The 144179-nt window shown below is 39.7% G+C and overlaps 7 protein-coding genes across 25 annotated transcripts in view; 2 read left to right on the top strand and 5 right to left on the bottom strand.

Moving 5' to 3' along the window:
* stxbp5l (syntaxin binding protein 5L) overlaps positions 1-41904 on the bottom strand; it is a 129763-nt gene extending 87859 nt beyond the window's left edge. For all 16 annotated transcript variants that reach the window (XM_069698669.1, XM_069698670.1, XM_069698677.1 and 13 more), the window contains exons 1-2: positions 40999-41904; positions 22758-22855 (exon numbers count right to left, since the gene is read on the bottom strand). In XM_069698669.1, the coding sequence (XP_069554770.1) occupies positions 22758-22855; positions 40999-41169 (269 nt within the window). In that variant the 5' untranslated portion in view covers positions 41170-41904. The remainder of the gene's footprint in view (positions 1-22757; positions 22856-40998) is intronic.
* A 19297-nt stretch (positions 41905-61201) lies between these two features.
* gtf2e1 (general transcription factor IIE, polypeptide 1, alpha) lies at positions 61202-74811 on the bottom strand. Of its 3 annotated transcripts, XR_011310916.1 has the most exons (7): positions 74626-74811; positions 73658-73953; positions 73404-73561; positions 65357-65552; positions 64888-65117; positions 61336-62138; positions 61202-61247 (listed from the first exon to the last, which is right to left on the bottom strand). XR_011310916.1 is itself a non-coding variant. In XM_069698666.1 (6 exons), the coding sequence occupies exons 2-6, from the start codon at positions 73945-73947 to the stop codon at positions 61678-61680; spliced, it is 1335 nt and encodes a 444-aa protein (XP_069554767.1). In that variant the 5' UTR covers positions 73948-73983; positions 74626-74811; the 3' UTR covers positions 61208-61677. The 3 variants fall into 3 exon arrangements, 2 of the variants coding, with proteins under 2 accessions (XP_069554767.1, XP_069554766.1); XM_069698666.1 differs by having other exon boundaries at positions 61208-62138; positions 73658-73983; XM_069698665.1 differs by having other exon boundaries at positions 61208-62138.
* Positions 74812-75061: 250 nt separating this feature from the next.
* Positions 75062-79319, top strand: rabl3 (RAB, member of RAS oncogene family-like 3). Its single transcript, XM_069698664.1, has 8 exons — positions 75062-75119; positions 75993-76084; positions 76402-76531; positions 76629-76743; positions 76905-77055; positions 78022-78093; positions 78266-78304; positions 78491-79319. Exons 1-8 carry the CDS (start codon positions 75074-75076, stop codon positions 78545-78547), a joined length of 702 nt encoding a protein of 233 aa, XP_069554765.1. The 5' UTR covers positions 75062-75073; the 3' UTR covers positions 78548-79319.
* Positions 78968-80874, bottom strand: LOC138620973 (granzyme B-like). The gene is made up of 5 exons (XM_069698663.1): positions 80531-80874; positions 80163-80310; positions 79896-80034; positions 79303-79563; positions 78968-79123 (listed from the first exon to the last, which is right to left on the bottom strand). Exons 1-5 carry the CDS (start codon positions 80580-80582, stop codon positions 78968-78970), a joined length of 756 nt encoding a protein of 251 aa, XP_069554764.1. The 5' UTR covers positions 80583-80874.
* A 2746-nt stretch (positions 80875-83620) lies between these two features.
* Positions 83621-87286, bottom strand: LOC138620971 (UDP-glucuronosyltransferase-like). The gene is made up of 5 exons (XM_069698661.1): positions 86371-87286; positions 85369-85500; positions 84996-85083; positions 84631-84850; positions 83621-84158 (listed from the first exon to the last, which is right to left on the bottom strand). Exons 1-5 carry the CDS (start codon positions 87229-87231, stop codon positions 83876-83878), a joined length of 1584 nt encoding a protein of 527 aa, XP_069554762.1. The 5' UTR covers positions 87232-87286; the 3' UTR covers positions 83621-83875.
* A 3962-nt stretch (positions 87287-91248) lies between these two features.
* nxph2a (neurexophilin 2a) lies at positions 91249-110833 on the top strand. The gene is made up of 3 exons (XM_069698662.1): positions 91249-91790; positions 91919-92068; positions 107927-110833. Exons 2-3 carry the CDS (start codon positions 92024-92026, stop codon positions 108671-108673), a joined length of 792 nt encoding a protein of 263 aa, XP_069554763.1. The 5' UTR covers positions 91249-91790; positions 91919-92023; the 3' UTR covers positions 108674-110833.
* Positions 110834-112093: 1260 nt separating this feature from the next.
* spopla (speckle type BTB/POZ protein like a) lies at positions 112094-124786 on the bottom strand. 2 transcript variants are annotated; one of them, XM_069698658.1, is made up of 12 exons: positions 124622-124786; positions 123264-123350; positions 120536-120653; positions 119869-119990; positions 119331-119482; positions 119065-119192; positions 117130-117307; positions 116484-116539; positions 116172-116294; positions 114340-114482; positions 114157-114210; positions 112094-113641 (listed from the first exon to the last, which is right to left on the bottom strand). In XM_069698658.1, the coding sequence occupies exons 3-12, from the start codon at positions 120611-120613 to the stop codon at positions 113497-113499; spliced, it is 1179 nt and encodes a 392-aa protein (XP_069554759.1). In that variant the 5' UTR covers positions 120614-120653; positions 123264-123350; positions 124622-124786; the 3' UTR covers positions 112094-113496. The 2 variants fall into 2 exon arrangements, with proteins under 2 accessions (XP_069554759.1, XP_069554760.1); XM_069698659.1 differs by lacking the exon at positions 124622-124786 and adding an exon at positions 123877-124161.
* Positions 124787-144179: the final 19393 nt, after the last annotated feature.

The following is a 144179-nucleotide window of genomic DNA, read 5'->3' as shown; positions in this document are numbered from 1 at the left end:
CCATGCTTTTTGAATGTCCCTAAATCAGGGATGCCTTTTGATGTCTACTGCAACAGATCGGTCCCTGACTGTGACCTCTGGCATTTTATAAAGAGGGAGTAAATGGGTGTGATGGCCCTCTGGCCTGTTGGTGTCTTCCTGTATTTGCAGGAAGGTGGGATTGTTCATTTGGGAGTACCTGGGCCTGAGCTGCTGCCTTTTGAAAGCAGCAGCACATTTGATTCCTTTGTTATACTATCCTCTTTAACTCCCACTCCCACTACGCTCTGCAAGGACCCACTCATGTACGACACAGTTGTCGCTGACATTCACGTGTTATTCCTTGTTATAGATTAATTTGTGTCTTTGTAAATAAATAGATAAATATGTTGTTGTCTCTACCCCTTGTGGTTGCCTGGGCTAAGAGCCGGTGATAGATAATAAAAGATTCATCTGAGGACAGAGTTGAAAGAACCGTGACTCCACCTTTACCAAACCAAGGATTGTGCTGGGAGGTTTTCATGTGGGCGACAATATTTCACAGGAACAAAAGTGGTTTATGAAGTTAACAGTAAAGTTAAAATATCTATGATTCAGGTCACTGACATTCGGAGTACATTCAAATATTAGTCATCACAATAGCTAGCCTTAAGCTAATATTGACACTAAAATATGCTGCCCACAAATGCACACAAATCTATGTTTAACTTTACCTAATATTGTTAATGTGTTTTCAATATAAAAAAAAAAACTTTAAAACGTTGCTCTTCCAGCAAAGTCCCCTTCATTTTATTTTCATTTCACTCTACTGTTGTTATTATTGATATCACAAATTCTTTTTTTTTTTTTTTTTTTTCAAACTGACAACAGTCAGGGTATAACCTGAAAGCAGGACAGTTTGAAATACATTTATGATTTGTTTAATAACATGAAAGAAAATTATATATCTATCAAATGCCACTGCATTGGCCATTTTGTCAACACTGCCAAGAATGACTACTGACTATCAGCAATGTCACACATACACACACAGGCTGCGCACCATTTGTGCACTCTTGGCTGCATCTTAATGAGCAGCCCGGTGAGTAATTAACCTGCAGATAACCTGCTTTGAGGCAATAAAATTGGTCCTTCAGAAGCTGGAAACATGTCTGCAGTGCAGAGATTCTTTCAGGTCAAAGAAAAGTACTGCAAATGCAACATACTCAGGTCTCTTTAAAGCCAGGGAGAGGGAGTGAGTCTGGATAAGCCTGAGCCAAATCTGTCTTCAAACTACCAGTATAAAAAAGTAGCCCTTCTTGAACTAAGGATGATTAAAGCTCCTATGTAAGCTAGGTGATTTGAATTTGTACTTTTGGCGGTCGCTGTGACAGACACGAATGAGCATGGATATAGTTGATTGTAGAAAAATGTGACAATTTTTTTTATTTTGAATTGCGAAAACTCTTATAAGTGTAATTCTGTTTCAACAGACCAGAAGTAAATGGGACGTATGTATCTCTGAAATGTCCACGGTCGATATTAATATTAGCCAATCAGTTTCCTTATACGTGAGCAAAATTTTAGGTTGGGGTAAGTTCTTCTGATTTTAAGTTCTTCTGCTGAGGCACACTCAACTTTGAAAACAAACATCCCTGAAGTTTCATGGTCCAGGTACCTTAATTTCCATGCATCCCATGTTTATCATGTCATGGCAGCTGTTAGAGGGAGTGGCTGCAACTCCTGTCCATGAAAATAAACTGACTGTCTGGATTCTACAGTGACTCACTGTCGCATCCTTATGTACAAAGTGGTATTACAAGATGGAATTTAATATTTACAAATAGCACCTTAAACTGTTTCTGAATTTGCCTTTCTCTATCCAAATCTCTCTCCTGGCATTGATTAAACCCCGCAAAAAAGCATCTGTATTCATAGAAATGACATATTTAGATTTTTTTTTTTTTTTTTTTTTTTTTTTTTAGCGAGAAACAAAATTCCCTAATGCTTTAAAGTGGCTTAGATGTAACTCAGCACCTTTGCCTCCAATCTGTACATGCCGATCCATTAAATATCCCCCCCACCCCTCCACTGCTCACCTGCAGCTCGAGCTGGCAGCTTGATATGGAAAGCTCCACCCTACAAGCTGACAGGACTGGTTCCTTAGTTATTTGATGTATAAAACCCTGGCTGTCTGAATCTGTGTTTTTGAGACTGTCAGTGATGAACTGCAGTTCCAAAACAAAAATGCTCAGCTCTGGCATTGACTGCTTACTTTGCTCAGTATATGTCTTCTAGCATATAAAAAACACCATATGGACATGCTGTTAACAAAGTTAAAAACATGTGTTTTACTGGAGGGAGTCTTTAAAACACTACAGATGTCATCAACAATTCAGCTCCTCTATTAGCCACAGAAGATTAGACATGTCTTCCTGCCCCCAATGTGAACTCTCTTTAAAACATGATTCCTGACAAATTTGACCCAGGGAAGAAAACAAAAATTGCCTGTGATATCATGGAAAAGCACTATAACACTGCAGAACAGTGACAAAATGAGACTCTTCATTCTTCTGCAAAGCCTGTACATTTACAATCAAAATGTGTTCAGTGAACTTTATATAAACAGTGAATGGCCTGAGAGCGATTGTATTCTATTAGCAGGGCTCTTTCCATATTTTTTGCAATATGGGTCTATATGTTCCCAACCTGTGAAAAGCTTTAGCTGAGCCGTTTGCCAAGTACCACAACAACAAGCCCGGAAAAATGTTCTGCTCCAAAGAATTAAGTGCAGCTAATACAAGGTCCTGCTGTGGCCGAGATTGCTCAGGCACATGCACTTCCACTCAGGAACCACACTCCTAGTCACACCCATTCAAGAAACACAAACACATGCAGAGCACAGGCACAGTGCGCCAGCCAGTAGAAACTCAAGATCCTCTATTGCTTTCTCTCGGTAAGGTGCAATTTGACAACACAAGCTATCGATTCAGCTGCCTTAAGGCTTTTTATAGAATCCAGCACCATCATTACGACCCAGAGCCCAGCCCAGCCCAGCCTGCCTCTGGCTGCTTAAATGCCTCCCCATCTAGGCAGACATCGGGTGAAAAGGGAGACACATGGGGTGACAGTCGGAGTAGCAGAGGGGAAGATAATGATGGTGATCGTAAACATGGTTAAATGAAGGGGAATGAGAAGAAAGACCGAAGGGGATGAAGGGGATCGGGAAGGGGGGAGAAATAGTCAAGGCTGTGGCTAACAATAAAATGGAGGGTGAAAGAGGGGTGGTAGAAAAAAATGAAGGAAAGGGAGATATATTGTAGGTGACAGCGAGGGGAGTGTAAACAAAAAAAAAGTCAGAATGTGCAAATATGGACTTTGATTGTCTGTTTACGTGGAAAATAAAAAGGTGAGGGGGGGAAATGAGAAGGGTTGTTACAGGTAGCAAAAACAATACACACAGTGTTGTTTATCAGTACTTGTACCTTCCATAAATGTGCAGGGGCTTTTGTGATGTGCTGAAGTATTACAAAAAGCTTAAGGGAGGTTTTAAAACCTAATGGTAGGTAACATATCCATAATCACTTTTCTGCCTTAGTGTTGGAAAAAACACAAAAAATGAATATGTCATTAATACCATTTAAACACAGCTTAGGGGCTCCTTGCTCCTCGTTTTATTTTTAAAATGCAAATATACAAATATAATCCCTGATGCAGAGGGACAGACATTAAGTGATGAGTGCATACAAATGTGCGGAGCAGTGACGTGAGGAGCAGAAGATTTTAGGAGCCATGTTGCCATGCTGGCTATTACACATGGAGTTTGTGCAGGATGGTTTTAATTGCTTAAATGCACATTTGTCAAAACCTTTAAGCCAGAAGAGAGACACTTGATAGGCCTGGGGAAATTTTGTTCACAAAATAACAAAGAGTTGCTCTTCTTGAACTAAGATTGATTAACCTTATGTATGTGATTTGAATTTCTGACTTGGGCAATTTCAAGTGATGGTATCAGAGGAAACACTGTGACAGACAGCAGGCATATGGTTGATAGCAGAACATTTCACATTGCAATTCCTTTCATTTTACTTTTGAATTGTTTAAATTATGTTAAGCAGTTAAATCTTGTTAGGGAAACTCTGCTTCAACATGCTATGACTACATGGAATGTATGAAAAATAACTTAATGTTAGATAATAAATCCATAATCACGTTTCTGGCTCAAGTGTTAGCAGAAAAAAAACAGCTTAGGGGATTCTTGCACCTGCTTTTGTTTTGAAAATGTAAATATACATATATAATCCTGGTTCCAGGCAGGGACTAACATTAAGTGTGCGGAGGAGTGACACATATGTATAAGATTTCAGGATTTTATCCATGCTGCCACGCTGTGTTTAATACGGAGTTTGTGCATGGTGGTTGTCAGTGCTTAAATGCACATTTGGCAGAACTTGTCATGAATGCTTGTTTAATTTAAAAAAAAATTAATATCAGTCAATTAAATCTGTGTATTTCAAATATAGTATTAGCTCTAATTAACTCTTAATCACTAAATCATTTATATATTATGATTTGAAAAGAAGCAGTTTTATTTTACTTGTAATAAAAGAATGTTTTTATCTTGTGCTATTGACGTCTGTTCCGGATAATCTGTTATTTTACTATATACACACTCACCATATCATGTATCATCTCTTCTTTAACCAGAAAGCTTTCTTGGTATAAACTCCACTAACGGTGTGTATACACAAATTAAATACACACAAATTTAAAAAATATGTCCCCTTGGGGATTAATAAAGTAACTACCTAACCTAACCTAACCTAACTTGCTAACTGTAACACAGACTCAGTTTTCACTGAAAATAAAATGCAGCTAATGTTAATGAGTGATGAGCACAAAATAAACTCCTCTCACTGGAGAAAACGGTAAACAAGAAGGCAATGACTGACGACAGAATAAGGTGACTGCCAGAAGGCGTGTGCTTCATCTGTAAGACGCGTGTCATCCAGCCACAGTTTTGTATGTCCTGTTTTTATCACTCAATAGGAAGGTGTTCAAAAGCTGCAGACAGGATGTTGAAATACTGGAGAAGAAGAATTAGGGTCTGGCCAACAGGTCACAACATTTAGCAACAAGCAATTTTCTTTAACATACAGTAACAAGCAGGTCTTAAAAGCCTTCAATATATGAGAACCATGTGTGAATGTCTGTCAGGATAATTAAAACCTTTGACCTGTTGGTGGCAAAGTCAAGGGACCAACGAACTAGTCTGCATCCTCTGAACTATGAACGACTGCAATTCAATTTTCAAAATCAAATTATTTCGAGAGGACATTATACTTTTGTGACAGATATAGCTCAAATATATTTATATCCTTAAAAGGTCCAAAAAGTGTCACAAAAACATTCTGAAAATGTCTCATAAAGTTTGTTCATTTCCACAGCCTCTCTGAGTTGTTTAGATGTGAGACTTACAAAAATTTGAATTCACAACAAGGTTTCTACCCTTGAGTGACAATGTGAGCACTTTGATAACCATCATTTCCCCTGAAAATACAAGCATATTCCACCATTTTCAACCAAATGGCATGCTATTTCTGCGGTCCAATTTGCCTGTGATTGGCTCACTGGTGAGCCAAGTCTATGTCAGTGTCTATTGATAATCACTTTGAGTGTCAAACCTCCAGTCTTGCTTCAGTGCAGAGTATCAGCCAGAATCTGCAGTGTCTTTCCACTTGTCAGGGCTGCCAACTGTGGTGCCGCTCCAGGGCCAAACAGCAGTGTGAAAACTGTCTGTGGCACTCGCTCATGCTGTTAGTAATCTTTGTCGCCTGATGGAAAAGCCCTGCCACTCACTTAGTTTGTCCAATCAGGTGCTGTTTTGATCTGAGCAATTATGTCCATATTGTACACTGGATTTGCTTCAGCTCTACTGTTGAAACTTGGATGCTGGAAGATAATGACGCTGTGTTTGTTTCTTTGAATGGTGTGCATGCCTGTGTAGTGTTGTCTAATCTGACTATGAGCAATCATGAGCACAAAAGCAGGGTAATTTAGTCTCTTCATTGTTGCTTTACCTGTGCTGCAAATTCAGACTGTAGGTCCTTTTTTCAGGTCCCCATGGCAGCGAGGTGGTCTAATGGTTCATGTCTAATGGTTCATGCATTTGTCTGGTGATACCAGGAAGTTATTTAGCATCCTCTTGGACCACATTGTTCATATGTTTACACAGGGTGAGTCAATATGTTCTGAGACAGCTACTGCGCAAAGGATGCCCAGCACTGCGACATGCACAGAGCAGGAGGAAGGTATAACCTAAATGAGTAAGTGTTACAAGTTCTGTCGCTTGATCAAAATCAACACCAGAGTTACAGACGTCTGTATTAGAGCTGGTCTGGCTTTCTCCGATTTCTCTGTGGGCATGACGTGTCAAACTCTGGAAATCGTCAACGGAGACCCTTTAGAGGTTTCAGGAAGCTGATGGCATTGAATCAATGGGCCTGGAGAGGTGTTTTGAGTGACATTTGTATTTCCAAGAGGAAGAACTTGAATGTCCAAAACCAAAAAAAAAGGCGCATCAGGTCAGGTGTTTCTTGCCCACAACAACAACTGACGCTCAGTTGCTGGATTGTCGATTTTTTTTTTTTGTGCTCCTTGCACATCATGGAACTGCACATCGTTCGCGTGCAACAGGAGCCGTCTCAGAAATTATTGATCCATTTATTCATTCTACAATTTTAAAATCATGATTGTCTGTGGTATAAATTTTGTATGTTTCTTTCTGTACACACAAAATCTACTGCAACTCAGGTCTGGTAGGAGGGATCCCGTCAGGAATACTTTTCCTGAGGTTTCTTAAATTTTTTTGTTAGTCTTACCTAAATCAATCTAAAGATAGAGGGTGTTGTATGCAGTGCAGACTGCAAAGCCCCTTGAGGTATTTCAATATTGGGCAATATAAATAAAACTGATTTGACCTGACATGCCTTAATAAACCTCTGAGTCATCATCAGACCTTTATCCGGCTCTCTATCACAACACCTGTTCTCACCTCTCAGTTCTGGGGCTGTTCCCTTTGTGTGGCCATCAGTTTTATTGTGCGGGGATTCACACACCGCCAAATAAGCTAAATAACCCTATTAGTGTGAGGCAAATAGAGCCGCCATCAGAGGCAATCATGTCGTGGGAGTGGGGCTGCGTTTGAACACCCTAAAAGCTGCAATCATTGAACTGTCATTTAAACAATGCCCCATAATGCATTTCTGTTTGGTGTTATTGATGTTTTGCAGTGCATATCAAGTGCTTTTAAGAGTCAGACGTGAGACACTGAGTGGAGGGAAATGGAAGAGTCATCAGGCACCTGTAAGGGCGAAAGTGTAAACATGTTTGACTGACACATGAAAACAATTTCATGTGTCAGTGAATCATTGAAAAACATGATTTTCCTGCCCAGGATTGCGACCACTCAAACAAAGACATCTCTTCCATGACACACAGATAATTATCTATTAACACACAGTACATGTTTCCAGTGGGCATTTGTTAGTCTTGCATGTACAAAAGTAGAGAAACCACACAACACAAGTGTAATCTTTGCCCGGTATTTACTGTACACATTTCCAATAGTGACACATTATTACTTGGCTAACACGATGGAGATTACTTAAGGCAGTCACCCAAACACTGCAGTCCTCCCACATGCGCACGCTGTCGAACACCCATGTGTAACAAGGTTGTATTATACGATGTGAACAGTCCTTACACTGTGCTCTCAGATCTATAGTCTCATATGAGGGCTGTGTGAACATCATTTTCATCAAATTACATCAAACAGGGCACCATGTGACACTGACAGCCAATTAGAGGTTAGCAGATCCTGATGAAGCTTCATTTGGAAAGATTTTATGTAAATGGTTTTCAGACAAAGAAAAGATCAGGACGCAATCCACTCGTCATCAACAAATGTACTGTACATTCAACTTAATGGACTCCAAAGACTAAACATATTCTGCGTTAGATACAAGCTACCATTATACTGTGCAACTAAAAATCCTCAGTAATAATTTTTTTTTATTGAAATCTACAGTACATTAAACCGAGCAGTTTCTGGCTTTGTTTGCAAGACAAAAGTTGATGTCCTACTTTCTAAAGTCTCCTCTGAAAACGACATTATTTTTTGCTCTTGCTCCCTCTTTTCCTCTTTTTATTCCTTCCCCCCCATTCTCTCTATCGCTTTTTCGCCGTTTCGTAAATGTAAACTGTGTGGTTGACAAATGGTGAGTCACAATGTGGGAAGATAAATCAGCCCGACTCTGCGACGCTGCCAAGAACCTCTCTCTCTTTCCAACCTCTTTCTCTACTCCTCTCCTTGCAGGCGTCTTTGCGTTCACCCTTGTGTTCACACATGTACACCTACACCAATCGCCTGCTTACGCTCGGAGGCGAGCATCCTTTTCTAAAGAGCCTACAAACACCTCTTCCGAGCTTGCTCTTTTCTTCTTTTTTTTTTTCCCCTCACTGAGAGACACACTGATGTCTACACACAATACATGTTTGGAATGTGTGCACAGCAGCTACACATAAAAACGCAGATGCAACACTGAGCTCGTAACACTGTCTGCATGTTACAGTCTCTTTAAAGCTGCAGGCGGTATTACCGAATAAATTTTAGTGCTGTTGTACTGAGGCATGACTCATTCACCCCAGAAACTATACATTTTTAGAACAACCAAAGACCAAATATCCTATTAAATGGAAGGAAACAGACGGAAGGAAGGAACTTTGGAAGGAGTACAAAGATAAGTGGAAGAAAGACAATATCCTACAATGCGATCGTGGTGATGGATGACAACATCTTAGACGGTAATTGTGATGAATATCAGCCAGGATGATAATGACAGTGAGTATAGTTTCTCTTATAGCTCATTATTATCCAGATGGCCTTGCTGATAAGTCAGGGGAGTACTCATGACTTTGGTTCTTATTCCTAACAAATGACATGCTGCATGGACCCGAGATCCCCCAAGTCAACCAAAACTGACCATTAAAGTTTTTAAACCTCGTGCGGAAGTTTGTCAGTCCATGAATCAAAAACTACATCGATGAAGTCACAAAGGGTCAGAGCTAATCAGACGCATGGATTTCAGCTAATCTATCACTTGCAATCATGAAAGGGTTCTGCTGAGACAACAGAATTCCTTCCAGTTCCTCCAAACATTCACAGCAAATAAGAGCAAGTGCCTCACATATATGTATATGCGTGCCATGTACTCTCATATTCAGTCTTATGTTTTCTTTGAAATGATTTCAGGTTCCACTTTCTTCAGACAGTTTCACTTGTTTTTTTTTTTTTTCCTATTTTACAGTCAGACTGCAGCACAACACTGCACTAATTAACAAAATGGAAACTGCATTCATAAAACAGGAAGTTGATTCAAGAAAACAAGGTCAAGTTTTTTCTCCTCAAGTGTAGCAATTTTTGTCAGAAGTCTATATGTGCATGTGCGCGTTCATTGCGGGTCCTGGGGAATGAGCGCACACACAGTTCTCACCTTCAATCTAATCAGTCAAAAACACAGCGGTCTATAACACATTGAGTTTGGAATGAATTCACTCTCACTCTGAACACAGTTTCTGCACTCTTCAACTCTATTTACACTCTGCTTGCATCAACCACACCTCTGTTTCGCTCTCTTGCTCCCCTTTATATTCTCCTCCGTTGTGTCTCTTCTCTACAGCTCCCTTCTTCACTGTCTGACCCTGCAGTATCCTCTTATCTGTCTATGGGAATTTGTTTCTCCCTGATCTGCCCTTTTTATCATTCCTCTTTATCTTCCAGGGGCCAGAAGAGCAGATTAAAGAGCCACCTATCGGCCTGAGCACGGGATGAAGAAGACAGGGGAAATTGCAGCTATTGCCTATCTACATTATCCTTTGAGGTACGACCGGCATGGAGTGAGGTCTGGCACAAAGATACAAAAATCCTCTCTTCAAAAGGCACCACATACATAGACGCTTAATCCAGAAACAAGAGATTGTAAAGAAGACCAGAACAGACACAATGCAAAACTAAGAGTCAGTAACATACAAGACAGACTGGCTAAAATGATCTATCAGTGTCTCTTGTGTTTCTAAGCTCACTTGTGTATTATAGCACAGCCCTACATATTTGTAAAAGTGTCCAGAGGCGTTTTGTGACTTAAAACCAGGCCAACTTTTATTCTAGTTGGCAGACAGCAAAAGGGAATGGATCAGTGTTAGAGTTGTAATATGTAAGGTTAAGGCAAGTTCAAAGGTGACACGTGGAAGCACATATTAAACCAACCACGTAAATTGGTTCATCCACGTTAGACGACACTAACTAGACTAGACTGATTTTGTTTGCTTGTGTGTCACACAGTCCTATCTAGCACAGCATCATCAGGAGGTGAAGGTCTGTGGTTGGATGTCATCTGGCAAAAACTTTTGTTTTCAATTCCAAAAGAGCGTGGTACAATTTGTTCATTTCTCCCACATCCTCCGCCTACTGATCTAACACCGCAGGTGAGGACATGTGGGTGAAGGCCAACACTCAGGCACAACTTTGCAGTGTCGTAGGTGGTATCCTGCTCCAAAACACCAAAATACAGCCACCTTTGAGTGTTCAAATCCCTAAAGAACTTGATGAGAAGTAGAACACGATTGATACTGGAATTTGGGGGCTGATGCCAATATTAATAATTATCAACATATTAACCGAAATGTGATTATCAAACATTTGTGATAAGGCTACGACAGCTTAACAATAAAATGTATTTTCCAAAATGACATCAGTACATTGAAACAAACACACAAAAACAATTTCTAAATTACTCAGGCATCTAACTAAACTAACTGTTTTAGGATTAAAAATGAACTACTTGGTAGACAGTAACTATGTGTTCAGAACACGCCATATAAAAGACATTTCACAGATGTTAATGTCTGAAATCTCATTTTGATTCCCAGTATCCTGTCGACCTACAGAAAAACAATGTCATTTACCATCTAACTTAAATCTTTCAGGATCTATAAACATTGTCCTAGGCAGGCGCCATCCGCTTTTCTTTTTTTTGACATCAAGCTTTTTTTTACCTTCCTCCAACAATCTCCCCTCACTTCCTCATTACTGCATTCATTTCCATCTCTTTCTCCTCTTATGAGGCCCCCCGCGACACTGCACAGTGAGGTGATTAGAAGCAAACTGTATCCACCTCCACCACCTGCAGTCAATTTGTCCAGATCCCACAAACAAACACAGCCCTGTGTTGGAGAAGGAAAACAACAAAAATACAGCAACAGGAGTGCTTTTGTCTTCTCAGGCAGATGTCTCGATAAATCGCCTGGACAGCTCAGTGGCTAACTGCTCCAGGCCCAGGCGATGAGGTGAGGAATCAAATTAACAAGGGAAGCAGCTGGCATCAGTGCAGCCCTTTGGCTAAGGTCTGTTGTTTTGTTGATAGACAGAATGAATTAATGAGATATAATGTGCTACACTGCACTGTCTCACCTTGTGACACTGATGACGGTCACTGCACCTTCTATGTGCTCACCAAGGACGCATCTTTTGTATTATCTTCATTAGAGCACTGACCAGCAATAAAACTATATGTTTCAAATTCATGTCCTGGAAAATAAGGCGACAGATTGTCTGCTATTGTGGCCCACTGGTCCATATCTGTTCTATTTTGGGTATCACAGCACAGCAGTGAAGGTTTTTCCCGTCATATATGATTAAATTAGCTGTGAAATAAGACAAATAAATCCTGCCTGTGATTTCTGACATTTCCTTTTATTTGTTAAATGAAACAGATGGTCAAGAACATCTGGGATGTCCAAGTGAGACATTTGTGCGAATGTATCCATGGTAACATCACAAAGCCAGATAAAACCCTCCTTTTGAATACTATTTACAACTCTAGCCCCTTTCACACAATACAGAAAATGTCTTCTTTGTGACAACAAGGAGCTGCAGTCCTTCACCACATCTCCAGGTCTTTATTAGGAGATAGTGAAGGACCAAACATGAGGCTCTGAGGACAGTAATATAAAGAAAGAAAAGCTTATTGCTGCCATTAATGAAAAACATTTACCATAACTGCAATTACCTTTGGTATCTACTGAGGGTAATAAATTCAAAATGTTGGTTTGGAGTGACACAAATAACATCTCTTTCACAACATATGTGATTTATTTTGGCAATAAAAATAAGTTAGATGAGACAGAATCGAGTATAGTGATGCATTATAATTTCCTGGAGAATTAGTTGAGAAAATAACCAAATTGGAATGTATTTTTTCAGATACTTTCCGAGATCTAATACATGAAAACTGTAGGTAGTTCATCATACTGATGACACAATTCTGCAAATCCACCATTTGCAACACGTATTCCTGCTTATTGTTTTGCAGCGTTGTTCACAAACGAGCTAATTAATACAACCAGCATAATACAGGAACAGACATGCATTTTATGGGAAAATTTCAAGCAGGCTCGAGAGTCTTTACTGAATTCCACATCTGCTACATGAGCGATGTTTTACAGGAAGGTCACGCAAAAATTTTAGCCGGAAAATGGGATGTAAATACATTGATCAAGTATTTCTTGGCAATCTGATTTCAGAGGAAAAAGAAGTGCTATCTCTTGTTGTTGTTGTTGTTGTTGTTTTTGTTTTTGTTGTTGTTATTGTTGTTGTAGTTCTTGACTTTTAAATTTTATGTAACTTAACCCAGACATAGATCTGACAGTCCTATCTCCTATTGTGCTGCAATGCACACAGTTTTCCATGTGACATCACTGAGCGCTGAGATAAGGATGCAGAGCAGCTCTTTGTGTCTTATCTGTCACATTGACTCACAAAAAAACACAACAGCCTTCCATTTTTTGTCAGTCATTCACTCCTTCTGCTTTCCTCTGATGAAGTGAACACGGCATTATGTAATGTGTTTACACATGGCAACACTGCCAAAACCAAGCTCAGTGTGCATACATGCTCACACCTCCACCATCACGTGGAGTAAACAAGCCCCAACATGCCAAATCATATAATTTAAAGGGACATGTAATCTGATCTAATTAAAGACTTAAAGATTGCATGTACCATTGCATTGGCGGCGCAGCTAATTGCATTTGCAGAATTCCTTTGCAGTTTGCGACGATAACACCATCCAGTTAGACCCTGGCTTATTTTGCATAATTCCCACTAAAACATAAATGTGGTAGACTGTGATAGTGTGAGTAAGAAATCAAACCGCCAGGACATAAAAAATCATACTAATGAAGATAATTAGAAAGCAGAGTGGCTAAATACCAGGATATAAACACAGTCTACACTGAAGATACTTTACACTGTGTAATCAAAACTGAGGCGGCTTAAGAATTAGCATCCTTAAGGTTATTTGGTGGGTGTAATTCTAACTGCTTTAAAAGAAGTGCATCAAACAGAAACAGTCCACAAAGAAATCTAATGACATGAGTTGTCGACTTCAATTTTTGTAACTCAAGGCACTGGACATGAAGTGTGGTGAAGTGCACTGTCAAAATGCAAGTATGCCGTAACAAAGCAAAACAAAGCAGGTTCACTTTTTACTGGGATACAACGCAATGATAACTTGTGTTAAAGAGCCAACCTGCTCCAGAGCAGGTTATGGTTGAAACAATGAAGAATACTGCCTACTGACACATCAATTCTCTCGAAATAAAAGTCATCACCTATCGTAGAAGATGGAGCGAAGCTCCGTGTGCGGAGTGAGACAGAGGACAGTGGACGGCAGAGTGTTCAGAGACTCGTAATACTTTGCTGACTTTCCTGCAGGTTAAAGGTTGAGACTAAAATTGTTATACACAACGTGAGAATACTTCAAAATTAAATTTATTTAATGGAATGCACCCATGTAATTACACTCATATCTTCCCGTGTGCTAGCGATAAAGCGTTTTTATTATCCTTTCAAGTTCTGCAATGCATTCAGTTCACGATTGTTTTGCCAGCTGTCCTTTCCGCATTTAGCAGATGCAACTGTGCTGCGTTCAGCCTGGATAATGTCTTTAAATTCTTTATATTTGTCTAAGATTATAGTTTGGTCTTCCTATGTTAAATACGTCACTCTGCTGCCAGTACACTTTTCCATGTCTGTGATTGGTCATAGGCTGCACATACCTTCTCTTTTATGTGGACTCGTCCGTAGCTGGATTCGTGTGACCGCTAAGCGCAATCTCGTTTATTAAGTTTTGATAAACCAGATAACAGAAAGATGTCCTGAGTGTTGAATGTTGAACCTGCGCGGGCCTCAAGACAGGATGGGAGGGAAAAGGGGGTCTTTATTTAGTTAAAGGAGGATTTTACATTGCCCTACAATATTCCCTGGAAATATAGAATTGTTTTTGCAATTCTCCAACTTTTCTGCTGATTTACACAACATCAGAAACTATAACGGCACAGATGCATGAGTGGTTATTTTGCAAGCGCCTGCTGTTGGTTGCAATAATCTGGCAAAAGAAATCTGGCCTGCATGATTACAGTTTGACAATACGTCTCATTCCAATTAGAGACTGATGATGGATCACAGGTCTGCAATTAATCAGCTGAAAGCATTCATGTAGAAATGGCACAGAGCTGCACATTGTGTTGCACCATGCGCTGCTCTGTGCACCAGGTGCGTCCACAAAAACGAAGCCATCTGTCTTTGACTTTCAGCTTCTATGGTACCTTTCATTCTCCCTGTTCTCTCTCTCTCTCTCTCTCTCTTCACCTTGTGCTTTCTACCCACTCAAGGCACCCAACTTTTATGGTAGAATATTGAAGGTTCAAAAATATGTACACATCCACACAGAAACTTGTGTGGATAGACTGACACATACAGGCCTCTTTCTACATTTTATTTTCCTTCCATTTCAAGCTTCTCTGAGGAGAGTACAGAGCAGTCACTGAAGTTGGAGACCCCAGTGGGATATTTCACCTGAAAACATCGGTAGACTTTCACCCTCTGTTTGTTTGTGTTTGGTTACATGGGCACACTGCTTCAGGAGCTAGAGGGCCGATGAGCAACACAGCTTAGCAACACTGTTACTTTGCTCAGAAACAAAATACTGTCATAGCACTCAGTACTCATACGTAAATGTCAAAATAAGCTCCTTGTCTATATTTTAAAGAAAAGTCATGAGAGCCGGCAACCACCTTTTAGTTATCTTATGTCTGATGGAACAGATACAGTTCCATTTTAATCATTGCTGCTGTCCACACAGGCCACGTAACAGCCAACGTTTCACTTGAGCTACGCGCTCATGAAACATGGCACAAAACAGGTCTGGATCTACACACAGACTGACATTTGAAGTAGCTCAATTGTTTAAACAATATAGGTATTCTGCTGCTGAGTTCTGTAAAGCGCTACAAGCCTTTCTAAACATCTTGCTTTTCCATTATGCCTTTGTAGTCGGTAAGAACCAGTACATATTGTCCATAGATGGTCCAAAACGCCCACAATCATTGACGTTAAGGAATCAAACAGAAAAATGTGACTTTAGAGCCGACCGATTTTCTAGCAGAATTGAAAATGTCTTCTGTCATGTTATCTACATTTTGCAGTGTATTATTTGGCAGCAGGTGGTCTGTGAATGTATACCACTGACATTTCCTAGCGTGTTAGCAGTGCTGCTATTAATAGGCAGCTGACCTTTCATTCCTTGACTACCTCGGCATCCCTAGCGTAGTGGACAAAGGACCACAAGCAGCGGAATGAGAAAGGGAATAAGTACACACTACATTTTAGGTGAGAGGGTAAAGACAAAAACAGAAACAGAAAACAGGATAAAAGATCTCCGGAGAACCCTGATACCTTCCCTTTATCTCAGGTAGTTACAGACAATGGAATACAAAGTGTAAAGAGACTGTTATAGAAGATCAACAAACTACAGAGAATTATGGGAAATTAAAAGTTTTTCTGTTGCACAGTTGGGTACAACATAGCACATCCAACGGCAATGTAGTGTTGTAGCAGTGAGGATGTGCATGTGATTGCACCGTATGTTCAACTCGCCACGGTTACGCCTATCTGTATCGCAAACTGGCAACAGTCGGCATCTACCTTTGAGTATTTACTTCAACATTAAAACATAATGACAAATTTAAAAAGTTATGTTCAGGAAAAAGACAAGAGAAACAATATGACCTAAAAAAAAAAAAAGGACCAATAAATAGTACAAATTCTAAATGTCACAATTTTATGAGGGGAAGGTTTGTACTTTTAAAAAAAATAATTGGCCTAAAGACGTCACCTTGGTCTGTGGAAACTTGTAAAGGACATTTGTCGTGACAGTATTGACAAGATGATTAATCAATTAACACCAACGTAAATAATTAATGATTAACTAATAATTAGAAAATGATAACAATAACTACTTGCTGTCCTAATTTTCTTCTGAGTCAAAATAAACTGCGATACATATATTAATTTTAATTTAATCCAGGAGTAAACCGCAGGGGAGAGCCATTAATTCTATTATCGTGCATCCTACAAGGGTAAGTAAGGATAGAGTGCAGTGTGTGGTTATGAATAGCCTAATACTGCTGCCTCATCCCTTTTCTGTCCCACTACTAGAGCAGCACTTTCGCTTGCTCACCTTCGGCGTCAGTAAAAACTGCCATTCCTCTTGATTACAAAATACAGAGCTGCAAATCCTATTACGTGTAATTCACCCAAGACCAAGTGAGATCCTCGGCAGGACCGTGCACGTCTTGTCGTGATTATTTTCTGCATGTGCTCATATCCATGGCAACAGGTGTGCCGATAATGAGCTCAGGTTTGGAAATAGACTTAGTGGTAACAGCGGTGACAGAAAACATGTAAATAGAGCATGGTGTGTGCAAATACACGCGACACTCTTGATGTGGGCAGCATCTGATTATGGCACTGGCCACCTTCTGCAGTAGCTCAGCCACCGACAGCAAAACTGTCATTATGTTCGCAGGCCTGCTCGCACAGTCAGCAAAAGCCAAAGACATAGTGTGACAACGGTGAATGCTTAATTGATGACTATCTGATGGTATTGTTTGTCTAACTGGCGCCGCAAAGCTGTCCTCTCTCTCTCACTCACTCTCTTTCTCTCTCACTCTCACTCGCTCACTCACTCACACACACTGTGCGGCTGTGTGATTAATGACAGACTGTAACAGTCGCTGTATATTTTCAAAGAGTGACCTCCTACCATTGCCTACTCTCACTCCATTGGCCAAGTTAGGTTTAGTAATCGCTTGCTGCTGATCACTGAACAACATGTGGCAGCTGATGAGAGGTTAACCCCCCCCCCCAAAAAAAAAAAAAAAAAAAAAAACTAAAGCTGCACCCCTTTTTTTCCCCCCGTTAATAGACAGAGGACTGTTGTCAAAGCTGCCTAACTTATCTTAACTATCTTATCTTTGACTCAGCACTATCAACAAATTTCTGGCGGGCCAAAAGTCTTGGCAGTTCCTTGAGATGACAGAGGAGGACATGCAATATCAGCTTTAGTCAAGGCAATTGATTTACTCGGTGTTGATAGCACATCCAGAGTCATGACAAATCTGGATCAGCAGTGTACAGTACTTACACACAGTAGTAAATTTATTAGGTACTTCTCGTGCAGAAAAATGTCATGCAACTGTACTGCAATATAGCCAACCTTAATGCAGGTTATAAAGTGACACTTTTAGATAATTTTACCTCATAAAGTTGCAGCTGACTGTATATGTAGACATACACATTTTTCTGTGTATATCGTGACAATGTTTTTAATAATAAACGCAATTGAACTGATGCAAAAAGATGTGCATCTGTTACACATTACATTGATAATTCTTACAATAAGAAAAACATACCTAAATCACTAAATCTTAGTTACGATCATATGACCACATACAATGCCCCTAAAAGCAGGTTAATGGAGTCCTCTTATGTTTTTCCTAATTTCCTGTCATGTACATGATGTTAAAATGTTGGCTGTTAATATTAAACGTGTCCAACATTTCCAATTATTATTAAACATAAAGTCAGCTGGGATAGACTTCAAACCCCCCCCCCCCCGTGACGCTGTTCAGAATAAAGTGGATATAGATAATGGATGGAAGAACATAAGTAAAAGTAATCCCATTAAAAATAATTGCTCGGGAATCAGATTATTCATACACTCTGTTCATTTCTATCTTTAAAGTGAAGATATTCTAAGCCAAAAATCTGTCAAACTACAGTCTAGCACATCCCGTACAGATGGATATTAGAAGTTGCCGTTTGCAGTCAAGAACCAGAGATCTCATTAGAGTCAGAGTTTTCTTTTCAACACCTGCAAGACAAGGCATAGTTCACAAGCTCTGGCTCCTGACCATCAGGAGGCTTCTTGGATGTTGGCCAATCAGAAGAAAGCGGACTTTAAGGGAGGGTGCCTTAAAGAGACAGGATCTAAAACTGCTTGTTTCAGACAAAGGGCTGACAAAGCACACCTCCCTTGGACAAAGAGCCAAAATAAAATCATCTTTTTTTTTTAACTATGAGTCATGCAGAGCTTCTCTAGTAGAGTCCAAGAATAAAAATAATGAATAAAAACTTAGAATGAGCATACCAGGCCTCCTTTAACAATAATATTGAATTGTCACCAAACCAGACAGAACACCTCAAAAAGAAAATGGCAATGATTTACAGTATTGGTATTAAAGTGACGTATGGATCAATGTTAACTGTCCTATTTGTTGATATCAATAAGAGCCCTCCGTCTGTCCTCTTCCTCCCTCCAACCTTTCTTTTCCATTTCTATCTCTGCATCTCATCTCATTTGGGTTTTCCTGTTCTCTGATCTGATTGACTTTTATGAGAAGTGACTGTCTATCTGACTCTGGGCAATTCTATTACCAGAACCCTTTATTGAAACTACAACCACTTTCACAGCACGCGCACACACACACACACACACACACACACACACACACACACACACACACACACACACACACACACACACACACACACACACACACACACACACACGCACACACACACACACACACACACACACACACACTGATAAGAGACAAGTGCACACACACGTGTGTACAATACTGACACAGGCAGACAGCACGCTGCACGCTCAGCAAGCAGATGCGGGTTTGGGCACAGAAATAGACAAAGACACACATGAATGCACAGACACAGAGACATACACACTTGTCAAGCACCTTCTCTATTCTATTTGTTCTCAGTAAACCAAATCTCAGCATATGTTGGTAGTCTCGCCCCAGGCAGAGGGAGGAGTGTCCTATGAGCCCACTGCAGAGAGCCTTGTTGCCAACCCACTGCACCAGCCCTGATGACATCGTTGCTATGCACTATTCACCAAAGCAGGACCAGTCCGACTGTGACTGACTCAGCGATTCATGTTATATATGTGACATAAAGACTGACAAGCATGATTAATGCTGTCCAAAACAAATCACAGTATACATGGATGCAAACTCATCAGGGGTGAAAAAGTTGCCAAAGATGCAAAACCCCATGTGAGAGTCTGGAGGCCTGTTGTCTTCCCTCTTCTCAATTCTCTAATGCTACCTTTCTCTCTCTCTCTCTCTCTCCCTGTAGCTCTATATGTGTCTCTACCTGCTTAATTTCCTCCCTCTTTTTCCTGCTTATTTTTTCTGCCACTGCAGGTAGAGCAGCAAAGATTTAAGCAACTCTTGAGTCAGCTGAAATATCTGCACCACTTTCGCCAAACTTGCCAGCTCTATTCTCAGATGAACCAGAGTAAAAAAAGCACACCTGGACAAAACAGCCACCTCATGCGAATGCGAACCGACTTGATGATTTGTTTTGGTCCACAAACAGAAAATACAGCAGCACTCAATTAAACCAGAATAAAGTAATAGTATGAAAGCAAAATGTAAGATTAGATGATAAAAGGCATGACCTGTTCTTAAAAGTAGATGCACTCAATGTGTGGTCAGATTATGTCCTGTAATATCCTAACTAACTAAACTAAACCCTTACTTCAGACAAAACATTAACTCAATGTTTCACTTTTAAGCATATGTGCAGTGCTGTCAGTGCACACCGGAACGACACTCTGACAATACAAATTCGACACCTCCTGTATCTGTTTCTTAACAAGGGTTTTATTTTGAAACATTTGCATGAAGACACATTGACTGAAATTGGACAATAACGCTTTTGAGGCGTAATTAAAAAATACCATTATTATATGGTTTACCATATAACCAAGTGATGGAAATATACGTTATTGACTATTATATGTAAATGTGCCACTGTAGGAACATTTTTACATGTGTGTGCACTTGTCACAAGCGCTCCAGTATTTCAACAAATAGCACAACACTCCTGCTTTTAAGGCCTTGGAATAACAACAGAATTCAGTGGTTGATGTTATCATGAAAGAAGGGTGAAATGTTATACTTCAGATGTCTGCTTGAGAAGCAAAACTGTAGCCTAAAAATATAGATGTGGTTCTGATAGGTTCTCCGGTAGATCTGAGAGTAGCTGACTACAGCTCACTGCACTAGACAAATCACTGCTTCAGAAAATGTGTATTCACTGATAAACAACAGTTCCAGAATAAGAGCTGAACTGGAACAAGTATCGAGCTGATTATGCACATAAAAAAGAAAACACTGTAAAGTAAGATGATGTAACTTTGCAGATTCCATGGAAACTCATGGATATATTGATCAATCTTCTGGCTACTGAAGCACGCAGATATACTGTACATATTGTACACGCATACATTCTCTCAGCGAAACATGTCAACACACCACACACTAGAAACATCTTTCTCCCACAGACAGCCCACAAAACCACGATCCCACAGAGTCAATCAGTAGTGCCATCGGTTTCTTTAACTTCAAGTCCCCAAAGATCAAAACAAATGTTTTTAACAGGAACAACAATATGTAGTTCTACCAAATAATGATGTGCAATAGTGGAAGGAGTGCCTAAGGTATCAGGCCAGTAACAGCAGACAAACACCAGAGACAGAGACAGGGTGCTACCTTTGAATTGTTTGTATTTACACGCTGCTCAACCCAAGAGAGACTGGGTTCAAAGAATGAAAATCGTGTGAAACTGTGAGATATACTGGGTAGGTTGTTTGTGCAGAACTAACATGATGTCAAAGCAAAATAAAAGCAAAAGGCAGGACTTCCTATTGTACCACTTGACTAGAAACGAAAGATGAGGAATTGCTGTAAGGTCACTGCTGTATACAGCACTAATACAGCGACAAATGAAGGAACACGAAAAGGAGAATCACATTAGAAAAGCAACAGAGGCAAACAACAGAGGAAAACAACAAAGAGAGACTGTTACAGAGGACGACAGGCGGATGTTTAAAGCACTGGAAGAAAAGGGAAGAACATTGAGATGGGCTGTGAAGGACGGAGGAAAGGTGAATTGAATAAATAAAAGTCAAAATAAGGAGGGGAAAAAAGGTCCTTCAGACAGAAGGCGATGGAGGGCGAGGCAGAATGAGAAACAGCAAAATAGAGAGGTGTGTGTGTGTGTGTGTGTGTGTGTGTGTGTGTGTGTGTGTGTGTGTGTGTGTGTGTGTGTGTGTGTGTGTGTGTGTGTGTGTGTGTGTGTGTGTGTGTGTGTGTGTGTGAGACAGTGCAATTGAGAGAGAGAGAGAGAGAGTTAGCGAGTCGGTGACAGGCCACATGGGAGAAGAGGAAGGTGTGTGCAGCATGTCAATACAAATGCTAAGTCACTCAAGGGCTTCCATCCAACTGAGATCACAGCCTCGCTTTACAGTCCGGTATAGGATACAAAGAAAAGGGACAGATTAAGAAAAAGGAAGAAGCAGCTTATATCTACAGTTGGTTGAGCTGATCATGTAATCACTTTTCACCAGCTATTTCCCGTGTAATCCAGCACCGCTGCACACCTTTACCCTTCTCAACATTCAGCCTCCAATTTCAAGCCTCAGTCTCTTTCCCTCTTTTTCATATATTCAAACAATGTCGCATCTCCTTCTGTCACTGTCACTTCTTTCTGTATCTTTCAGAACAGACATCACTTTCACTTTTCATGTATTAACCCAGCGGCACCGGCCGCGTGGCCTCCCGCAGCATCAATAATTGTTCCCTTCCTCTGTTGTGGGCTCCCCAAAGGGATACTGGGAAGCCTGGGTATTTATGAGGGTGCAATCTCCTACCTGGGGTTGCACTCGCACGTTCTCTCCCATCCCTGCGACGGGGCGACCCAGGGCGTGGGCTGTTGGGTGGACAGTTCTGAGCCTGCGACATGACAACCAAGCAACATGAAATGACAGGGTGGAAAGAGGAATGAGAATTAGGGGAGGAGGGGGACGGTTGGAGGAACCCTGCCAGGAGACACAGTATAGAAGTATAGCCATTGTTTTCTGTGGTAATAGATACACTATCTGTGAACTTCTTGATACTATTTGTATCTACTTTATGCAATGCAATTTGCAAGTGCATTTGTTTTGAAATATACCACAGTTAGGTGTGCTTATGCAAATTAACTCTAGTTTATACCCAACAGTCCTCGTTCAACTTAAATTATCAACAAACAAAAAAGTGCCACATAATGCAAGCGCTAACTTTATGGTAACTGTGATCGATTATGGTTCATTGTTTAGTTTAATAATGAAGAACAACAAAGGCTAGGTAATTAATTTATAGTGAATATATTCATCTGTATTGATCTACATATTGGTTTCTACTGTGTCCCCAGACTAGAGGTTGAGGAGGAAGACAGAGGAAGGAAGTGAATGTGAGGTAAAGGATACATTCGTATGCCGCCTGATCGTGAGCCAATGGCCAGAATCTTCTGCACGGGGTCAAAGGCCAAAGCAGTGGGCTGGTAGGGGAAACCATGACGCACCGTCTGCAAGAAAAAAACGACAACAAAGATTATGTTTTAAATAAACAAGACCATTCCTAGACTTAATGATAAACTGCTAAATGATTTTACTTTTCATTGTGAACAAGCATTTTGTCAGAATACTTTTTTGTGAAGGACAACAAATATTTGTATGACTTCCACTTTACGGTTTATGAACTGAGGCTGGCAAAAACAAAGCTTTTTAGATGAGAGAAAACATTTTTCTTGTGACATTTGTGTGTGTTTACTTTTTAAACCTGTAACTTCTAGCTGAGCCAAAGTGATAACTTGTTTAACACTATTCTTGTCCAATACTGATACTATAACAAAAAAATATAAACGTAAACGACACATACATACATACATGCATCCATACAGTATCTTGTAAACAGAATTTTTACTATTGCTTGAATATGTAAATAATTTTAACATCTATGAATACAAAACAAGACGTATCTGAACGCTTATTAAATTTCAAAAACTCTTTACAAGGTCAATACTCATCAAAACAAGGAGACTTTACAATAATTAGAATAGAACTGCAATTTATATTCATGCAGCAATGAGATTCTAGAACTAAAAAAAATTGAACAACCCTCAACAGTCATGTCGCCAAGCCTGACAAGGCAAAACCGCCCTGTCTCTCCCACTCCCACTCAAAGAAGCACCGCATGCACTGCAGCTGTCTGCCCTTGGTCATGTTAAATTTCCCAGCAGTGCCTCTCTTACAGTAATCTGCTCAGGGGGGAGGAGGAGTGTATGTAAAGACATGGACATCACTGCTGTTGACTAAAAACATTCAAACAATATCACTGTTTTACCAGAAAACTGCAGTATGAGACTACAAGACAGTAACAATAATACAGATAGGAATGAAAACAATTAAAAAAAAAAAAATCATATTATAGTTAACGCTAAAAAAAAACCCGCTGATGACTGCTCATGGGAGCACTATTACAGGCCATGCATTTGCAAAACATCATCACTAAAATAAGATATTTTTCACTGTTTACTCATCTTTTTTCCATCCTAAAATGAGAATGAAAAAAAAAAAAAAAAAAAAAAAACGTGTTTTGCTAAATTATTCCAGGTCAGCCTTGCTTCAAGTTCCACCATACCCATGCCATACAAACACGTCACTTCACTTTACTTTGGCTGACAGACCTCTTCTCACTTTGTATAGGGTCCAATCGTCTCCTCTCAGCTTTGTTGTGCATGTAAGGCTTTACTGCACACATGTGTGATTATTCTAAATACATCCACAAACTCAGGACTAACTCATTGTGAGCTCTCAGGAATTGTGAGTAAAAAAAACAACATGTATTTCTTTTACATTTTACAGATTAAATGTTTAATTAAGCAAATAATTGGCCCATAAACTTATCAATAAATAATTGTTGGTTTCAAGTCACTATATTTACTATGCAACATTTAATGTAAGTGTGTAATTAATGTACCATATCACGCCACCAAACATTTCCAGAATGAGGAAAGAACCGTCTAAAGCATGTACAGTATAATCCATGAGAGTCTGAGATCTCTGTTTTCTGCTCCCTATAGAGTAAACACTGAGTGTCCATAATATGAGGAATAGTAAATGGGAAAACAAGTGAGTGATTTCAGACACGTCCAAATTCCTCACCGTCCACCTGAGCAGAGGCCTAATCATCTGGATGTGTCAAGGCCTTTCCTGGAAATGCCATTTACTACTGGAAGTAACAGTTCATCATGTAAACTTGCATTCACAAAATCTCCTCAGCATAATTGATAATGAAAGCCACTGACCTTAAAAAAAAAACAACAACATTATTTGGCAGAGCAGGCCAACAGATGTTTGAAAGGATATTTCATCTGTAAAATTCTGAACAAAACTCACTAAATAATAAATCTCCATCTCTGAAACCACAAACACGCACACACCTCATCACAAGTACCTTTGTTTGGGTGCCTAAATTGTTGTAACACTGCTTTTGTGCTTTCATTAATGCTGCAGACGCATGAATTTCCAAAGATAATATGAAAGTCTGTGGATGAATGAGATGGTTATAAAATAATCAAACACGGAGAGAATGAAATCAGTCTGCAGTGATCACACTCCACGGAAAATAATGAGAAACAACACAGAGACAAACCAGAGTCTACATCTGTTTGTCTGCATGTGTACATGCTCTGCACATATTTCCCCTTCATATGCAGTAAACAAGAGCTTCCGTGGGAATCTATTTGCAATGCGTGCGTGTGTGCGTGTGTGTGTGTGTGTGTGTGTGTGTGTGTGTGTGTGTGTGTGTGTGTGTGTGTGTGTGTGTGTGTGTGTGTGTGTGTGTGTGTGTGTGTGTGTGTGTGTGTGTGTGTGTGTGTGTGTGTGTGTGTGTGTGTGTGTGTGTGTGTGTGTGTGTGTGTGTGTGTGTGTGTGTGTGTGTGTGTGTGTGTGTGTGTGTGTGTGTGTGTGTGTGTGTGTGTGTGTGTGTGTGTGTGTGTGTGTGTGTGTGTGTGTGTGTGTGTGTGTGTGTGTACAGCTGTAGAATACCAATTAAGACTACCTGACCTTCAGATGCACATATTTCTGTTACGAAACTGATTCAAACACAGCAGGGTGCCAACGCTACATTTGGGCCTTTAAGTTCCTTGCATACAAATGGAGTGGTAATAACCCTTTAGATAAAAAAAAACAACAAATTAATTGAATCTACCAGCAGTTTGAAAAAGACTTTGATTTCATTGCATGTAAATTATGTTTTAAAAAATACCAAATTCCACAGTTTTGAAGTCACACAGTACACAGCAAATGATAGCATCCTCCAGTCAGATTATATTTGAAATTATGTTGTCACCTGTTTTATTCCAAATTAAGTAGCAAAAACATGTATGACAAATCTTGGAATCTGCTGTTTATTTCTTTATAGTGTTTAGGATTGCGAATTTTTTTATTTCTGTTATAGCACAATTTTTTCACACTGCTTTTTGAAGTAGAAAAAATTAACTAAGAACGCAACTAAATGGCCCAAAACAACATGTTACACATAAGATTCCTTCTTCTATCTCCTCAGAATTATTATTATAAAAACAAAAAATGTTCACGTTATCTCAACTCAAGTTTTTTTTTTTTTAATGTAATGGCTCTGAGACTGTAATTTTCCTCCACTATTTAATGTGTTCCTGCATTAAAGAGGTTGGGGTTGAGTTAATGGGGTTGAATCTGATTCCAGAAGTGGCTGCATCTAAAGGGCCTCAAAAGTAGAGAGGAAAATGTTTGCAGAATGGATGCAGGCCTTCACCCTGTCACTAAGAACTACTTGCCTTTCCTCTGACCCCCATTTATTGAAGAGGACAAAGATAAAGGTCAAGCATTTATACGAGTTGTCACATTGTAAATGTTTCAGCCTTTGGCAGCAGAGAGCTGCAGATGATACCGACAATGCCATTTCAAACTGACAGTCAAAAACACCACCATGACTGCAGCTCTGATCTAAAGATCATCAAAAAGTTCTGACACTCCAAAAAGAGAAAAGCGTCGGTCGTGCCGACACATTCGCATACAGAATCCTACAAATGTCAAGGACATGGACACACACACAGAGGCCAAACACAAACATTTACACATTCATCCTCCAGGTGTTGCCACTAGTCCCCCTTAGATTCTCTCCCTAGACTAGCTTGACTCTGGTGCACAGTTGCTGGGATACGGGATCCCACCCGCCCATCCAATACATGTACAAGAGAGCCAAGAAGTGGATGAGAAACACATTTGCTCTGGTGAATCTCAGCTGCTTATACATACTTGAAGGCCAAATCCATAAAGCCATTTTCTCCCTCTTTCTGTGTGTATTTGTACATTCAGTCCATCTATGTACATTTAGTCTATCTATATGTCTTCCTGTCTATCTGTCTGTCTGTCTGTCTGTCTTTCTGTCATTTATCTATCTACAGTCATACAGCTACCTAAGGAAGGTTAACTGTTCAGAAATATAAGAAAATGCAGTCTCCACTCAAAAACAGACCGAGAAAAAATGAGCAAGGGAAAACAAGCACAGAAGAATTACTACTACGTGTATATTCATGCTGCCAAGAAGTACATTTCAAAATGCAGTCAGCAGTGCAGTAACTGTTGACCTGCTGCGAAAGACCTACGCTATGGCTGCCAAAGGCTGCATTACATCAACTCCACTCTCCATCCACCTCCTCCTCCTTTCACGTTCTCTGTTGTGCACTCAAACACAACCTTTATGCACACAAGCTTGACGTTCAATCAGCTAACCCCACACAGTTACCCCTCCCCCCCCAAAAGACTAATACCACCTCATGCCACCCACCAGCCTCTCTCTTCACACAGCATTCAGCTGCAGAGCTGGTCTAGACCCCTGGTTCTATAAATAGCAAGCAGCACCATGTCTACCACTGCCAGCCAATTGTGAATTGAGCAGCTATATCTCCAGCTTTGCATCAACACAGTGAAATGGCTTTAGATTTTCCTCATCTACATGTGAAAGCAATAGCAGGCTTTATGTTTGAAGCCAAAACTGACCTTGTTTTTGACTCTTCAAATGACAACCATCATCAATTCTACGTTGTCTTATATCATCTAATTGGCATACATTTTATAATTGACTTGATGAAAAGCAAACAGGTGGGGATTAAAGTTCCTTCTGTGAGCCATGGCGCAACTGTGTTTGTTAGACCAAACAATCCTCACTGTGTAACAGTGACCAACAAGACAAGCAAAGCCCTGAGAAAATTACGACTATGATATTTTCTGTGGCAACATAAACCATTTAAAAACATAGTCTTACTGAAGACACAGAGCATAGGTACATACACAACAAATGACCTTTTGAAAGCGCGGTGTAAAGACATAAAAACAACAACAACAATGACCCTTCCTCCCCCTTCACCCCCTCCTGAAGCCATTAGTAACCAGTACGCTGCTCCCGATCCTGAGAGCCTACAAGTAGACGCATGCATTAGATGGATGACTGTTCCATTAGCTAACTAGACGTTGAAAGATGTTGCTTTAGTATTGTCAAATAACTGCCACTTTCTTAGGCATGTCAACAACTATAAATAAGCCTGATGTTACCTGACCCAAATGTTTCTGCGTGAATGTACAAATGTACAAATTTACAAATCAATTGCTGGCAAAATGAGCATATATTTTTTCAGAAACAATACAATTTCTCAATTTCAACATTGAACATGTTGTCTTTGGTCTATTTGCAATCAAATATGGGTTTGCATGATTTCCAAATTGTTGTTTTCTGTTTGTATTTACATTTTACACAGCGTCCCACCTTTTGTTAGAAATAGGGGTGTATATGTCTGGACTTGCTCCATAGGGAATCTTTTTGAGTTGCTGCTTCATACGGGACATAGACCCTGGGTTCATTTTGAAATGTTTGGAGCAGCCTTTAAACAATCGGTATTGATATGTGCTGAGGCCAAAACTCTACCACCACTACAACTACATTAATAAAAAAAAACATTCAAATTCAACCTAATCCCACCAAACCACTCCCACTGGTCACTGATTAGTCTGAAGTTCAGAGTAGTATGCAAACCTAAAAGCAAACAGAGTTTCCACACCATAATCACAGCAAAGAAAACTGAAGCTGCACTCAAATCAGGTAAGATGACATGTAAGATGAAATAATTACTAAAACAGGTAGTCAGTTACAACTGGCCCAACTTGTTAACAGATTCCCTATTTGTTCCTTCAGTATGACATATGGCAACACCACTGAGGATCTTAGACAATGGTACATAAGTAATGCACCGAGCAGACTCCGCGGCCTGACCTTGATGGTGCTTGGATGCATTTATCTACACAACAACAAAATCACAACGGAAGCATTGCGCGCACACCAAGAACAAATGGAGGAACGGATGAAAAGGCCACTTGTGATGTGCAGTTTGAAGCAAGAGCACTGACAAGTGGTGAATAATACATAGTGAGAGTAGTATGTGTGAAGATAGCCGAGGAAAGCAAAGGGAAATGGAAATGATGGAGGGAAATTGACTGCACGTAGGAGGTCACCGCTAGGATTGTGTACTTTTCTTGTGAAATCTCAACATTATTTTATCATCATCTTAAATTAGCTTCACAAGGCACAGATTAGCTAATGAGGATATTGCTTGTAATGTATTTCTGTTTATTAGGTTGTTTATTATCAATTACATGCTGTTTGGGCTAATGGCTAATGACTAATGGCTTATAGCTTACGATACTTTCAGGTCTGTGATGACAGGATCTTTATTTATATTTCTTTGTTTCTATGCAAATGCCCTTGCAGGGATAAATAAAGGTGCAACAAACTGAATCGTAATGACGATCATTATATTGTAAACTAATTACCACAGCACCTACGCTGCCACGATGTTGGCCTGTAAATATTTTTTGCGGTTATTTGATCGTTAAGACATTAAATGGTGGTTTAAGGTTATTTTTCTGAAATTCCACCTCATCTAAAATCAATGTCACTGGATCACATGTATATGTTAGTGAAATGGGAGCGGTCACTTTAAATTTCTTTGCACAGGTCAGCCTGTCTCGTACATCTGGTGCTTTTGGCGTACAGCAGTTGGGACACCTGTTGTTGTTGTTATTAAGCTCGTGGCTGTAACTATATACAGTATTTCCGCTGTCTGGTCAGTTGTTGTTATAAAAAAAAAAAAAAAAAGAAAAAGAAACATCACTTTTTTTTTCATTAGAAAAGGGATTACTTTTTCCTTGGTGAACTCAAAGATAACACATGGAGCATTAGGTAATTTATGCACCGCTTCTTGTTACCATTTTATTCATAGATAGATAGACAGATTAGACTTTATTAATCCCACAATGGGGAAATTTTGTCGTCACAGCAGCATGTACACAGTATGAACAAATGTACATGTTATAGTTATAAAAAATAACATTTATAAAATGAATAACAAATAACAGTAAAAAAAAAACTAATCTTCACTATAAAATACTTGTACTATATTATAGTAAAAGTAAATCACTTTAAGTGAATAGACAAACATCATTTTTGGATTTCAATTTGATCAATAAAAAATGGTCGGTGGATAGTGTTATTGAAATGAGAATATTTAGAGGTATTAGAAATGAGAAACATAACATAAAAGTAGAACTAGGGTTTGTTTGTTTTTTAGGCATGCAAAGCTTGTGTCCTCTTGCATTTCTGTATGAAGTCATTACACATACAGTTTGTCTTTGTGTGTGTTATGTGTTGCCTTCACGCATACAAATTGTTCACCTGCATCATCCAGGTGTTTTTAGCAGCTGTCCCCTCTGGCGAAACGTCAGGATGAGACAGAAGTGCAGAGAAAAGTAGAGAATTCCTGTCACAATCATCCATTCTAATTTACTTGACTTTACAGAGTCAGTGAGCCCATCAAACAAACTGAGCTACACGTGGCTTCCCCTACCAGGGTTTGAAGGGAGATATTTTGAGGTTGCTCTAAAATTCCTTTGATCTCGTCGGTAGCTGCCCAAAATGAAAAAAAAAAGGAAAAGAAGAGGCATAACTGAACGTGGATAGGGGAGAAGACGTTTGGGAGGAGGAGTGGAAGAGGACAGCAGGGATTTCTGAGTGTGGGAAATAAGTGCTGAAGAATACAGTGGTTACAAAACACGGCACGATCTCGTGCATTTCTTGTCAGGCACACGTTTGTCTTTGTTTTCTAACCAAGGGTTAATGCTTATTGATTGGTCAAGATACATACCATCCGCTCTTCCTAGAGTCCAAGATATTTTTCTTTTTTTTTTTTGTCTTTAAATGGGAACATGTCAAGTCTGCACACATATAATATGCCCAATATGTACAAGTAAAAAAAAAAAAAAAAAAAAAAAAGATTCAAAGCAATTTGTCTTTTAAATGCATTCATTTGGTTACACTTTTAAACATTTAGGTCTAATATAACTGTTGTTTGAATAGCGTTTTCCTGGCTCTTGGAACATATAGCAGCATTGAGCACGTACATGTAGTTTCCTTGCTATAGTAACGGAACCTAAATGGCATTTGTATTGTTCTAAACACCTTTTTAATCTAAAAGAAAATCCTCAGCAGACAAGACATAATGGGAAATACATAGCCTGTTTACCTGGAGACATACTATTTTTACAGCAGTGAGGACCACTATACCAGAAGATTCAAAGTAATAGTGTGCCGGCTACACGAACTCACTTCATTAACAGGAGGAAGAAAAACATCCCTACTGTCTCACTGAGGTGATCTGAATCACTGTGGGAATGATTGCGCGGCAGAAAATTCTGAGCGTAAAGGTAAAAACACTGTGACAAATGCAGGAGCAGACAAGTGCGTTCAGCTTTTGATATTTAAGCCTATCCTTTCCCCGGTGTCTTTTGTCATGAATAAAAAGATGCAAGGTTTTTCGGTGTATGATTTAGTATCATGCTGAAAGCAAAACAATGAAGGGACTTTTGTTCATCACTGAGACTGAGGCTGATCTAATAAGCACTTCCTCTATGGCACATGAATACACACACACACACACACACGCACGCACGCACGCACGCACGCACGCACGCACACACGCACGCACGCACGCACACACACACACACACACACACACGGAGCAGCCCACAAATGTGAAAAGGGTGACAATACAGTGTGAGAGCTGGGATGTATGAAAACAAATGCATGAGCCTGGATAAGCTTTCCTCTCTGCTGACTGTAGTGGGCTCATTCGTATTAGAGCTTCAGACTACACTGTGTGGGCCAGAGAGGGTGGGGAAGAGTCAAATATCTTTGTATGTATGTATGTATTTATGCATGTTTTCCCATATCTGTGTACATTCATGCATTTAGATTATGTCTAAAGTACTGTAGGATTTGTTTGGAGGCATCATTATGTACACAACAACACAGATGCATGTAGACACATTGTAAAGACTTGTGGTAACCAAATGTTTTCTATCTCGGCTCCTGGATTGTGTGGGAGACTATCTCCCTGTGCGGGTCAGGCCAGCAAACTGCAGAGTGTTTTTAATCTCTTCTAAGAACCTATTTAAGATTGATTTCTTTGCAACATTTTTTCTTTCTTTGTTCCCCTGCTTGTGTTGTATTATTTATACAAGTGCTTTATCATTAAAGTATAATGTTTTTAACTTTGTAACCCTGATTTTGCAAAGAGCTATATAATCTAAAATTGCATTACCTTACCAACAAAGAAATACTTCACTATTTCAGTAAGCTACACACACAATGCAGTCACTTTTTTTTTTTTTATCTGGCAGCGTTTGATGCCATTCTTCTCATTTGACCCCTTATCTCCAATGATGGAAGCGTGGGGCCTTACAGCTACAACTACATACATACAAGTGCAAACCAACCTCATGTGTTTATGTGTGTTTGGAGCATCTGATTGTTGTGATTGTAGTCTGGGGCTTCATTTTGTGCTTTCATGCAGCCGCGAGGTCAGAATAAAGCAGCCATGCGTGGACATAGTGTATATCTGGTTTAATCTTTGAACCACAGCAGCAGGCATGTCAGTGAATCAGTCATGGCATCAGCACCATGCCTTAGGCTCAATGTAAACAGTAGGAGAGGACAAAGTTGTCACGTGTTACTACCCACGATGCTACAATGCAACATGTCACTCTGCACTCTAATGATCACTGAGGAGGATATACATTCACACATGATTGGTTGTCAAGATACAAATGTGTTGCTTTTAAGTACGTTTCATGACATTCTAATTTGCTGTATCGTCTGAAGAGCAGCAATTCCTATATTTATGAATTTTTAAAATCCATTAAATTCATAGATTTTGACTAACGTGGTTAGTGATCCCGCTTGCACGCCACAAATTTATATTCTATGTCAGTTATAATCCCTGGTGTCCACATTTCCTTTTCAGAAACTTCAACAGAAACATCAAGTAGGTGAGGTTTATCAGGTGCTTGAGAGTATAGCTCTTAAGAGCGGAGGGAGACACTACCCACTCAAAGGCGAGGAACAAACCTCATGTTAGTTTAAAGCTTTGCAGCACTTCAGTTCTTAGTGCCTTGACTTTCATGATTAAGTTTGAACTCAGCAGTCTCCGCACATTGAAATATTGCAATGATATTGCTTTGCTTCTATTTTCCCTGACAGCAAAGTGTAAAGAAAGGGCAATGAACACGAAAATGGACATTACTGATGGTTTTCTGCAATTAGCCACACAGAAGTTAAAGGCTGCAGGAACAACAGCAGACAGTTGGACATTGTTTCTCGGCTGTGTGTTTTACTCATGAAGAGAATTTGCAGAACACGTCTGCCATTAATAAGCAGTTATTGCCTTTTTATAAACTGTCAAGACTAAATGTATTCAGCGGGTCAACGGCAGTTTTAAGATGATTGACTTCCACCATCTCTCTTTTCCTCAGACTTGAACAATGATGTAGCCATGGAAACGTAAGCAAATATAATGTGAAAAACAAACACAAAACATGCATTGTGGAAGTGGCCTTTCAGGAAAGGTGAGGATGGTTTACACAGCCAACAGCCCTGGTTGAATAGAAGAATTGTAAAAATAAAAATAAATTACTAGTATATCAAAGTAGAATTTTTTTCTCAATTGGAACCACGAGTCACACAGAAGAGGGAGAACCAGGGATTATTCCACGTGAGAGTAGAATAATGGAAAGCTGAGTGAAATGAAGGGCTGTTTGAAAAGCTCACTTGATTATATATGCACAGCATGAGGTGAGGCAGGCAGTCTGCTGTCACCGAATGGACAAAGCATTTTGAGAGCCCACACAAAATCAAGCGGAAGCTATTTCTCTTTGGCTCTCTCCAACACACACTGTCACAAACAGACAAAATGTAAAATATGATACAAGAGTTCATGTATTCATACAGACATGAACTAATTCCTCCATCTATCTCAGTGAGCGCTGCTTTTGAGCCATTCAGAATCTCTTTCATTTTGCACTCATGTCACTCAGTCATACTACTGTTATCTGTTCATGTCATTTCTTTCACAAGGTTCATATAATTTACAGGAAAAAAGTAAGATCATGCTTTTTCAAAAAGTACTTGTGCGATTTGTGCATACCGCAAACCGCACGCACGATACTTCTTAAACATTGTATGCTGCACTTATTTAGAGTTTAGTGAGAATCTCTTCCACCTATCACCCCACCCAATCTTCTCCTCTCAGCCTGACATCAACTCCTCCTTAATTGATCCCACACTGTGGCTTCTGACAGGCAGCCGACACATGGTAATGTGAGACTAGCTGGAACTCAACCCACTGAGTCATCACACCCATGGAGAGCTTGCGGGGTCGCTGCTGAGGGGAGTGAGGTGATGTCATCTTTACAAGACCACGTATTACGCTGTCAGAGGCAGGAGACAGAGGGAAGCGAGGGAGGGCCCAAACATCTAACCTCTGAACATCAAACACGAGTTTAACAAAAACGTTTTCTTCTGAAATTCTGCATTAAAACCATTTTTACTAACGGTTACAACATGAACGTGCTGCAGATGATTTCAGCATTTACTTTCTGCATGAAACTGTGTTGCAAATGTGTGAACAGTATACGTCAATGCAACATTAACAAGTGCATTAATCAATGCACTGTTTTGTGGAATCCTGAATCATGTATGCTCATGTTGGTTAGATAATTAGCACCTTCTTCAGGCAGATACATTAAGAGCTTTAAACAACAAGACAAGCTAACAAGCTAACATTTTGAGGAAACATTGATTGCAGGTTCGATTGAATTGGTCAAACAAATCAATTCCCAGTCAAAAAATACACCTGCCAAGCTAACATGCTCAATGAGAATACTAAAATCCTGACGTAGCATGTAGGATCTTAGCTGAGCATGCTGGCATACTAACATTTGCTAATTAGCAGTATATATAAAGATGGCTGAGGCTGATGGCAAGGTTATTTACCAAAGTACTATATGTTGACATTATGATGAAGGGAAAATACCAATACAATTCATTCACATAAATGTGAATATAAAGTTTAAATTTTTTTTTTTACATATTAACATCTTTGTGGCACTAGAGCACAAGTCAGAGATCACAGGGGTGACAATTTCTACATGATAAGTTTAAACTTTGATCTATTGGCACAACTAAAAAATGTCAGGTGATCACCAAAGTCACAGGGCTTTATCCTTTGGGGACCAGCAATATCTCAACTTTGACCCTATCCTTTCAAAAGTTTAGATAATTGTGTACAAACAAAACTGCCTGGCAAAACTAAAAGTAAAAAATTACGGCCCTATGGCAGATTTCTGTCTTGCAGCACAAAGCAACTAAATTCTTCTATAAAATTAGTTATCTCTTGTTATCCAAATGGACATTAGAGAGGATGTTTGTGCTGGTGTAATGGGTAATCATACATCCCCGTTTTAGATTCATGAGTTATTAAATGAAATTGTAAACGTGAATGGGGTCAAGATGTCCCAGTAGTGCACCTTTTAACAAGCTCTAGATTAAACGATATTAAAGAACTCAAAACCTAATAGAGGTCAGACACAAATATTTAACTGCAGACATGAGACCAGTTAAACAATACTTGTGTATATTATACAAATAATGGTTTTACTCTCTGAGCAGCAAAGGAAAACGTATTATCATCTTGTTATAGTATTAGAGTACCTCATACCTCTTATCTGGGTGGATGTTTGAGTGTACAAGATATCCTACTTTGACATTACAGAATATCTCTTTCAAAAACATCATGCTTGTATGTAGAAGTGATCGTATACATTTATTTGCTTTAACTTTTTCTAGCAGAAATGATAATTGAAACAATACATAGACACAACATTTAGAAAGAAACTTAGTTACGACCAGATTACATTTTGTATCAAGATAATGAGGACACTATTATCGCAAATACGTTGACAATATCGTTGACGATCTTTTAGTATAATATCTACTTGCAGTGATTTCAGAATTATTCAACTTTTTTATGGCTGTGTTAAAGCCCTCACAGCACTTTGTCAGGGTTAGGGGAAGATCACAGTCTAATTGGACACAAAAAACACTTGCATTTACTTGTGGCACAAAGAGTAGACAATGATCTATTCCTGACCTTAATTAACCTGCTTTTGTTTCTTCAAACTAATCACAGACTGCATATGTGGATTCTAAAGTTTGGCATGAAAGTCAAATGCTTTGTACACCCAACATCCAACCCAACCACCTCCGGGTGACGCAATGCAGTTTATAAATGCTCATTAAAAAAAAAAAAAATGTTGCCTGTGATCAGCATCAACCAGCAATTACTTTTCTACAAGTCCGACTCATGGGATGCAGAATGTTGATATAAAACTGCCACTGATTCACCCTCACTATTTTCAATCAACATTTTCCTCCTTTTCTGCTATCTGTGTGTTATCGTTTTTAAAATCCCCCTTGCAATAGGAAACAACAATAACAACCGCAGAGCTAGCAACCACACAGGCTAACAAAGGCAAGTTTTGAGGAAGATTTGAATCATGCAATAAGCCTGTTGGAATATTTACTGTCTTTTGCAGGGATGTAGCAATTTTAATGCCCTGGCTTGCCTCACGACAGGCAAATGTTCCACCAAAACCAGTCCAACAGATCTTTTGTAGCTTTCATACTTTTGTAAGAATTGGAGCAGCCATGTGGCGTTCATAAAATAACAGCTGATTTGCCCAGACTGTTCTGATTTTGCTGCCCCAAGTTTGATAGTGTCTGATGACAGTGATCCAGTCATAGATTGTGAAAGCATGCCAGAACTGACTCTACAGTCACAAAGCAGAGATTCAATCAATTTTGAGATTATCTGTCAGAATAAGATATTTTACACACACTTCTGTGACTAAAAGTATTTCCAGACATTAAAATTAAAAGGGTTACAGTTCTAGTCGTCATTGCGACAACTAGGATTTAATGACTATGAAAACCATCACATTTAAAATTCCCTATTTAATACTCCACTTTAGAGATGTGAAGGGGTAGAGTGGAAGTGACACAATGAATATGTATGAAGTCAGTTGAGGTAAAGACTTCACAGAATGCAAAAGACAATATTATAAGACACAATGGCGTTACCAATTAGCATATTAGTGATTTCCAAACTGCTAAGAGCTTCTATTTTTAGATATACAAGCTGTATGCGGCATTTTTATAACATGCTGACTCTGTATCATGGAAGACTGGGATTGCGACACATCTTTTTGGCCACAATAGTGGAAACGGAAATGACATAATATCATGTTTCGAGTAAAAAAAAACAACAACCATGTAGTGAACATCAATCACAAAGTAAAAAATACTGAGCAACTCCCTTTAAAAGAATACTTCCACAGACACCCAGAAAAACAAAAATTGTCAGCCCTAAATATATTATTTTGTTTGTTCCCTCTACAACTAATTTACTCCTGAATTATCCAAAGCTTAGATTCAAGTAACTCCAGGTCTTTAGGTTTCTGCAGAGTGTTCAAAAAGGCAATTATGATCCTAACGTCATGCTCTATCTCTTTCCAAAAGCGCTCGGCTAGTTTGACATCTGGGGATTGTGCAGGACAAGTAAAGTGAAGTGATTGTTCCTGGAAGCAGACTGAGATGAGACGGGGCATGAAGGGATGCATCTGGTGAGCAACCATGTTTACATACAGTGTGCACGGCCCTAAAATGAGGCCTCTGTTGTGAGGCATGTCAAGCCAACACTCTACGTCATTAGGTCACCAGCAGCAGCTTGTTATGCTTGCACAAGACAGAACGGATCCCTGTTAATCCAAGTTGGTTACGGGTTGTTGTTTTTTTGTACCATGTAGTCATCCAGTTCTGGCTCTCGTCCCCTTGTAGCTTGTTCTTCTCTTTTTTAGCCCAATGTGGCCTTCTTTGAAGTAGGTCACCTCAACACTTGAGGGTTTTTTATTTATACCATAGTGCATAAAACTTTTCCCCTGAACTTCTGTTTGCATATTTGCAGCCTTCCTGTCAGCTTGAACAAGCCTGGTAACTTTGTCGGACCTCTCACCATCAAATCTTTACAGACATAACTGCCATTGACATCTTGCTGTTTTTGACCCAGTTTGCAGGCTTGAAACAGAGTCCACAAGTTTGTGTCAACCCTGTGCTCTTGAAAAATCAAAGGAAAGCACTTTACCGCTGCACCGTAGTTTTAGCCAAAGGGAATTTTCTGTTTTAAATGTTCTGTTTCCCATCGATGATTTGCCATTGTGTCAAATGTGTCAAAAGAGTTTTGTACTGAGCAACTTTTTATATTTCTTATAGTGATTTAAGCTAACACAGAGCATTATGTTCTGTTATGGTAAAAGTATTTGTGTCCCAAATTGTGAAATGTATTCGTTGATTTTTTTTTTTTTTTTATTCTGTATTCTGTAAATCATTTTACGAGATAAAGACTGCCAGTGAATATAAAGCCTGCTTGGCTTAAACCACCTCCTAACCTCCTGCCCTCCTATTATCTTCACATCAAGGACATAATAAGTGGTGCATCAATTTAGTGTAATTATATTTTTTTTCATCACACAAATCAATACGAGTTTATGTATACTATGAAACAAAAGCAATAACAAGGTTGGTGAGGCGGTTAATGTTTTGGTTACAAAGGATCTTGTGGCTTCTTTTAAAGTAAAATGTATCATCCACTTTAGTCAATTCAGCAACCACTCAGCACAATGCAATTCAGTTCAGTGTGTCCCACTCTTGCTCTTTCACTTTCCACCTCCAACACCAAATTAACTCATTTTGCCCTTAACCAAAATCAATCAGTCTATAGATTCAATTAAACTCCAGGCCACCTGCGCACCTCTCATTTCCCTCTTTGACTCGTCGATATGGGCGAGATTTCACCGAACCCTTCTTTCAGCACCTCGAGTAAAATCACTCAACAGCACCTTCTCGGCCAAACTGTAAACACATAAAAACGCTGCATAATAAAAACTGATTTGTTGCATCTTCCCACACTGCACAGTGAGGACAAAAGTCATGACTAACTTCGAGAAGTTAGCCAAATGCTCCCACACATGCTGCACCAACTCACAGAATTATATCCCCATCAGAAAGTGTAGCTCCTGTCTAAAAATATGTGGGGCAGTGAATGGAAACGGTAAATTTAGATGACTGGAATGTACCTCAGCTCTGCTGTGTTTATTTGAGATAAGAAATGTTTTTCTATTTTCCAATACAAATTTGAAGGCCGTGTGTTTGGTTTACATTCAGGAAACTTACATTCTCATGTTAATCCAAACGATGAAACACATTGATTTTCTTTGTTTATTTTAACATTGGATTCCATAAAACTCTAGCATGGAAATAAACCTGTTTCTGCTGTATATAGGCTATTAATACATGTGCTCATATGTTCTAGCTATAAATTGAATGAGGAAAAAAGGTCAGGGTAGACATATTTTTAATCATCGCATGGTACAGTCTGTCATTGTTTGCACATCTACATCAGACACTGCCCACAACAACATGAGAAAGCAGAATCCCTGTTAAATGACAGACAATAACAAGGAAGCTTTTTTTGCACACTCATTCTCGTCCAACAAAACACCGGACTTAATTCAAGTTTCACTTTCAAATGTGTTTGCCGTGTTTTTTAAAGCTCTATCTGAGGAAAATATTGTTGTCATGGATATTAAGGCCAGAAATATACCGATACACAAGGATGATTTGCATATGATTGGTCCATTATGTGATAATATAATGGACCAGTGATACATACAACCTCTCCATTCCACCTGGAACCCTGTCTTCACTTAATTAATTGATAGACATAATTGGTGCAGCTTCCTCCACCTCCCTCCATCTCTCACTCCCTTTCAAACACAAGCACACATAAACACATTCAACCTGCACAGTCTTGAATTAACAACACAGATGATTGTGGTGGTAGTAGTGAGATGGGGGTATATTTGTACATTGACGTCTCTCTCATGAGAAGTTCAGTCAATCCAACCATGCATTGAGGCACTCACTGGAGGAGGGAGCAGCTTCCTGCATGGGACCAGGCAATCATGCTGTTCTTTTCTAGCAATTTCTCCTGCCTGTTATAGGGTGCTCTGCAGCATCCTTTCCAGCTTGTGAATCAACCTCTCTCCCTCAGTCTCCAACAACCTCCCAAACCCACCCCCCACCGGTGTTACTCTGCCCAATAATAATACAGCAGCAGCGGCGAAACAACCCCGTTTCTCCTGGGCTCTCAATGAATTATTCACTGCCATATCCAAAATGTACCCCCCCCCCCTCCACCGTTTCTTTAAGGGTGAGGAATAATCGCTGTAGTCAGCTCCAAAATGCATCCAGAAAATGGGCTGCAATGGACGGCAGGAGAAGCTATAAATACCCCCACCTCCCTTGTTCTCTCCCTCCTTCCCAGTGAAAAGCGCATCAGCTAGGACAGTACTGCAGGGTCCCTTCGCTGGCTTGATGTGCACTTTTTTTTTATGCAAGGGAGGGACACCAGTTATGTCATCGCTCCTACACCATTCGTGCCTGCTCGCTAATGCAACCGGGATGCTGTCATTCATTGACTTGACGCTTGAACAGTTTGGAGCGCATGTGTGCGAGCAACTGCAGCCCATACAACATGCTGGTGACGGGGCGCATGCACTGTAGATGTACTGCACATAGCCCACTGATGGGAGCTGGAGAGGACCCAAAACTGTAGCACACTCACGCATATGCCAGCTGTGCGGGCAGGTCCGCGGGGGCAAAGCCTTGGAGAATGGGTGACTAATGGAATAACCACAATTAAATGCGGTTAAGGTCCATACATAAAAGAACCACTGACGCTGGTATGAACAGGAGCTTTTGTCGGTGGAAACTCTGAATGTCCTTCTGCTGTTTTAAAAAAAAAAAAAAAAAATGTCCACCCCTCAATTGGAAACGAGGAGCTGCCCGCGGTGCTGAACTTTCAACACAGAGAACACCCCAGATCAGGCACAACAGCTGAACTCACAACAGATTCAACTTTTACGACCCCGTTTCACATCACTAATGGCTAAGTCCCTGCAGACACCATTCGGTCAAAAAGCACCATTATAGATATATAAAAACCAATGAGGGAAACAAGAGTCCAAGGTGTTACATGCTGTTACTGACGGGGCACTGTGGACCTCACTCCCCTTTGTCGGATGTTGCAGGCCTGCAACTACATAGATCTCTCCATTCACCCACCTTACACAGCTGAAAGTTTTCCGATACTAGCGTCTCTTGGATGTCGATTTCCTTGGGAGTTTGCGCCGCGGTGGGAGTCCCGGCCGCGCTGCCGCACGATGGAGATCCCATACCAGTCCCTCCCGGAGATGAGGTGGTCAAGCCGTCCAACACCTTCCGAAACTTCTTCATTTTGTATCGCTCTTTGTATGTTTATAGGTTAAGGGAAGAGAGGAAGAAGACTTTCTTTGTTCTCCCAGTATCCACTTCGATGCAAAGATCCCAACTCGTTGAGGGAGCTCAAGAAAAAAAAAAAAAAAAAACGTCGTGTCCCGAAGCCAGTAGTGGGGTAAAAAAAAAAGAAAAAAGAAAAAAAAAAAAAAAAAAAAGACACCCCTCTCTCTTAGGTGCAATTTAAAAAGTCACAGAGGCATCTCATCCTGCTCTCTGGCTGCTGCCCACATAAAATGTATGCGTCTGATCCACTCTGATCGGAGGATTTCCGCCAACGTTGCAGATGCAGGTCGCCTATCTCATATCAGTGCTGGTGAAACTACTCAACTTCATCCTCCGTCTGCGTCCTAAAGTAACATCCACTCCCGAGCTCGGAGGAAAATCCCACACCTCAACATAATCGGAGCAGCGATGTTTACACAAACATGTCAGACAGAAGTGGACAGATAAGAAGAAGAAAAAAAAAACTTCAGGTAGGTCAGTCCACTCCTCCCCCCGCCTCCCCGGAAAAAAAAAAAAAAAAAAAAAACACTCTCAAAACACTGTGGTTGCCAGTAACAGGAAGAGAACTGGCAGTCAACAGACAGAAGACGCAGAGGCAATGCAGTTAAACGAGGTCGGACTCCTCAGTCAGGCCACGAGACGATACAACTTAACCATCGAGAAGAAGGAGAGGGGGGTGGGGGGTGGTGGTGGAGGGTGGTGGTGGGGTGTGTGTGTGTGGGGGGGGGGGGTGCTGTGCGCTCGCGGTGTGAACTCGGGGATAATCTATGGATCGATGTGAGTCGTTTTTTTTTTTTTTTAATATCATCCAGCTGCGTTTCTGCGTTGCTTCCATGCAGTCCAGAGACAGGAGACGGGAGCTGTCCGTGGTGCTGGAAAACCTTAACCAGCCAGCTCCGCGCCCCGCCCCGCCCCCTACCCACTTCTCTCTCTCTCTCTCTCTCTCTCTCTCTCTCTCTCTCTCTCTCTCTCTCTCTCTCTGCCTCTCCTCCCGCCCTCTCATCACTGATTGGGTACAAAGCTCTAAATCAGAGAAACAGAATGAGGAAGGAAAAGAAACACGACAATAAGGGAGTAATTCACCTTAACATAAAACAGAAATCCATTCATGTTTCATTTCCCTACAAGAGACAATGCAATACAAACAAAAGCGAGGTCTGAGGGGAGAATCAAGCACTGGACATATTTAAGCTGCACGTTTTGGATGGTTGAAGCATTTTATTTGCACTGTGTTGTGGTTTTTGTTAACTGTCTCCGTTTGCATCTGTTATTTTCCTGCCTGTTCCCTCGGAAGTCTCCATGAATAGGAGACAAATGTTCATTTAAACAAAAAAACAAAATAAGATGCAGAACCTGCATCACGCTATTTCAAAAATGCCTTTCCTGTATTTTAATGTTTTATTTTAAACTTTATTTTAAAAACAGCTCGTAACCCTTCATAGAAGGGAAGAGCGGAGACTGCAGACTATTCCAGGGTTTAGTCTCAAAACCTCTTCAACTTTAGAAGCTGCTGTTTTAAAAACCAACAGAGGGCAACACAAATGATACGACAAATAATAAACCGTTTTATTTTTAAGCATTTCCTCTTTTTATATTTGTTCATTCTTTTTATTTAAAAAAAAAAAAAAAAAGTCACTGCTTTTAAAAGATACTAAAATATGTACCTACCTCAATTTAAGTCTGAAATACACTGATATAGACTAAGGTATAAAGGTTAATTTAGGACCCTGGTCCATTAAGCCAAACTCTACTTCAACTATGAAAAAGAAAGTGGAGAAAATTGAATTCAATTATTAGCTTTCCTAAATCAGTAAAACAAACCTTTGAAGAAAAATACTGAAATACAAGCAGCTGTTTTTTTTTTTTTTTTAACACAAATACTCACCTGACCAGTGAGAATAAACACAGAATGAAATTTAATTTTGAGTGAGATAATGTTTGGATAAGGTAGTTGTTCTGTATGCGTTTTCAATGGTAAAACTGATAAATAAACATGAGTCTAGTCCATTTGTCACCGCATTCCCACAAACCATTTTCCAAAACCTCAGATTGCTTTCCTGCCTTCCAGGCAGCCACTGGTTAATCTTTATTTCAGGACAGTATGAAAATCGCCTGTGAGATTTCTAACAGGCTTGATTGGAAGTCTGTTAAGGTCTGTTTCATATTTCTTACTTTAATTATTGTCAAAGGTCGCACATGAGTCATTACTAACTGGTCCTGCAGTTGCTATAAAGACATTTTTTCAGCAGCTATCTCTCTATCTATAGACTCGCCTATATGAATTTGCATGTTATACATTAAAATGTGCTGCACGGAACTCTGTCCTTTGCTATCTCACAGAAAATTTGTACAATGAAACAAAAATAATTCTTCCTATGAGAACAAATCATCAACCCTACTTACCCACCTTACCTCAATTGAATGTTCAAGACCGGCGATGTTGCATAAGCCCTTACATCACCAGCCTCTTCCCCCTGGCGATGCTTGATGTTACCGAGCCAGAGCACGGCACACATGGTCGTTCTGTCCTATTCTCTAATCTAAGGCAAGACGATAAAAAGACTACACATTGTGGTTTGTGTCACTGGCGCTGTCCGGGGTGCATGCTCTGCAGAGGCCACTACACTTCACGACCCACGTGGTGTAATGACTCGGTTGAGGGTTGAGCCTCTACGCTCATTTTTCCGTTACTTACATCCAAACTGTTCCGAAAATATTATAAATGAAAAAAAAAAAAAAAAAGTCTCTATTAACGCAGATCCGGGCCTGTGAAAAGAGAACGAGGATGATAAATGCAACACATGACAAAGACAAAAAGGGAAACCTGTGATGGAGAACGACTTCAATCTATCTGCTCAAACAGCAAATCAAATAACTTTCGCATGTGAAGTGCATAGTGGCTCCGTTGAGACTACATCATGCAGTTTTAAACCATAGTTATTAAACTTTTAATAGGTTTCACCCAGCCCTTTATCGTTACCTCATGTCAGGGTGCTGAAGGATCTCAATGGAATGCAAGTTGAAAAAGAGAAGAGGTGTGATTTTGGACAAAATTAATACTGTAAATATGGGGTTTAAAATGTGAATGTTTGCAAGGGACTTGCAGAAAAAGAAACAATTGTTTGATGAATAACATTAGTTGCGATCCAAGAGCATTATCAAGCGTTATAAATTATTAGTAAAAGTATATCGGCCTGCCTTTAAAATGTTCTATTTGGATATACGATGCATTTTTCTCTGCGGGTGTCTATAAAAAAGTGCCCAAACAAACACACCGACCCATTGGATATGTTACTTATTAAAACAAGGACGTGACCTCAGGCGGCGTTTCACATAACGTGTCCAAATCTGTCCCTTTTAGTGCCACACTAAGCTGCCCTCGAAAGCAGCTCCATCATTACCCTTTAATGTTCTGTGTTGAAGAAATACAAAGAGATGGAGTGGAGCGTTGGTGTCTCTGTGTGCGCAGCGTTTTGCGACACCTCAAAGCGATGGCGAATAGACACAAATGCAGAAAGTGATGCTGTGGTCGATTCAAAGACAATGGTGTTCACAAACATGCATCCGCAGAGAGCTTTGTTTTGGATGGCACCATAGTAATTAGGCTGCTCGCTAATTTAGGGCCAGGGATAATTTGCAAGCCTTCACTGAAGACTAAAAAGCATTGAGAAAATAGGAATATTTAGTATTTTGTCGAGGAGAACGTAGGTATTACTGATGAAATGACTCTGCAAAAAAAAAAACTTCAGTTGTTATAGTTTCATGGCCACTGCTCGGTTACAACATGTCTCACGTGGGCTGCTGTTCTTCCCTTTTGCAACATGATGTGTGGCTTCAAACAAGAAACATCTCGGGATAGTTTTAAAGGTCATTACAGTTATTAGTCTTAAGTTTGAACAATGGCTCCAAACTTTACCGCTGAGTTATGGGGAAATGGCCTCTGTGTTCATTGGCTTTCATCTGAGGGAGGATGTGTCGAAATCAATTTATTCCAAAAGCAGATGTAATCAGAAGTCTTTTCAAATAATTCTAGCTTAAATGAATTTGGGAAAATACACAAATGAATGCAGACGCACGCACACACACACACACACACACACACACACACGCACGCACGCAGCACGCACGCGCGCACACACACACACACACGCACGCACGCACGCGCGCGCGCACACACACACACACACACACACACACACACACACACACACACACACACACACACACACACACACACACACACACACACACACACCAAGGCCAAGTATATAATGACTATTGATTAAGGCCGAGTTGTTAGCTGATTGCTTATGACGGATAATCAGGCTTGCGTATTAAATAGTGTGCGATCAAAGTGTGTGCACAGAACATGTGAGGCAGTCACATGATCAGTAAAAAGTGACACTTTAGCACAAAACTAATGCTGTGTAGAATAGAGAGGAAAAGCCACCTCTTGTATGGATATCCCCTTGGATCCAACTCCACGTTCAGAGGGAGACAGACACAGCCAAACGGTCTCTTTAGAGCACAAATGGTGAAAATGGAAAAGAGAATTAAATTGGCCGTAGCATCAAGTTCATAAGCTATTTAACATTATTCATACCAACACCACTGCAGTTACCACAGCAAGTCTACTTCAAGAGACAGGACCCAGTTATCCTGTTGTATTCACAAATATAACTTCAGTAGCATCATAATACATGAATAACTTTCGCTGTTATTGAGTGCTGTGGACTGTTCATATGTGCATTAAAAGACATGTCAATCACTTTTGGAGTGAAAGCATGTTCCACTTCTGAGTTTAAAATTTTTGATGCAGGGCAGACCTTTGGTTTACATTTGGATCACAGATTGAGTCTTAAACATTATTGATGTTCTAACCTGTATGCAGCATTTTAACATTGCTTTGTTGGTGCTAAAGTCAGACTCCCTCAAAAAGTGTTGGGCGGCTTGGTATTATAGCAGTTTATTATATGTATATGATCGCAGTATTCATTTGCATGCAAAATCTTCATCTACAAAGTAACTAGTAACTATAATCTGTATATAAATGAAGTATAAAGTTGAATTAAATGGCAATTAATATGCAAGTAAACAGTATCTCAGGATTGTAAGATGTAATCGGGCTCAGAAACAGAACAGCTCAGCATCAAATGCTCTGTCAATAAAATGTCATTGTCAATATGATGAGTAGCCGCCATTCTATGATAAAGAAAATGTACGGCAATAAGTACTGTCCACCTCGTTCAGGATGTTTTGAGATTAAATCACGTTTGTTTTAGGAAGTTATTATACTTCTGTCATCCTTTCTGGGAAGATTTTTTTTTTTATTATTATTTTTTTTTTATCATGATTAGGGCTCCACTGTAAACAAGGGAAGTGGAATTAATGGAATTGCAAAAGAAAAGAAAAAAGCAACCGAACACTCACTGAGCGCTGAACTTCAGTGGTCTAACTCTTAAGCGATTAGAAGATCATTTGTAACTTTCAACAGTGCTGTTTCGGAGGGGGGGGGGTGTTGGATAAAGATCCATAGTTTGCTAACACGTCTGGATCAAAAGTAGGGTTTTTCAAGTAGAAATTGAATTACAGCAACCTTAAAAGCCTGTGGTACACAGCATGTTGATAGAGATACATTGACCTGATCTAGTATGGAAGTGTTAATTAAGGGTAAAACATCTTTGAGCTGTCTCTGTTGAGATATGGTCAAAAAGACGAGTTGATGGTTTAGATGAAGCAATTTATGGGGTTACCTCGGAGAGCTCAGTGGGAGAGAAGTGATCGAACTATAAATCAGCTCCTTCAGAGATTTCTAAAGCCCTGTTGTTCATGAAACATCTGTGGCAGCTGTAGGTTGGTAAGCAAAAAATTTTTACTTGATAGTTACAATTTTACTAAAGTTCATGAAGTCATTAATTCAAAGAGCTAAAAGAACACAAGGCTCAACAGAGCTGTGAATGTCAGCCTGGCTTCACTGATGAAAACAACAACAAAAAAAACTAGGGTTGTTGTGGTTGTTATTGCAGTTTTCCTATATGATTAATTAATAATATGTGATTCTAACATTACAAAGGGCTTTCTTATTAGACTATCCTCCCACGCTAGGTTAAGGGTGAAACAGAGCTACACCGGATACATTGCAAATTACATGTTCAGCCTTTTCAGCGCACACACATGAAAAACACACATGCAGATGTGTTCAAGCATAAATAGTTTTATAATTACTTCCATGTACCCAATGAACATTGCTCTGTGCCCCCAGCCACCACTACCACCCACTGATCTGTTGAGTTACTTTAGCCCAATTAATACCTGCGGAGTGATTTGATTGAAGTGCACAGGAACAGAGTTTGGCAGCAAAGTGAAGCCACAAAAAGTAGGTTTTTTTTTGTTTTTAAAATCAATTTCCAATTAAGAATCCAACCTTATCTGTATGACCACTTGTAATTGAGTAATTGAGGTGGAGGAAGTGAGAGCCTGGTAGGTGGGGGCTGATCCCTCAGGGATTTTTCATTTCCATATAAATGAGCTGGTAAATGCCCAACCTGGTTTTTCCAAGATTCATTATTGACTGAAGGATGAAGATAAGTAATGACCACTTTCCTTTTTCACTTTTGAGTCAAAATGTATTTATTTCGATGCAGTTCAAACTGTGTCTGATATCTCTGTTGAGTGCGAAGTGCTGATTGTATGTTTCTCATAATCAGCTGCTGTAGAGCAGTTATTCATCACCCCCAAGCAAACAAAAACCTTTGGTGGAAGAGATAGTGAGAGTCATGATAAGTCCAAGGGACCAGTGGCATTTCCTTGTGCTAGCAATCCACTTAAATGAGTGTCAGCACTTGTAAAAGAAAGACACTTTTTCATTTTCTCATCTCTGTGCCTTGTCAGGATATTTGCAAGTGTGAGAATAAAAGCAGGAATATTTAAAATGTTTGCAAGTATTGCATGCCAACTGTTAGCTTGCAGCACTGAGGACATAATGCATTGTCAGTGAAAATGTATGTGTCCATTTGCGTTACCATTTTTAGAAAATAGGAAGTGTTTAAGAAGCATTTTCATTTTTTTTTTTTTTTCAAATTAGAGGACGATTATGGATAGTTTTCACTTTCAGCTGCTAGTTTGGTGACAATAATATAATAATAGTTCACTTTTATTTGGTAAATGCTAGACTGTATATAAAAGTGGACATAGCATCTGGGTCGGAAAAATGAAGCCAATGAGGAAGTGCCTCACGCTGCAATTCAATGGATGGCCACTAGGGCTGGCTCAAAAATGCTCTTTCTCTATTGGCTTCCATCCAATTTCTCTCATGAAATCTCATGTCAATAAGGCATAAAGTCATTATGTTATCATTCACTAAAGTGGCTCCTTTGTATTAGTTTTCCTGCTGGTCCATCTAAAAAATAATCCCTTCAGTAATCAGATATTAGGCCTCAAAAAACAAACATTTTTGAGGGTGTTGTGTCCTCGTGTTCCCAATCAGATCAAGTCAGATCACCGCTACTTCTTCCAAATATTGTCATTTGTGGCTCAAAAATACCTGGATGGCAATGGTCAAAATCTGAACTCGAGGGTTCAAAACGACAGTTCACAAACCAATGGGTGCAGGTGATGTTGCAATAACTGTAATGATGCTTTTACTGAAAAGGGCCTTTTTGTTGTTTCTTACTGTAAACATGTTTAATTCAAAATTATAGATACAAATTTATAAGGCAATTGTTCAAAGTCGATCCACGCTATTAAGTATTGTAACCCAAACAAATGTGGTCCTGTACATATTCTCTGGAGTTTTCTCATATTTATTGCTTCCAGTGTGGTACATTTGTGATTAAAGACTGGATTTATTTTTTTTATATCTGTGTCCTTGACTAGAGCACCACAATCAGCTCGTCGCCTGCAGGGTCCAGTATGGCGACACGCTAAAGGGGCAATAGCTAGCTGTGACCTTGATCCAGTGTCACTACCATGGCATGTCACTTTGACACCTCTCAAACACACCAAATAAATCAGTTAACATTAATCTACATAAAGTCTCAGGGCAAGGGGGGGGGGGCAGGAAAAGGCACTGCTGAAATGTAAACTCTTAATAGACATAGCTGAACTGTTTTCCTCCTTTAGAATGACTTTTCAACTTTCAGTATTGTATCTTCTCCCATAATTTTGGGGGTAAACGTGGGTAAGAGGATAAAATGAACCTATTACTAAAATTTCAGCCTCTAAGAGTGTATGGCTAATTCGTCCTGACAGAATGGAAAGAAAAAAAAAATGAATATTTAGTGTTATTATTTACTAAAATTTTAGTTTTTAGTGGCATATATATATACACAAATTCAATCACTGGCTGGACAGTATCCAGTTGACTGACTGTGGCTGGTTCAAACACAGCTGTAATAATGGCGCATTTAAAAAAATAATAATTTTGGCATTCCTGAACTTCTATAAAACTGCATAAAAATACATGTGAAAATATGATGAAACCATGGAAATTGAGAAAATCAATTACAATGACATAAGCTTGAGTGCTAACACAGTTTTATGGGAGCCATTATTTTTTTTATCCTCATATAAGCACAGACCCATCTAATACAATGACGTATTAATTCATGAATGAAAGGTAAACCCCAGGGACATATACTGAGCTGAAATACTAAACAATGAATCGTTTTGATCTACAGATCTACAAAACCTCGTGGCTCATGACTTCAGCTCTCCATTTTGTGTCTTGAAGAAAGATTAATCAATATATCTCTGTTCCAAAACAGCCTAAAGACTCTTGTGGAAAGGTGTTTAATACATGTTGAACATAATATGTATTAAATACTTTACAAAGTCAACTGGTCATACCGAGTTGTCACTGACTGAACCAGTGGTGCAGTTCCTCTCACTGGTGACTGACAGCAGTCCACAGAAACAATCATTGTCTGATAACTACATTTCAAATCGTCTGCTGGGCCACCCTGCGTGTAGTATCGAATGGGCTGCTTTGCACTTCAAAAAACACGATCACTTGACCAACTCATCAACCGCAGACGAGCGGTAAACCCCGGGTTTCTCAGTAAGAGTTTTGGGGCTCTGTTATTGGCACAAACAACTAAATCCTTTAATTATGTAACGAGAAATGAAAAGTCATTAACAGCCACTTCATGCTGAGGATCTGGCTTAGGGTGCCTCTCTGAGATTTTGGGCTCCCCGGCCAGGGCCTGGTAGGCCTGTTTAGTAATCCACACGTGTTGTATGTGTCCTTCCTGCTTGTTGAAAGACGGCTCGGCAAATAGCCGTCAATGTTGTCAGCAGCGCTAAGCTAACACTGCGCTCCAAGGGTCTGCTGGCGGAGCCATATGGCCGGCCGGTGGAGAAGCTTCGTCTCCGGTCAGATCAGCCCCTCAGCCCAATATTCACCCAACAGAGAGGAGCCCTTTACAGTAAATTCAGGGTTCAGTCATGGTTGGAGGATTTTTGTCAGTTACGTAAACTGGTGACAAAGAGTTACATCACAAATCTCCTCAGAAATGATATGTGCTGTAAATAGCCTAGATTGGAGCGCTGGCTGAGCACGAAGCCTAATTGTGGTTTGTGTGCAAGTTAAATGCCCATTGAGTTTGATGAAATGTTGGTATATTTACACATTTAATTTCAGAGTTTGACCAACAGATGAAAATGTTGTATTTCTCAATTGATCTCAACAAAACAAATGTCCCGTTTTATGCTTGCGCTTAAAACCATACTGATGTAAAGAAAGAGAGAACATTTAAATAGAATTGAAAGTTTTGTTTTTAGGATACACTTTTAAAGGTCTTTGTCAGGGTTTTATTCAGCCACTTGTCTTTAGATTAAAAACAATAATGAAATTATTAGACTTGTGTCTGTTTTGCCTTAAGTAGGGTTGTTCTAGTAAGATAAAATGTCAGTGAGGATGAGGCCCAACTTAAAAAAAAAATAGTAAGAGAAACTTACAAGATGCCGTGTGTGTGTGTGTGTGTGTGTGTGTGTGTGTGTGTGTGTGTGTGTGTGTGTGTGTGTGTGTGTGTGTGTGTGTGTGTGTGTGTGTGTGTGTGTGTGTGTGTGTGTGTGTGTGTGTGTGTGTGCATCACCATTTGTAAATGCCAAACAATAACTTTAAATTGAATCTAAAAATAGCCATGGATTTACAAGTGCCACATAGAGAAATGTATCAGAAGATGCTGGTTACTGAGATTTTTGATGTACAAATTTAATGTGTCAGATAAAGGAGCTGAATTTGGCAAGATTAGTTTAAAATACAGAGTGAAAAACATTATGAAAATTTGTCAACAGTAAATCAGTTTCATGATGGGAACAAACTATTTATCCACTCCTAATTGAAGCGGAATGATTTGATTCAGACAAAAGCAGCAGATAAAAGGAGATGCAGACATTTAGTCCTCATCTCTGAATATCATGCATATCATGATTCATCCCCTGTGCTGAGCACAGATTAATAACTGTAGGTTTTGACTTCCTTGTTGAATCATCGTGCCATTAAGTGAAGTAAAGACAGTTTCAGATGACACTGATTTTTTTTTCTTTTCTTTTTTCAATGGACTGATAAACAGAATGGATCTCCGGGTTAATGTGAACAAACAGTAGAGATGACTGAGTCACACATTAATGGATAATTGGTTTCCTGAGGGACCTGAAAGTTTAATTTTGCCAGGATACAAAAGCGAGGGTTTTCTTCGGTCCTGCTGTTGGTCAGCTGAGGACTTAATGAGTAGGTGACATCAACACTGCATACTCATGGTACTTTTCCCACAGGGCTCGGAGGTGGGTGGAAAAGGAGGTGGGAGGTCTGAGTGGCAACAGACAATAAAAAAAACAAAAAACAAGAATGCAAAGTTTTGTTCTTACACTTTTTTCTGACTTTCCAGGAACTGTTCAGACCCCTTCCAATTTTTGCACACTGTATTGTGTTGATGTTATTCAAACAGATAAAACAGGCAATTGCCTTTCACCACTCTGCACCCGACAACCCAAAATTACAAAGTGAAAATATGTTTTTTGTTTATGCAAAACATTTTAAATCACAAACTGAAGTTTATCATTTACAAAACTATTCAGACCCTTAATTTGGTCTGATAAGCCTCTACAAACTACCACTATAGGTTGTTGAGTGTAGATTGATGGAAAGAAAATGCCAATTTTTTTTTTCAGTTAAAATCAAATTACAACATTGAAAAATGTACAAAAAGCATAGAGGTCTGAGGCATCTGCCCTGTAGAGATGGTTACACTGACATAATATCTTAGTATTTCTTTCACAATTTCTGAAAAGGTCACCAACATTTTTAACAAAATTCACCAACTCTCTAATGTTCTCAAATATAAAGTTTTTTTTTTTTTGATTGGCCTTATCTAGGTGTTTAATTCAAATGGTCATGTCTCCGTAGAAGTAAAAGATACAAACTCGCAGATTTAGATCTAAATGGCGAGAGTAATTACCTTCGAATTGTGGGCATGATCCGGAAACATAACATGTACACTGTTTGCGTCATTGCTCTCATTATTACCTTACTATCAACTTCCCCCCCTTACTTAATGACACTTTGAATTTAGCCATTGTTCTCAGAGGAGGCGATTTCAGCTAGACATGCACACATGGTCACATCAGCCAGGGTCGGAGTGCACCAGTTTATAAGCAAAAGCAGCTGAGGCATTCACAATCGGTGTCTCACATTTTGCTGCACAGGCACAGTACAGAAATGAGAGAGAGACAAATAAAAGAGTGAGATTTTAGTTTGGCTCACACAGCAAGCTCAGTCACTCAAACACAGATGTCTCTCAGGTAGCATAAAAGTTGCCGCTTGTTTTTTGTTTTTTTAAATTTCAGTCCAAGAATGATTTCATGGTGGAGATACGTTTAAAGCTATGAAAGACTGTTTTGCTATTCCTAAAGCATAAGTACATGTAGTATTGAAAAAAATAGTTGTAATTATTTCTCCCTTGTATGTGCTTTGTCCTTAGGGGTCACCATACACTTGTATATAAGCAAGAAACGGTAAGAACGATCATGCTATAAGATATATACATCATGATGTCATATTGCAGTGGGGAAAGAAAAGCAGGCACCAATGGACAGCACCTGCCTCACAGTACAAAAACAACGAGATGAAATATTTAAGTCCTATCAACTGGAAAATATAGCAAGTGTCCATCAACTGGAACAGATTGCTAAGCCCAGCCCTACAGCTTGAATACGTTTGAACATGGCAACCTCAAGGTCAAAACAAGGGCATTGCAATTCTCACAGGGGAGACACTCGGTGAACACGAACATTGGAATCCTTCTTGCTGGCAAAGTGTAAACAAAAGCTGACCCAGAGACTTGACAGGCAGGATGGAGGCAGTTTGCTATATCAAAGATCAACAGGCAGAGCAGGCGAGTGATAAAGCATGGCAGACGGGACGGACAGGACACAGGCGACAGGCACGAGTCAGACAGATAACAGGCTGTGGCACCAGAGACAATCTGGCAAACCCACAGTGGAACCTGCCCTCCACAGTACACACCGCTCACCAGGAGGGCTGATAAGGGAATTAGAGACTGTGGAGGAGGGTGATTGGATCACGTGACCGGCTGGAGGAGGGAAACTCAGTGAGGCAACAAGTGGAGAGACGTGTAGGATGACAAGGTCTGGAAAGTTCCATTGTTAGTACAAAGCCGGGGTGGAGGGTTCATTTAGTTTATTTACAGACTTGTGGCCTTGCTCACACTTTACCTGCACGCCATATGCTTTACTTTCAGGATGATTACTTAAGACCTTTTTTAAGAAGATACAACAATGTTGCCGGCCCTGCCTGTCTATTGCCAACAGCTTTAGTCTTTTCTGTGAATACAGTCTTTAAACCTTGTTTGCATGAATGTTTACTCACTGGAGGGCGGACCCATCAGGCAGGGGGAGTGGCTAAGTGCAACGAAGTCAAGCGTTTGCTTCCAGAAATAGCAGCGACGGCAGAGCTACATACGATAGGATACGACCATTTGAAGCAACACTAGGAGATATCGAGGAATTCAAGTCAGACTGAAAACTGTACTTCTTCTGTCCTTAAATATTCTTTACAAACTCTAAAGGCCTTACCGACATGGCGTTTCACTCTGCTTACATTAGAGGAAGGTTAGTTCCGGCACAGAACCTGTTTTAGGGTGGCCAGTGCCGATTGGTTAAAGGCTTCTCCAATAGTTTCAAAGTTTTAACTGAGGTTTACACCCATAGTATGCAACGACTGGAAACAAACCTCAGGGGAGCGTTACCACCTCCTGTTTATTCACGCTGGTAACACCAAGCAAACGAACCAGGAGCGAAGAATAAGTAAAATACATGAGAGCGTTTGAGTGACAGTCCGAACTCCCTTTTGAGAAAGGCATAGTCAAAAATCAATAGTCCACTCAAATCAACTCTCAGCGGTTCATTTGTTTGAAGCGCAGGAACAGCAATGCGTCAGGACGAACAAAAGCATGTGGAGAGCTAGTAATGCTGCTTTTTCATTAGTCGTCATCGACTGATTATGTCTTTCACATTCATCAGGCTGCACAGACGTCTGGGATATCTACAGAGATCACCTTTATGTGTGTTTGTTCTGTGAAGCTTTTGATTTTGTTCTTTCTGGGTCAAAAATGTGCATCAGTGTATGGGTCTTTAAAGACTGTCCTGTAAGGTAGGTAGGTAGGTAGGTAGGTATTTACTTTATTAATCCCCGAGGGGAAATTTTTTTCCAGATGAATTCCAGATTCATGAAAGAAAACAGCGTTGTCAAAGGCAACTAACTGGAAACAAAACAGATTTGGAATATTCAATGAATATTGAAATATTACCAAAGAAAAATAGTAGTTGTACGGGGGAAAGAAAAACAATTCTAGTATGCTTTGTTTACAGCCACATGACCCTCACATGTGGATGGCTCTATTTAGATTTGGGTGAAGCTATTTCATAAAAAAGGCCAAACAAATATTTTTGAATATATAGAATGACATCCAGTTAATTATTAAAAGCAAAAATTAAAGAGAGTATCGAATTATCTAATCCCTTGACATACATTCACTCCAAACTGAAAAAGGTAGCCATCAATGAACTACAACAGGTTATAATGCAGCTGCTTTCCTCACATTAGAGATACATGACGGATGTGAATGGCATTTGTAAAGAGGCCCATACAGTACGTCAGGCTGCAGTGAACACACCTCCTCAGATGCATTACTGTCCTTGGGCTGCTATGGATGTGTGCGGGGACTCACGAATAATTAAGGTAAATAATGGTTGTTCTTTTCAAAATGGATATGAAACGCTACCACAAAAGGTTAACAGCTTCTAAATATGGACATTCATTTGTCATGGTTGCTGTGACAGGAGTGAAAGCATGACCAACAACAGCAGAACCACCACTCAATCCCAGCTTTGCTCTCAATGTAGCCGGCATATCGATGCCTTGTTCATCCTGAGTGCCACACTTAACACTGTTTTCTTATTCTTCCTTATTCTTCTTAGCCGTGTTCGTAGGTTGCACTCGAGAATTTTTCCCTGTTCGACAAACACGGTCCCCAGAGGCCAAATCCTGTTGACCGCCTTCTGATCTCTACACCTTGCGTCTAGAGCTACCAGCAAGTTGCATCCCCCCCCCCTCATATCAAGTGAAATACTTTAAAATCCACTTGATCGATTACTTTAATTATTTTGTACGGATAATTGTGTTTCCCAGATCCTAAGAAAATCCTAACAATGCCATGGTCGCCCACTTCTCTTGTGGCGTACGAACGAACACCTGCAAAATGAAAACCTTCGTATTCTTTTTGTATACAGTGCCAATTAACAAATATAAGCATGCCAACACACTAAACTAAGGTGGTGAACATGATAAACACACCCGCTAAACATCAGCAGGTCGTTACCGGCATCGTCATCGCGAGCTTGTTAGCTTGCCGACATCAGCATTGACCTCGATTCAATTAAACGTATCGAATTAAAATACGCATGCCACAAATCACTCACAGGCTCAGAAGGATCTATGTTTCAAAGGACCAAGCAAAAGACACAAACATGCTAGAAAACACGTAAAAGTTCAAGCGCAAGGGAGAGCACTAGTTCCAGACGTTAAAAGGTTTAAGTGGCGCGTTTCTAAACACGTCTTCCAACGTACACGGAGGTGCAAGGATAGATTAAAACAGTCGCAGCTTCTCAACAGCTCAGAGTAGGCGATCAAAGAGAATTGCAGGCTGAATGGCAGACAGACAAACAGGGTCAATCATTAGGTTGTTCATCATTGAGCCTTATTGGATGAGGAGTGACAGAGACACCTGCAATCAATCAATCCTTATGTAATCTTCTCCTGCAAACCTCATGAAGCATCAGTCGTTACAACCCTGCCTTCCTGAGTCTCCACCCACTCGCGCTCACACAGACATAGAAAAGCACAGCCCTACACCACACCCTCCCACTGAAATGCCAGTTGCTCCCTGGATGTTGACCTTAATTCCCTCTCTGCTAAATTATTCTCTTTCATCACAAACAAATGAGCTCACGTCCACGTTTCAATATTTGCGTCACGATCAATGAAGTGCGGGGAGAAAAGAAAACGAGAGAAAAGAAAAAAAAAAAAAAAAAGAGGTTGTCACGAGAGATGATGATCTTCTCAAACTCCGGTATCCATGTTCAAAATCATAAAGCAAGACTATCCATGCCCACCTACCTCTACGCCAAAGCCTACCTGATCTTCAAGGTCCCCTGATTTATTTTTTTTTTTGCAGCTTTGGGGATTCCCTACAGAGCTCTCTTTGCCCTCCCTGTGACCCACACTCAGACTTGCCCTGGCAGATCAATGGAACAGCATGAGGTTAGGTTTTTAATTGAGCTGTCCTGAAGGGCGGGAGATGCTTTAATGAGGCCAGGTCCTGTTTTCATCGTGACCTTTGAGGCTCTGCCCTACAGGTGTCCATCCTCTAACTTAAAAGAGATGTAAGGGCTTGTAGGGTTGCCCCAGAGGCGTCAGACGCTTGACATTTTCTCCTGAATATAATATGTACACTAGATACTTTTATGGAGCAGTTACACAGGATCTGATGTAGCCCACCTATTACTAGCGCTATCCTCTTGCAAGGTGAACATTATATGTTGTGATCACATTAATTATGTACATTATGAAGTAAGTACCAGTGCTGGTATCTATACCCTGACTTTGATACTGGTTCCTGACTCATATTTTGAGAAAATCTGTTTGAAGAAAAAAAAAAAAAAAGATTACTTTACTTGCGGCACAAAACTAGTTTTCATGCAGTTTATACAGAGAGACCTGCAGACTATTGGTAGATTCTGCAATTTCGACATGGATCCTAAATGCCTCTCATGCAAGTTACTGGTATCAAAGTCGTACCAAGTGACACTGCATTTTTTTGATACACGATGGCATTAAATAAATTCGGTCTCTGTGATAAAAGTGTCAAAGTTCGGTACCCAGCTCTAATATGACGTGTTCATCATTCACGCCAAACACTGTTTCAGGTGCACACAGTGTTAGAAAAGCTACGTGTATACATATTCAATTCAATTTTATTTATATAGCACCACATCACAACTGTATGTCAATAATATTTCACGAGAGCAGTGTGAAGCATGTAAATCAGTCAAATCTTGTGTTTGTTCATCGCACAATTTAGAAGGTCAAGTACTCGGGTAATGCAAAACAAAAGAAGGTTTCCGAAGATGAAACATATTCCCAGAGCGAGAGAGAGAGAGACTCAGGCAGCAGGTGTTCCAAGAGTTGCAATCTCCTTAAAGCTGTTCCCAATTAAACGCTGGCCTCCAATACGGTATATCGAGTTATGGCTCACTTGTTGGCAAACGGTTGCCTAATTACACATTACGCGTAGTTACACCGCAAACATGGGGCAGAATTAGCCTTCATTTGCATTCAATGTTTCAGGCAACCTGACAAATGTTAATTACAATACGTTTACTTTCCCCATCTCTTTGGGTTCACTCTCTCCTGAGGTAAGAATGTATTATTTATTTAGCTGCTGGAGGCTCCACTTTTCCGACTGCCCTTTGGTACCGGGCAGGTTGCACACATTCTCATCAGATGATTTTTGTTAAGAGTCTGCGGTTAAGTAGGCGGTAGATGTGTACAGTAAATGTAAAATCAAAACAAGGGCTGAAAGTGGCTCAATCTCAAATGATTTCGTAATTTGAGCATCACCTCTGAGGCCGCGAAATTTTAGCGCTTCTCAGGACGAGTTCATCCAAAACTAGCACGAGACGGCTGCAGCGGCTGCTCTGCGGCCCTGCCCGTGAAGGCCACGTGAAGCCGTTTCAGCAGAAGTTCACACTCGCTTCCAAACATCTGTGTTTAAACCGGAGGAGCACAAGTTGAAGATCTGGCTCGGCGCAGTGAAGCGAGACGGGGGCTGCTACTTCAACAGACGGGTTGCTCACGAGAAGAAAATCTGTCAGCAGGACGGAGGCGTAACCTCCATCGAGAAGACGGGTTGAGGCTGTTGAGCGAGTTGAATATGTCCACCAGACGGTACTCACCTGCTCTGGCTGTCGTGTTGTCAGATGGAGCTTCAGCTTCGCTGGCTTCTTGGCTTTGTTGGCTGGCAACTGAAGACGGATGACACACTGCGGTCTCTCATACTGGTCTAAATAAAGCCGTGCTCATAACAGCTTTTAAGTTTTCTTTGTTTGGTTGATATGGGCTTGTATTACTTGATGATAAAGATTATGAAATTAAAGGTCCAGTGTGTAAGATTAGGTTGGATCTATTGGTAGAGGTACAGTGTTTAAAATTGTGGTTACATCTTTATACAATAACCTAAAACGAAGTATTGTGTTTTTTTTTTTTTTTATTACCAGAGAAAGGAGCCCTTCCTATCGATATATGGAGCGAGTGTAGCCCAGAACAGTTGCCCGGTAGGGAATGCCTAAAAAAAACAAAAACAAATCTCTCCCGTATATGACATTTTAGTTTTCCTCGTGCAATTTTTCTTTTCTATTTCTGTTGGATTCAAGTTTTTGTAAATGAAAATGTCTAATCTTGATTATGCCAGAAAAAACGAGAACATTGACAACCTGACTCAAAAAAATGTGGCTTTTGCATCAATTAATAGGTAGCGTGTAAGTAAATTTCACAATCAATGAAATGTTGTGATTTTTTTTTTAAAAGGGTACTTCTGTCCCCATTAAAACAATGAATTTTAACATTGTACACCAGGGAGTGTAATTTGTAGTATTGCATACATAGTTTGAGTTAATAATTATTTATATTTCAAAACTGAATTTGAATTCTTTTGACATCCCCCAGTCCATTAATACTGTAATAAATCTGTTAGCAATTTCAACAGTTAAAACGACCATAGCTTTGAATGGTAAATCAAATCGTGAGGACACGGAAAAACCATTTCAATCAATCATTTTGGAACACAAACAGGTAAAACATACAACGGTCAGCCACAACATGAAACCCGCCTGCCATATATTCTTTAGGAAGCCTTAATGTCGTGAGAACAGCACTGACCCGTCGAGGGATGGACCGAAGATGTCCTGCGGTATCGGGACGAGGCCTCCACGGATCGGACTTGATTTTCCAACACATCCCACAGAAGCCTGTTCGGATCTTGTGCTTTGGCGATTGTGGAGGCCGAGTCAACATATCCAAGTCAACGTCATGTTCCTCAAGCCACTCCTGAATGCATTATCCTGCCAAGAGAAAACACCGTTGCCGTGAAGGGGGTGTATGTGGTCTGCAGGAATGTTCAGGTAGGTGTGAAGGTCAATGTCCACATGGATGCCCAGCGGAACATTGTCCAGAGCGTCACGCGTCCCTCGCTGGCTTGCCTCCTTGTCGTTGTGCATCCTGCTGCCATCTCTTCCCCAAGACAAACGACACACGAGCACCCGGCTGGGCGACATGATGTAAAAGAAAATGTGACTGATCAGACCAGGCCGCCCTTCTTCTGCTGCTCCATGCTTCACTTCCGACGCTCCATTGTAGTCACTCTTGGCAGCGGACACGGGTAAACATGAGCACCGTGACCGGCAGCGAGCTGAAATGCCTCGTGTGTTCAGACAACTTTCACGTCATAGTCGGCGTTAAGCTTTTCAATGGTTTGTGCAAAGGAACTCCTCCTGTCCATTTTCCTGCTTCCAACAAAACAACATAATGACTGTTTACTTGCTGCCTAATAGATCCTACCCATTGGCAGGTGCCATTGTAACGAGATACTCATTGATACTCACTTCACCTGTCCGTGGTTTTAACGTTGTGGCTAATGGGTGTATTCTTTGTCTCATTATAGTTTAAATGAGTCTCGTGTCTCTTGGTGCTGAAATGGTAGAAACTCAGAATTTTAACCAACACAGGCTGCTAACAGGTCTTATGTAAAGTTTGGGGTGTAGAATAAAGGCGTACTCCGACACAAGCATAGAGTCAAATGTGAGGTCCAACTGCAAAAAATAAAATAAAAGGAGAACTCATTAGAGTCCATTATTTAAGCAGACATGTTCGTGCCTCCATATTTGTATATTCTGAATTGCTCGCGAGTCTAAATGTTTGTACAGAAAGTTTTCATTCATTATAACCAGACCTCAGTTTCACTTTATGTTGACACATTTATTACACTTTCAAAATAATCCTGTACTGCAGTGTCTTTTTTATTACAGATTATTCCAAATAAAAAAATACTTAGTTGTTGACCACAGAGATTTACCAACATCATCGTTTTCTCTCGTGTTTGCCTGAAATGGGCTTTCAGATCCAGTCTGTTGCCTTGTTCCACAAAAACAACATGTTCACAGGCAGCGTAGTGAAAGCAGCACGACAGCAGCCGCTGATTCCTCAGTCCTCCAATAGTGGGTTCAGTTCCAGCACTGCAAGGTGCTCAGACATCCTTTGGCAGTTCTCACAGCCCAATACACAAATCAATACAGTTAAGCCCATACCTGAAAATTTAATTGGAGCCTAAACATATATGCAGTTGTATTGATGAAAACAGAAAGGTCTCTCTTCCGTCCATTGCTTGAGAGACTGATGACTGAAAAAAAAAATGCAGCTTAAACACAACTGGTGGAGACGACCTGTGTTCAACAGTTGTGTTTAAGCTGTATTTTTTTTTTTTTTACAGCTGAAAAAAAAAATTGGCTAAAAGAAGAAAAAAAAAATTGGCACTGCAGCTAGCCAGCTCCCTTCTGTTTGATAACTTTGAAAAATACTTGTGACAGAACGTAGGAGAGATCATGCGGGCAATCCTGTCCAACATGTTCTACGTCCTTGGTTCTTCTAACGAGGGACCACGGAGCTGACTAAATACTTCTTGAGCAGCATTTACTTTTATCTTGAGAAGTTGTGTGCATTTTGATAGCTATCATTATTGTCCGTGCGAGACAAGATCCATCAAATTGGTTCATTATGTTTATGTATGTATGTATGTATGTATGTATGTTTGTACAATTTTATTGGCGTGTTCAGAAGTCCATGTCTTGGAAGATGTTTTGTCCCATTTCAATATAAGCCTCTTTCTCCTGTGCAGACATCTGCTCGACTAACTCTGGCCTCTGGCTCACCTCTCTGTACGAGAACTGACGACCTCCCACCATCACCATCGGCTCATCCCCCACCTCCTCGAACTCGTCATCGTCCTCTTCCTCGTCCTCCTCGTTGGCCCGATGCTGAACAGCTGCGGCAGGGGGGGGGACCGCGGAAGCGTCGTCATCCGATTCGCTGGTGTCGCTCTCCGAGTCGCTGGCCTTGGCCGTGGCGGAGACGAGGCCCCTGGCAGCAGCACTCGCTCCACCTCCACCTGCTCCAGCTGCAACTCCCCTCTTCTCATGGATGAGCAGAGCACGCATCACCTCCTCATTTTCATCGACCTGGCCAATTCCGTGAGCTGCTGTTCCGTCCTGGGCTCCGGGTGCGACGTCTCCACCTGCGGAAACAAAACGAGTATTTATGAAAATAAGAAGCGTACGCGCTTCCGAAATCCTTCCTCTCCCCACAAGCTTAAAAAGGTTTAATCTGCTTTTGAGCATTTTTAACCATTCTGAGTTCTATTCATTCCTTGGTGTCTGACTGACGACGTGGTATGGTTGGCGCATTCTATCTCAACTAGGACCTATTAGTGGAGATGTCCCGAGCCAAACTCGAGTATCGGCATCGGGACCAATCTTGTCACACAAGGCTAAAAGATATTGAGGATAATCAGATCCTTTCTGAACTGGACTCTACAGCGTTTTGTCAACTCAAGCCTGCTTGATTTGCAGCACCGCACCACTGAAAAATTAGAATGAACATAGAAGTGAGGAAGACTGAGTTCAGATAATGATCTGGTAAAAAATAATGATAGTTGATTTTACACCTTGGTCGAGGGGAAACCGCGGTGCAGCACAAAAACTGAGACTCCCTTCCTTCCGGGAACTACTGGCAGCAATGATCACAACCGTCAAAGTGTTTATTCCTCAAGTTCTTTAAAAAAAAAAAGGGGACATGCAAGCTTCAGGGCAGGCGAACAGAAAAACAACTATCACAATGGAAAGTCATAATGAACCTTGAATAACCCACTCAAACAAAAGATTAGAGAGAAGACAAATCTCTCGTCTACAAAGGAGAACAGATTAAACAAACTTGCCGTCCATCCCTTGAGATCCCACAGCTGATAAACAGCATATACTTTGAACGGCATTTATTTTACGCAAACTTGACCTAAATTTGGTTGATCTTTTTTTCCCCCCACAATCTCTTAATTTCTGTAGGTAAGCACCGGGAACTAATTCATGTATCAGGAGATCTCCTAATCTAGATTTTGCAATAATAAAAGATGACCATGCATTTCCTTCCCTTCACCTACTGCATCAAAACACATTTCCGACCAGTGTAGAGCAGATAGCATGCTTTCAAAATGCACTAATGTGCGAGTCGACCATTGATTTTAAAACGGACATTTCAAGCTTTTACTCATTCCGCCTGCTAAATTTAAGCTAACGTTAGCAGTATGCTGTTTTGCACGCCGCTTTTATTTCTAAAACATTGAAATCATTAACAACTCATTTTTGCATTATTTAAATATGATGTGTATATGTAATGACTGTTCACTTTAATAAACAAAATTAGTTGTTTTTTTTCCACCAGGTGGTAGTACAGTTGAACAGCCTCACGCACCACCGGGGGGTACACAGACCACAGTTTGCCCAAGCTGATTGCATCACTTCAAATTCAAGGGTCACATTTCCCCTTTTACTTACGTTATTATTATTGGGAATATTAGTTGATGAGCTTAATGGCTTGAATAAGGCTCTTCTATATTTGGATAATGTAGCTCATGAAAAACAAGGCATTTCAAACGTAGCGGTTTACAGCTGTTATTTCACCGAGAGAGATGGATATGCAAATCAACAGTTAAGTAGGAGTGAATCTGAATAAAACCATGTAACATTTAAATGTCATGTCTGTGTCCGAGCTCCAAAGGGCAACAAAATCATTAGAGAGATACACACATACCTCAGAGACGGGTCATTCAGAAGGCACGATTCATTTAATATCCACAAGAATGGATTTAATCGTGGCCTTGCTCAGCCGTGCACTAATCAAGTCTCTGATTATTTCAATAAAGCAATTATGGTTCAGAGGAGTCTGGCCAGGTCTGATTGCCACATGCCCTTGGGTGGAGAAACAATGTCAGCATCATAGTGGTTGAAGAACCACTGACAGAGGGAGATAACCTGGGTTGACCTGTAATATCCTGTTTCAGCTACAAAGAGAGCAGGGATTGAAATTAAAGGTCAGAGAAGAGCAGCAAAAGGTGTGTGTGGTCTGAATTGTTGCATTTTGCAATCCATTTCATCCCGATCTTGGGATTTTCTAAAATAGCACGCGCGCGCGCGCACACACACACACACACACACACACACACACACACACACACACTGGCAGTAGAGCTGCCATGCAAGGAGGAAGCAACACTATTTATGATTAGTGACAGTTAAAGCAGCAACTCAAATTCTATGTGGAAATTAACATGTTCTGACTCACAGAGTAAGAGAATTTGAGATTATGGCAGAGTATATGCTTGAAATGGAAAGACAACAGCAAAACATGTGGCTGTACACATGGCCTACTTTACATCTTTTGCGTCTGGATGGAATTTGGAGCCGATTTGGGAATTTCTCTTCATTAGGTCAAAATGTCTATATATATTTTTTTGTATTATTACATTTTACATAAATAATTCAACCATAAGCTCATGCATTTGTCTCTAATTATATTAAGGCTCAGCAAGATTAATATATGGCAGAGGCTTGGGAGACATCAGACTTAATTCAGTTTAGTTATTTTCTTTCTTTGCAACAGCCAAGTTTGGATTAAAAGAGCTTCAGACCACAGAATGAAGGAAAGGGCATAAACAAACACGCAAACAGGAAAGAGGCAATATTTTAAAGGGCTTTCACACCAGAAACACACATGCACATTGCTTCTGTGAGTTACAGCAAAGCATGCTAAAGAATATATTTTCTGCACACAACAAAGTGAGCACAGGTCCATTCATTCAAGTCATTATTGGAGCAGATGTAACTCCTGTATTCAGCAAGACGATTGCAGCCAAGGTGGTCGTACAAGTATGGGAAGCTATGCATTATAACATTCCCACATAAAGAGCGCAGTGTAAGGAACACATCACTTACGGTTCTTGAGGATGTCAGGCTCGTTGTAAGCTCCCTGCACGGTGCTCTGCGTCAACCAAACGGGCCTTTCCTTTGGTGCCTTGCCCTCACTGGCCTGCTTCTGCTGCTCATCCTGCTCCTCCATACTGATGACCACATTCTGGGTGTAGAGGTCAGCGTAGGATGATCCTCTGTTAGACCAGGCTTCACGGTGTGGGCCGCCTGCGTTTGCTGCTGCAGCGCGTTCGCGGCTAGGGAAAAAAAATGTCAGCAAATGTCTTTTAAAAACAGCTGAATTAATGTCTAAACCTGAAACCGTTGCATTGTGGCACAAACAGACAATAAGGTAAGCCAAAAATCACTGCTGTCAATTTGCTGCTAGCAGGGGTGAACTCCCATTGGTTGCGAGAGAAGCTGGCTCAGGATGTGACTCGGGAGGATCAACGTGCGGCTGAATGGCAAATTGCCGGGATACGTATTAGAAACTAACCTCTGTTTGAGAGCGGGGATCTCACAAGGCTCAGGCTCCAGCAGGTCATGGGATAAGTTGACGTCTTCGGTCTCTCGTAGCAACACATAGATGGGCTCAATCTGCTCATTGAAGCGTGCCACCTGCGTCCTGGCATCGGGACAGACGGACTCATCTTCTTCCACCTCCGTCTGGCAGAAGGTACAGCGAAATGTACCTGCGGGTAAAGAATGAACTTGGAGCAAAGCAGATAGCTTGTAGTCACGATCTATGCACGTGCCTATTAGACACAGTATTGCCTCGGCGGTTACGCTAAAGCTTCCTTTTCAAAAATCACTGACAGCAATAGGTAGTCGATACTGTGGTGCGTTTTCTTTTGCAGCTGGTCAATCCCTGTACATACACAAGATGGTCCGGTGGTTTCTCACGTCACTTCCTAAAATGAAAACACAGTATACAGGCAAATCCATAAGCGACAATTCATAAAAGTGGTCTGCATGCAACTTTGTCGAAACAAAGTGAAGTTTTGCTACGGTGCTATAATTTTGAAGTATTGTTTTCTGTTGGTGGTGCCATGATATGCAGTGCAAGCTTCGCTGGGAAGGATGGAAACGAAATCGCCCAATATACGGTCAGGCACGTCACACTGTGTCCCGGTCAGACAAAAGCATGAAAATATACTCCGCTTTACATTCAACTTTGTTTACTTTTGTTTCCATTTTGTGGCATAAACCCAGATAAAAGGTTAGGGTACCCGACTGTATGCTTGAGCCGTGACTTTTCATCTTAGAAACAATGCAACCACCGAGAGGGAAACATAAATTGGGGAACAACAATCTAGGCATTTGCTTCAAAAGGTAACTGCAAACTGTTATTCCGCTGTGATGATTGCTTCCTGGGGATAATCTAATAAACATTGAACTATATTTGCGAGGGTCTATTTGCGAGGGCTTCGGTACACTGCAGGCACTTCACACTAATCACTTGCTTCCTACCAGTCAGAGAAGGACACTTTTGACCATCTGCTTCTTTGGCTGACTTCAGTTTCAATAATGGGAACTGTTCCAGCATTAGCACAGACCCCATGTCTGCTTTGCATTCATGTGGGTATGAGGAAAAGAGAAAAATAAAGTGTTTGTGGGGGAAAGATGTAAGAGTGAATGACAGAGGAAACTACGTCTATGCTCCATGCCGCTGAATACAATCAAAACGCTCGAGGATGAAACGAAACAACTTGATTACGGTTCTAACGTTTCCTCAAGATTAATCCAAAGAAAAGGAACTTTTAGCTATAACTATCCAACACTTGTGATTAATAGTCAAAGGAGTGTTCGACTTGGATTTTGATCAAACTTAGATAATGTTATTTTCACATTATCTATATAATTGGTCAGTTAAAAATAACTCATTAGGGACAGCACCATTTTACTGACGTTGCTTATGAAAAAACTTAGCTATCCTCTATTTGTGCTTCATGCACATGTAGTATCATCAAAGCTCATTATTGCAAACTATTGCAACTGTTTGACAAATTAAAGAATGTTAATATTATAAAAAAAATTAACTTAATCGATTCATTGATTGACAGAAAACAAATCACCAACTTTTTTGATAATCGATAAATTGTTTTGTTATTTCTTAAATGAAAAAAAATGCTAAAATTGCAGCTCTTTAAATGTGAATATTTTATGATCCTTTATTATAATGAACTGAATATCTCTTTGATTGCAAAAATTTTAGGCTGCACATTGCACTTTTGGGAACACTGGTCAACCTTTCTCATAATGTTCTGATATTTTTTAAAGACTAAACAGTTAACATACAAGGCAAGAAAATAATTTACAGATTAATTGATACATTGATGAATTGAAACATGAAAACATGTATTATTTGCACCCCTTGTGGCGTGACATTAGTCTACTCTTAAGTATTGATGTAGGGCAAACCTTCCCAGTCACATTTGGTTCAATGTTAAATAAGATCATTTTTGAGTTCCCATAAAACAAAGAAATAATGTTTGAGTAAATCAACTGATTTAAGAGATGACGGTAAAAGAAAATGAGGTTTTGTACCGAGCTGCAAAACATGTTGCCAAAAGGTGAGGGACCAACATGTCACGTAGAATGAGTAAAAAAAAATTCAGGTGTGATGACGTTCACATAACACAACGTGAAAATTAAGAGCTGCAGGGTTTTGGCTTCCCTTTGCGGGTCAGAATGAGCTGGAAGACCAGCAATGTCATTTTCCATCCCCAGGAGGTCACGCTGAGTGTTGCTGGCCCTGCAGAAACAACCGGTCCATCAGACTACCGCGTGAGAAATCCAGGTATTCATTTTGTCAGCCTGTGTCGGGGTGCAGAGTTACTGCCTTCACAGCAAGAACTGATACCAGTTGCAATATGTTGTAAAAGGAGACAAATGCAGGGTAATTGGCAAGATGGTTGTAAATGTGTCACCGCGAAGATGCTGACAGTTCTACAGTGGCAACAGAAAGCTGGAAAGGTGATATCTTTCCAGCATAAAATTGTACAGGTTATTAAATGGAGAGTTACTGTACATTTGTACTGTCCGTTCTATTCTTCTCTGTAGCGGTACATGGTCTGAAAATGCATTCGTAAGCAATGTGTAGCCTTGCATGCCCCAACAATTCAATAGTTTCTCTAATTGCATTTTGACTTCTTTCTTGCTGAGAGACACTGAAAACTACTATTGTAAACAATAGCTAGAACTATTGCAGACTGTGTTTACACTGCATGGCTGTACTGCATCAGGTTATCACATATATCGATTATATCAATTTCATAATACGTTTCTCTGCAGCTAAAGCAAAGCAAGGTTTTTGATTTAGTTATTTACAGTATATTTTAGCTTCTGTGACAGAAACTTCAGCTCAACCTGCCAGCGGACAAAGGGAAAAAAAAAAACCGGAATAGTTGAAAAATATATGGCCAGCTCCACTGCAAAGCACATTACGCAAATGAATTCAAAGAATTTTGATTCAGTAATAGAGATCTATAGTGGATTCATAATCATTGAGATGATGGCAGAACACAACCCTTTTCCAAGGAGCTCAACCATTTACTACATTCATTCACCCAATGAAAACAGATGTAAATAAAAAACTATTTGTTAAAAAGTCAATTAGATCATATTTTGATTGCTTGTGTAGCACAACCTGTCTGTGTAGCCTAGCAACAGTGCTGGATGACCGGCAATCAGCCTTCAGATTGGCAGACAGCACTAACATGGTGGCTCATACTCTGGCAGACAGTTCATGAATAAACACTGATGACAGAGGGCGCTTTCCTTAAAGAATAGAACATGCAAAATCCTGTTTATAAGCACAATATTCTTCTGTAGCATCATTATTTTGATATAGAATAGAACTTTGCATTTTTAAAGCATTTTTTTTTTTTTGCTCTTTAGTGAAACTGATAGGACAGAAAATGAAATTAAATAATATGCTGTACTCTCAGACCAGGCAGTGATCAATATAACATGCGTTATGTTAAAACGCCATGTTTTATACAGATCATTTTGACATCTTAGTCTTTTCCTGTTTAACTGTGAATTCTCTACATTCTTTGGGCAATTGGGGGATTTGAATTAACTTGATTCACAATAAACGGTGTATAGAATTACAACCTCCTCTTGCTCAGTGCTTTCAGCACTGAGCAAGAGGAGGTTGTAATTCTTTAGGAACGTATCTGTCAGACATTAAAAATGAATCTTTTCTTTATTCAAACAGCATGAATATCACATGTACAGTATCTACCTGCTGAAGTTGTGAATGATTAAACAGTAGCTTTGGGCAATTGGGGGATTTGAATTAACTTGATTCACAATAAACGGTGTATAGAATTACAACCTCCTCTTGCTCAGTGCTTTCAGCACTGAGCAAGAGGAGGTTGTAATTCTTTAGGAACGTATCTGTCAGACATTAAAAATGAATCTTTTCTTTATTCAAACAGCATGAATATCACATGTACAGTATCTACCTGCTGAAGTTGTGAATGATTAAACAGTAGCTTTGGGGGATTTTACAACACCAGCTTGATTCATATTCACTGTAGCGAGCACTGGGGTTTCAAGTGAGGTGGTCATGCTGAGGTGATTTCAATTAACGAATGATTTAAAAAATTGAGGTGTGATTACTTTGTAGTTACCAAAGTTCATCTTCACTTTAAATACTGCATTTCTCCACCCATCCTACTGCAATGACTGATACTTTGTGGTTGTTTTTTTATTTTTACACACACACACACACACACACACACACACACACACACACACACACACACACACACACACACTTAATGGGTGTCTAAGTATGTCAGGGACAAGATTGTAGACCTGCCCAAGGCTGGAATGGGCTACAAGACCATCGGCAAGCAGCTCAGTGAGAAGGAGACAACTGTTGGTGCGATTATTCGGAAATGGAAGAAACACAAAATGACCATCAATCGCCCTCGGTCTGGGGCTCCACGCAAGATCTCGCCTCGTGGGGTATCGGTGATCATGAGAAAGGTGAGGGATCAGCCCAGAACTACACGGGAGGAACTTGTTAAATGACCTCAAGACAGCTGGGACCACAGTCACCCAGAAAACCATCGGTAACACATGACGCCCTAATGGATTAAAATCCTGCAGCGCCCGCAAGGTCTCCCTGCTCAAGAAGGCACATGTACAGGCCCGTCTGAAGTTTGCCAATGAACATCTGAATGATTCTGAGAAGGCTTGGGAGAATGTGATGTGGTCAGATGAGACCAAAATCAAGTTCTTCGGCATCAACTCGACGTGTTTGGAGGAAGAGAAATGCTGACCACAACCCCAAGAACACCGTCACCACCGCCAAGCATGGAGGTGGAAACATTATGCTTTGTGGGGTGTTTCTCTGCTAAGGGGACAGGACGACTTCACCGCATCAAGGGGAGGACGGACGGGGCCATGTACCGTGAAATATTGGGCAACAACCTCCTTCCCTCAGCCAGGACACTGAAAATGGGTCGCGGACGGGTCTTCCAGCACGACAATGACCCAAAACATACGGCCAAGGCAATAAAGGAGCGGCTCAAGAAGAAGCACATTCAGGTCATGGAGTGGCCGAGCCAGTCTCCGGACCTTAATCCCGTAGAAAATCTGTGGAGGGAGCTGAAGCTTTGAGTTGCCAAGCGACAGCCTCGAAACCTTCAGGATTTGGAGAGGATCTGCAAAGAGGAGCGGACCAGGTTCAAACCTGGTGACTAACTACAAGAAACGTCTGACCTCTGTGCTTGCCAACAACAGTTTCTCCACCAAGTACTGAGTCATGTTTTGCTAGGGGATCAAATACTTATTTCACACAATCAAATGCAAATCAATTTATAACTTTTATATGATGTGATTTTCTGGATTTTTTTTTTATTTTTTTATTTTTTATTCTGTCTCACTGTTAAAATAAACCTACCATTACAATTATAGACCGTTCATTTCTTTGTCAGTGGGCAAACTTACAAAATTAGCAAGGGGTCAAATAATTATTTCCTTCACTGTATATAAAGACAGAGATAGAGGAAAAAAGAGTGATGCAATACTTTAGGTAAACCTGATAAAACGCAGCAAAATAACAAATATGGGCATGATTTTAACTAAGCCTCTTTTCATCTATTAACACACTCAGCAAACCTGCCTATATGACTGAATGTCTCAGGATCTCAGTCCGTCAACGTCCGTCATATTTTCACTTGTCATTGTTACGTTTTTACACCTTTGCTAAAATATTTCTTGGTAGGCAGAAGAGACCAATGGCCTGAGCGCCATTTGTCCAATCCTCCTGTGGTGAGAAGGCCTAATTCATTTATAGGAAAATAGACATTTTCTAATGCTGTAATGTGAAAAGAACTCATCTCTTTAATTGCTACATGAAAGAATGAAATGGCATATGTACTGACACAATGTCATCACTGCACAAGTCGTAATCGCTCACCAAAATGTGCAAATAGCATAATAAAATGATTATTTATCACTACCTTTTAAAGTGATATTCATTATCCGGGAGTAAAAATGTGAACAGTGAGCAGATGTGTCACATTTACACAGAATTGTTTTAAGTGGTTGTTAAGTAACTCTGTTCTTTACCTGATGCTTAAATGACTCAAATACTGTGACTGTAGGCCTGGATTCGCTGACTTAACTTCAAAGGTAATTTCCCCAACTCATAAACAGACCAAACAAAGACTTGAGATAAACAGGATTAAATGAGGAGTTGAACATAAATAGAATATCAAACTTTAGTACTTTTTGTTATCTATTAGAAAATACAATACTGCACTGCTAATTATCATGTGCAAAATATGAATTACAATTGATTACTTGACTATTTATATTTGGATAATACGTCAAAAACATGTATCTCTTTGTTAGTACACGTGTTGAAGATTCTAGCTGAAGGTTGAATAGCCTTAAAACATTTGGTAGCGTTAATTCAGTGAATCGGTAAAAACACCACGGAACAGTGCATAAATGTGTAGGGTTCATGATTCAACCTCATCATTTACCGAGGTCATGCCAGAGAGCAGTATTAATAGACATTTAAAGTGAGCTTCCCACGCACTTTTATATGGCAGGTTGTTAATGTGCAGAAAATGTGTGCCTGCCAGCTTTCGCTGAGCCACTTACATATCATTAGCATCAACCAAGGTTTCAATTAGCATCCATCTAGTGCTAATATCAGAAACAGAAGTGTTCTTTCTCTCTAAAAACACAAATACAGTGGGCTTGAGAACTGTGAAAGATGACCGCATCGCTACAACGTGGCGTACACGCAGAGAGATTGAAGATAAAACTAAACAATTTTGAATTGCTGGTTCACAAAGGTAAATATTTTCATTTTCTGAATAAACTACAACTTCAGAAATACACCAGTATAAAATGAGCTGAAGAAAACGGGGTACATTTCATAAAAGTCCAACAACAACAACATTAAGTACTGCATGTTGACGGACAAGTAAGCTGATGGAGACATGGCCAACCTTTTATTCCAACAGCTGTAATCTCTTTCTTAATAGGAACATGGTGTATTAGTGAATCTATTTGAGTATGTGGTTTCACTGCCATCTAGAGGTCAACTGGCCAGCACACCATAAGAGAGAGAAACCCCTAAGAATATATATAATTGTTAAATAAAACAAAAACATATTTCAAACACAATGGCCTTCATTTAGAAGAGACACATCTGTTGCTATAAATTCTTTGCATATTTTAAATGTTCCACTCTACCTTAATTATTTTCCAATTAACACATTCTGAAGTTGAGCACATTCCTCTGTGATTTGGATCAATCGCTGGTATCATATATTTAATTAACTGGCAGACTCAGGTTTGTAATTACGGCAATAAACTCCTTTGTAGGAGCTGTGTGCAGGTTTTTTTTTCTAAATTGAAAAGTTGTAAGAAAGTACTGAGATGGAACAGTGTAAAACTAAATCACCAAAAACATTCATAGTCACAGGTCTTACTGTAGAGAGCATCTCTGCAGACTACATTTCATTACAAATATGTGACACCTTTGGGAAGGTACCTTCAATCTATATACCATAAAGTAAATACTAGGACTGTGACCAAATAAAAATAAATACTAATAATAATAATATATATAATCAGTCAAATTTGATTTGTCTGTTTAATATGAAACTTTGTTCATTCATTCTTTTCTTTTTTCCACATACACTTCTTGGCAAAAAAAAAAAAAAAGACGTGACAGTGACGGAGAGAGAAAAGCCAGACTCAACAGCTGATGCAGAGTGTGTGAGTACAGCAGAGTGAAGATTTGTGTGTGGAAGTTGTTAATCAACAGAAACAGTTTCAAAACACATCAGAGGAGGGAATAACCGTTATCAAACTACTCTTTACTGAAGAGCCACATTATCGACGCAACAGATTCGATTTATCGACTTTTAGGGGGAGCTCTAATAAATACTAAACTAAAGTTTCTACAAAACTGCCAGAATACTTTATCATATTTAAGCATGTTGAAGACTAACCCTCCTATCGTGTTAAAGAGCTGCAGGTAGTTTGTGCTTGAAGTTTACCTGTCACGGGCTCAAAAAGCTGGTTGGCCTCCAGATCGGTGAAGGTGGAGAAGCAGCATGGACATCTAAAGGAGGCACGGTTGGTTGAGTCTCTCTCGTCTGTCTCAATACGCCGCCGCATGTGATCCAATTTGTACTTGACCACGTTGACCAGTACCCTGAAAAAAAAAAGTAGACCGAGTGTTAATGTCTCCATCAGCTGAACTGCTGCGTGAAAAACAAAAATGAAAAAAAAAAAAAAGAAAACATAAAACCTGTAGTTGATGAAGTAGTAGTTGTGGCGTGTCGTCTTTCCATCGGGGGCCGTCTCCACCCTCATGCGGCACTTGACAAACTTATCTGCTTTCAGGGTATTGAGTACCGAGCGCAGCTGTTTGCGGTCAAACTTGAGCAGCTCCAGCATGTCCTCCTCTCGCACGCAGGGGTTGCGAATCAGCACATCCAAGGCCAGGGCATGTTCCACGCCATAAAAACCCCGTACGACCTGCTTGGCCAAGCGCTTCAGTGCTGCAGGGACCTCGGTCAGTAACTCTGGTTCAATCATCTTTGGCTGTGGAGAGAAACGAGACCTCTGGAAGACCTGCGGTATTAACAGACAGGAGGATGAGGGAAGTGGGACTCAGGAAGACTGTCAAAGGAGTTGTTCAATTGAAAAAAAAAAAAAAAAAAAAAAAAAGCACCTCAATCACTGATGTCAGATATAGGACCGTGTCAAATTCAGAGGACAATATATTGAGCCACATTAATACCACATGCTGAAAATATGAAAGAGAGAGAAGCAACATATTTGTAATCACGTTTCATCCCCGTTTGCTCGATTCTTTTTTTTTTTTTTTTTCTCATTTGGGGTTTTCTTGGATGAATTATACCTCCGTTAAATTGGTGAACCGCTTTTAAATGAACAGATGTTCACAGCTGCTTCATGCCACCGTATTCAAAGTGGCGCCTGATACCGACAAACCAGACACCGACTGAGAAAAAAGTGACAACTTCGTTTAGCGTAGCTTTAGTTAGCTCATTCAGACAAAGACGAAGAAGAGACTGCAGCGAGTTGGCAGTAACTAATAGTCAGGATACTCCGGTAACGCTGCAGGCGCTTAAGCACCAAGGGCTGAACTCGCGGTGTTTATATCAGCTTGAAGAAGTCGCTTTATGTTCACTAAATTTGCAGGCGACGTGAAGTTCGTTTGCAGACACCCGGTAGCCGGTTCACACATCTTACCCGATACTCTTTCCGTCCCACCAAAAAAAACAAACCCTCGAGCAGCCGCTTCCCTAAGTCATTTCAGAGTAACGCTATCCGCTCTGCTTTTGTCTCAGACAAACACCGCTCAACGTCACTTGGACGCATTTAAAACTTCAGACTCCTCAAACCGCTGCGTTTAGCTAACACGCTTTCACCACTTATTTTGAGAAGACAACCCCGGAAATAAAAAAAATAAATTAAAAAAAAAAAGCTTCCCTTTAAGTTCCAATTGGTCAAACTGTGAACGCTGACACTTAACAGCCAATGAAAGTGAAGGTTTTTTTTAATCGACGTGAATTTGAACGAATGGCGTTGCTTCTTGTTAGATGTCGGGGATTTATTTTTTTAACCAATCAAATTAAAGAATGACTGTATCCAGGTGGGACTCTCACTCTTCTCTTCCGGGATACGTCTGTCAACAAAGATGGCTTCTCTTGACAGAGTAAAAGTATTAGTTCTAGGAGATTCCGGTAAGTTAAGCACCCTTAACACGACTGAAACCCTTCATATGAACACGTATATTGTTTTATTTGTTAACACACTTGTAAAAAAAAAAAAGACACTCGTTTTGTTCTGAACGATGGCTGCCCCCGATCTACATGTATTCACTTTGGTCACCGCTGGCACAAGCGATGCATTCGCATGTCGGAAGACTGTTTAGTGAAGATGATAAATGAGCACTAAAAGTTTGAAATTGTATCGAAACATGTTTGCCGAATTAAAGAGTTACTCTCAAGAGCTTGTTAAGGTTATTTATTGATGTTATACCGAGGATTTGCTTGGATGAAAATGAAGAATATATTACACTGACGTGATTTGTCAAAGGAGTCCCGACGTGTCACCCATTTAAAAGTGAACTACGTCTTCAGGTGCATTCGACTTTATGAGGCGCTGACTTAAAGAAAGTAGAATAGAATAGACCAATGGGAAAGCAGATAGAATAGACCAATCAGAAAGCAGATAGAATAGACCAATCAGAAAGCAGATAGAATAGACCAATGGGAAAGCAGATAGAATAGACCAATCAGAAAGCAGATAGAATAGACCAATCAGAAAGCAGATAGAATAGACCAATGGGAAAGCAGATAGAATAGACCAATCAGAAAGCAGATAGAATAGACCAATCAGAACGCAGCTTTCTAATTTGTTTAATTCTGATCTAATTGGTGTACCCTTTATTATTTTACCATTAGCAGTTGTAATTGCATAGCATTATTTTGAAATTGAAACTGACTTAAAGTTACTTATTGTGATTTGACAGACATACTATTGTTTGTGAATTGGTTTATATTTCATCACACAAAATTGTCATTCACCCACCTCCATTTTTTGGTCATTGGCAGGAGTGGGCAAGTCTTCCTTGGTCCATCTACTATGCCAGAATCAAGTTTTAGGGAATCCATCTTGGACAGTTGGCTGCTCCGTAGATGTGCGGGTAAGCATGCTGAGCACCTTCTAATTTATTTAATTGCATCAAGAGAAAATGTAAAATGCTGGCCTTTTAAATTAGTTCTGATACCGTATGTATAGTTTAAGCAACAATCTTTGAACCAACACATTTTGTAAAGACCCAAAATGTTGGAAACATACTTCGTATCAGACAGTGAACACACTGACTGGACAACATATGCTTCATAATAGTGTGATATTTAATTCAACACATTCTTATTAGATTAAACAAAAAGAAATGATCACTTACGTGTTACAGATGCTTACAATAACTGATGTGTGAAAATAATTATTCAACTACAGGTACAAGACTATAAGGAGGGAACCCCTGAGGAGAAAACCTTCTACATTGAACTCTGGGATGTTGGAGGATCTGTCGGTTGTGCCAGCAGTGTCAAAAGCACAAGAGCAGTCTTCTACAACTCGGTGAACGGTAATGTTGATTTCACCAACTCTTCTAAACAAATGTTGAAAGCGCAAGGTTTGATCTCATACTCGGTTATATTCTGCCATTTTGTGGATTCTCTTAGGAATTATATTGGTACATGACTTGACAAATAAGAAATCCTCGCAGAATCTCTACGGCTGGTCACTAGAAGCTTTGAACAAGGATTCCTCTCCGACGGGCATCATTGTCTCAAATGGGTAAGCAGACGTGTGTCAGGCATTGTTTGTTTTTCATAAGGGCAGAATACAGCATAATGCATACACTGACACAGTTGTCAAATGTTGCTGACTGGGGGAGGGAGGGAGGGGGGTTCTGTTTTTGTTGTTGTTTTGTTTTGTTTTAATTGTTCTGTCTGCAGTGACTATGACAGAGAGCAGTTTGCAGAGAACCCAGTGCCTTTGCTGCTGATAGGAACCAAGTTCGACCAGATCCCAGACAACAAACGCAATGAAGTTCTCACCCGGACGGCGTTCCTGTCTGAAGACTTCAATGCTGAAGAGATTAATCTTGTGGGTAAACTTCGTCATTCCTACAAGCTCTTACCCAAGCGCCTTTCAAACAAGACATCTGTAGCACCGCTTTGCTTTGTCTGTTTGTTGACACACAATCTCTTTTTTGGCATTCAAGCTAAATTCTGTTCAAGAAAGTTAACATGATAAACCTAATTGGTCAAATGAAAATAAAGCTGCAATGCTCCTGTGATATTTGGTATCTGGTAGCAAACCTGGAGAGCTGAGCGATGGGTTTTAAAATTGATGTTGCTGTTTGACAATAATATCACTTTACTTACAAAAGCAAAGTGAATGTTTTAACATGTTTGTACTGACTAGTTAGACAAGATAATTGTGGCTATGTGAAATGAAAAGAAGGTGTAGACATACTAAGTATGCATGTGAGAAAATGGCTGATTTTGTACTTGTTATTATTCATCTTGTTTTTAAAAGCAGTCTTAAGCCTACCTGCCTTTGCTGTATGGAGAATCTATTTTATAATTATTTTGTTTAACTTCGACTTTATTAATCCCACAGTGTGAAAATGTTGTCACAGCAGCATAGAAACACAAAAAAGGTGCACACACTATGATTTTTTTTTTTTTTTAATTTTGGGGTTTGCAGTGTAAAGTGACCTTTGACGGATCAACTGGGCAGCAAAAACTGATATTTTCTCTTATTGGGTTGATCACCCAGTAGTAAAATCAAATTTTTGTTTGTGATATCTGTCTCCAAAAAGAAGCCTCAAGAGAGACTCATATTGTAGTCCCCGGTGTAAGATTTCAAAAGCTCTGACTTGAGTTACACCTAACGGTAGTATTAAAGAATAAATAATGCATAGTCGTTAGGATTGTTTATAACAATTCTAACATTTGGAAAGATGCTACAATCCCGGACATTGTCTGCTCATTTAGCTGTGATTCGTAAGTCATCACTCAAAAAACGTCTTTGGTTCGTGGCTGAAGTGCTATTTTGTTTTTTCAGGACTGTACCAACCCAAGATACCTCGCTGCAGGCACATCAAATGCAGTGAAACTTAGCAGGTTCTTTGACAAGGTGAGAAACCAGAGTTATGCAATGCAATGCAATGTTGTTGTTGTTGTTGTATTTTTACAGTTCTATTAAGAAAATATTTGATACTCGTATGTACCTTAAATTGTAGTTCTGTTTCTTAGTTCAATGTACAGTATGTAAGTTCTATATTAAGATGTCTTAAACCTCTTAACAGGTAATAGAGAAGAGATATTTCACAAGAGATCCAAGTCAGGTGAGTTTTGCATTCTATTTATTTCTGTTATCAAAATAATTGTTAATAAATCCAAATATCATAATTAATATGGTAAATGAATATTTTCACTCAAAATTTAGACTTTTTTTTGTAAATAATAAGAACTAACATGTAAGTTTAAAGGGAACTATTTCTTTAAAACTACACATTTCTTTCACCTTCCAGATGACTGGTTTCACCGACAGAAAACGGTTCAACTTCAAAAGTTTGCACTATGACTGACAGGCCGTGTACGTGACAGCGGTAGTCTTTGGTTTGATTATATATGTCTGTGGGCTGTTTCACTTCAAGTCAGCCATCACACTCCCTGACAAAACCCCCCAACCCCTGCTCCCACGGGCTTAAACTTCAACTCATAGAAATAAATTAGTAGATAGTTGATAATAATTTGCACAATAAATTTGAAAAAGGAGTTAAGCACATTTGTTTATTCCACTTTTTTTTTTTTAATACAATCAGCTGTGCTCTTTAGCACTTGTAAAACATTCACATACAGCAGCTTTGGGATTTTTTTTTTTTTTCAAAACTAAGCTCATTAATTTTCTAAATCTATGCTTTACTAAGCCTGATTATTTAATAAGAAAATAATAATAATAAAAAAAGAAAGAAAAAAGGCATAATTTCTTTCCTGTGAGTAGCAGTTTATGCATCTTGCATCACTTTCTTAATCCAGGGGAGGAAGAAATTGACTTTGGTGAAGACATGCGGATACTTTGAATTATTGCAATCACTTTTAAAGGTAAAAGCAGTGAGACCTTGAGGCTTGGTATTGCAGATAAGTGGTCCACCAGAATCACCCTAGAAAAACAGCAACAGAAAGACTTGATTGAGTTGTCTGTAAAAAGATGACACTTGTTTTTCACAAATAAAAAAAGACAATTGTTGACATTTTCTGTTATCAGTATTATTGGTGTATGTTGTTGTATGAAATGGTTGGTTTATTATGTGTTATTGTGCTTCACATAATGTTATATTACCTGGCAAATCCCTCCTTTCTTTTTGTCAGACTTGGTGCATATCATATGATTAGAATCAAAATGTTTTTCCCATATGCGTTTGCACTCGTGGTTGAATAGCAGCATCTCGGTGTTCTCCTTCAGAACATTTGAGGAAGGTTCGTTGTGTCCAGTTCGGCCCCAGCCGGCCACAGCACATTTAATATGGGCGGGTGTTTTTCCATTTTTCTTCGGTAGTCCAATGGCCTTCACGTACTTATTCAGTTTGGCTTTTTTTTTCAACTGTAAAAAGAGAAGAGAATAACTGGAGATTACAGCAGATTCTTCATCTGTTGTATTGCAGTATAATATCTAAAGATAAAGTTAAGGTTTCTGTATGTTTCTGTCCTCTTAGAGCAAAAGTTGGAGCTTTAAAGTGAAGAAGTTCACACCTACATCCCCCCCTGCTTCAGTGCAAAGGTGTGAAACCACACAAAGCAGCTTTTACTCTAAAGAAGACTTGGAAAAATGAAACAGGAAGTGGTAACATCAACTACAATGCACAAGTCACTTGAAACAGATTTTAAAGTTATTTTCAACACCACAGTTTTGATATGAACACAGTTTAAGCTCACCTTAAGTAACATAATGTCGTAATCAACTCCTCCAGTGAAATTCGGATGCGGGAAGTATTTGGCCACTTGGATCCACTGCTGAGTTTTCTCTTTCTTGCTAACGTCATGTGCTCCAAGCACCACTGTCATGATTTGATCACTGATCAAACAACAGGGGAACAAAATGTTCAGTTACGCTTATGCTTGTTCCCCATCAACTTGTTTATCAATTGAAAAACATATTTTCTTCTCACCGTTTGACTCAGTTTTGTTGCACAATAAACTCACCTTCGGCAATGTGCTACAGTCAGAACAAAGTCCTCACGAACAAGTATTCCACCGCATGAATGTTTTTTTTCAAACTGGAGTGATGCCATGTAGGGTCTGGAGTGGGGCTTTGCGACCTTACCACCTACTATGCCACTCTCAGTCGCCCCTTGCATGTAAAGAGAAGACAAAATGAATACACAGATTAGAGGCAAATTGAGCCCACTCCCTCTTTATGAATTTCTAAAAGAATGAAATACTTTATTCTAGCATTGACTCCTTGGAAATAGCTTGTCCTTATAAATCTGCTCTGATTATTCCTATTTAAAGTCACTTGTCTGCCAGCAATCATTTTGAAAGGATTATTATTATTATTAGTATTATCTTACCAGTGAGAGGGACTAGTAGCAGGACGTATACGATGCAGTATGTGTGGATCATGGTCGTACAGAGGTAGAGGCTGAACGCTTTGGCTCGCCGAGACCCCTTTATAGTCAAGCTTTTAACTTGCACGACGGAAGTTTGTAGACAAAGACAATTTTGCACCCGGGGGGGGAGTTGAGATCACACGTCGATTGCTGGTAGGTGTGAAAACACTGTTGAAAAAAATTTCCCCTTGGGGATTAATAATGAAAGTAACTACCTACCTACCTACCTACCTTAAGATGATCAATTTACATATTTTGCTGAGAAAAATAAAAGTGTCAAACTGTAATTTGTTCTGGTGTGTTTACTGGTTTTCTTAAATCATTAAGAATTGAATTGTTGTTGGACATCTGTGTGTTTCTTTGTGCCTCTTTATGTGGGATTGCGGTTTTTATGCAAGTTTATAAAAAAAATAATAATAATAATTTTGCCAAAATTTCTGATCAGAAGTTCCTGATCAATGATATGATTCCAATTTTTCTCCTGCTCCACAGTTTCTTTGTTGTCTGTTTATTACATTTATTCTCAAGAAAATGTGTTAAAGTAGAAGGTAAAGAACTAAATTGAAACTATTAAAGCCATATGAATACCATTGTTCAAAGTGTGAGCAGAGGTGTTCACACCTCTCACACTGCTCCATTTACATATAGTTATGTGGTCGTTTCCATTCCTGTGTGGTTTTGCTCGACAGTCAGTTGCAGGTCATTTCAAAAGACAGAGCTTAATGTTAAGATATAAAATTAGACCTCACTGCAGGTTTTAAATGAACTGTTAAACACGCTAAGGGCTAGTGTCTAGTGGAGGTGTTTGCAGGTCTACATTGTCCTCTTTATGGATTTGAGGACTTTGGTGTAATATCTGGGTCATATCAGAAAAGATTCAAAAGTGTAAAAGAGTGAGGGCTCTTTTTAACATTCTTCCAGGGACTGATAATCGGTTGTTAGATGATTCCTGTACATGTTTGTCGTTGACAGCAAACTCACCGCAGCCGGAGGTTCTTAAATAAAACTGTTGCATTGCTTTGTATGTAAAAATGGATCTCTAGAGGCTGCTTGTGAGCCTCTTTGGTACATTATTGAAAACTACAGCTATTTGGCACACTTTGACAGTGATTGCATTTATCAGCTTCCAGGTATCATATTTGATAAAGGAAAGAATCCCATAAGACGTTGACATAAAGAGGAAGAGGAGGTTGTCAGTCAGCTGTTCAGATAAATAAGTGGAAGAAGCAAATGTTCCTATATTAGTCAATGTACGTTTCCTGTGACTGATGCCACATGCGGCCAATTAGTATCACGTAAACAAACACCGTTGCACCCTTGGCCACTCAGTGCGGCTTTAGCAAGGCCAGTTATAGCAATCATTCCCTGAAGGTCCTTATGCTTATGTGGTTACCTTGCTGGCTAACCAGCAAGATTACTGTATATAATGTAAGGCAACTGGCAGCAATTATTTTTAGCTATTGTCTTCATCAGATGTGAACATCCTTGGACCTGGGTTAGCCAGTTGTTATGTAGCTAAGACAATAGTTAGAACCTCTGTCCAAATTGTCTTATAAAGCTGTTCGTAATAAAATAATAAGGTGCATGCTTAAATTATAGCAATGTTCATAAACTGTTTTTTTTGGACTCCTTGGTGGACTTCTTTACTTCAACTAAGTGTGGTAGGATAACTCAGTAATCTCAGTGTTATTAGTCTTGGATCACTGTAGAAACCCAATATCTCTCAGATAGAACTGAACAGACTGAAATGTAGCTGCTAAATGTGTGTACTAACCCTCTTAACCTCCAAAACAACAAAAACACCCAGAAACTGTTTTGAAATCAAATAAAAACATGTTCTTACTTCAAGACACTTTCTTAGTTTAATAAATCAAATGTAATCAAATAAAAAATATGTTCTTACTTCAAGACGCTTTCTTAGTTTAATAAATCAAATGTAATCAAATAAAAACATGTTCTTACTTCAAGACACTGTCTTAGTTTAATAAATCAAATGTAATCAAATAAAACATGTTCTTACTTCAAGACGCTTTCTTAGTTTAACAAATCAAATGTAATCAAATAAAAGAAGTGTGTTTTCCACTTTTGTTACAATTTGCAGCTTTTAAGCCAAATAATTAGCTTTCCTTACACTTTTCACTGCGACCTTGATAAACAAATACACACACCAGTAATAAGCCGGCAAATGAACTCGTAAAAAAAAAACACACAAAAAAAAACGTTGACGCGCTGGTTCGCTGCTTGTGCTCGTCGGGACCAAAAACGTAGCAGTTCCTAAACTTCATCGAGCAAAAACAAACAAAACAGGGGCAGTACATTTTCCTGAAGTAACGCAGTCCAGCAGAGATTTACCGGTCCACAGACCTCAAGTCAGTGAGCAGGATGATGCGGGGGCGATATATTCACGGACCTGGGTGGCCAGGGGAGATGTGGGCAGTCCCGGGTAGCTCAGAGCGCCACCTGGTGGTCATCTCTCGTTTCCACGTCACAAGCAGTCCGGACGAAGCCCACCGTGTCGAGCTGGGTTACCGCAGTCCGTTCACGTTGTCAATGAACAACTTGTTAAATTGACAAGCGGGATATAGGTCACAGCACTATCAAACACCGGGTGGAAGTTCACTGCTACTTATCGAACATGTAGTTTCGCAGGTTATCTGGACGATAATTTAAGACATTAGGATTCATTGAACTTTTTCTAAACCACTTTGGCAAAAACACCACTTTGCTCTGTCTTCTCCTCGCGATCACCTCTTTCTCTCCATCACGCCTCCTCCGCGTGTCCACACGAGTGGCCAAATTAAAAGTCATTTTAATTACGTAACGTAAAGTACGTCACCAATACGCCTCACTGGACAGACGTCACTCAATCAAATGAACTGCTTTTGTCAAAAGACAACAAAAATATAACTACATCAACGCATTTTTGAACAATGAACTTGGCATTTTATCGCACACAAACCACCCCTCTCCCCCCAAACAAACAAACAAACAAAAAAACAGGACTAAAGAGCTTACGAGTTGGAAAAATTTCAAAGCATGCGTCTGAGCCTGTTATAAAATTTTACAAATGAATACAAATCATTTTATTGCATGTAATTTAGTTTTTTTCAAGGAGGGCTGGATGGCTGTAATCAAGCATTGCCAGCGTCATTTTCCACCTGTGAAAGCCTGTTTACGGGCACTTTGGCTGAGATTTTTTTTTGCATTAAAATACATAGAGATGTTACGCATATTAAATACACATGGAGGACACCAGACTAAAATTTCGCAACAGTGTTTTAACCATTTACTCTGCTGTTACACACCCTACTCAGATTTTCTCTTCGCAGTCCCCTTTCTGCAACACTTGCGAGTGCAAAACAAGCAGCATTTCAGTGTCACCCACAAAACGGTGAGGACAATGAGGACCAAAAGGCCGATGACGTCTAGGCAATGGTACTGAATCCAGTTCAAGTCATGTGCAGCTACCCTGAGATGTGCGGCTCCTTTGTGTCTTATGACGAACTCGGTCCAGAAAACAGCCAGGTCCAGAGGCTGAACAGGGCGGTCATGATGTATCTGGGACAGCTCCACTATCTTCTCTTTGTAACTGGGGAGAAGTCATATTTTGTTAAATAAACATCCTACAAATCCAGTTATTAATTATCTACTGTATGTCACGGAGCAAAACTATTTTGATGTTCTCTTACAATATTAAATAAAGCATAAAACCTCAACGTCTGTCTCAAAAACTGGTAACTATAGTGGTCAATTTTGCAGGTACTTTATAGGATACATGGCAATACAAAAATAGTAAATAAAAGTATCCCTAAAAAAAATATATATATATATATAAATATATATATGTAAAACTAGGGTACAAGTTAGTTTTAGTTTTTTACAAATATTGAATTAAAACTGTTGCTTTTGTACTTTAAAAAAAACAACTCCCAGAGCTCCTTTATAATGCACCATAAACAACAGAAGAGTGTTTAACCAAGGACACCGTGCATGTCACACAGACCAGATAAAAGGTCTCGTGAGGTCTCGGTGAGTGTTAATCAAACACCGAGTTGTCTTACCTTTTGTCATGGATGGTTTTCTTGAGAGCAACCAGTAGTGTTTCTGTCGTCATTTTAAATATACTGAGTTTCTCTGCAACACCGCGGATCACCATGCGATGCACGTTGTCTCCCTGGTCCCCAAACAGTGGAAACATCAACATGGGCACAGCATTGCAGATACCTTCGTAGATACCGTGGGTACCTCCATGAGTTAAGAAGAGTTTCGCCTTTGGATGAGCTGGGGAACACAGAAACAACAGTAATTACAGGTCTGATCCACCATAACACCACATGAAGATTATTTTATCTGGTTATCAAAATGTTCACAATTTTTGGTGTTACAGTACAGTTAATACATTTTCTATTTATATCACTAAACACACCTAGGAGATCGTTCTGAGGTAACCACTTCATAACTCTGACATTCTTGGGTACATCTTTAGGTAGCACGCCAGTATATCTCCAAACAACCTGAAATATAAAAAATACCAGCTCATTGTTAATATTTGCTGCGCAAGGTAAGTATTGAAAACAGGGTTTGACATGCTCACGGCAAGGCAGGGGACAAAGTCCTATGGTTAAATCTGATTCGGCTTTTAGTATGAAAATCTCTCGTTAATGTGTAAATGTTTGCCGTGCTTAATGTGGTTGAAACTTGTGTAATAATGCGTGCTTTATCTGAGGAGTTCAAATCAAAGTCTTCTAAAAATAAACTGAGTGTATTAAAGTCAGCAAAGTGAATCAGGTTATCATTACCCTCTGAGGAATTTGCCGGAAGGCATCAAAGAACTGTTTGGCCTTCTCCTCAGGCATGTTGGACACCATTGATCCCAGGGTAAAGACAATGAAGCCGTCGTCTCCGGAGCCGTTCACAAACTCCTGCAAGTCCTGCGGGGAGTTTAGAGATAACAGAAATGAGTAAAACATTGTTCGTTTTTTTTAAAGGATGTATAATAGAATTTATTGTGCAGCAATTACATCTCTTACAACTGAAAACTCTTGTCATGCATTATTTTATAAATATACTGTAGACAATTAATTTGATCAACATTGTATGTACTGCAAAGCTCCCCATTGATAATGTGAAAAGCACAATCTCATGTGCGATTACATCAACAAACTGTAGTGTATTTGATACCCGTTGACACGACAGGGCCCCTCAGTTCTTTTCTCAGATTATGGTGGCTATAATCAAGAAAATATGCTGTTCCTGGTACAGCAGGAGAACAGACCAGCCAGTTCTTCTACAATTTTGTGATCCAATTCTTGATAAATCTAAAAAAAAAATAGTCAAAACTAATCTGCATACACAAGCAGCATTTTGTTCTCCCCATTCAGTTCAAAAGTCAGTGCTTACTTGTCTCACAGGAAATGATTAGTTAAGTTTTTTTATTTGTTGCATTTCTCAAATATTTTCAAAGCTCCCAAAATGTCTGTATTTTTTGACACGAACAAATCTGCTTTGTTTACTGACTTTTTTGCAAGCAGATGTTAAATTCAGTGAAACATTCCCACGTATTATGTTAATATAAGTTTACAAAAACGTATTGTAGTCAGAGAAGTTGCTGACTGGTTCAATATAAGACTACGGATTAGTGGAATTTTTCTGGTCCTCTGTGAACCTTTAATCCATCAAATTTAAAGGGGTTTAACTTTAGCCTCAAGTAACAAAAAGTAAATAAAAGTGATTTGCCTTAAAAGAATCTAGATGTGATGCATGCTTGTTTACCCTGGAAAACATATATTTACAGAACTCACCGCTGGAAGAGGGGCTTTTGCTGCACAGTTGATTCCTCCAATAAGAACCATATTTGGCATTAGAGGTCTGGGCCATTCAAAAACAAAATCATATCTAAGAAGCCAGATAGAGCCATGGCTTAAAAGGTCTTTGTAGGTTGTGATGTCTGCTATGTGTCTGGCGACCAGATCGTCAAAGTGGCCATAGATCATTTTGCACGCGTAGGACTGCAAAACATGCATTAACCCATTTTTGACTCTCTGCGGGAAGGTCATGGAGTCTGCATTATCAGAGAAGAATGCAGGAATATAGGAAGGAGGAGTGGGGCACTGGTTAGCCTTTAAGTCCAGCTCACATGGAAGCCCACGCAGGAAGTAAACAGCTGGAATGGAAAACAGATGAGCCAGGAGGGAGCCGCAAGGAAGGAAGGGGTCTGTAAGCACAAGATCAAACCTCTGTCCCAACAGTTGACTCATTAGAGGCTTGTTGTTCAGCAGACTCTCACAGCCTCTCTCGTGGAATGAAGTAAAGTTGACCAAACGCTGCACATTGACGAACATGTCTGTGAAATCTGGCGGCTTGGTGAAAAGTCCTTCCGTGAGGCTGTTGAAGTTGTCATCCAGTTCTGCTTTGGTGTATGGAACTGGGTACACCTCTGTCTTGTAGCCCTCTGAGCCCTTCATCAACAGGCTGCTTTCAGGCACCAGCACCAGGACATCATGCCCCCTGAGGCCGAGTTCCTTCACCAGTATCTTCATGCTTAGCCAGTGGCTTCCATCCACAGGCAAAACCAGCACCTTCCCCCCTTGAACGGGCCCCTGACTGAGGCAGCATAGCCAAGCCACCAGCCCCAGTGTAGGAAACCACACCCCGCTGCTCATTGCCTCTTTTCTGTGCTGCGAACTGGCTTGTTGAAAAAGCTTGTAGTGCTTTTTTGTTAGGAGGCGGCTTTATATGTGCGTGCGAGTGTGTGTGTGTGTGTGTGTGTTTAAATTGTGCAGGAAGCTGAGGCTGCATATTATATTCAGTATATTACGTAACCCGGGGAAGACAAGAGTGGAGAATCCCAGTGGAGTCTGTGGAGCATTCAGAGTTTGGTCTCCAGTTAATCATTCTCTTGTGATTTGTTACTTTTCCAATCGCTTTCCTGTCAAGTTTTTCTGTATGTATTTGCACATTTATCACACTTATTTCTGTGTTCGAGGTGTTTTGCATTGCAGCAATTCTGTGTATTTTTGTTTTTGTTTTTTTTTAGTTGTGAACTGTAGCGGTTTACTTGGAGTTGCAAGTCATGGTGAGGCTGCCAACCAACCTGAGCAAAGGCCTCTGTTTACTTTGGCTACTCCTTTTCTCCTCCTCTATGTGAAAACAGACATGTGCGTGCCTAATGGGCTACGGCCTCTTTTTTTTTTTCTAGTCACACACACGCATACCTACAACAATGATTAGGAGAATGGTGGCGTGCGAAGAAGCTATCTGTAATAGGAAACCACCACCCTTCTTTTCAGAGGGGGCTGATATTATCAAACCAACAAAGTAATGTGAGGAATTTTCCCTTTTGTTACAACTTGCTTTTACTGCCAGAAAGTTTTTCGAGGAACTGTTGCACGTTGTGAAATTGAAAATGTTTTAGCGAATTAAAATTATTCAAAGACAAGAGGAGAATTAGAAGAAGAATTTGAGGAAGTAATGTAAGCTTTATGGAGCACAAACACAAGCCAACCACCTAATTCTCTTGTCCAGGAATGTTTTTATTTCTACACAATGTAAACACAAAACTCCTTAATTCAGTCAGGGTAACACGTGCTTTTACAAATCTCAGTGAATAACCACTTAAACGTGTATAAAAAAAAGACAAGACACTATGAGAAATTAAACAGTGACTTATGAAGAGAGTGTGAACCCTTTCTTCAGTGGTAGTTCCGATAAAATCTGCGGATCTTTTACAGAATAACGGTGTCGCTGATCCTGGAAAGAGATGTTAAGTTCAGGTTAAATTCCATTCACGGCCGCGGTGTTTTGTGAAATGTGGGACTCCTATATCATATAGTATCTATAGACGGCTACAACTAGGAAATAGAGAGAAAGTTTTTTATTTTATTTTGTTTATTAATACGTACAGATATTGGCAACTTGCTTGTAAATTATTCAGTGACCCCTAAAATGACCCCTCTGGTGATGGAGCTGTTAAGAGTCAGACAAACGGGATCCCGACGACACACTGCTTTTTATAAGACATCATTAGCCAAAAAGGTTGTAAACCAGTGGTTTGATCTTTAACAAGCATCTTAAAAGCTTGTTGTATTAGTCATTGCGTCGAAACGTTAAGTATATCTCTCTAAAATGTAATGGAGTGAAAGTTTAAAGTAGCATGAAATGGAAATCCACAAGTAAAGTACAGTACTTAAATATATGTATTAAGTTAGCTCCCACCACTGTGGTTTACTAACTATAAACCAGGGTGGTGATGTGTCGCCCTGATTTAGCTAGAAGGCAGGTACTGTTAAACAGCTTGGGTGAATGTCTGTATTTTGGGTGAATGTCTGTATTTTGGCTAGTTAAGGCTGGAGAAGATTTGAAAAACCTTCTAAAAAAAAAAAAAAAAAAAAAAAGGCAGTCGTAATCGCATGCGGAAATGTCATGCTCCAGATGAAAATGTATCTCGCAGACGAGCTGTCACAAAAGTGAAATACAGCTTAATATGAATGGAGTTTCGACAGGCTCATACAAACTGAGAGTTCAGATAGAAAATTAGCGAGTATGAGAACACAATGACAACCTGATGAAATGTGCCATTTTGGAAAATAGCAAACATACTGAATGCTAATAGTCAGTTTCCAGTCAAGCTGATGCCTTCCTGTCATATCTGCCCTAAAAAAAGAAATCCTGTTTGCTTTCAAAAGTATCAAGTTATTCTGCTGTTCAACCAGATGGTGGTGCCCAAGTCATAAAACACCACGTATCTTTTCTGTTGGTTTACTTCATCAACAGTCCACAGAACATCTTCCTGTGTGTGACTGGGTTTTATTTGAGGGAACAGGCTGTAAACACTGCACTATTTGAATCACTGTATGTATCAGAAATAAACAAAAACACAATTCAAATTCAGATGTTTCTGTTTTATTAGTTTACTGGTAGAAGAACTGTGGAACCAAACCTGCTCTGAACCCTGACACCTGGTAAGACAGGTGCAACACGTTCTTTTCATGACAAATTGCCGGCCAACGCTTGTCTTAATCAGTTACATATTATTATTAAGCAACAATAATCATTTGTGGGAGTGTTGTAGTTCAGCCGGCTGATATCAAGTTCATATGAAAGGTTAATGGCAGCCTTATATGTGTTTAGAGTTCAGGACAGTGTTGGATTAATCGACATAAGTCCTGGAAGTGTGCAACTAAGTAAACATGAAAGGTTTGGAAACTTATGACTCGCCTGTAAAATAAAGGTTATGGGTGAGTGTTTGCAGCTTACAGATGTTTGTTAAATGAATGCTAAGAATAATAGGTTGATAAAAAAATAAAGCGTAAAGAGCACACTGTGTTCTCGCCCTTTTTTTTTTTTCCTCCTCCTGCCTTTACACAAACATGCTAGACTAGTCTGGAATGGGGGAGTTTGATATTTGCACAGCATCAGATCAGTACTGAAGTGTTCTTCAATGCGTGCTTCCACCTTGGATAAGGGCCACTGAAAGCACACACTGTCATATGACAACTGTCATATGACAATGGATCCAGGGTGTACAATGAAGAAGTGCCTGTTTCCTTTTTAATTCAAGGAATATTTTATTTATAACTCAAGCTCTCTGATTCTATATGAAAATGTACCTCGGTTTTATAAAGTCAAATACAATTGGGACTGTTACACAAAGTGCATGTGATTGGTTACATTAAATTCACAGCAACTCCTAGAAGATCGGTCATGACAGTGATGATTGTAAACATTTAAGTCTGGGTGTACCAATTCTGTTGGTACAGCAATAACTAATCTAATACATGTTTAAAATGTGTTGGTGATGTTTTAATTGCAAATAGGTTTGACTATTTCCACATATTGAATAAGATGGGAAAAACTGCAACAAATCAAAAGTCTACATGCAGCATAGAAAGGTTTAGTAAGGAGATACCTGCACATTGAACTGATACGACCTCAGTGGTTTAACTCAGCACCATTTTGTCCTGAACGCCTCTTATTATGTTTCATTGTTTCACCTTTAGATTTTGTTTGTACTGCCTCTGACACAAGCCATCAATTGGCAAATTTATGCTAAAATATAAAGATGTTCATAGATTAGTCTTGCAGTTAAAACGGCAAGATATTAACATGAAGTTTTGAAGTATGAATTACAGAACTTAACCTTTTCATCCCTGAACTGTCAACACAGCATGGCAAGGTCTTCTCTGTAAAGTGGGACTTTTGACTGTAACCACATGGTGGTGCCAAAGTCATAGGAATCCCTGGATACCAGTCTTGTCCACAGTAAGAAATCCTATTGCCTTTGTAAAGCTATCAGCACAACGTTTGACCTTTTGCTGTCTGTACTGTGTGGTCAGGACTGCTGTATCAGCCACTTCATAAATTAAGTGTCACTCTGTATTGTATTTTTCCTAGCCTGATTCAAACTGCCCTGACAATATGGTTGCGTTTGCAAGCTGTAAATCATTATTGTGGACATTTTAAAAATGTGTCAAAGTTTTGCAGACATTTCTCAGACCATCATGAACATATCAAGGAGAAGAGCAGCATTGTTTCCAATGACTGAACTGTGTCTGGACTTGTCCGGTTATCCATTCATCACTGCAAGTAAAACAGTAAAAAAAAAAATATATAGTAGACCAGCTGTGCACGTGAGATTAAACGTCTAAACGTTCAAAGGGTTAAAACGTGGACGTCTTGCTGAACAAAACCGGATAACAGTGACATCAAGCCTTTTACTTGTCTCCTAGATGGAGAAAGTGAGACTTCAAAGGTAGATCTTGAGGTCTGACTCTGAACGGATGCGCGCCGACCTTGGAGTCTCCAGACGCGCAGCGGAGGATTTTGCGCACTAAAACCAAGTAGAGCTGAAGAGCGACAGAGCGAGCGGACTGCAGCCTGCAGCCCGGGCACTGGGATACGGGCTCACTTTGGCTGTATTTTTTTTTTTACCGCGCACATCGACAATTTATTAATAATATTGCTCCGGATTAAGAGAGGGAAAATATAGTCCATAGTTTATTTCGGTTTGGCTGGATTTGAAACTTAGAGGAGTCTTGTTTCAACTGAGCCGCCGAATGCAGACGTCTCATCTGGCTCGTACAGCAACACAACAGTCCAAGCTGCTCAGAGGAAATCCCCTCAACATCCTGAGAGGATTGTAGGACTCTTTCTCGAAAGTGGATTGAACAAGGATGATTCCAACCGCCTTACCGACTAAGTAAGGTATTGCCTTTGCGAAACGGTAAGGGAAACTTCTACATTTTCTCACAACGATAAGAATCAAATGTCCCATCTCTGGGGCGCTTCCAAATACATAAAACAGGGTTTTTAAGTGATTTAACAACGTAACTATTTCCACTTTCCTCTCAGGTGATCACAGCGATGTTTCAGCAGCATGCGAGTCTTCCCCTCTCCAAATCTTCCAGAGAGGATTTAATCGCCGCTCATCTTGAATAAGAAGAGAAGTCGTTGAAGATGAGTGCTCTGCAAACATTCTTGTTTTTTGTCCTCCTGCACCAGGTGAGGCATGAAATCCTTTAAGGCGAGGTGGCAAATTACGCAGAAATATGTCTGTGGCAGAGAAGACTCAAAAGAATATTTTATTTGGGCTGTTACAAGAAATAGATTTGCGTCACTCAAAGTTATATGTTTAAACTTTTGTTTAGTCTATACTTATACATTTTGTTGACATGCTATGCCATTTATTGTACATCTGCATCATACAGCTGTCTAAGATTTGTGTTTAGTCACATAGTGCCAAATTTGATCAATTCCTGGCAGGAAATTTGAGTAATATTTGGCACAGTCACCAGCAGCAAATGTGTTTGCCGACCAGAGCTTCTCATTCAGTCATACAGGAGACGAGCTTGGTTTTATATTATCTGAACTTGCAGAAAATTCTGTGTAATACATTTTATTTGAATTAATTTGATTTGTTTTATGTTCCTTAAAATAGAGCACTCCTCTACAGATATGGTGATTTACTTATTGGCAGTAGACTACTGAAAAATATTTTAGACACAAAAATAATAAATCCCAGTCCAGCTGATTGCATTTAATTTTCCAGGACAAACTTCACCTTTGTTGTAGCTATTATGTATTCATTTTATGATATGTAGTAAATGACCTAAGCATAGCATCTTAAATTATTTTTCCTTATTGGCATTTTAACTTTTAATGGGACCCTTGTCTTCCTCATTCAGATATAGACATTTACATAACATCCCTATTGATGCAAAGGCTTTTTATAATATATAATTAACAACTCTACAGTGTTAGTTAAAACATTGAATTACTTTACTATTAACTGAATACTATTTATTGATGTGCAATGGTTTGCAAAGTTTATCATTTATTCCCATTGTTACTTTATAATTCATGTTATGGCATTGGTAACCTGCTTCTTGAACCTATTGCTCCTTCTTCATTTCTTCACCTACATCACACGCACATTTGTGGTCAGCGATTATTTGAATTTATTTTGCTTCTGGGCATGACCAAGCTTTGACTTCTGTGTCGAACCCCTGACATCTGTGAAGTATCTTTGCCATACTAAAATTCACTTAAAAAAAAAAAAAAAGCCAACTGAGAACAATAGGTGAAAATTGCAGAAGCCAGAGATTTACCAAACTTGTGCCATTTCTCCATGATAACTTCTACAGTGACGACATCCCTAAATATACATTCAATATTCAGCAAATATTTATTGTGTTAAGCTTCTGGACTTAATCTTCCTCTAGTCTAATTCTGTTTTTATTGCAGGAGGTGCTCCAAAAAGAGCTTTAGGAGAAATATAATGATCTTTTTTTTTTCAACATCTGTTGATGTTGTCCTCGGTAGTTGAATACAGTTTGGGGTTTATCGTCATCATCCTTGCTTTACGGCCATGATCAGACCTGAAAAGAAAATGCCATGTGGTTGTCGAAGTTCTTCACATCTGTGCTATCCTCACGGAGGGCTTCTTTAAAGATAGCCTTGAACTGTGCAGCTGCAGCAGCAGCAAAGTGCTGTCTGCTCTGGCTGCTGTTGTAATCAGCCTTGTCCCTATTGGGAGCTGTGCCTCCAGAGAGGGAGAGACAGACTGCCTCCCTGGAGAGGCTCTCGTCATATGCTTCAATGGCTTCCTTCCCAGCAGACTCACCGCTGTCTGGCTGGGGACATTTTGGCCCTTATCAATATTACCCCAACTTTGTGGGTTAAAAACTGCAAAAATAATCAGGCTGATGCTCGCTGAAATAAGTGCAGTGAAACCTATTGGACAAGTTTTCTTTTTTTTTCTTAGTTTAAGCGACACTGGAAAAATGCATAAGGATGACATTGGACAAATTTGCAAGGTCAAATATCAATACAGGCAGTCCTATGGGTGTCTCAGGATGCACCACCAGGAGACCCTTTGATACGAAATGTTGGATTTTTCGTTTTAGGCGGAGGTTCAGTTCAGTGGCCAAATCATCAAAAAAAACAACAAAATAAAACATTTCTCTGCCTCTCACTCCTTAGGCACAGACTCCGAACATGAATCAAGTGGTGAAAATGTAACCTCATCCATGGCATCTGTGCCGTACCCCAGGGACAAATAAGAGGGTCAAAGCCATCCTGGGAGAATCCATTCTTCCCCATGACATCTGCTGCAGTTATCCTGTGTGCAATGACAGCAGAACAATGTAGATGAAGATGAAACATATTTGAGAGCCTTGCTCTTTGCCTTCTCCCCTTGCCTGTCCTGCCCTGCCCTGTCTCTTTACCACAGATTACATGCAGTGAAAGTTTGTTGTTTTTGTTTTTTTCAACTGTGCTTGGGATTAAGTGTGAGAAGACGTTGACAAAGTCTATTACGCCTTTTTATCTTATTGCCGGGGTGAGAGCTCTTTTGGTAATAATATGTCACCACAAAGTATCTGCGTGGCCCACGCCAAGAGGATCAGCGGCGGTGTTAAATGTACAGCTACCGTCTCCGAGAACTAAAAATGCCACCTAGGGTCGGACCGAGCAGGGAAGGAGCTTGAGCATCTTGATAGAAGGGCGTGACGCAGCGGAGAGACAAAGCTTAGCTGGTTACTAGTAAGCTGAACGTGTTCTCTGGATCGTACCGTGCCTGGAGTTCATCCCTGCAACTTTGAGGTGCAGTGATTTAAGGGATTACAAGTCATTTCTCAAGAGGATTTAGCATTAGTTTTCAACTGTTATTTATTTATTTACTAACATGTAGTTACTTGATACTTTATCTGCTCATCTCTTAAAAGAGCAAAAATCTTTCCAAAACGAAAGGCAGAATTTGATTTGCTTCCATTTTAGCCACTAATATAGTTGCAATATTCTGCCAGAGGATTGGGTTTTTTTCTCTCTTTTTTTCTTGTGTTTTTTTTTTCTCTGCAGTAGGAGAGTGAGACAGTGATGCTTTATTCAAAGTCGAAAAGTGCTCTGGCAAGGACAACAGTTTTATCCCTGTCTTCATAACAAAACACAAATTCTACAGAAATTCCCTCTCTAAGGGCTCTTTAACCCTTTTCCCCTTCCCCATGCTCAATTAGGTTTGGTTTTATTATTTATTTATTGTATATTTAAAGGCAACTAACACTGGGAAGTGTAATAAAATGTACAGTGGGGGGATTAGGAGCAGCTCTTTAATCTCACGCTTCTGATAATACTGCATGGGCTGATTGATTAGTTTTTCAGGAAGCTTATGTCAGAAAAACCTAATCCGCCTTTGGATTGTGCCAGCCTTGTAAGGTTTTCCGCGCTGCCACTTTATCATGGCGGCGAATTACAGAGCTGCTGGGCTGTGATAAGGTCCTCGTCTCTTTTACAGACCCCACCGCCCAACCCCCTGCACCCCCCTTTCCCTCTGGACAATAAAAAAAATTGTGTTTATATTCTTCACAACCCTGCTCTGCCTGGTCTTCACATCAACCTCTCCCAGGATTTGCCTTGTAAGGAAGAGAGGGAAAAAAAAAAAAGAAAAAAAAAGAGTGGAACTTAAGTCTTCAAAAACCCACCAGAGAAATTGGGTTGGGAGTAAGAAAAATATGAGAGAAAATGCCAGGCGGACCAGTAAAATTTCTGTGGAAGTGATTAAACATGGATTGACAGAGTGAAGGGGCCTTGTATGCATGTGCTGCCTTCCAGGAATCATTTTGGAGCTTACATGGTGCTGATGTGTATCTGTGCTCATATTGGGGTCGCAATCTTTCTAGCCAGAAGGCTTGACTAGATAATCCCTCATAAACAATACTGTCTGTGGCATTTGCAGTCCTCAGCCTGTGTGTTGTCTTCAGACCTCTGAAGGAAAGGTTGTCATTTCTGCAGGTGAAATCCCTCAAATGTAGCTTGCAGCCACTATAGGCTGCACTGACTGTATTGAACCCTGTAACCTATTCCTTCTCCGATCATCAATCATAATTGTGTTTGTACTGGCAATAAATCCATGATGAAGGTCCTGAAATGATGAAAAAGAAGCTCCGAAATGACTGATAGCTGGGACACAGTTGCCCTTTCCTTTTGACAATAACCCTAATCCGGCTACTGGATGGCCCATTAAAGACTTTGGTCAAGCAATTATGAACAGCACGATTACTTTCCCGATTGCTGCTCTTGGGATGTGAAATCTTTAGGAGGAAGTGAAGTGCCAAGCTCTCTTAAAACAAGTCACACCCACTGTGGTGGTGCAGGAAACATTATGTTTAATATGATATTGAGTTTCCAGATCTCGGTCCACAGCTATGAATTTTTATGGGCAATGTGCGGCCCGAGGCAGTAGATCTACAGGCTCTGCTACCTTATAGCGTTGTCATTACCGCTCTGCAGTGTCAGAGACATCAGCCTTACTGTTTAGCACACCGTTTACTGCATTGCTTCTCTCTGTCGCGCTGCAACAAAACAAAATGTGGCGAATATCATCTGAGGAATTGAGGTGTCACTTTTTCTTTTATTGTCAAATATTGACATTAACTGTATGTCGGAGCTACCAAACTTTAATCACACAAACCCACGACTCAAACAGGCAAAGTGGTGAAAATTTCTGCCTGTGAATACTTCCATAAATCCCAAACACTCTGATTTACAAAGTTCTTAATTACCACCTGGTTGGTTCTTGGAGAAGGCAATCACGCTACATGTCAGAACTCAGGAAAATGATTGACCTCTTTAATTAAAACTGCATTGCTTTCCTGTAAAAGGCGAGGTGTGACAGCTTTAGAATAAGTACAATAAATCTCTTTTCTGATTATTCTCAGTTTTGCATTTCTTCTACTGCCTCTGAGCTTTGAGGCCTTTCTTTCCAGCTTGTCATTTTCAGCCCCTAACAAAGCACTGTCAGCTCCCCTCTGTCTTTGTATATTTCCTGTGAAGTACCTGTCTTCAGAGCTACTCAGAGAAAAAGGAAGCAATGTCTTTCCAACGCTTGTTTCTTCTTCAAAGGGAGCGGTTTCTGTGAAATCAGCCGTCGCACAATCTGCTTTCAGAACAGAAACATTTGCTCTGTCAAATTTAGTGGGCGTGCATTGGAGCAAATCGAGTAAAAACATTTTAGGGGTAAAACACTCCTATTGTTTTACAGCACGGAGTTGAAGAGAAGAAAAATAAAAAAAATTGAAGTTGTCAAACAAAACAGGAAAAAAAAACCAAAAAAAAAAAAACAGTGAGAGAAACATTTAGATTATGTCTTCCTGGGTTGAAAGCAGTAAAACTAAACACAGAAGGCTGTAGTATTAAATTAGGAATAACATGCCATGCCTGCTCAAGTATTAGCCGAGGAGTTTTACAAGCACATTCACCATTGTTGTACCTAGTACGAGGTGTTAAAAACTGGTCAAGAGAATGATAATTACACTGAGTCCAATGTGCTTTGTGGTATTATCCTCCTGAATCCCTGCTATCAGGCACGCGGAGGTGTGCGGCAGGTGTCAGGCACCAGCACAGGAGTTGGTGCTTTGACCAAGTAAGGGGATTATGAAACTGATGATGCGTTGAAAGGTAACGCCTGCCTAAAAGTGAAGTGTTCAGGGCTTTGCTGCTGTCATGTGTGGCAGGTGCTGAGATAACACAAGTATCCAGATTACCTGCAGGCTTTCGTCCCAGAGTCTCCGCTCGCTCCCTCTCTTCTCTCCTGGTGGGATCTTTGTTAACACTTTTTGAACACCTGACATCATCGCTGCATTTCAATTTCCCACACCCGGCCATGTTCACCGACATCTCATTTTCACCTCCAGGGCTCCTGCAGTTAGACATATTATTTTAATACTCTTACTCTAATCTGATTGGAATAAACACAATGAAGTCATAACATTTTTTAGTTCTTCATTTTGATTGACTACTTTGTCCAATTTACTGATGCCTGCAAATAAAGTCTTCATTTAAATGGTTACTGAATCCAAGATTTCTTCAACCAATAAATAGATTTTAGGTTTTGTCCCTCTTAATAGCTGCAAACAGTTGTGAAGGGTAACTAAATGTATTGAACTGGGTACTGTACTTTACTACTGTTTTGTAATACTTTTGCTTTATATATATATATATATATATATATATATTGTACTCCTTACTCCAGCAAGTCCATAAATCCATAAATTATTACAGTCTATAAATTAAATTCCCAGTGTATTTAATAAAGGATCCTTGTTGACCAACATTAAAATGCTGCATTGATGTTAATGTATCTGTAAAAGTATTTCCATTATAATTCATAAGACATGGACAGAGACAGTTCTGCTGCATTTAACAGATTTTAAAACGTATTATTCTATTCTCGCTTGATTTAAATATTTCACTGCGACACCACTGGTTGTAATTTGATATATTCTATGAATGTAACTTCATTACTTTTCAATAAAAACAAAAAATTGGAAGTAACAGTAGTAAAAGTAACAAATGACAGATTTAATATAAATTATATTATATCAATATAAATTGTCCTTATTTATTTTTTATCAGTCATCAAAAACTTTTTTTCTTGAACAACAAAAAAATACAACGAAAAAAGTACGTTATCACAAATATTAACAAGCTCTTTGTCGCAATTACATTTGAAATCATTACTCAAATGACCCTAATAGCAATAATATAAGAGCTTAAGTTTTTGCTGTGTGTCGGCTGCATCCGGCAGTAAAGTTGTAGTCGGCACAAGTGAAATGTAATGTCTTCCTTAAAAGATAACATCTTTTGACACCTGATTGCTTTGCATCATTCGTTGATATCATTCATGGTAATAGTCATTGATGGTTTAGGATTTCTGCCATCAACAGATTTGACAAAATCACTGACAGAAAACAGACAGCAGGTAAACCGAACGGTGACTTTATAGTTGCTATGTTATGTAACTTTGTAGACGCGACTCCTGGAGTTTGCTGACTATCTGACTCTCGAACGGAGACAAAGTGTCAGTGAGGTCGGAGCTAACTGCGGTGTAATTTCCTGTGTTTTGTTCAGTTTATTAGGGAACGTAAAGCGTGTTACCACAATCCAGTGTTGGCAGCTTCCGCAGCAGGAGAAGTAATTGTATATGATTTGTGCAGTTTAGTGGATTGCTTCCTGTAGGGAAATGCTCTCTTTGCTGGCGCAAACATCAATACCAATAGAAGTTTGTCAATGTCCAAAGTAGATGAGGCGCGACATCGTTTCAGTCGGTTTCACTGCAGATGCAGAAGAAAAGAGAGGATTGCGTGATTGAGCAAGAACAGAATAACACTGGCACCATAAACATGACTAATCGCTCACATCATATGATTTATGCTCGCCACAAGAGGGTTACGTTACGTGCTATAATTTATGCTAATCATAGGTTGCGAGCAGCCCTGAGAAACATCACGAGCCGTCAGATCGCATGTTGTCACAACATGTGCATAAACAGGCTCCGACTGTCAATTTTGGTTGATTATACTTTCAGTTAATACCTCAACGGGATCATGTTTGTTGTTTTGTCTTTGTGCGAGAATAAAAAAAAAAAAAAGGACCTGCCTGGAGAAGAACTCACTGTTGAGATCGCAAGTAGTCTGCATACTTCTAAATTCTTGAAGAGGGTCGCTCTCTATCGAGACTTATTGTCCTTTCTGTTCTCCACAAGAGAGGTCAGAGGTCGAGAACAGCATCAGATCAACAGCACTCAAAGCGGTAGAAATACATTGTCTTGCCCAGCGACACAACTGGAAGATGAAAGCTTGCTGATGTTGGCTCATGATTTGGTTCCTAAAACATAAAACGTATCATCTGGCAATATATCAATTTATTTCTAAACACTGGTAATAATGCAAAAAGTATCAAATTGGGCAAAATTCTATTTATCATTTTAAAGCGGTATATAAACATTTAATGAAATATATTAACACAAAATAATGTATTGTAAGGAGATATCAGCAACTATGATTCATCCTGACAAATACTGCACGTAAACAATCTGTCAAGTCTTCATACTGTATCAATTTACAATTATATTATAGTGTGTTATTAACCATTTATTGTACACGATTTATCTTATAAGTGCAGTAAAGTGCAACCAAAAACTGTAGTATCTACTTATAATTTAGTAAAAGGTGCATCTACGTATGCGACCAACAGTCAGGTAGCTCCACAGTGCTCATTAAAAATACACTATGTAGCTTCCTGCTTCTTTATATACTCGTACTAGCTCCTCATTTCTGATATTGTTAGGTGCCGTTTCAATTTTTAGCCTTTAATGTCACAGTACTAATCAATGCACACCTAATACCATTTTTTTTGTCTTTTTAAGTTGTTGGTTGCCTGTACTTAAAACGTAGAAAAATACAGTCACATACATGAAATGTTGGTTTTTTTGGCTAATTATTTTTAGACACCATTTTCAATCCATATTTAATTTGAGGCAAGAATCAAATTTGCACAATTATTATGCGGTGTGTGCTCATACACCAAAGTTTTGCAAAAGTTTGATGTTTAACAGCTTGTTTTTTTTTAAGAACTCAGCTTGACTTCTTCAGTCACTCACTGTAGGAGTCTTCATCTGTAGCAGTTTTTACAAGTTAGGTTTCATGAGAACGGTGTGATGCGCCTCAGGTGTGATGTAAATAAGAGGTGGAGGCGATGTAAAGATACAGCACTGGTAATACTGCTGGGATTAAACCTCAGCATCATACTTTTTTTTTTTTCTTTTTTTTAGCTCGTCAGACTCTTTGTTCTCACCATCAACACTTGGAGAAAACGTTTATAGACAGTCATAGGCTGGCCTGGTGTAAATAGACTGCGGTGGAGTAGCTCTTAGGGCCCAGGGTCACATTTAAACAAACTGGAATGTATGATGTAGTGTATCAAAATATAATGAGAAAATAAATCCATCACATCATCCAATGTAATAATGAGGTAGTTCATTAGATTGCAGCCGCTCTCAATATTCACTCCAAAAATGATGTGAAGTGTGTAGATAACAGTTACCACAACTTCAAAATGGGATCTATAACATCTTAAGCAGGAGTGTTACGATACCGGAGGCTGTAGTCTGTCTCATTCTCACAGAGGTCAGGTGGTAATGGCCGAAAAGATTATACTGGAGGGTAGTAGATATACTACATGCACACGCACACACTAACCATAGCCGCCTGTGATTGGTAAGGTGCCCCCGGTGTGGATTTGCTGTTGCGATCCACCACAGTGCTAAAGCACCTGCCATGTGTTTCCCTGGATGGCCTCTGATTAAAAGTGATGGCTCTGGAGCGTGAGGCTGTTCCAGCGATCAGAGCACCAATCTTTTCTTCTGCAGAATGTGGACTCTCGCTCTGGGCTGCCTAAGCGCCTCCAGGGCCTTCTCTCCTGGAACCGGCTCTGGGTGTGAATCATTACAAATGATATGCCCTGCAACATCAAGAGGAAGATGGCTAAGGACGGACGTCGGGCAGGGGGATTGCGGGCTGAGAATGGTTTTAACGTGAAGGGAGCCACTTGTCATGTTGGATGCTTGAAAGCAAGAAGCTGCAGTCGATCCAGCTCCGCAACCATCGGCGGTCTAATGTAAGCAGCGCTGGCTGAGCAGCTCTCGTATGACAGATGTTTTGCCGCACTTGTAGCCCACCTATCGCTCGAACAATAAGTGGGGGTCCTTGAGTTCTTTCAATATAAATAGGTAGGGTCTTGAATGTCTTTAGTCACCAGTAATAAATTGTAACACACCTGATGAACTTTTGAAAATCGATAAACCTTAAATACACACTTGGAACCGTTAAAGCCATAACATGGAATAAGTCCATCAAACTTTCTGAAGTTGAAATATCTCTACCAAAAGGAATAATGAACATCACATTCAAATCTGCTAGAAATAATAATTGATTAATTGACTTCCGTAATGTGGTCAAAAATAAACACACAAACAGGAAGTACTGTCCTTTTCAATTGGCAAACAAAACAATCTGAAAAGTAACATACACGCTCACCAAAACGCACACAAGCCAGCAGAAATAAAAGTAACGCACCTAGCTGCAGGCCCTGAGTCTGTGCTCGGGAGCAGTCAGACCCACAACTATTTGGTCGGTTCACTGAAACGAGCCAAAAAAAAATACAGTTGTGGTACCTTACTTCAGAGTCACGAGTTTACCGGTCTCTGGCTATCTGGTGAAGAACGCGGAGGACGGCAGGTGTGCCGGCCGGCGGGTCGGTCCCGCGTCGGTCTGTCCCGCGAAGTCAGATGCACCTTGAGCGTGGCCTTTAGTAAGCCTGTAGGGCTATTTGGCAACCCTTCAGCTCCCGTGTCGGAAAACATTCACGACAGCCTTCAGTGGTAGCTGGGTTAGCTCACCAGTGGCTAAAAGTCCGTTCACTTTGCTGATGAACGCTAAAAGACGCGCGCGTTGGCGAACGAGCCTAACTGCAAAAGTAAACATCTGTATCACACACTTCCGAGGAGAAATGTCTCCGGCGCCTCTTAAAGTCATGTAGAATTGATATCCTGGCGGAGATGATCGGGTCGATAATCTCACACACCACCTATATACTTATTTCTCCATAAAACTTCCAACTCTTCACGACGTGATCTCTCTTATCTCACATCTTCGCGATCTCACTCGTCAACCAATGAATGACGAGCGTCAACTTCACACTCAAACTACTCCCCTTTAAATTTCACAATAAAACAGGATGTTTGTAACTGTGCATTTGCAACTTTTAAAAACCTATTTATGCAATTGTTTTTTTATAGTATCACTATGATGCATCTTTAACCTTTATGAACTGAACGAATTGTCTTGACATCATTTTTTTTACAAGGCACTATATTCTCCACCTGGGTACACACCGGTGCTGGGAAAGTATTACGAAAGGCGCTGGTGAAGGCGGTGTAATTTTCATGGGGAGTCCAGATTTTTACTACATAGGAGCGCATCAAGTTAATGAAGCTTCAGACACAGAAAATTAGCAGAGAAATGAATTGCACCACCAAAGTGAGGTCAATTTGCACAGATAAATCCATGAAGAACAGTGGAGTGCATCATTGGAACTGCTCTGCTTGCACTGATGAGCAGGTTAATTGCCCATTTTGTTTATTGTGAGAAAGATGGCTGAAACCAATTTTCCCCAGACGCATATCCCAGCCCTTATGTGCTGGAAAACAGAATCGGCTTTGGGAAATTCAAAAACAGATTATTTTACCCCCCTGAAGCAAGGAACTTAGAACTGAAGACAATGCAGAGGCATCCTCTCCAATTCATAAACAAACAAACAAAAAATGATGAGAAAGGAAGCAGAAAAGCACATCTCAGATCATGAGAGGGGATCACACCGTCAGCTGTGCCAGGTTGAGCGAGATTTCCATGGTCGCCATCAAAACAATGCTGCAGCCTTGCCCGCGGCTCAGAACCCATCACAGCCGAGCACAATGTCGCCGGCTTCTCACTGCAAATGCATTTTAACAGCATCTCTTCAGATGATCCAGAAGCCAGATGTCACTGGCTTCTTAATAACTTTCTAGAGGCTAGTTCTGGTCACTATGGCAATTACCTTTATGTCAGGCCTCTAAAAGATATGTCTACCCACGGGACAAGCAGGCAGCCAGCTCCATAATGCTCATTACAGATGAATGTCGAAGCTGATTCACCCTGACTTGCTGTGTGGCTCGCTGCTGCTCAGGCTGTCTGTATTTAAGTTTCACTAAAACCCCTGGATGGTACTGAATGGCACAACATTGAATCAAATACCCTTTATCTTTGAACTATACAAGTGACATTTGTGCATGTTTTATTTCGTTAGAAATGTCCCTGAGGTGCAGACATGGCAGCAGAAATATTCAAAGGTGAAACAGTCCATACACTTGAATATCTATAAAATACTTAACTTCAAAGCCTCAAGTTAGATTTTATGCAACATTAAAAGGTTCTCTTAGAGGCAGTTTGTGAAAAGACTTTACAAGCAAAGGAAGCCCTTCTGCAGTTACAATATTTTGCAGTTAATCCAACAACCAAAGTGCATTGAAAATGAGTTTTACTCAGCCAAGAATGCAGTTTTGACACATGAAATAATGTGACAAATAGATCCAGCTCAATAATTGCTTTGTGAAGTAAGATAAAAGTCTGGAGATGCACAGGCAGTTCACTCATTTCCCTCTGTGATGTAAGAAGGAAGAGTCTATCCTTGACAGTTAGAAAAGTACACGTAGGCCTTATGTGTGCCCGTTACTTTATGAATGTAGATGAGGAGGATTTTTCCAAAACTTCTTTCTTTCTTTCTACACGTTTTATTCCGAATTATGTTCAAATGATGCAAGAAAGTACAGACACTTTTTTAAGCCCAAAATTGATATGTAAATATATATATAGCATAATAATAATTTCCGATAAAGATACCTTAAATTTGGTAATGAAAACTGGGTTGAAACAATATGTCAACATTTCATGTTTTGAATAGTCAATTTACAGGTGAAAAATATGCTTTCCTGTTCTCTTTGGAGGATAAACAATACAATGTATCTATATTAACATGTTTTTGTTTATTTCCATTCTGCGATTTCTTGTTATTCATCAGATGACATACAAGCTGATACTGATAAATCTGTAATAAGCTAAAATTGGCAGATGATATCAAAGCTGTTTATATTCTGTATCAGTAAATGGGGGTTTATCTAATCAGCATCCGGCCAAAACATTCAATATCAAAGTTATTTTTGTTACATTTCATTTGTTAATCAGGTTCTTTTAAACCATTTTGTGCAAATGAATTGTGCAAATTGTCAGTTTCTTGCCTCACCTCAGTTTAATTGCAGATTTAAAATCCCCACAGTAGAATAAAAAAGGCAGTCTTCATGATGGATCAATTAATGTTTGCATAAAACCTCATGATGCATGAGGAAGCCTTTCGCCCCCTGAGAGTGTTAACTGAATTGCAGATGCTGAATAATGAATAATGGGTTCAAGGAATCTCAGTTTACAGGACTAAAGTCATTATATTGTAAAGTATGAAGTGGTTATAAAATAAGGTATATATAATGAGAGAGATCTGTTCAGGAAATATGTGTTAGGCATGAGATTTGAAACTGAATATTACCTGGAAATATCAGCTGTGAACAGTTTTAGCACTAACAAAGAAAATATCTTTTTTTTTTTTCAAAGCGATGGAAATTACTGACAGCATGTATTGTGCACCCACCGTGATGTTTACTATATTACCAAGCACACCCCTTTATAAGACAGATATATACATATGGTGTATACAGTCAGTGTAATATGTCTGCTGGGGTGTGTAAGGTTCATGCCCCGTTCTGTGGTTTTATGTAGGACACGGAGGAATAGGAAGAAGCTAAACCACACAGACAAACATCCGCAACTCACTTAGCCTTGTGCTGTTGAAATGAGGTCTGTTGTTTTCAGCTCCATAAGTCTGCAGTTATTATCATAATAATGTCTTGTTTCAAGTCGCCCTGAAATGCCTCTAGCACGGCAGCACCGATTAAGAAATCTTAATTAGGCTTTTGTAGATTCTCCTTCATCAGACCTTGTCTCTTTTTGCATGAAAACTCTGATTCCTTTAGTCTGTTTTTAAGAGACACTACTTCTGCCTAAATGAACAAGGTGTGCTAGCGTGTGTGTGTGTGTGTGTGTGTGTGTGTGTGTGTGTGTGTGTGTGTGTGTGTGTGTGTGTGTGTGTGTGTGTGTGTGTGTGTGTGTGTGTGTGTGTGTGTGTGTGTGTGTGTGTTGGTGCTGTTTCTGTGCAGGGAGACAGAAGGAAACCAAAGCCTATGTGTCAGTGCAAGCTTTCAAGTTCCCAGTGCTTCATCTCTCTCGGGGCATTTAAGTATTAGATATCCCTCTGCTGATCCCCTTGTTGTCACAGCATTTTCCCCAGTTGCTCATCATACTTAAACTCGCTCATTTCCATTATAATCATCCTATACAAAACGCACCTGAGATTTACACTGAAAGACAATTTGGTTTCACCTCTGAAGCTGCACAGCGTGACACCCGATATGTAACGGATATCGCAGTTTGAGCGGTTGGGAAGACAAGTGCCATGTCTTTCCTTGTTCACGGCAGTGAGGAAATGTTCCTGTTGGGAGCTTGCAGATTTTATGTGCAGCATGGGCTGTTATTGTGATGTTATAGGAGTCAAATCAAATTAACAGCTGAGCTCACACGAGGTATTGCTAAGTGGCTGCGTCAGTGGGGAATAATGCCACTGGAATTGGTTGATTAAACGACTGTGGATGTGATGAACTACGCAGAGGGACATTATTACAGTGTTGCCTCATTCATCCATGTTTACAGGGAGCAACTGTCTTAATAAAGCATTGTGAGGGCTGATAAATGGGCCAGGCTCACTGTCCGTGGGAGACACATTGATTTCACATTACATATCCAGATAGCCAAGCTATTACCTTGTGCTTTAGGCATTAAGGTGCTCCTACAGCCTGAGACTTCAGCAGCACAGGGGAGAAAAAGCTGCAGTTTTAAGACACACAGTTTCACAGCATAAGATGTACGTAGCTCTTTTACATGTCAGATGGAGAGGTTTGTATGTATGTGACAAAACTAATTGTGGCAGTCAGACCTAGTTTGTTAGCTTTGTACACATGTGCCTCAACTAGGCTTAGAGCAAAATTATAATTACTCTGGAAGTCGTGTGCAGCTTCTCAGTGAGAATTCAAACAGCCGCTCCTCTGTACTTTCAACATCTGCTTCTCTCAGTTATCCCTACAACCGAGCCTGGGGAAAGCCGGCACTACTAATTACTAATAAAAACCAGCTAAGCTTATTGCTGTGAATTATTAAAGCTTTATCTGAAGTGGACCAGGAAACGCTCCCAAAGCTAAACGGCTTTGAGGTACAAGCAGGGATCACAGTTCATTGCTGCGTCTGGATTAGCACTATATTTAGGATACTTTGCCACACTACTGAAGAATAATGTTTTATTGTTGGGCACCATTGCAAGCCAAAGTTCACAGAGTATGTAAGAAGTGCACCTCTGATCTAAATCCAGGGGATTTTCAATTCTCTTGTAATTTGAGATTTAAAAAGCTTGATGGAAATATTAGCAGTGCATCCAAAATCATGCACTTAATGTGCTTCTTGATTTCCCCCCACTGATTCTCTAGTGTCTAAAAGTAGTTTCATGACATGCAATTTAACTACAAGTGTATGTAACTTTTTTTTTTAAAATTAAACAATCATTTTGTCGAGATTCAGTGATGCCAGTTCCCAGTTTCATCTTCTTTTGTTTTAACTATTTTTTTCATAAGTACAAAAAGTTCAAGAAAGGAACTTGAATTTTTTTGTAAATCCTATTCTGCCAAAGAATCCAGTGGCTTTCTTGAACTTGTTTTCAATAAAATGTCATCTATTCGAGGACTGAGCGCTCCTTCAGCAGTCTGATTGAAGTGCAGCGTCTGCTTGAAGTTCTTTTTGTAAAGCCTTAGTTTACCAAACAAAGTTTTTCCCAAGGGTAGTTCTGCTGTAGTTCAGCATTCCCTTAAGTGGATCTTAAACTTGTGTGACAAGTGGATGCCCCATGCTTATTCTTTTTTTTTTTTTAGCTTTAATGTTGAAGTGCTTTTCTTTAACCCTAGTGGTGAACTGCTGCTGTGGGAGATTTTCATTGCAATCATGAGAAACCAGTTGTCAGTGGGTGTGGGCAGTGCTTTGATTTGTTGTATTTCATGACATTTTCTGCCAGAATCATTGTCTATGAAAGGTACATTGTTGTTGTTTTTTCTGTGGTTTGTTTATAATTTACATTTAATGAACAAACTGGAACGCATTCCTTCTCGTGTGCCTGTAAATTATTCCCTTGGAATAACCAATCTGAAACTATTCAGGAATAGTAAGCTTAATTATTGAGTCACATTAATCAACAACACATTTCTGTAAAAATGATATTACAAAATAGGTTTTATGTCCCTAAATATTGTTTTTTTTGTCCACCTGTGCTCTGCTTTCTATCAAGGTCACATGCAGGAAAGTGCATGGAGAAGCCACAGAGCTCATCGAGTGGAGGGACAGCGATAATGAACCAAAGCTATCTCCCACAGGGGCCAGTCCACGGATCCTCAACCCTCTGCGTTTGTTTGCCAGGGGCTCCCCCGAGTTCAAGAGCAACATAAGGGAAATAACATATTTACAGAACATGGAGGACTTTTGGGACTGGTTATCTAACCAGACAGATGTTCAGGGCGCACAGGCCAGAACTAAACGCAGACCCATCGTCAAGACTGGCAAGTTCAAAAAGATGTTCGGGTGGGGGGACTTCCACTCCAACATTAAGACTGTCAAACTCAACCTGCTGATCACAGGGAAGATCGTGGACCACGGGAATGGGACTTTTAGCGTTTACTTCCGCCACAACTCCACGGGCCTGGGAAACGTGTCGGTCAGCCTGGTGCCACCTTCCAAGGTGGTGGAGTTTGAGATCGCCCAGCAGTCCACACTGGAGACCAAAGACACCAAATCATTCAACTGTCGCATTGAATACGAGAAGACGGACCGCAACAAGAAGACGGCCCTGTGCAACACCGACCCATCCAAGGTGTGCTATCAGGAGCAGACGCAGAGCCACGTGTCATGGCTGTGCTCGAAACCCTTCAAAGTCATATGCATCTATATAGCCTTTTACAGCGTAGATTATAAACTGGTGCAGAAGGTATGCCCTGACTACAACTACCACAGTGACACACCTTACTCCTCCACAGGATGACCTAGCTATTGTTAGAACGCATCAGCCCTTTGTTTTATCCTTAAAAAAAAATGTCAATGTCAAGCTCTAAACTCCTTGTCCTGAAATATCTAAATACCTGAGACATGTTGCAGGGAGTGCAACTTACAAAGGGACACACACGGGAAGGATTTGGCAAAACTTTTGTATATACTGCACAAGTATACAGATTTAACACTTCGGATAGTTGGGTGTCCAGGGACTTGGTTTTTAGGGGTTGAATTGGGATTCAGAGCTACCTTGGGCGAATCCTGCCCATCACAACAGCACATGTTCTCTGTAAAGCACTGCTATAATTACCATGTTGTCCAGATGTTTTCTTCAAGGCTAGACCATAGGCAAGGAGCCTCCCCAGTTGGAAGTATATAGCTGGCGTCTGCCAGTGCTGCAATGATGCTAACATTATTAAATAATTTCCTCACTTCGTTTAAACAGTTGTAGGATGAAAGTATGACAAGACTTTGAGTCATGTTAATAATTACGATACGCAAACATTTGAACAGTTAACAGGGTATCAAATAATTAAAAAAAACTTTAAAAAAAAATCACATTCGGATCATTACTGCATTTTGATTTATTAATCAAAACGATCCATTCGTTGCCTTCGAAGTGGAGCGAACATCCATTTGTACCTGTTAACAGAACGCAGACAGGACAATGTCTATTATTTTAGATTAGTTTGATCAATTGGTTTCTTTTCAAAAAGCTTTGAATAATGAATATATTCCTGCAACCAATCTTTTATCTGTTATCTTTCTCTTGTAGGGACTGAAATAAAGCGAAATTAATTAATTGATTCAACTTAATTTAAAGTGCCAATGAAATAATAAATTGATCCAACAAATCTAATGCAAAAGAAAGGCGAGAGCATGGTAGTAAATTCTTGCACATACTGTACATTATCTCGGTACCTCTCTATCCATAACGTGGCTTCAGCTTTGTCTGCTCCATAAAATGTGTTGGTTTTCTGCTACAGCCGTCATAAGGCATGTGTATGCTAAACTAGTCTGAAATCCAGCATCTGTGTTTTGCAGGATGCACTTTGAGGCATCAGCGTGCCGAGCGAGCCCCGCTGCGGATTAATGTGTCAGGAGAGGTGGGGAGGGGGAAGCAATAATTGCAGGACAGGTGGATTTAGTGAGTCTGGCAGACAATTATCAGCACTTTGTCATGGTCCTGCCACCAGCCCTGACATTACCTGTCTTTAATAGGCTTTAATTAGCCTGGGAAATTTCATTTACCAAGAGTGGAGAAACTGAAAGAAGAAAAAGACACACACAAAAAAAAAAAAAAAAAGTACAGAATCCGTCTGCAATTTTAATGAGAAGTGGGACTAAATTTGAAATATCAGACATTTCCCAGTTGTACAACAGGCTTAAGTTGACTGACTTTTGTGTAAAAGTGGATGACATCCAGTGTCTTAGTATATGGTGTAATGTGCTTTGACTTCACTGGAACAATTTAAAACGGTTTTGTTGAAAATCATCTCCACATGAAATGCCGTTAGGTTGTGTTGTTTGCACATGTTTTTTTTTATTTTTTTTTATGGCTATGGCATGTGCCACTGATGACATATTATATTTTATATGTCACATCTCATGTCTGTCTCCATCAGCTGTAAATGATCCCGCCACCTTCTACACATGAGGTGAGGTGTATAATACAGAACTAAACCAGAGTTGATCTATGTTGATGTTTTAGTTCTACTCCTTTGTGCAAATGCTGTGTATTAACGTGTAACTCTAAAACTAAACGTGTTTGATTATGGCTTCAGAGTAAATGATGTCAGTTTATTCCAATTTTTTCCAGAGAAATATATCAATAAGTATACTGTTCCTTCTTTTTGGTGTTTGTTTGTAAAGAAATATCATGTAGATAAATGTCATATTTATTGCTTATGGTTATAGATTGCTTTGATTTCCATTTTTGTAATTGCAGATTGCCTATTTTGATTTCCTGCTTGCTTAATCTTGTTTGGACAGTTTCCCCTGTAAGATAGAAATAACAGCTCTTCTGTGTGTATAGTGTAATTACAAATGTTCATTTTGGAATATTTGATTCCATAGAAAGTTCATTTTGTTAAAATGTAATTGTAAAGATCAATTTAGGTTTTTATGGCATTAAACCTTATTTGAACTTGGCTCACTGCATATTGTCCCACTGAGTCAGCTCCCGTGTGATGGTCCTCACGGTTGTCTCGTTTCATTCCTGAAAGGACTTCTCAACAGGATAAACACACCATCTTAAGAGGTACATTTCAGTGTAGCTTTTTAATGGGCAATAAATCTGTGTCCACAGGCGTGGATGATACCAGAGGTACACCTCAGGGAGCACATCCATTTTGCCGTGGCCATCAGGGACAGGGGTCTTTTCATTCGCTTCCATTACTCTTATCTGATCAGGGTGAGGCACCTACTCCTTAGGCATCAAGTCACACAAGGCTTCCCTGCTGCACGCATCCAAATCCTCGGGAAACTACGAGGAAAGGCAACATGCATTCACTTTTCATGGTTCATGACAGTAATGGTTAGTAGACAACCAAGTAACAAATAACTTGCATTTTGTTTGCTAGTTAACCATGTTATATGACTATTTGTCCACGAGCACTGAGAATATATAATGCATGTGTATGTTTATCAAATTTAGTGGGGGGGAAAAAAAAAATTGCATTTATCTCTAGAAAAGATATTAGTGTTCACACCAATAATACAAGGATTTTAAGTGGCATTTACTTCAGTGCAGCAGAGCTCATTGTTTTTATGATCAGCTGTAAATGTCAGGTTTCCGTTGCTTCTTTGGTGTCATCGTCCACTGCTTATTGGACAAGCTTGTTTCCTACGATCCAAATGACAGAAGAAATTTTAAATTTTGACGCCACTGCGGGCATCTTCTTTTTCAAGCACGGCAGAGGAAAGCGAAAGGGGAAGATAAAAGGTTGGAGAGGCGTTCTGAAGCCGAGATGGTATCAGGTCTTTGCCTAGGATCTGTGCTGAGAGGGGCGGACGAGGATCAGCAAGCCGCTGATGAAGACGTCTCTTCCAGCAGGAAAGAGCGGCCTCACATTCGCTTTAATTAGAGCTTGTGCCGAGCATCCACACATACAAAAAAAGGAAGCCTTTCATTTGCTCTAAGAAGGTTCAACATTTAACATGGCACTATGCTAATGAATTTTTAACACATTTTCTTTTGATTATCACAGCGGTGTTTTCTAATTGTGTAAAAAAATAAAAAAAAAGACGGAAAAAAAGAAATCACCTCAGCTTGACATCCACATCCATTAACAGGACTAATAAAAAAAGAAATGGTATGGATAACAATCACCATTCCTCAATCTAAAATCTCATGTCACAGAGTTCAACAATCTCCGGTTTAAAAACAAATGAATAAACCCGGGTCACTTCCGACTGCTGGAAAATGTTTAATGGGTTAATGCAGGCATTCTTGCAGACAACAACTTCCATCTGTTTTGCTTCCAAACAGTTTCAACATCTGAACATGACGCTGAATGATGAGTAATATCATGTAAAAATGATGCTACTCTTTTTAATTTACAAAATCCTCCGAAGTGTCTGTCACACCACACTACATACAAGACGGACTGAATAAACATGACAACCCCCCCCATTCAAACACAGAATAACATTGCCAGTAGAAGTGATGCTCAGCATCCTACAGATATCCAAGCATGTTAGAGGAAATTTTTGCACATACTCAATTCATTTAATTCTGCACAAATATGTCAGATAATTGCAGAAAAAAAAATTGTAAAAATAAAAAATAATTGGTACTTGGACACTTTCTTTTGACAATAACATGACCATGCATTAGTCTCTCCACTTTTAGTTAACCACAATATATTGAGAATATATAATATTTGCAAGTTGGCAATACTAAAGAAACAAATTCTCAAAATTTTATCTATAACAGGTCACAGACGTATGATCTGGAATATGTCATTCAAATGGGAGACTGAGTAAATACTTCCATATACTTCCAATGGTTTTATATATTAGGGCCAAAGTACAGACGCTTTTCCGTCTTACATCTTTTACATGGATTGACACTGGGTCTTCATAATGGCAGATTACTATTTTCCCCCACAAATATGCAATAGAACGGACTTTCTTGTACACTGGTCTTCTGAAGATGGTTCAACTGTCATTTACATAGAAATGGTGCCATCAATATGGGGCATACGCATCTTTTAAAAAGTGTAAAGAACTGACCTTGCACTGAAAGTGTTCATGCTTTTTAATGTCTAGTCACAAAACGGGCTAAACATTACAAATATATAATATTTCCCATTTAGTTAAACCTTTGTTACGTTCCTATAGAACTCCATATCAAAATGACTTTTCATGGGAACTAGTGCAACCTGGAGGAGGCCTGGTCTTTGTGACAAGGCAGGCACAGAGTAAAATAGACAAAGTACTCTAGAGCAGCTCCAGAGCAATGGCAGATATATTAAGGCCATTTTGAAAATTACAGGAAAAAAAAAAAAAAAAAAAAAAAAAAAAAAAAAAACTGTAGCAGACAGCTTGGCTTGCTACCCGGGCTGAACAAAATTCAGTTGGGGCAGCAAAGCAAGCAAGCAACACCGATTGAACCAATTTTTTTTTTTTTCCAATCCACTGATGTCAGTCTTCCACGTACCAGCCTCCCCACATCCCTGGCCAGAAGTCTCCACTCTTCTTAATTCAAGTGTGTTCAGTTTTGGTGGAAATAAGAGTGGTACCCTCACTAGTCCTTCCTTTGTAAACCCATGCTTCACACCTCCAGTAAAGTCCTGGGGCACAGTCGAGCAGTCAGGACTGTTTTAGACGCTTCCTGGGAAGACCAAAGGGTGGGCACTGTGCTGAAGCCAGGGCACGGAAGGCTTCGGCTACCAAGTGAGGATGGGACTGGATCATTGACTTCCAGCCTGCAGTCTCCATTATATCTGTAGCATGACTGTAAGCACAGGCAAAATGAAGTTAACACTCAGACGTGATAATCTGCACATTAAAAACCAATAAGCATAAATGAGATTGTAATGACAAAGTAAATAAGGGGGATTTGATTTGCGAGATGCATGACAAACTTGAAAAGGGCCATTAGTGCCTTCTGCACACATGCGTAAACTGAATCGGCTGTAGGATTAGAACGCCTGCACACGGCGAGTACAACAGACAAGTTCAACATTTCAAGGTGTCCTGAAATACTGCACTACATCATCTAAAAGACAAACTTCCCACAGCGACCACCTCCCTTCTTTTTTAAAATTCTACAAATATTCCATTTCCACGGTTTTATCCAGGTACAAGTCTATTAATAACTTGGATACAAAGATATGGAGCTTCAAACTGAAACGGCAAATAGCACTCTGTCTGCCTGGGCTAAAACAATGAATTCTAATGCATCTGGTTGGGGGAAGAGATAAGAGCGTGTTATTAATCTTGTGTCACATATATCAGCTAATTACATACTTGCTATTCCAGTTCTTTCCATCTTTACAGCCCAGCTGTCTCAGGACACTGCACCTATGGCAAAGAGATAAAAAGGTAAGCATTCAGGGCTGGTAAACAGAAATGGCAGCAGGAATTTATCACTGGAGGTTCTTTTTTTGTGTGTGTTTTTTTTTTTTTTTTTTTTTTTTTTGCGATACTTGCCTGTTGATAAAATCTATGGCTTGTGCTTTGAGCTGTTCGGCACTGTGCAAGTCAGCCAGGATGAGGGTGTCGGCCACATTCTCCACTGAAAGGCTGTTGCACAAGGCCTCTTCACACATGACCTTTAAACGCTCTAGAGCATACTGGGGAGGGGAGGGGTGGGGGGGCAGAAAGCAGCGGTTAGAGCCTGGATGTAAAATAAATCCCTGCGGTTTGACGTTTTCTACCCCGAAAATACATTAAAAACTACAGGTGCAATCACTAACTGAAATTTATAATGATTATATATCCAGTAGGAAAGCAGAAAATGTGACCAGGACCCAAAATGTCCAACCAGCAGGGTCCAAACTTACACACTTTAAACTACAGGGCAGATGCAATCTATCATTTTGGAGGGGGGAAAAAAAAAAAAAAAAAGGTAGTCCTTCATTACAGTGTTCAGTTAAAACTCATCCATCAAATCAACAATCAGCACAAAACTCTACATTTTGCTCACCTTAAAAAAAAAAATGAAAGAAAAAAAGGAGGAGATCTGAGAGGTGAACTGGGGAAAGATCAAAAGGGTTTAGGAGATTATAAAAGGCTTTATAACACCTTCCCCTCCTGATTTATTACACGTGAAGCAACATTGATCATAAATACATTTTTCATTGGTGTTGTACTGCACTGTCATAAAGTTACGTTCACAACAAAACAATGCCTTAAAATTGAGGATTTAATTGGCATAAAGCCCACTTCCAATAACTGTATCCCATTTCAAGCTGCACGATGATGTTTCAATATCAAGGTAGCAGACCAGACATGTTCTTTACTGGCCCGTGCAGGTCACTACAGAATAGAGGCTGCATCAATGACCACACACTTCTGTTGACCCATAACAGTTTGACGATCTGTATTGTTTATATTCATGATGTTGTGCATGCACACACTGTGTGCTGTAGAAGCACGTTTTAAAATGGGGAGAGGCTGGGAATACAGAAATACACGCAAAAAAACAAAACATGTAGACCATCAATACTGAAATCACGTTACGTTAGACGCAGGCTAACAGCTGTATAATTACAGAACCGAGCACATTAGGCCTTCAGCCTCATTTGCTCACACACAGTGTTGTCTCTCCCCTCACCCCCGTCCACAGCGATGCTGCATCTGGTTACCGTTTCAGAGTTCCCGTTTCACTGTTTAAGTGACCAGTGTTATTACTATCCCGACATAATACCTCGTAGTAATAATATCATTAAAAAAAAAAAAAAATTAAGAATAGAAAAGTCGATACACACGTGAAGGTGTACACGGGGGGGGGGATTCATTTCAAGTTGGGACTCTTACTTCAAAAAAGAATGTCCAAATTCACAAAGTGCTGATTAAACCAATCACTGCCAGAAAAAAAAGAAAGTGCACGCTGGGCCTGCTGTGCGGGCAGAGCATCCACACCAGAGACCGGCCGAGTCTGCTAACATCCAGTTTAGCTCTGTGCTAACTTGAATGGTGATGCAATAATTCAACCATGCAGCCCTTTTCCAGACTTTGCAAACGTTATCGGACAGAATGCATCAAATTCTGAAAACGAAAGAAGTCATTTGTTGCGGGTTGCGATGCCTTTTGCTTCATTAATCCAGTGTTGCCCAGCCACAGCGAGCAGCTACAGAAGAGGCTAAAGCAACTGTTTTATGACTGGTCGAGCTGGCAGGAGACGGCAAAAGTTTCACACCGCAGGTTTAAATAAAAACGGAGGTCATTTTGCGTGATATTGCCAATGATAGGACAAACATGGGGCGTTTTTTCTGGAGGTAGATGTTGGATCAAACATTAGCAAAAGTGTCAACTCTTACTTTATCCGCAGCTGCCAGCAAATTGTCTGCCATCTTCTCCAAGTTCGGGGCCTTTCCTGTGTAGATGAAGCCCATCATTTCCTTAAAAACATCTGGATCCACATCACTGATGTCAACACGGTTCTGCAAAAAAAAAAAAAAAAAAAAAACAAAAAAAAAAGACGAGAGGTTTTCACTCAAATCAAAAATATGGACGACAGAAGGTGACGACTTCAATTTGCGTTACAGTCAGTTTTCATTGAAAATATGACAAATGTGCAAAAGGTAGTAAAGTCCTGTAAACAACAAGCAGTTATAAGAAGTTGCTCTTACCTTTTTACTCTCCTCCATTTCATGTTCAAACATAGCATTAAAGACCGGTGACCTCGCTGTCAAAAAAAAAAAAAGTACATAAATAAATGTATCATTATATTAGTCATAACATAAGGCATGTTAGTTTTGTCAGGGTTGTCAGTATTAATAAGGTGCTACCAACATCAATGTCACATGATAAAACAGTTCTTCTGCATTAAAAAAAAAAAAAAAAAAAAAAAAAACTGCAGAAAACATCAATACCGAACTGTTAGAAGACGACAATGCTGCAAAATTCACTGCGCTGGCATCACTAACGCGGTGTCAGTATTTCTCCCCTGAGCACGGCAGCTGCCACCATGTCTAATGGAGATGAGCTGAAGAAGAGCGCCGGCCTCTCAATCTCCGGGATCCCACAGTCATCTGGGTCAAGCAGGGCCAAGCAGGGGTAGCGGGGTGGATTTGCACCCGCTGCAGAACTAGGCCGCTACAAATCAAGCCAGGAACACACACACCCTCGGTACCATTTCGAGGTACTTTGGGCTCTTCGCACGAGGCCATTAAGAAGAGGCATAGACGACGTGTCCTTTTATGGCTATTTCTTGGGCTTCTACTACCGTTGTAGCTCGCTAAAGTTCTGGGGGGGGGGGGCTCGGTGACGTCTTACCTGCAAGGATGGATTTGTGGGCTTTGAACTCCTGCCCACCCACATACAGGCTGCAGTCTGTGAAGCGTGAGCACTCCCACAGGTTCCCCAGGTCATCGGACAGCTGACACTCCGGTACCTTCAGCATGTTCATGTTGGACTGCCCCGAAATGTTCACCGAGTCCTGGACAACACTCACCTGTACAAAGAGAACATCAAACTGAAGCTGCCTCATCGAGCTGAAACATTCCAATAAAAACAGCAACAAATATGTCTTGCTGCATAACGGAACAATGTAATTTACTGTATGTTCGATTTCCTCCTTTTAGAGCGTATTATCCAGACTAGGGAACCTAGAGTGGGAGGGACTCTTGCTTTGCGAAAACACAACCACTTGAAAGCAAACTTAATTAACTTTGCTGACACACCTAATTGATGAGAAAAGGCATTTTGTCTTTAATTTGAATGTAATTTGTTTATCAAAGTGGCAATTTCCCCGAAACTGTGGAATCTCTGTGGAGCTGCTCGGCCGGCCCACTCTAATCCTGGCAGTATTTAGCCAATTGTATTTACATCAAAATTCATTGACACCTCATTTAACTTGTCCGTTGAAAGAACATTTTAAGAGACCTTTATTCTTGTTGACATGCTGAATTCAATTATTTCCAAAACAAGCATCATTGTAAATGATGCAAGATGGGGTCGGTATTTCTCTCGCGTAAAATAAAATGTCATTTGAAACAAATCTCAACAATATGTTGCACATCAGCATAAGCTCAGGTGTAAACTAGTCATGACAAGAATTAGCAGAGTCAGTCCATTAAAGGTTAGCTCTATATTCCACTGAAGACGGCCCATCAGGTCGCGGTTTTGTTCCGTCCTCTGCCCGGCTTCATTTTCCACCGGCAGCGTTTATAGATGCTGTGTCTGCCCGTTTTATCTTACTTCCTCATTGGGTTACGTTTTCTTGATTTCTGTGCTTCTATCGGGGGGGAAACGGCTTCGTTTTTGTCCGTTTTGTGGTGATTGTTGTCTTTCCTACTCTGTGCTGCAGCCTACAGACAGAGTTAACACAGCCAGCTGTGTTTTAGTCGTTAAAAGCATGAATCCTCCTTTTTTATTGCGTAACTATTTCACACACTGTGTCTGTAGCAGGGGGAGAATGCATTTCCAAATTGAAAGACCGCGGGTTAGACGGTGATGTAGTGACGTTTTTTTTGTTGTTTGTTTTGTTTTTATGACCGGGAGTTTGCGCATGGTTGTTTTAATTTGAAAGTGTTCCCAGAATTTGATTTTGTTTCTCGATAAACTTCCTACCCAGCCGATCTGCTCTGTTCGAGAATGCCGCGGTCTCCGAGCGGCTTCCGTCAGAAACAGACTCGCTGCCTATCTTTAGCGGAGCAGCACGGCGAGCCGCTTCTGGGACGCTGGTGAGACGGACCTCGTCGCAGCCGGTGGGATACGAAGCATCGACTTTAATGACGGTGATTCACTCCGGCAGCTGCGTCGGAGACGGAACGCGTCGCACGCCGAACCAGTGGAAAACAGGCTTCACACTTTGGGTATACACACTTCAATACAACAGTGATTTGATTTCGATGCTCTCTTTACATATAAATCTGTACAGGTTTGATGCAACAACTTCAACATCTATATGCCACCTACATCACAGCAGCAGCTCAGTAACAGAGCAGCACACAAAGACGGGAAAAGACAAAAACAAAAACTGACAACAGAAACATGAAGTTCGCCAAATGTCAGTTTATAAGAAGCAACCTAATTTAAATGAGATAATTTCAGAATTTTCCAATTTATGGAACTTTCCTTCCAAACGAGTGAGGAAATTGTGGCTCTGGGTTATTTGCAATTTGGGTCAATTCAAAACCATCATAAACAAGAAAATTGTCACTGCTATTTACTTGAAGAATGACAGGAGAGCAGTAGTATAACACTGACCTCACAGAAGAGGGTGAGCTTGTCATCTGGTAGGAGTCCGTTGGCTTCATCAAGGAGGAAATCTCTTCTTATAAATTTTTTGAAGCCCCAGTCTTTGCCTTGGACAAATCTATATGCTCTTTGGCTTTCTGTAACCAGGAACAAAAACAAAAACAAAAGTGAAGCATTATTATAGCCTTTGTTTGCAAATTTGGGTATATGTGGTCTAAAAAGAACACAAACAATACAGAATAATTGGATATGATGCCGTTTCTGCTTCCGCTCACCCATCGCTTTTGTCTCCTCTCTTTTAGCATTCAACAAAGAAAACTTGAACTTTGCTCTGACTTCACTTTTTGGACAGCTAACAAGAAGTAAATACAATGACAGATAATCTTTGCTTTCATCATCAAGTCCCTTTGGGTTGACTCGCAGACACCTTGCAAATAAACAGAAAACACGGCACATCAGTAATCTTACAAACTTGAGAAGACAGTACTGCTTTTATCACTTTTGCCAAAACACAATGACGAGCGTTCAGGGGGAATCTTCTCTTGCTTTGACAGGCTGTGTAATAATGATATATGGTCAAAGTTCTTACACACAAACAAAACATACAGAGTATCCAATTAGATCCATGTTCGTTTTTAAGGGAATTAAAAAAAAAAAAAAAAACTGAATGTGGCAAAAATTGAATAGCACAGATACGTTGAAAAAGCTAATGCATATACATACATATGAACGCAAATTAAAAAAAAAAAAGTAATCTATGGTCATAGAAACCCTGCAAATAACAGCAGTGAGAAGTTTAACTTGAGTACTAACCATTTCATTTTGTCATTAGGGCCAGAGGAAAAGGTTGAGCTCTTCAACACCTCTCCCATTTCTTCTCTGCAAAAACTAAAGTTGTTTATGGTCCACATATAGGAAAATTTCACCACTTTAACCTTAGAACGAGGAGAAAAAAAACAAAACAGGTCCAACCATCAGACCAAATATTGTCTTTTTAGAATACAGAAACATAATTTTACATGAATATGGAAACATCAAGATTTTGCAGTATTGCAAATTTACCACTTATAATAACAATGATTCTAAAGAACATCAGATTCCATGTTGGAGCTGAAATTTTACCATTTACATCCTAAATGATTTGACATTCTAAAATTTCATATTAGGAAAGTCACAATTATAAACCCGAAAAATGAATGAATGCTAAACTGCATTTAGCAGCCTCAGCTTCAGGACCCAGATGTTGTGAATGCTGACTTACTGTCATAGTTTTAGACACTTGTGTTGAGTGAAGCCATCATACATCATACATTTCATTAACACCTGAACTTTTCCCAACATGACATCTCCAATTCTCGGCTAAGAAATAATTTATCAACATAAAGAGGGAAAAAGAAGAGTAGGAATATGCTTTTTTTTTTTTTTTTTTTTAAAACAAGATGAATTCTATCACTTTCATGTGTGGAACGTGTGTCCATACCTGTGTGTAACACCAGCTCTCTGCCACAGGTCCACTTGACATCTCCCCGGGAGGAGGAGGGGTGGGAACCCGTGACATCACCGGCTTTGTGGTACCACTCGCTCACGTCCTTAATGCACTAATTGTTCCAAGAAAATAATAAGTAACATTATTTTTGCAGCATAAATTTCATCTTTTTTTTTTTTTTTTTTAAATAAATGGTTTAAACTGCCCGGTCAGAATAAGCTCAGCGATTTGAACTGAATGAATCTGAATCTGTCTGTAGTGTGAAATCACAAGTTAGACTCGGTCTAACTATGGGATTGGAGGAAACAAAGTGAAAATGCATCCATGCATATTGAATTGTATTTTATACATTTATTTAAAAAAAATTACATAGAACCTACTTAGATGTGGAATAAACAACTCGGCTTCCGACAATTTATACTCCCTAGTTATGAATACATGACAATTTACATTCCGAAAGCTTCAGCAAAGCTATTCTCAAACTGATTTATGGAAAATGTGATATCGCCAGAAGAAATAAATGAAAACAAGCCCAAAAAAAGATAAATAAACAACAGATCAATCAATCAAAGGTATGGGCAGTCATGTTTATCAAATAAAAAAAAGTCCAAATTCAACCTTTCATTTTCACAAAGTCAAATTTTTGGGGGATTAATTTCATCACTTTTCAAACAACATGGATTGAAGCAGGATTTATGACCTGTCCAAACAGCATGTCTAATGGCTGGATAGTGTCAGAAACCCTCTATACCTTTTTTGTTGTCTGACAGGGTGCGTGTGCGCGTGAGAATCATTTCTTTAACTTTCAGCAACAGACGATCCCACATTTACACCTACTTCACAGTGTGATTGGGCAGCTTTGCCGATTTGGGAGAGGAGGGAGGTCTTTTACTTTATACTTTCTTTGTTATTCAACAATTTGTGGCACTTTTCATGTGTACAAACTAATGCAACACTAAGCATCTATTTGGAGAGACTGTCTGAAATTGTGTGCCGCCCCCCATTTTTTTTTTTTTTTTTAAACAATATTGCATCTTCTTACTCTCTTTCTATCAGAGTGGCTTCAGGGTGACACTGAATCTCTTTGGTGAGGGCAAAGCAAAGAAAATGAAGGAACAGGTTGAACAACCTCACTGTCCTCAGGTCCCACCACGAGCAGGGAAAATAACAACTAATTAAAACAAAACAAAACATAGTCAAACAAATAAAACTACAATTAAGGTAAAATAATGTTGCCAGGATAGTTACAAAATGTTCCTGGAGCTCCCCTCCTTTGCTTAGTTAACACTAATACCAAAAAGATTTCAGTCCTGGTTTACTACTAATAATCAATTTTCTATTAGGGGAAAAAAGGCATGGAGAGTGAACTCTTCGCATAATAAAGCCGTGCACATAATACATGTGTAACTGGCAATACTGGACACCAACTGAGATAATCCTGTGAGGGTGGTGTTCGAGACAGAAGATCACCATGGCAAAGATCTGAGCTGCTGTCAATTACAGCAGTGCAGCTAAATATATGTTTACTCGGTACAGCTTACAGTCATATAGTATAAATGACACATTGTGCCTACAAAGCACAAGCTAACATGCGTATGGATTTTCTCACAACTTGAGTATTGTCTCCAACAGAATCGTTTTGTGTGCGAGGAAAGAGGACAAACATGGATTGCGGCGTAGATAATTCAACCAGAAACACACGGTGGGTAAACAACTGCTGATGCCGCACGGTCGGCTAACTATTGAGGAAAATTGGGTAGTTACTAAACGGTGTCATTCACTAAACCCTGGCTTTCAAACCTCTGCGGATACAAAAGGAAACGCAGCGCAACACGTCTTAGTAATAACAGACATTTTTGCCACGCAAACATGCCAGTTTCATTTCACTTAAACAGCACAAGTTCTGACAGCGCTCCACCGAAGCCGCCACAGAATCGTACTCGTTGACACAGGTACATGTTTCCTAGAGCCGATTCACACCGTTTCATATTATCCCATCATGTGACATTAAGAGGGAATACATTCCCTTTGGGAGTGTTAGGACATTTAATTTTATCTTTCTCACAAAGTGAGCTTGATATCAAAAGACTATAAAAGCCTTGTCATCCCTCCTATCAAGCCACCCTGGAATAAAGCATTTATATTTATTCTGAAAGGGTAGGGACTATATCCAGACAAATTGCTTGCTGCAAGAATCACAAAATAGAAAGTATCTCAAAGGCCAAACAATATAAAGGCAGAGAAAGAATGACACTGTTGAAACTACTCTTCAGTAAAAATATCTGACTGTCCAAATTTGTAATATGACTGGGGTGTTTTCGGGTCCTAACTGTCTGAGCCACTTGTTAGATGCATTTTCTTTTATTTACACTGAAACTTTCTTTCGTTTCTTTTAGTTTCCAAAATTCGATTCGAGGCCAAAAACATATAAATTGCGAAATGATGTGGGCTCGTGCACGCAGGGACTTTAAAAGCACATCCGATGTTTCCGTTTGTACGTTTTACTCTTGAAACGCGCGTGAAGTATTTGTTCCCGAGTTCTCAGACAATTTCACAAACAGACCTCGAGTTCGGCGTGCGCGGATCGACCCGCGGCGATTTTTGCAAGTTCAACAGCTACTTTTGCGCCGCGCGCGGCCGCAAGCGAAACAGCTTCTGCTTTGAATTTTAAATCTGAATCATGCAGCATCAGCAAATGAATTGGAAAAATCCTTCTCATCACCTCTTGAATGGTTGAAATGTACAGAGATGGAGATTTTTTTTCTATGTTATCACAGGATCCTTCATGGCCCCATCTTCATGTGACACTCTGGAAGAAGAAGAAGAAAAAGAAAAAGAAATTGACATTAGGCCTTAAAAAAAAAAAAAAAAAAAGACCTGATCAACCTCTTACAAATAAAACCAAAAGTGTCAGTACGTCACAGAAACATCTGGAAATAAAAGCCACGTTACCTACAATAAACCACAGCTGCCGCTAAATTGTGAATGAGAAAAGACACCACGGGAACAATAGAGCTTTTTAAACAAAAATAAATAAATAAATACAAAATAAAAATAAAAAAAATCACTCAATAATGCCACGTTATTAAAAACGCACCGGTTCAGATAACATTAGCTCACATTTGGTGGTTTCGCCTTTTAAAGACGTGGCCGTGCTCGCTGTGAACTGGACACACACGTAAATAACTAAGTAAATAAACACGCTGTGGTACTTTTATCTCACGTACGAGGCTGCAGGTGAAGACTCGGGCCACAAGTCTGTCGGTTAAATCAACCAACTCGAAATTCACCTGCAACTTTTGTTTGGCTAACGCGTTAGCCGGAGCGACGCTAACCTCTGAACAAGAGGACGAGACGCCGGAAAGTTTAAACCATCCCGGTCTGACGGGCCGCCGCCGCCTGTCCGGTTGTCCCGCTGCGGACGAGTTAGTAAGATAATACATTAAAAAAAAAAACACCAAAATACAAACGAGGATCAGTGAAGCAGCAGCGACGTGTCGGAGAGACGTCTGCTGCTAAAGTGTCAACATCCGTCAACACTTCCCGGTTTATCGTCGCAGCTACTTTTTGAGTTCACGTTCAAAAGGAGAATCGGCGGACTTCGGTCCGGGTTTTTTTTTAATGTTTTATATCTGTTTTATATATAAAAACAACAACAACAACAACAACCCCGCGTTCATGTTCACGTAACATTTAAACGCGAACTTTAGCATTCAGACCGCGACCAGCTAGCTTAACGAACACCGCGTTAGCAGTAAATCTGTCCGCGTACATCCACACCGTGAACCGCCCCCCTCCACCACCACCACCCCACCCGGGGAGGTGGAGGTGGAGGACCCGGGTTCAGTCGGTAACGTGCTGCGAGCAGCCCGCGTTAACCGGTGTAAAACAAAAACAACACACACATAATAAAGAGGGCCTCCGCTTGAGCCCCGTGACAGGATGCTAACGGACGAGCTAACGATGCTAACGGTGAAACCTTCACGTTTCGGGTCTGAGCGGGCTAACTAGCGGCTAGCCGAAGCTAATCTCTGCACCGACCGCTCACAAAAAGTTTAAAAAGACGTGTTCGCGGCGTACCTGTCGATTTTATACTCCCGTATATACCGAGTAACACATGTAGCTTCGTGTTAGACCTGCTCCTGTCACCGTCCGTTACTTTGAGCTCTTTTTCATTCAGTCTCTTCACAAGGTTTCTTTGTCTTAATTTATATCTGTGCTAGCTTACACTTGTGTAGCTGGACTGGTAGCTTAACAGGCTAGAAAATGCAGCGAGCGCGCATGCGCGACTTTCGGATAACGTCCTGCTGCATCTCAACTGCTGCTGTAATAATAATAATCATAATCATAATCATAATAATACATCTTAAGTAGCTTTTTAGCTAAATTTTGAATTTAATAGAACAGCATACTGTTTCAAGACAATACAGACGACAGTAGTTTGTGTCCACATATACAGTAAAAATACTTATTTTACATGTTAGTGACTTTTGAAAGGGTCCGTTTAAAAGGAGGGTTCTCACATAGGGTCAAGGTTAGAATTTAAACATACAACACATTTTAGGACGCCCTCGTACAATGTTGAAATGTTGAATGATTTAAAATTGTACGGTAACTATTATTTTGACATTTAAGTGTGTCAAAAACTGAAGTGAGTTCTTCATGGTTATGTGTAGAAAAGACAATACAAACCCCCAAATAACAACCTCACGCACAAGTGTGCCCTTCTGTGTCCTTTTTATTCACTATTTGAGAATAAAAACGTGCAGATTGCCAGCTTTAGACATAACCCACAATTGAGAAGAGCAGGATTTTATTTTGTTAGCTGTGTTCATGCAGTTGACCTTAAAATTACAGAAATAATGATTGTTTTTACAACGGTCACAGGTGAACTGACTAACGTTATAATGGTGTATTTCTTTTGTTGCATTAGGGTTGATATTTGGGGTATGTATTTTCAGGGGTCTGTCTATCTAACTAGGTAGTTTTTATTTATCTAAGTAATACATAAGTTCAAACACCCAGCACTTAAAAATAATACATTTAATATAACATGGCACAGTTTTGAATCGTTTAACAGTTTTATTGTAGTTCATGTTTCGCTATAAGAGTTGGAATGAGACCTTTAGAGCGCCAATGATTAAGTAAGAGAAGGAATGTATTGATTCACAGGGGTACAGGTATTTAAAGAAATATAGACATGATGTGGGTAGTTAAAATAGGTGAAACAACTTCAGCTCATTCACTCTGTTTTTTCTGTTTGCTTCTTTGTTTCTCATTTTGCAAAAACAAAGCAGCTTCTCATAATCCATTCTCTGAAATAATACTCTACAAAGGCTCCCTGTAGGCCTGAGGAACAGTGTGCATTCCTTTCAGATGAATGGACACTATTCTGCATCAGTGTAGATTCATGGACAAAATCTGGGACAACAAAAACCAAACACCTGTGAGGTTTTGGTCAAATATATTTGTAAACACAGCAATAAAATGTCACATTTTGCTGCCCACATCAAACGTCTTTAATATCACAGCGATGACACAGTGACCCATCTTGAAGAAGAAGGGATAGATGATAAGATCGAAGCTGAAGAGATGTAGGGATGCTTATCGAGAATTTAAATCAGTATAATTTAAGGGCAGGTAAACAGGCTTTACTGAATGTGCCCACGGGCAACATAGTCCAACAATTCGTGATGATCGTCTAACCGTATTTATCTGATAATTATTTTAAGGGTATAAAGCACATTCTGTGCACCTGGTGCAATTCACTTCTCAATACACATAAATGTAATTGTCATGTTTTCTCTCCATCGCCTCATTTACCTGTGGCTTTTGTTCTGACAACTTTATCTTTCGACAAGGTGATCTGAAAAAGCACAACCTTCATCTCACTTCACCAGTACCTTATTACACTCATTTGACTGATATTAGTTTTATGTTTTTTTTTTTTTTTTTGTCACAGATTTATATATTTCTGTTTGATTGATATTCTAAAATATTGTTCCTTTGCATACTGTCATTCTGTTAGAATCCTAAAAGAGAGGTCGTTCTCAATGCTTTACCTAGATGAAAAATATGAATAACAGTGGTGTTTCATTAGTGCATTAGATGCTTCAGAGTGATTAGCAATGAATACCTGTTTCATCTCTTTGTCCTATTTGGTGTATTCATCAAGTATGAATAGCCCACTGCATGAATATCTCCTTGAACAATGACTGTGACAGTCTTCTACCTCCATTCTACAATACTGGTCAAATGAAGAGAATCTCAAACCACCATAGATATTATTCCTGACAAGTATTCAATGTCTTCAGTGATGGAGACTGATACAGACAGAACTTATGAGCAGCCTGGAAAAAGGGTTACAGCGACAAGGCTAGCCACAGTGACCTTATCAGAACATGGTCATACAGATGTCGAGAGAAAAATCGATTTTGACAGTCACACACACACTTATTTCTACTTTCTTGGAAATGAAAGTCATAACACTGAACAATGGAGATGGTTCATTTATTTTAATACAATCAAAGTAATAACATATATAGAACTACCCAAATACTCATTAGATGGATATGGAGAGTAGCTATTATTTGATCGAATTATCAGTCATCCTCAAGAAAGTTCTTCAAGCAGTATAGTAGCCATTTTTATTTTAATAAAAAAATTGACAAAATGTATGAATACATCACTTCATTTGGTAGAGATTGATCAGTATGTCTGGTTGCTGTTCTATTCTACTATTAGACAAGGTGAGTACATCCCATTGAATTTCTTTAGACATTTTTGGATAAACAAACATTTGATTCTCTGTGAAATAGGGCCCAAAGATAAAAGAGCATTACTTGAACACAACCATAAGGGAAATTGTATTTTTCAACCATTTATAGGCAACAATAAAAATATCAATACATGTAAAATTCCTCTGTGGGAAAAGTATACTTTGGCCTCAGACACTAGCATTAACCCCTTCAGCAGAAATAACTTCTTGTAGGTGTTTTGACCACTCTTCTATGCAAAATGTCCTCAGTTGCAAGATGTGTCAGAGTTTTCTGGAATGTAGTGCTTGTTTCAAATCCCATTACAACATTTTAATGGTATTCAAATCTGGGCTTTTGTTTCTCGACGAGGTCATTCCATAACCTCGAATTCTTCTTTTTGAGCCATACCTTGGATGATTTGCTTGTGTGCTTAGGATCATTATCCTGTTGAAAGGTATATATCTGATTCAACTTCCACATTCTGAAAGATAACCTTACATACTCTTCAAGCACTCCTTGAAATGATGGAGAATTTATTAGATTAGTTTAATCGACGACTGCAAGGTGCACTGAAGCAGTGAAGCAACCCCCAACTATGACATCACCACCACCATGCTTCACAGTGAGGTCCCTCTTCTGAAAATCTGTCTTTGGGCTGCACCAAACATGTCTACTAGTACTGTGGCCAAACCACTCTGGGTTTAATTAATCTGTTTAGAGCGCATAATTGCAAAAGGCATTATATTTCCCTATATTTACCTGATATCTTTCAATGGCAAACTGTAACTTTGCACTCGTTTTCTTTTTGTACAGCAAAGTCTTTTCCCTGGCATGCCTCACATTCAGGTCAAATTTGTCGCATTGCCTCATGGAACCCCAGCCTCTTTTACTATCTTCACAAATCTGATACAATATTTGAATTGTCCAATAAATGATAGCATAGCTGTTGAAGTCCAACAACACTTCTGTGTTTTGTGGCGCAAAATATTTCACACGTGTGCTGCAGATTTACACATTTCCGAAAAGCTTCATACATGATGACCTCGCTCCAACCCTAATCCATTTTTTCCCACAAACTATCCACACAACTGTTTTAGTCGCTGCATGAAAGTGCAGTACAAAGTCACACAGATGACTAGACACTCTAAGTACATTAGTAACCCATGCCTTCAGGCACCAAATCTTAATATTTCTAACTAAATGTAGAATTCCAGAGTCTGAAGGTCACCATATTTTCACTCAATATATACATATGACTCACTCAATCTCGCTGCATGTCATCTGTCTGTGTTTCATTCAGTTGTATTCAGATCTGAAAAACTGAAGCACACAACAGCACTCTCGGTGCTTATTCAAAATGGGCAGCACCATAGTGCACGGGGAATGAACCAGATCTCCTATAGCCTTTTCAAATGGGATGGCTTAAAAAGCTTGAAAACTGTTTTTACTCATATGTTGAAGACCCTACCTCTAATGGAAATATATTCAGCCTTCTTTACTCTCTTGTTATTTTGATAAATGAGTTTCTCTGTTGACAGTGAGACAAATAACAGGATTTCCTATAAAGCTAGATATTACTGTATGTGAAATAAAAAACGAATTATTTTTTTTACCAACTGATTGTGAAATGTCAAGAAGACTTTGTCCTGTTTCATAATGTGACAATTCAAATCTACATTTGCAAAATTTCTGATGAACCAAGTCTCTTCACTGTTAAAACACCAGAGTTTGCAGAAAATGAACTGAGAGGTGTGCAGGAGGGTGAGAGTAATGGAACTATACAAACAGATTAAATTACACTTGTTCCCATTTTTGTTCTTCTTAATTAAGTGCTTTCCGTGTTTTCTTTCTCAACAATCTTTGAGCCTTTTCAGGGCTTTGACAGGACTGATTATAGAGCATGAAGCAGATGCTCTGTTGTCAAGATGTCCATTGACAATTATTGCTATTCTTCATAGCTCATTTCCCATGGAGCAGTGAGAGAAATTGCACACTGGCTCCATATTATTAATAGGGCTGCTTGGTATGGAAATGAGACACTAATTCAACCAAAATGTACAATTTCTATTCTGGTTTCATTATCAAATGAACTATGACATGCTTGAAAATGTGTACAGCTATTCGTTTTGATATTAACACATTTCAGCCACATTCTTGTCACTTGATTAAAGAGAATGTGATAACTTGACGAGCTGATTTAGTATTGCACTTGTACCTGTTTGCCTGTTTGTGTGTTTATGTTGCTCAAATAGAGATGCAATGATATCTGATGATACTCATATGGGACAGTGATGGTGTAAATTACAAATTCAGTTTTGCCACACTTTGGCTTCTAAAATGCAAAAATGCAGTAAATTTGGCAAATAATCTATATTGAAGGCGAAAATGTGCACTTATTAATAGTCTTTACTTGAAAAAGATGATTAAATGTAATATGAATGTCTCATCCAAATATAAAAGCCTAAATAAAAGTGTATGTAAATCAAAATGACAAGTCTAAATGCAACAGTTGTAAATATAAATTCTCTCCTGATACATTTAGGATTATCTAATGAAAGTAGGTGAACGCTTTTAAAGAAGTCCCAAAAATTCAACATTTACAATTTCTCTTGTGTCATTCATGTGCTTCAACAGTGCAGTTCATACACTACTGGATCACATGTTGCAGTGTGTTGGCTCTGTACTCTGCACACTGGTTTTAAATCACACAATATCAATACAATTCTAACAGCTTCACTTCTACAATATCCTGTTAACAGTGTAGGGTACACCTGCTTGGTTGGGTTGAGGCAGTGGACGGACTTCAGGGGAGAACATTTCACTTTTAGGCCAGAAAAGCTCCTTGCTTGTGTCTGTATTGAGCTGTTCCCCCAGTTTGTGAACACAAAGTACTGTTACTGTTATGTTTTTTTAATGTGCAAACATTAAAAGCAGAGTGGAGCAGTGTTTTAATCACCTGAACAATGCAAACAAGTTTGATATCACTGAACATTACTATAAAGAATCCATTTAGCATGCTTTTTCAATTAATTTCAGCTTTTACATTTTAACCAACTGTTTTTGTAGAAATATTATATGACCAAAGTCCTAAAATCCTAAATTAGATATTAAAAAGGTCACAAGTTTTGTGCTTTAAAAATCCAGAGTGGTTGTTTTGTTTTTTTCTTCAGATTTATAACTATGGCAACTGTGACAAAATGAGGCTGTTAAATTTGAGCAGGCAACACCATACAGTCAGCATCTCATATTTATAAACAACATGCTGTCTGTCACGTCAGACATGAGGATGATTGGGTGCGAAAGACGAGGGAGAAATAAGACATCATAATTTGATGACGAGGTGTCTCATTTCTCAAGCAAGGAGCTGATGATAACCTGTCGTTCTTCTGGTCCGCTACACCTGCACACTAACAGGCTGCTGGAACCAGCTTCTTCCTGACAAGCTCCTGTCGTCTCTGCCCTTTCATCTCCTCGCTCCACAAAAGAGAGTTTAGAAGTCTTTTATCTATGCCTGGGGGTACAGTTCCTTGTCTGCCGAGAGAGGAATTCTACCAATTAAAGCCTGTGGTACTATGCTTATGAACCGTTAATCACAGGAAGGGCTCTAAATGTTTTTCAGTATTTTACTCTGCATAATTGGTAATCCTCTTGCGAGACATTGAAAAATAATACAAATTTAACACAACCTGTTGTTTTCTTGTATAGAAATGTGGATCTTGTTTTGTAGTCTCAGAGTTATAGTTATGCCCAATAGAAGAGCTCGCTCACTACTGTTAAGGAGATTTCTTTACAGAAAGTCTTTGTTCCCTGTTATACTTTACTTTTCACACCAGACATTCCAGTTCAGTAATATGACAGTCTTCATTGCCTGACTTTTTAATCGGAATGACAAGTGTATTATTACCTAAAAATCTTGCTAACAGAGACATAATGGTGGCACAGCAGTCTAGTATGCATGTAACACTGATTCTGTTCAAGCCAACTTTGTCACTCTGCTAATAATGATCCAATGAAGGTGAAATGCTGTCTAAAAAAAAAAAATCTCTCCTTACTGTAAAGCTTCAAATTTTCCTCTTCAGAATGGTACTCGAAATGCTGTGATCTCCCTTCACCCTACTCTTTCTCTCACATGTATTCACTGCTTGTATATTGCATTTGCAAGGCACATAGTCGTGCTCTGAAGAGATACCCGGCGTGGATGCATTACTGAGCGACTGTCGGTGAGCAATTGCTGATCCTGGGGAGTGATAAAGAGAGCCGGGCTGTCTGCAAACTGAAAAAAGAGGCTGGAGAGAGTCATGGAGCACACAGACCAGGAAGGTCACCAGCTGCCAAAGAAGGGCCAGACCGTCTCCAGAATGTCCTCCACTTTTCCTCTATTTATTGACACTGATGACATTGGGAACCTGCGGTTAAGGAGTGTATCAGAAGATAGACAAAAGTATGTTTAGGACAAAGAGAACTGCAGTCAGGCACCTCATTGATCACAAAAACAGAACCAAAATAAACACAAAATTGATTTAAAATCATGACACAGTGATCTTGGCTTTTACACATAGATGCAAATTGAAAGAGGATTGATTAGAAGATATGCAAATGCGAAAATCCGCTGGACATCCTCACTATCGCTACCTTTGCATATGGTCACTTTAAGGACGCTCTTATCTCTGGCGCCATGCAAATAGATTTATTTCCTCCCAACCCTTGACAATCATCTCTCCATACATTTGCATTTGTTTGCAGGATGTACATCTAGAAGTCACATTTACTTACGCTTCGGGTGTTGCTGTTCAAGCTCATATAAAGTTTTACGACTTATTGTCCCTCAGCATGCTTAGAAAACCATTGTTTTCAAAAGGGTTTTACATTCCTCATTTCTAGTCTTTTCATTTCCCGGTTTCCTTAGGATTTGACAGACAATTGGATTTGGTTTGGATCTCTTCTCCTGCTCTAGCCACCAGATTTTAAGCAGTGTTTAGTCACTTATTTATCTGCAGGCTTCCCCAATCACATTTCTAGGCAGGTGCATGGCTGCCCTCCACAAATTACGTCCAGGATAATTTCATATTGATTAATGCAGATGCGTTCCTCTTGGCTCTCATACCCTACCTGCAGTCTATTTGGTATAAATTACTGAAGCCATTTTGCTGCACAAAGCCAGCCCTCTCCAATAAGGTGCTGGCTCATGTGTCGACTGGGGCCCCCAAACTACCCCTCTGCCTGCAGGAACCACTAAAGCTTTTAATTGCCTTCTGTGCAAATGGTCCTTATGCACTTGATAAAGTATCTGGAAAGTCAGGCACGGGTTGGTAGCGGCTTAGGGGAGTCTGTGCACTTGCAGTATGTGTGAAAGAGATAGAAAGTGTGTGTGAGAGATAGGGAGAGAGAGAAAGAGGAAACGGTACAAGAATATAGATAGTGAGACATAGTGACGGCTGGTCGGTGAATCCTATCCGTGATATTACAACCTTTATGAGTATGGTGTAAAAGTTACCCTTTATGAGTGCAGTCACCACTCAGCAAAAATACTTGAATAGCCCTGCTTGTGGCCCGCCAGATTATTTCCTTCTGTGTACATTTGCTACAGTAGAGTGGCTGATAACCCTGGGTAAAGCGATAAACAATCAAAGCGCGGCTTCAGTAGAAATGATTGCATTCTGTACTCTGCCCCAGAGATGGGCGCCATTATTAACGTGGGTCCTGTCCTGACAATGCTATTTTCTGGAAGGTAATTGCAGATTCAGATCTCTGAGAGGGCCTGACTGAGAGTAAATGCCACCTCTTTAATTATGGTCTCCTCCACGTCTCCTCTATTGAGCTGCGGAGATGTCTATCGCTCCATGGGATCCTGGGGAAAATGACTCTAATGGGAAATGACCAGTGTCTGGGAAGCCGGCTCAGATTAGAAGCGACGTTTCTAATTGATGGCTAAAGAAATCCCTGGCCGGATGACTGGGAAAAGTCACTTTGGAGCACATGTAATTGGAGTGATTGGAGTTCTAACAAGAATCAATGTATAATCTCTCCTGATTTCAGCTTGTGCTAACGCAGACAACAAGCTCAACAAGAGCTTAGAGTATTGTAGAAATTCACAAAAGCCAATGGTTGACACCCCTACGCGTCATACAATATAGGGTCATTGTAACATACCAAATTTGACATTGCGTTTTATTCTATTTTAAGGTTACGTGAAAGGGTGGTGAATTGTCTTCTGATTGGTGCATTAACACTGATGTGATTGCACACTCAGCTATGATTTGTTTGATATGTTTGTTCATCAGACAATAGATCCTGATTAAAGGCAGGGTCTGTCGTCTGCCTCTCAGAATACAAGCGTGAGGGCTTCATACATGTCTCATTGTTTGGCATTGATATAAGACAGTCACACAAGGGAATACACGATCAGAGGCAAAACGTTGCAGTCTTTCCTCAGTCACAGTACATGAAGACCGTTTAATGTGAAATCTGACATAATGGGAGTTTTACACCTGGCATGTGAGCTAAAATCCTGGCCTGTGATCTACATGCATTTGTACTCCAGCTTTGAGGTACAATTTCAGCCATGGCTCTCACGCTATTTCAGAGTTTATTATAATTTTTTTTATCCAACAAGGTCTTTAAGACATATTAAATCAGCTATGAGGACTTTAATGTAGGTCAGTGTAAACAAATGGCTTAGTAGGTTCCTTTATTTCGGTCATAACAGTTGTAGCCAATAAGTATTTGCCTTGATGCCTCTTTTGTCAATTTCTATCTCCCGTCACATTGTATTATAATTTATTTTCTGTTGCACAACTGGAATTATATTTATCCTTTCATCTTATGATCCCAGAATCAGAATCAGAATCGCTTTATTGGCCATGTATGTTCACACATACAAGGAATTTGACTCCGGTTTTAGGTTTACTCTCAGCGTCCAAAAAAGCCAAAAAACAGACAGACATAAATAGACATATAAAACATAAATAGACATTTTTTGTGGATATATGGGTCTGGCCCCGCACCATTGAGGATCGTTTCCAGTTGTTGCATCCTAAAGGGTGTAGATGGGTAAATAAAACTATTGGAGCCACCTATCGTGTGTTGTGCGCCAAAATTCTACCCCTGAGGCCATTGTTGATAATATTTCAACGTCATCGCCACCACTACTGACTGGTCGTCTCTTCAGAGTGGCAGAGCAAACGTTTAGACTGACAGGGTTTCCAGACTATAATCGCAACAAAGACCGAAGTTATGAGCAATAGGTGGGCGGAGCCAGGCTACAGTGTTGAAGCAAAGGTTGCAAAACAGAAAGCTCTTCGCATTCTAGTGTCAGGAATAATAAGTCGACCAAAAACAATTACAACAATAAAATTATAACTATTTCCATTCATTTGCAATTTCACAGGCAAAATATCTCAGCGGTAGTCATTTACTGGAGGAGTCAACCTTGTGGATATTAATGCAAAGAATTTTACAGTCACTTGAATACTATTTTGAGGACAGTGACTTTGGAGGTGAAAATTCAAGTGTATTGCACAGAAAAAAAAACCCTGCAATACCATTTTTTTTTTTTTAATTCATCAAGTAAAAGCAACAGTACTGATGAAAATATCTTTTCTTGATGTAATGAGTTTGATTTCTTGATGACAATGTTTAAAGCCATTTATGATTCTAAAGAAAGTCTTTTATTTCCATTATTATTGTCTTATACTGGATATTCATTTATATCTGCAGTAACACCTTGTGCTGCTTCTGTGTCACTAGACCTTCAGTCCGTCTGCAGCCTGTTGTTTTGTGGATGTTCACTCAGCTCCTAAATCCATCACTGCTTTCTGTCAGCGGTAACAAATTTGCTGCTCTTTTCCGAATGTCCGGTCATTAGTTGACATTCTGGCGAAGGGCAACGGGATCTCTGAGGTTCTCCAACTGGTGCAAAAAGTTGAAATGACAAAATAATAACAACATCTGTCTTGTGTCCAGCAGTATTGACGTAACATTACAGGTACCAAATTGTTTGTGTTGTGAAGTGTGTTTCAAAGATACCTCAAGCTTGTGACTCTTAAAGCTAGAGAATATGTCAGGGTTCACAAGAGTTGATGGCCCGTGGTTGTCTCTGAGACAAACATGTAATGGCATAACTGGTTTTGACTGGATTCATTTAATCAGGAGCCCTTAAGGTCACAATATTTGCTCTGATTTTTGACCAGCTTAGACGTAACCTCTGCGAGATTTTTTACGTTTAAATATTTCAGCAGAGAAAAGACTTTCCACTATTGCAATGTAGTATTAAGTTGGTCCTGAGCAGCAACATCTCCAGGAAATGCACAAGTAACGTCTGTCAGTATGAGCACATAAAGAACCGAAGTACTGTAAAATAAACGACATACATGTACATACATTTTCTTCAGTTGCACCCACGTTACACATTGGCAAGTAAAACAACATAGGAAAACTCATTCCTACTCATTTAGCTGTTGTAACCTTGCATTTTAACTATCTGCACAATTTCATCACGTGCACAGTACACGATAAAACAGAATAAACAGACACACTTAACGAATACATTTACTGCTCATATCAGGCCTGCGGTAGTCACACACTCACAACTGCTGTATGGGCGTCCTTTCTAGTCTCAGGAAGAAGCAAACACACAAAAAACAAAAAACATGTTACAAGCCTATAAAGAGTTGCATTAGCTCTAACTTACAAAACAAACCCCTTTTGTTTGCCGTTAGTGCAACAGGTCTGTTAGCCTAGGATGGCTAAACATGTCTACTTTTACACATTACAGTGAACCCTCGCTATAACGCGGTTCACCTTTCACGGTCTCGCTGCTTCACGGATTTGCATCGTGCATTGAAATCACATTACGACTATATGTAACGTAGATATATTTAATGTCCAGTTCTATCTATTTCAATTGTAAAATAAAGGTTACTACTTCACGGATTTCGCCTATCACGGTTTCTATTTGGAACGTAACCCCCGCGAAAAACGAGGGTTCACTGTACTTCAGAATTACTCAACACTTATCCCTAACGATGTACTGCACTCTTATCACCAATACTGGGGTACATGCAAGGTCATTTTGAGGATTATTAGCCCACCTGAATGTAGAAACAAAGAAGCAGAAAACTTTTGCTTGTTTAGCGCTGGACTGCAGGAGTTATGCGCCATCTAGTGACGTATTTGAGTATTGCACTGGCATCCCACCAAGATAACAAAACCACAATGGATTGTGCTTTTAACTGGTTTTAAAAGACAAAAGGAAGTAAAAAAAAAAAAAAAAAAATACTAGGGTGTCTACTTTTTAACTATTTTTTACTTTTTGACTCAATAATGAACTGCTGTAGTCCATGGCTTTTTATTGTGTCTTTTATACTTATTTTAATCATATAGCAGGCATGTTTAACCTTTAACATACGCTGTTTGGAAATAAGAAGTATCATATCTAACTTATTTTTAGTTCCCCCAAGCACCCAGACAGGGTTATGTTTGAAAAAAAAAAAAATTATTTACATATTTTTTATCATATAATACTAGGACTAACTATCTATATATACACTGTAACACAAGAACAAGAGTATTTTCAACCAACTTTTGAGCTAATTAGTGACATATTATCAAATCTGTCAGCAACAGCTATAATTTCACCAAATACGATTGAAAGTTGCTGGTTTCAAATTAAACTTGAGGTTTACCAACACAACAACTGAAACACATTAAACAAGCATATTTAAACGAGCAAATGAAGAAAAAAAAATACTGGCTGGTTGAGGCGGTGACATTGAAATACAGTCTGTAAGTTAATTTAAAGGTGTTATGGCTATGCCATCCCCCCTCAGCTTCCCCTTTGTTTCCCTCTCTGTCTGTCACCCTGGTGTGGGTGTAGTACCCTCACTCTCCTGTCTCCTTGGTCACCTGCATCCAATCAGCTTGTTAACCCACAGTTTATCTACCCCGATTCCTCAGCCACTTTTGCCTCATCGTTGTGTCAGCCCGCATGTTGGTATCACTCTCGACCGCTCAGGACACCATTGTATTCCTTGTGTTTCTTGCTGTAAACCGGTGTTTCCTTTAATCCAGGATCATCACCTTCCTGCCGGTTCGCTCCGTCTAACTCTTCGGCCAGCAGCCACCTCCATCCTGCACCACTCAGCCAGGTGCCAGCTGCCCCACACTCTGTCACGCTCACCGCCAGGCTGTGCCTCACTCTGCTCAGTGCCATCAGCCACCTGCTCACCTCCACTGCCTGCCTTCACCCTTCTTCCCCCTCCATCTCCACAAAGAACAATAAATCCTCCCCTTCAAGCGCTGAATGAGTTCTGCGTTTGGCTCACCTGCCAAATTTTGCTTGGTTCCAGTGTCTAATTCTTTACTTTGCATAACAAAGCCTTTGGTAAAAAATTAAGTTTGCTGACACCAGCACAATTTTTCAAATTTCAGGTTAAAATTTTAAAAGTTACCACTTGCTGCCTTTTGTAAATGCAGAAAGTTGAGTGTAGCTTTACTCAGTGTGGAAGCTGCCCCTCAGTGTGTTCACTTCCAAAACTCCCTCTCTCTATATATATACTATATATATATATATACAGTATTGAAATTATTCTCATTTCTACCTGCTCTCAAAGGTCAACATTCACGTCTTATTCAATGAGTATTTACTGACCTTGTCACCTACTTTGTATTGTGTGTGGACAAATGAATTAAGATTCAAGGGCCTTGGTAATGGAAAAGTGTTTTAATTTCCCCCTGACATTAAGATGTTGTGCCTCATAGGCATTTGGTGGCGTGTTACTCGGCGCCTGCTCTATGGCTCTGCCATTGCCCCCCATGTTCCACTTAAACACTTCAATCACAGCAAAAGATCAAAGGAGCTGTTAAACTAATCAAGTGGAGACACAAGAGATGAAACTCACCCTGTATTTGGTGTTTTTCCCTATTAGTACCCTTCCTATAACCCTATTAACAAATATTGCAAATTCAAGGAGGACGCTTGCTGGCTCAATTGTCTGCAACATATACAGACCAAACAATGATCCTAAACAAATGGGTGTGCATTCTCCATGAGCTGCATTATTGAACAAGGGGCTGGAATCATGTTGAAAGTGTTGTACATCTGCAGAGCTCAGTGAAGAACAATATCGTCACCATCACACCATAATGTGTAGAATCTGTATAGTGGTAAATAGAATGTCTTTGGCTATAAGTGGTGACAGCTCAAATTAAAGCAGAAAGTATTTATTTCTGCAACAACCAGTATTTTCATTTGATATTTCATACTTTCTTGTATTATTAAATTGTAATGACACACACAAAAAAAAACATAGATAGTGATGATAAAAATTAAATGAACATCTGACAGTAATGCATTTCTAAAATTTGGATCTATATCTCCTCTCAGCCTACGAGCCTAAGAAGCAGAGTTTCCTTTTTTTACAATACCCCACAAGACGAGACCAGAACTGAATTTGAAGCTGTGTGGTTTCATAATAAAACACATGGAGGTTGAAGGACAGTCTATAGCGGTCCTTAAGAGTCCATACTCCAGTTTAATAATACCCGGCTACAGAAACCTCTGCCACTTTTCACTAGCTCTCAAAAGGCTCCCATATTGGATAATAACTTGTTATCAAGCAGCAGAAAAAGAGGTACGTTTTGAAGAAAAAGGTCATGGGGTGAGCTTCCTCTTATTTTCTTCCAGAAGAAAACAATCTCAGAGATCTAACACATCTCATTTGTTGTTAATTCAAAAGCGAGAAAAATGTTTTGAGAAGCAGATAATCTGTAAAAATAATGAAAAAACTCAAAATAAAAAATGCATCCATTTGTAACCTTAATATATCCCTGACATTAAGCTGATTCAGTTCTCATGAACTCCTGAGTGTTATGCTACATTTACTAAAGCAGGAGATATGATTTGAATGTATCATTGTTACTCCAGGCCATTGCTCTCTTTCACAGCAGCACTTGATGACATCTTTAAATATTGTACTTTTTTTTAGAGCTTCATCAAGCCCTGACATATTGGTTTTTTTTTTTTTCAACTGTGACCTATATACTGATATCTTGTCCCAACCTTGTACAAATTCATTTCGGTTTAATGCATAAATGTAATGTACTGGAAAAGGGGGTTAATTTGACAGGTCTTTCTGTTTCAATCACTAATTAAGTGGTTTCATTTAGGTGCCTAAATAAAGCAAACAATCAGTGAACACATGCTATTGCGGAAATAAATATCTGCAGCAGAACTGAAATGAAGCAATTAATGGCGAACAACAGAAACTCATTAGTTTAATGGGGAAATAACGAAATAGAACAGTGCCGAGGGTGTTTTTACGCCTGTTTGTTTTTTGTTTTTTTTCCTGATGATAAATGTGCCTGCATTAATAATATGACCACATTTTCTCTTTGTATTTTAACTCTGTAATCATAATTGCAACATTTGTTATGTTATTAAATTGTGTCTAGATGAGATTAATTCATTCACAAACATTTTTCTATATCATATTTCGAGCTTTCGGTGATGGACATTCGGGACACCGGCTTCCGTTCGGAGATAGAAAAGACTAAGAACAACAATTAAAAACAAAAAAGTACATAAAAGAAGAAGAAGTTTTGATCTGATTACAGAGGAGGGAAAGTAGCTCCTGACAAGGCACATAAACTCTTTGGAGCCCTGCTTTGAGTCTCCTGCTGCCAGTCCTTTCACAAGGAAGTTAATGATGCTGGCAAGAAGATGAATCACCTCAGACAGCACACAGAGCAGCACTGACAAGTGAGCACCGGCAAGTCTGACACCTGCAAGTACCAGAAGAAAGACTAATAGTCATGTCAGCTGCTACCTGTAGGAGTTGAGCTATGTCTCTCTGAGCTGAAAGAAACTGTCGGTCTGATTGTATGTGAAAAGCGACCTGAGGGATATGCCCGGTTGGACTTTAACAAAACATAAAGCCATGTTGGCCAATGACAAGAGAGGTCTGGTGACTTCCTAAAACTACTTTTGAAATCCATTACAGAAAAGTATTTTATCATGTAAGCCTCATTAGGCATTTAACTTTTTTTTTTTTTTTCCTTTGGCAACATTGCTTATGAGACTATAATACAGAGTTTGGCAGCAACAACAATGAGCAGCCCGACTCTCATAAGTGAGACACTGTTCACTCTGTTTACACTAATAACATTTCCTGATGGTGACGTACAAAATTAAGTCCAGAAGTGACTCCTAAACTAACAGTGATAAATGTTCTGTTTTGTATTTTAGTATAAAATATGATACATTGGTAAAAATTAGTGCATTGTAGTTCATCATTTTTTAGCAATAGGCTGTCAGTGCAAGCTTGCTTTTCCTTTCATGATATTGTGAAGGCATACCAAATCATGGTGTCTTACATTTAGCCTGTATGTCAGTTTTAGTATAATAGAAAAGTAGATACTGAACATTTAACAATGTGAAATGATATGAAAAAAAATATGATTATTCTATGTTAGAAACTATTCCCTCAAGCAGGTTGTTGGCAAAAAAAATAAATAATAATAATTCATTCGAGTCATGTTTTCTGGCTGTCTGCTGTATCCAAATTCAAATTTGACTCTCCTTTAAGCTCAGTTTCGGAATCAACCAAACCCTGCAACTAAAAAAATACCATGCAATAAATCAATAAAACAAAGAAAGAGATGCAAAGGTTAGATAAGGTCTTCACTTCATTTGCTATGGTCATAATGAGTAACGGCATGTATATCAAAACCTGCCTCAGATAACCTAATTTAAAATGAACGGGCTGTGACAGAAGCTACTGTTGCTACAGCTGACAGTAGTTTGTCACCTGTAGAAGTAAATAATAGAGGGGTTTGTCAGTCTGACAAAATCAAATATACAATATTTTTTTATTCAGTAACTTATTATCAATAATGTGATTTGGCATGACTATTCCTTCCGTTTAACATTCAGTCTAAACATCAGTGCTGTTGAAACAATTTGTAAACTCAGCAGGTACAGCAGATGCATTTACAGTTCATTTTCACTTACCTATAACAGTTGAATAGAAGGAATTGTATCACAAAATAATGTAGCCTTTAAGGCAAAAGCAACATTTAAACTACAGTAAGCCACAAAGGTATCACCAGCAGTATCTCAACTCCTTGTTAAAATACACCATATTATAAAAACAGTACATTTTTGTTTGGTTTTCTTTAGTTATGTGTAATTGCCACCATTACACTGAATGTTATGTAATTAGAATTAAGCAAAACTGAAACCTACGTGAAAAAGTAAACGAGATGATACAAAATTTTAGAATACAGCTGAAATTTAAGCTGTTTAAAAAAAAAAAAAAAAAAATGCAGAAAACACCTGTCAGAGATGCCTCTGCTATTGTGTGATTACATTGTTGGGATTGGAGGGTTTGCTTGTAATCTGCATTCCCTAACTAGTTTGAGATGAGACATGCCAAAAAACACGCCAAATGAACATGCTGAACTGTGATGGTGATAATTTCCTTATTGGCAAATTTCCTGCTTCAGCACAGGACCGAACCACCCTGGTGACCTGACACCCGCCTGCACAACTGTTTCACATTGGCTAACTTCCCACCACTGAAGAGGTAACATCTTCTAGAGAACTTTTGCGAGTTTGTCTTAGCACCTAAAAATGCCTTTTACCTTATCAGCTTCATCACTACATCTGGTTTTACTTCCAAGCTCAAGTGACATATCATGCATACACGCCTATCTACAATTAGACGGTATGGAAACGTGTAGATGTGGCAATTTTAGTGAAATTGCTATTTGAATGAGAACATAACGGGAAGCAAACAATTTACTGCCACCAACTCAAAACAAACACTCAAATGTGATTTCTTTTAAATTTCCAAATCACACTAATATTGTATTAAAACAGAACATTTTTACCATCATTACGGCTAATGACAGAGATTACGTCCTGGCTACATTCACAAAGTCTAACAACAACCACTTGAACGCTGTTGTCAAGCACCATGTATACCTGCGTCAGCTCACCTTTGGCGATTTTCCATGTGACTTCCAAGAGTATTTCTCTGTGTATTTCTCACCTGAATCTAACTGTCCCAACAAAAGCATGAAACAGATTGTCAGAACCACTCTGACAGTTCAGTTTTATCAGCATTAGAGGATGGCATCACAGCTAAAATCACAACCGATGTGTTAATGAGAAAGTCCTGCATGGAATCATCTTTTAAAAAGGGAGCCATTATCAAAAGCGGTAAAACAAATGTGACAGCCTCGAGATCGTCTTTTCTCCCCGGACCCTCGTAAAGTCCCCACAGGGATGTTGTGATGAACGATTCAAGGCCAGCTCTGGCCCAGGGATGCTCCACTGAACCATGCTTTGATCTATCATCTGGCCTTCCCATATTAATGATGAGGTCACAGCGTTGAGGGTCACGGCATTGCTGATAAAAGCGCAAAGCCTGCTATTTGTTATGAGCCCAACTTGACTGATCATAACTCTTTTGATGAAAGGGGACATGATTTCACACCCCCGTGCTGTCAGTCTCGGGACATGCCTGTGTTCCTCATAATATAATGTCGGTTGAGGATCCCAGTGAATGAGCCCCATCACAGGCAATATAGAACTAAATGAAGTGGTTGTTATCACTCACAGGACAATGATTATGGTCTTCTGGGGACAGTTTGAGATGCCAAGCCTGCTGATGAACACATGTACTTACTGTATGCACTGTTAAAAGTGTGTAGGTTGTGATTTGTGAGTTGAAACTGTAGCTCGGATCTCAAAGCATTACAGAGGAGATACTTTTTTTTTTTTTTAAACACCTTTGGAAGCAGCTTTAAAGGGATGCTTCCATTAATTTCTGAACGTGTGTGGTCCAGTAAAACAATATTTTGTCAGTTTATTTTCCGAAGCAAAATTAATAGTCATTCATTACCATTTGTGTTCCTCAGAGTATTTTTTAAGGAAAAGCCTCTAAAATAGGTATAAGTCTAAAATCTGAAACAAAGCATATAAACCTAAACCCAGCAATAAAACAAAAAAAAAAAAAAACCTGATAGTATACAGACTTATGAAAGCTGATTAGACTACATTACGTATTGATATGTAATCCAGCAATTTCGTGTCACATATATTGTGTAAGATGTAAGGTCACTTGCTGCAGGTTCAAGCAAATATTGGTCATAGGTGTGTGTATTTGTGTATATTGTGTGTTTGTGCAGTGGCATGCCGCACGGTACCTGTAGTCGGCCTATTGCCAGGTAGAGACTCCCCGTGGTTGGCTCTGAGACATATCCTGACAACACATAAAATTAGATATCATTTTAATTAGTGATGAATCTGCTGAACAATCCTGAATAACTTCAGTAAAGTAAGACAACCTGCTGCTTTCCTCAAAACAAATGTAAATCTTGATCTTGAATGTCAGGGCTCAGAATGACTTTAAAACAATGTTCAAAGCTGTAGCAGTGAGGCAGGATGTCAAAAGGGCATCAACATATTCCAGGGAGCCACAAACTAAAAGGGATCAGGTGAACAAGACTGCACTTGTGCCTCTGGGTGAACAACTGTCAAGACAATGTAGCTGGTCCAAGGTCTGTAAAGTAGTACTCACTTCGCTTGAGTGTAACATTTTTTGGTTGGGAAGTTGCGTTTATTGTTTCATGTGTCACAGTCATGATCATATGCTTGAATACTAATATCTAAAGAGTGCCTTGCGGTAGGCTCCTACATTTTGATACCAAGACTACATCCATGCTGGTCTCCAACCAGTAGCTCATGAGCTACTCTGCTGGAGGCTCTTCTAGGCTGGAATGGTTGTCTTCACATGGACGTAGGCCTGCCTGTGTGAATAAAACCATTCCATTTGAGATAAATCTTACATTAAAACACTTTTCAAACTATTTACTTT

This window comes from Brachyistius frenatus, unplaced genomic scaffold (genome assembly GCF_029030835.1).
Source record: "Brachyistius frenatus isolate BFR_SWC_R1_liver_20210118 unplaced genomic scaffold, ASM2903083v1 Contig_27, whole genome shotgun sequence".
NCBI lineage: Eukaryota > Metazoa > Chordata > Actinopteri > Embiotocidae > Brachyistius > Brachyistius frenatus.
This window is presented reverse-complemented; position numbering and strand designations above follow the sequence as displayed.

Bases quoted from the DNA above. Each gene is read 5' to 3' on its own strand.
- gtf2e1 (XM_069698666.1), bottom strand. From the start codon at position 73,947: ATGATTGAACCAGAGTTACTGACCGAGGTCCCTGCAGCACTGAAGCGC. The intron at 73,562-73,657 runs GTTTTATGTTTT...TTTTTTTTTCAG, and splicing joins TACTACTTCATCAACTACAG to GGTACTGGTCAACGTGGTCA. The intron at 65,118-65,356 runs GTTAGTTTCTAA...TTTTTTCCCTAG, and splicing joins ATCCCCGCTCTCAAACAGAG to CCGCGAACGCGCTGCAGCAG.
- rabl3 (XM_069698664.1), top strand. From the start codon at position 75,074: ATGGCTTCTCTTGACAGAGTAAAAGTATTAGTTCTAGGAGATTCCG. The intron at 75,120-75,992 runs GTAAGTTAAGCA...GGTCATTGGCAG, and splicing joins ATTAGTTCTAGGAGATTCCG to GAGTGGGCAAGTCTTCCTTG. The intron at 78,094-78,265 runs GTGAGAAACCAG...ACCTCTTAACAG, and splicing joins TTAGCAGGTTCTTTGACAAG to GTAATAGAGAAGAGATATTT.
- LOC138620973 (XM_069698663.1), bottom strand. From the start codon at position 80,582: ATGATCCACACATACTGCATCGTATACGTCCTGCTACTAGTCCCTCTC. The intron at 80,311-80,530 runs GTAAGATAATAC...TTTACATGCAAG, and splicing joins GCTACTAGTCCCTCTCACTG to GGGCGACTGAGAGTGGCATA. The intron at 79,564-79,895 runs GTGAGCTTAAAC...CTCTTTTTACAG, and splicing joins ACGACATTATGTTACTTAAG to TTGAAAAAAAAAGCCAAACT.
- LOC138620971 (XM_069698661.1), bottom strand. From the start codon at position 87,231: ATGAGCAGCGGGGTGTGGTTTCCTACACTGGGGCTGGTGGCTTGGCTA. The intron at 85,501-86,370 runs GTGAGTTCTGTA...AACTCCCCGCAG, and splicing joins CAAAAGCCCCTCTTCCAGCG to GACTTGCAGGAGTTTGTGAA. The intron at 84,851-84,995 runs GTGTGTTTAGTG...TGTGTTCCCCAG, and splicing joins ACCTCAGAACGATCTCCTAG to CTCATCCAAAGGCGAAACTC.
- nxph2a (XM_069698662.1), top strand. From the start codon at position 92,024: ATGAGTGCTCTGCAAACATTCTTGTTTTTTGTCCTCCTGCACCAG. The intron at 92,069-107,926 runs GTGAGGCATGAA...CTTTCTATCAAG, and splicing joins TTTTTGTCCTCCTGCACCAG to GTCACATGCAGGAAAGTGCA.
- spopla (XM_069698658.1), bottom strand. From the start codon at position 120,613: ATGTCACGGGTTCCCACCCCTCCTCCTCCCGGGGAGATGTCAAGTGGA. The intron at 119,991-120,535 runs GTATGGACACAC...CCTCGTTCTAAG, and splicing joins AGAGCTGGTGTTACACACAG to GTTAAAGTGGTGAAATTTTC. The intron at 114,211-114,339 runs GCAAGTATCGCA...TCTTTGCCATAG, and splicing joins GCCATAGATTTTATCAACAG to GTGCAGTGTCCTGAGACAGC.